Here is a 144,179-nt window from a genome sequence, read left to right as displayed (position 1 = left end):
GAGGTGATGTGGGTCATCACCTACAGAAGCAGATTTGTACTCCTGCATAATTTTCACTGTCCATGCCTGGCATATACTCCACTTTACCCTGACCATCAGGCCAAGGGATAAACCGTTGTTCAATAGAGAATACATGAGGGCTAGACAAGAGCAGCACCAGTTACACCTCAAAATGAGGTGACGTTACCACTTACTCACCAAATAGCATAAACAGCTAGTGACAGACATATCTAACCAACAAATCAGACCGTATCTCTGCAATCCTGTCACATGCAGTCAGGTTGAATTGTGTGGTCAATCAAACAACTCAATAGAGAAAGAGGACCCCCATATACCACCTTCCTCAATGATGGAAGACCCCAGCACTGCAATAGAAAAGCTAAGGCTGAATCATTCACAATAATGATCAGACAGAAGTATCGATGGGATGATCTATTTTAGTCCCCTCCATATGGCATTCTTCAGCTAATTCGATTCACTGTGTGTGGTATCTACAAACGGCTGGAGGGATTGGAGAATGCAAATGTTGTGAGCCCTGATAACATTCTATTCAAGCTGTTCCTGCTGGGATAAAGCACTGGGACCTACCTGACAATGTGGGAAACTATCCGGGTGTGGGTTCAATGATATGGTCCGTCCAGTTCTGGATAACGGTAATCCCTGGGATATTGCTAGGTGGGTGTTCAGTGATGGTGGCATTGAAGATTGGAAGATATGGGTGTGTCCGGTACACACACAGACAAACCATCAGACAATCAATGATTGCTCCATTGCTCTAATCTCAATCATTAATAAAGTGATGAAGATGTCATCTACAGTGGGGTCAAGCAGCACTTCCTCAACACCAACCTGATCACTGAAGCTCAGTTTGGGCTCTCATCCCTTGGGCTCATTGAACCCTGGGTTTAGTGATGTACAACAAGAAAACACACAGCTGAAATCTAGAGGGGAGGCGACAGTGACTGCACTTAACATCATCATAACTGCATTTGACCAAATGTTGTATCCAGGATTAACGGCAAAACTGGAGCAAATAGGAATCATCTGCAATGGCTGAAGTTATACCTGAAAGGAAGGTGGCTGGGGTTGGTGGGGAGCAGACATCTCAGCTCCAGGATAGCTCTGCAGCAGTTCCCCAGGAGAGGGGTTTCTGAGTAAACCTGTAGATCAAAATTGGAAAAGTAAGGCACCATACTCCTACAGGATGATAGGGCTTCTCTCTCGTTAGACAGAGATGACTGGTGGCAGTTTAACTGGACAGTCATCATGCCTCAAGTAAGGGAGAGGTTGAGTAGGACAGTCCTTTAGTCACCCCAGTCAGTGAAGGAATTAAATCCACACTGTTAGCATTAATATCTAACCGTCCAATTGATTGAGCTAACCACATCCTCCCTCAGCTTCATGGGGAAGATACTGTAACATTATTCTGCACAGATATGTTGTTAGACACCTCTGGAGCAGGTGGAACTAAAAGCAAGCTTCCTAGCTCAGACAGAGGGACAGTATCAGTGAGCTCTCAGAATGCTCTCTGCCCCAGGCCCAATCATAAATGACCATCCCTACGCTGTAAAGTCACAACTGGGGATGTTTGCCAATGATTGGACAATGTTCAACACCATTCGTGATTTACTCAGATACTGAAGCAATCCTTATCCAAATGCAACAAGGACCTGGAAATATGAAGGAGTGTGCTTAACAGTGACAAGTGCCATTTCCATTACACACGTGCCAGACAATGATTACCTGTAACAATAGAAAATTGAACCATACCTTCCAATATTCAATGCCACCACCATCACTGAACACCCACCTAGCAATATCCCAGGGATTCCCGTTATCCAGAACTGGACTGACAATATAATTTCATTACCCATTCCTGTGAGGGGTTTATACTAAAACGTCGACTCTCCTGTACCACAGATGCTGCCTGACTTGTTGTGCTTTTTTCCAGTGACACAATTTGATACATATAAATTGATTGGCAACAAGAATATGTCAGGAGCTAGGAATCCTGCAGAAATAACTCACCTTGTGGTTTCCGAAAGCCTGCACGCCATCTATAAGACACACATTGAATGTGTGTGTGATGGAATAGCCCCATTTGCCTGTGTGAGTGCAGCTTCAATCCTCATCCACTGGCACTCAGTAGCAGAAATGTCTGCCATCTACACGGTGCTCTGCAGAAATTTACCAAGGCTCCTTACAATGTACCTCTGAAACCAAGACCATCAAAAAGAACAAAGGAAGTAGACACATGTTCACGTTCCATTCCAAGCCACCCACCATCCTGATTGGGAAGCATATTGCGGTTCTTTCAGTGTCACTGTTTCAACGTCCCTCCATAAAGCACATCTACAACACATGGACTGCAGCGGGTCAATGCGGCAGCTCACCCCCACCTTCTCAAGGGCAACACGGGGTGGGCAATAAATACCATCCCAATCATATTCTATGAATAAATTAAAATGAAAAATATTGTCATGTCCAATGCTGGACACTGTGCTTTGGGTTTTGTCTGCTCAGGCTGCTGAGGTCCAGGCAGTAACTTGCTTTTCGTGAACAGCTGAAGGAAAATGATGTTTGAAACAATCTGTCCATCTCTCAGATGCATGGTCTACATACCGAGCATCACACAGACACTGACATTCATATCGCACATTACTGAGCTCTGAGATAGATAGAAGCAATTCAAAATGTACTCCAATCAGACTGTAACATGTTTAAACACACAGTGATATTGTTGCCACGAAAGTGATTATGAGTGCGCATTAGCAGGGAGAAAGTGAGCACTGCAGATGCTGGAGATCAGAGTCAAAAAGTGTGATTCTGAAAAAGCACAGTCGTTCAGGCAGCATCTAAGGAACAGGAGAGTCGACTATTCGTTCACAATATTAATATAAGGGAAAAATTGTATATTTTCAAAGTCCTTGTACTTAATAATAATGTGGTCTTGGTAGTGGTGATGAGACTCATCATTTCAATGTTCCTTACTGTGAGTTGGGCACTGTTTTCATCATATTGTTGTTATAAAAGTGAACTGAATAAAGGGGGGGATATAATGTTTATGGGACAATCTTAAAGTTGGTATTAATAAAGGCTATCGAAACTTCAGCAAAGAGACTTTACTGTTCAATGTGAGAACAATGCTGCAAACATTTACACAGAGATTTCCAGCTCAAGTCACACACAAGGATGCTGAGCTGGGATCATACGATCCATCAATGGAGCTGCACAATTCTGTTTGGATACTGACATTGTGGGGCTAACATACACTGGATATGGTTTATGAGGGATTCAATGTAAGATGCCACGTGCTGCAGGAGACCACTACCTTTATAACACCTTCATTCAGGATCGGGTCTAAGGTATAGGATTACAGAGTTTAGGTGGCATACAGAAGAGATGCTTGTTTACAGGTCATTGTTACAAATGTTGGACTGCGTCTGGACCAGCGACATGTGCTAGTCCATTGACCAGTCTGCGCCACACACAACTCCCCGTTGTTCAGGTATGTCTCTAACCAGTCTGTTGTGAGGCATTGTGAGAGTAATAGCCCAGCTCCAGTTTGAAAGCTCTCTGAACATATTGTGAAGATGGCAAGTGTTTTGGAGGTCATGATGAGGCTCAATAACACTGTGTCTGAATTCAGGCTTTTTTCTCAGTCATTTTCGACAGCTTTGCTGCCTGCAAGATGGTGTGTTCACTGGTCTGAACATGAATCGGTTGTTTACGACAGTCACTGAATTGTGTAATAGTTAGCTGTGTCCTCTGGTATTTTAATTATTGTTCACTTCAATTGTTTTCAACGGAAAAACAATGATGTTTGGTTTATTTTAAAATATGTAAGAAACAAAGTGATATTAACTCTTCATTACACAAAATGTAAAAGTGACCTGCTGTATATTTCCCTCAGACTAATCAAGCAAAAGTTAAATATTGCCTTTGAGCAGGATTATGTGAACAGGACAATGTCCCAGGCAACATCACCATCCTCTCTGGTAGGGTCTGTCCCACTGTCAGGACACAGCCAGGCAGAGAAGGCAGCTCCTTGGTACATAGTCAATACAGTGCTCAGCATTGATGCTGGACCCTGTGGCTGAGAGACTGCTCTGTGGCAGGTTATGGGGAAATCAATAAAAGGAAAACATATAATTGACTACATCGTCACCGATCTGCCGACTGCAGATACACTTCTCCATTTCATATATCGGGAAGAATGGTCACTGCACAATGGGAAGCAAGGGCACATTTTGCAGACACTGCTTATGACATGAAGCCCTCTGGACAAGGAATGGGACAAACTTTAAAAAAATTGAGCAACAAATGATGAGACATCCATGAGATGCAATGGGCCAGCGGCAGTAGAAGAATCGTGCCCTGTTCAACTCATACAGTCTGCAACTCCATGGCGCAACATACCGTCTAGTGTACAGTAACGATCTCGGCTCGACCTACCTCCATCTGTACAAGAACCACCACGGAACGAAATACCTCCCACTGTACAGTAACCATCACGGCCCGACATACCTCCCACTGTACAGTAACCGTCACGGCCTGACATACCGCCCACTGTACAGTAACCAATACGGCCGGACATACCGCCCACTGTACAGTAACTATCACGGCCCGACATACCCTCCACTGTACAGTAACCATCACGGTCCAACATAACTCCCACTATACAGTAACCATCACGGACCGACATACCTCCCACTGTACAGTACCCTTCACGGTCCAACATACCTCCCACTGTACAGTAACTATCACACCCCGACATACCTCCCACAGTACAGTAACCATCATGGCCCGACATACCTCCCACTGTACAGTAACTATCACGGTCCGACACACCTCCCACTGTACAGTAACTGTCACAGTCCGATATACCTCCCACTGTACAGTAACTGTCACGGTCCGACATACCTCCCACTGCACAGTGACCATCACGGCCCGACGTACCTCCCAATGTACAGTAACCATCACGGCCCGACATACCTCCCATTGTACAGTAACCATCACACCCCGACATACCTCCCACTGTACAGTGACCATCACGGCCCGACGTACCTCCCAATGTACAGTAACCATCACGGCCCGACATACCTCCCATTGTACAGTAACCATCACAGCCCGACATACCTCCCACTGTTCAGTAACCATCACAGCCCGACATACCTCCCACTGTACAGTAACCGCCACGGCCCGACATACCTCCCGCTGTCCAGTATCCGTCACGGCCCGACATACACCCCACTGTACAGTAACCGTCACGGCCCGAAATACCTCCCACTGTACAGAAACCGTCACAGCCCAACATACCTCCCACTGTACAGTAACAATCACACACCGACATATGTCCCTCTGTACAGTAACCGTCATGGTCCGACATACCTCCCACTGTACAGTAACCATCAGGGCCCGACATATCTCCCACTATACAGTATCCATCACAGCCTGACATACCTCCCACTGAACAATAACCATCACGGCCCGACATACCTCCCACTGTACAGTAACCATCACTGTCTGACATACCTCCAAATGTACAGAAACTGTTACGGACCGACATACCTCCAAATGTACAGAAACTGTCACGGACCGACTTACCTCCCACTGTACAGTAACCATCACAGCCAGACATACCTCCCACTGTACAGTAACCATCACGGCCCGACATACCTCCCACTGTACAGTAACCGTCACAGCCCAACATACCTCCCACTGTACAGTAACCATCACAGCCAGACATACCTCCCACTGTACAGTAACCGTTACGGCCCGACATACCTCCCACTGTACAGTAACCGTCACAGCCCAACATACCTCCCACTGTACAGTAACCGTCACAGCCCGACATACCTCCCACTGTACAGTAACTGTCACGTCTCAACATACCTCCCACTGTACAGTAACAATCACACCCCGACACACCTCCCACGGTACAGTAACCATCACGTCTCAACATACCTCCCACTGTACAGTAGCCGTCACGGCCAGACATACCTCCCCTTGTAGAGTAAACGTCATGGCTCGACATACCTCCTACTGTACAGTAACCATCACAGTCCGACATACCCCCCACTTTACAGTGACTATCACAGCCCGACATACCTCCCACTGTACAGTAACCATCACGGCCCGAAATACCTCCCACTGTACAGTAACCGTCATGGCGCGACATACCTCCCACTGTACAGTAACCATCACGGTCCGACATACCTCCCACTGTGCAGTAATCATCACGGTCTGACATAGCTCCCACTGTACAGTAACCATCATGGCCGACGTACCCTCCAGTGTACAGTAACCATCACGGTCCGACATACCTCCCAATGTACAGAAACTGTCACGGGCCGACATACTGTGCAGTGACTATCACAGCCTGACATACCTCCCATTGTACAGTAACCATCACAGCCAGACATACCTCCCACTGTTCAGTAACCATCACGGCCCGACTTACCTCCCACTGTACAGTAACCGTCACAGCCCGACATACCTCCCACTGTACAGTAACCGTCACGGCCCGACATACCTCCCACTGTCCAGTATCCGTCACGGCCCGACATACACCCCACTGTACAGTAACCATCACGGCTCGAAATACCTCCCACTGTACAGTAACCATCATGGCCGGACATACCTCCCACTGTACAGTAACTATCACGTCTCAACATACCTCCCACTGTACAGTAGCCGTCACAGCCAGACATACCTCCCACTATAGAGTAAACTTCAAGGCTCGACATATCTCCTACAGTACAGTAACCATCACAGTCCGACTTTCCCCCCACTATACAGTGACTATCACAGCCCGACATAACTCCCACTGTACAGTAACCGTCACAGCCCGAGATACCTCCCACTGTACAGTAACCATCACGGCCCGACTTACCTCCCACTGTACAGTAACCATCATGGCCCGACATACCTCCCACTGTACAGTACCCTTCACGGTCCAACATACCTCCCACTGTACAGTAACTATCACACCCCGACATACCACGCACGATACAGTACCTGTCACGGTCCGACATACCTCCCACAGTACAGTAACCATCACACCCCGACATACCTCCCACTGTACAGTAACCATCACGGTCCAATGTATCTCCCACTGTACAGTAACCATCAGGGCCTGACATACTCTCCACTGAACAGTGAACGTCACAGCCCGATATACTTCCCACGGTACAGTAACCATCACGGTCCGACATACCTCCCACTGTACAGTAACCGTCACACCCCGACATACCTAACACTGTACAGTAATCACAACCTGACATACCTCCCACTGTACAGTAACCATCACGGCCCGACACACCTCCCACTGTACAGTAACCATCACGGCCCGACACACCTCCCACTGTACAGTAACCATCACGGCCCGACATAGCTCCCACTGTTCAGTAACCATCACGGCCCGACATAGCTCCCACTGTACAGTAACCAACAGAGCCTGACATACCTCCCACTGTACAGTAACCATTACTGCCCGACATACCTCCCACTGAACAGTGACCATCACGGCCCGACATACCTCCCACTGTACAGTAACCATCTTGCCCCAACATACCTCCCACTGTACAGTAACCATCACTGCCTGACATACCTCCCAATGTACAGAATCTGTCACGGACCGACATACCCGCCAACTGTACAGTGACTATCACGGCCCGATTTACCTCCCACTGTACAGTAACCATCACGGCCCGATTTACCTCCCACTGTACAGTAACCATCACGGCCCGATTTACCTCCCACTGTACAGTAACCATCACGGCCCGATATACCTCCCATTGTACAGGAACCATCACAGCCCGACATACCACCCATTGTACAGGAACCATCACAGCCCGTCATTACTCCCACTGTACAGTAACCGTCACGGCCCGACATACCTCCCACTATACAGTAACAATCACACCCCGACACACCTCCCACAGTACAGCAACCATCACGGCCCGAAATACCTCCCACTGTACAGTCGCCGTCACGGCCAGACATACCTCCCCCTGTAGACTAAACGTCATGGCTCGACATGCCTCCTACTGTACAGTAACCATCACAGTCCGACATACCCCCCACTTTACAGTGACTATCACAGCCCGACATACCTCCCACAGTACAGTAACTGTCACGGTCCGACATACCACGCACTGCACAGTAACTGTCACGGTCCGACATACCTCCCACAGTACAGTAACCATCACAGCCCAATGTATCTCCCACTGTACAGTAACCATCACGGTCCGACATACCTCCCACTGTACAGTAACCATCACGGCCCGACATACATCCCACTGTACAGTAACCGTCACAGCCGGATATATCTCCCACTGTACAGTAACCATCACAGCCCGACATACCTCCCACTGTACAGTAACCATCATGGTCCGACATACCTCCCATTGTACAGTAACCATCACGGCCCGAAATACCTCCCATTGTACAGTAACCATCATGGCCGGACATACCTCCCACTGTACAGTAACCATCATGGTCCGACATACCTCCCACTGTACAGTAACCATCACGGCCCGAAATACGCGCCACTGCACACTATCCATCACGGCCCGACATACCTCCCACTGTACAGTAACCATCACGGCCCGACATGTCTCCCACTGTACAGTAACCATCACGGCCCGACATACCGCCCACTGTACAGTAACCATCACGTCTCAACATACCTCCCACTGTACAGTAGCCGTCACGGCCAGACATACCTCCCCCTGTAGAGTAAACGTCATGGCTCGACATACCTCCTACTGTACAGTAACCATCACAGTCCGAGATACCTCCCACTGTACAGTAACCATCACGGCCCGACATTCCTCCCACTGTGCAGTAACCATCACGGCCCGACATTCCTCCCACTGTGCAGTAACCATCACGGCCCGACATAGCTCCCACTGTACAGTAACCATCACGGCCCGACATACCTCCCACGGTTCAGTATCCGTCACGGCCCGACATACACCCCACTGTACAGTAACCGTCACGGCCCGAAATACCTCCCACTGTACAGAAACCATCACGGCCCGAAATACCTCCCACTGTACAGTAACCATCATGGCCGGACATACCTCCCACTGTACAGTAACCATCACGGCCCGAAATACCTCCCACTGTACAGCAACCATCATGGCCGGACATACCTCCCACTGTACAGCAACCATCATGGCCGGACATACCTCCCACTGTACAGTAACCATCACGTCTAAACATACCTCCCAAAGTACAGTAGCCGTCACGGCCAGACATACCTCCCACTGTAGAGTAAACTTCATGGCTCGACATATCTCCTACTGTACAGTAACCATCACAGTCCGACATACCCCCCACTGTACAGTGACTATCACAGCCCTATATACTTCCCACTGTACAGTAACCATCACAGTCCGACATACCCCCCACTGTACAGTGACTATCACAGCCCTATATACTTCCCACTGTACAGTAACCATCACGGCCCAACATACCTCCCACTGTACAGTAACTGTCACACCCCGACATACCTAACACTGTACAGTAATCACAACCTGATATACCTCCCACTGTACAGTAACCATCACGGCCCGACATACCTCCCACTGTACAGTAACCGTCGTGGCCCGATATCTCTCCCACTGTACAGTGACCATCACAGCCCGACATACCTCCCAATGTAAAGTAAACATCACAGCCCGACATACCTCCCACTGTACAGTAACCGTCACGGCCCGACATATCCCCCACTGTACAGTAACTATCACGTCCCGACATACCACCCACTGTACAATAACCATCATGGCCCGACATACCTCCCCGTGTACAGTAACCATCAAGGCCCGACACACCTCCCACTGTACAGTAACCATCACGGTCCGACTTACCTCCCACTGTACAGTAACCATCACGGCCCGACATACCCCCCACTGTACACAAAACATCACGGCCCGACATACCTCCCACTGAACAGTAACCATCAGGGCCCGATATACCTTCCACTGTAACAGCAACCATCACGGCCTGACATACATCCCACTGTACAGTAACCATCTTGCCCCAACATACCTCCCACTGTACAGTAACCACTGTCTGACATACCTCCCAATGTACAGAAACTGTCACGGACCGACATACCCGCCAACTGTACAGTGACTATCACGGCCCGACATACCTCCCACTGTACAGTAACCGTCACAGCCCAACATACCTCCAACTGTACAGTAACCATCACAGCCCAACATACCTCCCACTGTACAGTAACCGTCACAGACCAACAAACCTCCCACTGTACTGAAACCATCACGGCCCGACATTCCTCCCACTGTACAGTAACTGTCACGGCCCGACATTCCTCCCACTGTACAGTAACCATCACGGCCCGACATACCTCCCACTGTACAGTAACCATCACAGCCCGACATACCTCCCACTGTACAGTAACAATCACACACCGACATATGTCCCACTGTACAGTAACCGTCACGGCCCGACGTACCTCCCAATGTACAGTAACCATCACAGCCCGACATACCTCCCACTGTACAGTAACCGTCACAGCCCGATATATCTCCCACTGTAAAGTAACCATCACGGTCCGACATACTTCCCACTGTACAGTAACCATCACAGCCCGACATTCCTCCCACTGCACAGTAACTATCACAGCCCGACATACCTCCCACTGTACAGTAACCGTCGTGGCCCGATATCTCTCCCACTGTACAGTGACCATCACAGCCCGACATACCTCCCATTGTACAGGAACCATCACAGCCCGACATACCTCCCAATGTAAAGTAAACATCACAGCCCGACATACCTCCCACTGTACAGTAACCGTCAGGGCCCGACATATCCCCCACTGTACAGTAACTATCACGTCCCGACATACCACCCACTGTACAATAACCATCAAGGCCCGACACACCTCCCACTGTACAGTAACCAACACGCCCCGACATGCGCACCACTGTACACAAAACATCACGGCCCGACATACCTCCCACTGAACAGTAACCATCACGGCCCGATATACCTTCCACTGTAACAGCAACCATCACGGCCCGACATACCTCCCACTGTACAGTAACCATCTTGCCCCAACATACCTCCCACTGTACAGTAACCACTGTCTGACATACCTCCCAATGTACAGAAACTGTCACGGACCGACATACCCGCCAACTGTACAGTGACTATCACAGCCCGACATTCCTCCCACTGTACAGTAACAATCACACACCGACATTCCTCCCACTGTACAGTAACCATCACGGCCCGACATACCTCCCACTGTACAGTAACCGTCACAGCCCGACATACCTCCCACTGTACAGTAACAATCACACACCGACATATGTCCCACTGTACAGTAACCGTCACGGCCCGACGTACCTCCCAATGTACAGTAACCATCACAGCCCGACATACCTCCCACTGTACAGTAACCGTCACAGCCCGATATATCTCCCACTGTAAAGTAACCATCACGGTCCGACATACTTCCCACTGTACAGTAACCATCACAGCCCGACATTCCTCCCACTGCACAGTAACTATCACGGCCCGACATACCTCCCACTGTACAGTAACCATCACAGCCCGACATACCTCCCACTGTACAGTAACCATCACGGCCCGACATACCTCCCACTGTGCAGTAACCATCACGGCCAGACATAGCTCCCACTGAACAATAAACATCACAGTCCGACATAGCTCCCACTGAAAATAACCATCACGGCCCGACACACCTCCCACGGTACAGTAACCATCACGGCCCGACATACCTCCCACTGTACAGTAACTATCACGGCCCGACATACCTCCCACTGAACACTAACCATCACGGCCCGACATACCTTCCACTGTACAGTAACCATCACTGCCCGACATACCTCCCATTTCACAGTAACCATCACTGTCTGACATACCTCCAAATGTACAGAAACTGTCACGGACAGACTTACCTCCCACTGTACAGTAACCATCACTGCCCGACATACCTCCCATTGTACAGGAACCATCACAGCCCGACATACCTCCCATTGTACAGGAACCATTACAGCCCGACATACCTCCCACTGTACAGTAACCGTCACAGCCCAACATACCTCCCACTGTACAGTAACCATCACGGCCCGACATACACCCCACTGTACAGTAACCGTCACGGCCCGACATACCTCCCACTGTACAGTAACCATCACGGCCCGAAATACCCCCCACTGTACAGTAACAATCACACCCCGACACACCTCCCACTGTACAGTAACCATCACGGCCCGAAATACCCCCCACTGTACAGTGACTATCACAGCCCGACATAACTCCCACTGTCCAGTAACCGTCACAGCCCGAGATACCTCCCACTGTACAGTAACCGTCACAGCCCGATATATCTCCCACTGTAAAGTAACCATCACGGTCTGACATACTTCCCACTGTACACTAACCATCACAGCCCGACATACCTCCCAGTGTACAGTAACCATCACGGTCCGACATACCTCCCACTGTACAATAACCAACACGGCCCAACATACCTCCCACTGTCCAGTAACCGTCACGGCCCGACATACCGCCCACTGTACAGTAACTATCACGGCCCAACATACCTCCCACTGTCCAGTAACCGTCACGGCCCGACATACCGCCCACTGTACAGTAACCGTCAGGGCCCGAAATACCTCCCACTGTACACAAACCATCACGGCCCGAAATACCTCCCACTGTACAGTAACCGTCACAGCCCGACATACCTTCCACTGTAGAGTAAACTTCATGGCTCGACATATCTCCTACTGTACAGTAACCATCACAGTCCGACATACCCCCCACTGTACAGTGACTATAACAGCCCGACATAACTCCCACTGTACAGTAACCGTCACGGCCCGACTTACCTCCCACTGTACAGTAACCATCATGGCCCGACATACCTCCCACTATACAGTAACCGTCACGGCCTGACATACCTCCCACTGCACAGTAACCGTCACGGCCGACGTACCCTCCAGTGTACAGTAACCGTCATGGCCCGACATTCCTCCCACTGTACAGTAACCGTCACGGCCCGACATTCCTCCCACTGTACAGTAACCATCACGGCCCGACATACCTCACACTGTACAGTAACCGTCACAGCCCGACGTACCTCCCAATGTACAGTAACCATCACGGCCCGACATACCTCCCACTGTACAGTAACCATCACAGCCCGACATACCTCCCACCGTACAGTAACTGTCACAGCCCGATATATCTCCCACTGTACAGTAACCATCACAGCCCGACATTCCTCCCACTGCACAGTAACTATCACGGCCCGACATACCTCCCAGTGTACAGTAACCATCACGGTCCGGCACACGCGCCACTGTACAGAAAACATCACGGCCCGACATACCTTCCACTGTACAGTAACCATCACGGCCCGACATACCTCCCACTGTGCAGTAACCATCACGGCCCGACATACCTCCCACTGAAAATAACCATCACGGCCCGACATACCTCCCACTGTACAGTAACCATCACGGCCCGACATACCTCCCACTGAACAATAACCATCACGGCCCGACATACCTTCCACTGTACAGTAACCATCACGGCACGACATACCTCCCATTTCACAGTAACCATCACTGTCTGACATACCTCCAAATGTACAGAAACTGTCACGGACAGAATTACCTCGCACTGTACAGTAACCATCACTGCCCGACATACCTCCCATTGTTCAGGAACCATCACAGCCCGACATACCTCCCATTGTACAGGAACCATTACAGCCCGACATACCTCCCACTGTGCAGTAACCGTCACAGCCCAACATACCTCCCACTGTACAGTAACCGTCACGGCCCGACATACACCCCACTGTACAGTAACCGTCACAGCCCAACATACCTCCCACTGTACAGTAACCGTCACGGCCCGACATACACCCCACTGTACAGTAACCGTCACAGCCCAACATACCTCCCACTGTACAGTAACCATCACGGCCCGAAATACCTCCCACTGTACAGTAGCCGTCACGGACAGACATACCTCCCCCTGTAGAGTAAACGTCATGGCTCGACATACCTCCTACTGTACAGTAACCATCACAGTCCGACATACACCCCACTGCACAGTAACTATCACAGCCCGACATAACTACCACTGTACAGTAACCGTCACAGCCCGAGTTACCTCCACTGCACAGTATCCATCACAGCCTGACATACCTCCCACTGTACAGTAACCATCACGGCCCGACATACCTCCCAATGTACAGAAACTGTGACAGCCCGACATACCTCCCACTGTCCAGTAACCGTCACGGCCCGACATACCGCCCACTGTACAGTAACCGTCACAGCCCGACATACCGCCCACTGTACAGTAACCGTCACAGCCCGACATACCTCCCACTGTACAGTAACCGTCACGGCCCGAAATACCTCCCACTGTACAGAAACCATTACGGCCCGAAATACCTCCCACTGTACAGTAACCATCACGGCCCGACATAGCTCCCACTGTACAGTAACCATCACGTCTCAACCTACCTCCCAAAGTACAGTAGCCGTCACGGCCCGACATACCTCCCACTGTAGAGTAAACTTCATGGCTCGACATATCTGCTACTGTACAGTAACCATCACAGTCCGACATACCCCCCACTGTACAGTGACTATAACAGCCCGACATAACTCCCACTGTACAGTAACCGTCACGGCCCGACTTACCTCCCACTGTACAGTAACCATCATGGCCCGACATACCTCCCACTGTACAGTAACCGTCACGGCCTGACATACCTCCCACTGCACAGTAACCGTCACGGCCCGACATACCTCCCACTGTACAGTAACCGTCATGGCGCGACATACCTCCCACTGTACAGTAACCATCACGGCCTGACATACCTCCCACTGTGCAGTAATCATCACGGTTTGACATAGTTCCCACTGTACAGTAACCATCACGGCCGACGTACCCTCCAGTGTACAGTAACCATCACGGCCCGACATACCTCCCACTGTACAGTAACCGTCACAGCCCAACATACCTCCCACTGTACAGTAACCGTCACAGCCCAACATACCTCCCACTGTACAGTAACCGTCATGGCCCGACATTCCTCCCACTGTACAGTAACCATCACAGCCCGACATACATCCCACTGTACAGTAACCGTCACAGCCGACATACCTCCCACTGTACAGTAACAATCACACACCGACATATGTCCCACTGTACAGTAACCTTCACGTCACGACGTACCTCCCAATGTACAGTAACCATCACAGCCCGACATACCTCCCACTGTACAGTAACCGTCACGGACCGACATACTTCCCACTGTACAGTAACCATCACAGCCCGATATATCTCCCACTGTAAAGTAACCATCACGGACCGACATACTTCCCACTGTACAGTAACCATCACAGCCCGACATTCCTCCCACTGTACAGTAACCGTCACAGCACGATATATCTCCCACTGCACAGTAACCATCACGGTCCGACATACCTCCCACTGTACAATAACCAACACGGCCCGGCACACGCGCCACTGTACAGAAAACATCACGGCCCGACATACCTCCCACTGTACAGTAACCATCACGGCCCGACATAGCTCCCACTGAACAATAACCATCACTGCCCGACATACCTTCCACTGTACAGTAACCATCACGGCCCGACATACCTCCCACTGTACAGTAACCATCACGGCCCGACATACCTCCCACTGAAAATAACCATCACGGCCCGACATACCTTCCACTGTACAGTAACCATCACGGCCCGACATACCTCCCATTTCACAGTAACCACCACTGTCTGACATACCTCCAAATGTACAGAAAATGTCGCGGACAGACTTACCTCCCACTGTACAGTAACCATCACAGCCCGACATACCTCCCATTGTACAGGAACCATTACAGCCCGACATACCTCCCACTGTACAGTAACCGTCACAGCCCAACATACCTCCCACTGTACAGTAACCGTCACGGCCCGACATACACCCCACTGTACAGTAACCGTCACAGCCCAACATACCTCCCACTGTACAGTAACCGTCACGGCCCGACATACCTCCCACTGTACAGTAACCGTCACAGCCCGACATACCTCCCACTACAGTAACCGTCACAGCCCAACATACCTTCCACTGTACAGTAACAATCACACCCCGACATACCTCCCACTGTACAGTAACCATCACGGCCCGAAATACCTCCCACTGTACAATAGCCGTCACGGCCAGACATACCTCCCCCTGTAGAGTAAACGTCATGGCTCGACATACCTCCTACGGTGCAGTAATCATCACGGTCTGACATACCTCCCACTGTCCAGTATCCGTCACGGCCCGACATACCGCCCACTGTACAGTAACCGTCACAGCCCGACATACCTCCCACTGTACAGTAACCGTCACGGCCCGAAATACCTCCCACTGTACAGAAACCATCACGGCCCGAAATACCTCCCACTGTACAGTAACCATCACGGCCCGAAATACCTCCCACTGTACAGTAACCATCATGCCCGGACATACCTCCCAGTGTACAGTAACCATCACGTCTCAACATACGTCCCAAAGTACAGTAGCCGTCACAGCCCGACATACCTCCCACTGTAGAGTAAACTTCATGGCTCGACATATCTCCTACTGTACAGTAACCACAGCCCGACATAACTCCCACTGTGCAGTAATCATCACGGTCTGACATAGCTCCCACTGTACAGTAACCATCACGGCCGACGTACCCTCCAGTGTACAGTAACCATCACGGCCCGACATACCTCCCACTGTACAGTAACCGTCACAGCCCAACATACCTCCCACTGTACAGTAACCGTCATGGCCTGACATTCCACCCACTGTACAGTAACCATCATGGCCTGACATACCTCCCACTGTACAGTAACAATCACACACCGACATATGTCCCACTGTATAGTAACCGTCACAGCCCGACGTACCTCCCAATGTACAGTAACCATCACAGCCCTACATACCTCCCACTGTACAGTAACCGTCACAGCCCGATATATCTCCCACTGTAAAGTAACCATCACGGTCCGACATACTTCCCACTGCACAGTAACTATCACGGCCCGACATACATCCCACTGTACAGTAACCATCACGGTCCGACATACCTCCCACTGTACAGTAACCATCACGGCCCGGCACACGCGCCACTGTACAGAAAACATCACGGCCCGACATACCTCCCACTGTACAGTAACCATCACGGCCCGACATACCTCCCACTGTGCAGTAACCATCACGGCCCGACATTGCTCCCACTGAACAATAACCATCACAGTCCGACATACCTCCCACTGTACAGTAACCATCACGGCCCGAATATACCTCCCACTGTGCAGTAACCATTACGGCCCGACTTACCTCCCACTGTACAGTAACCGTCACAGCCCAACATACCTCCCACTGTACAGTAACCATCATGGCCCGACTTATACCCCACTGTACAGTAACCGTCACAGCCCAACATACCTCCCACTGTGCAGTAACCATTACGGCCCGACATACCTCCCACTGTACAGTAACCATCACGGCCCGATATACCTCCCATTGTACAGGAACCATCACAGCCCGACATACCTCCCATTGTACAGGAACCATTACTGCCTGACTTACCTCCCACTGTACAGTAACCGTCACAGCCCGACATACCTCCCACTGTACAGTAACCGTCACAGCATGATATACCTCCCACTGTACAGTAACCGTCACAGCCAGACATACCTTCCACTGAACAGTAACAATCACACCCCGACACACCTCCCACTGTACAGTAACCATCACGGCCCGAAATACCTCCCACTGTACAGTAGCCGTCACGGCCAGACAAACCTCCCCCTGTAGAGTAAACGTCATGGTTCGACATACCTCCTACTGTACAGTAACCATCACAGTCCGACATACCCCCCACTGTACAGTGACTATCACAGCCCGACATAACTCCCACTGCACAGTATCCATCACAGCCCAACATACCTCCCACTGTACAGTAACCATCACGGCCCGACATACCTCCCAATGTACAGAAATTGTGACAGCCCGACATACCTCCCACTGTCCAGTAACCGTCACAGCCCGACATACCTCCCACTGTACAGTAACCGTCACGGCCCGAAATACCTCCCACTGTACAGAAACCATCACGGCCCGAAATACCTCCCACTGTACAGTAACCATCATGGCCGGACATACCTCCCACTGTACAGTAACCATCACGTCTCAACATACCTCCCACTGTACAGGCGCCGTCACGGCCCGACATACCTCCCAGTGTAGAGTAAACTTCATGGCTCGACATATCTCCCACTGTACAGTAACCATCACAGTCCGACATACCCCCCACTGTACAGTGACTATCACAGCCCGACATACCTCCCACTGTACAGTAACCGTCACAGCCCGAGATACCTCCCACTGTACAGTAACCGTCATGGCCCGACTTACCTCCCACTGTACAGTAACCATCACGGCCTGACATACCTCCCACTGTACAGTAACCGTCACGGCCCGACATACCTCCCACTGCACAGTAACCGTCATGGCGCGACATACCTCCCACTGTACAGTAACCGTCACGGCCCGACATACCTCCCACTGTACAGTAACCTTCACGGCCCGACAGACCTCCCACTGTACAGTAACCGTCACGGCCCGACATACCTCCCACTGTACAGTAACCATCACGGCCCGACATACCTCCCACTGTACAGTAACCATCACGGCCCGACATACCTCCCACTGTACAGTAACCATCACGGTCCGACATACCTCCCACTGTGCAGTAATCATCACGGTCCGACATAGCTCTCACTGTACAGTAACCATCACGGTCCGACATACCTCCCAATGTACAGAAACTGTCACGGGCCAACATACTGTGCAGTGACTATCACAGCCCGACATACCGCCCATTGTACAGTAACCATCACAGCCCAACATACTTCCCACTGTTCAGTAACCATCACGGCCCGACTTACCTCCCACTGTACAGTAACCGTCACAGCCCGACATACCTCCCACTGTACAGTAACCGTCACGGCCCGACATACCTCCCACTGTACAGTAACCATCACGTCTCAACATACCTCCCAAAGTACAGTAGCCGTCACAGCCAGACATACCTCCCACTGTAAAGTAAACTTCATGGCTGGACATATCTCCTACTGTACAGTAACCATCACAGCCCGACATAACTCCCACTGTACAGTAACCGTCACAGCCCGAGATACCTCCCACTGTACAGTAACCATCACGTCTCAACATACCTCCCACTGTACAGTAACCATCACGGCCCGACAGACCTCCCACTGTACAGTAACCATCACGGCCCGACATTCCTCCCACTGTACAGTAACCATCATGGCCCGACATACCTCCCATTGTACAGTAACCATCACGGCCCGACAGACCTCCCACTGCACAGTAACCATCACGGCATGACATACCTCCCACTCTATAGTAACCATCATGGCGCGACATACCGCCCCCACCACCCACTGTGCAGTAACCATCACTGCCCCAAATACCTCCCACTGCACAGGAACCATTACGGTCTGACATACCTCCCACTGTACAGTAACCATCAAGACCCGACATTCCTCCCACTGTACAGTAACCATCATGGCCCGACATACCTCTCACTGTACAGTAACCATCATGGCCCGACATACCTCCCACTGTACAGTAACCATCATGGCCCGACATACCTCCGACTGTACAGTAACCATCACGGCCCGACATACCTCCCACTGTACAGTTACCATCATGGCCCGACATACCTCGCACTGCAGAGTAACCATCACGGCCCGACATACCTCCCACTGTACAGTAACCGCAACGGCCCGACATATCGTGCCCCCCCCCCCAATGTGCAGTAACCATCACTGCCCCAAATACCTCCCACTGGACAGTAACCATCACTGCCCCAAATACCTCCCACTGTACAGTAACCATCACTGTCTGACATACCTCCCAATGTACATAAACTGTCACGGACCGACATACCCCCCACTGTACAGTCACCATCACGGCCCGACTTACCTCCCACTGTACAGTAACCGTCACGGCCAGACATACCTCCCACTGTACAGTCACCATCACGGCCCGACTTACCTCCCACTGTACAGTAACTTTCACAGCCCGACATACCTCCCATTGTACAGTAACCATCACAGCACGATATTCCTCCCACTGTACAGTAACCGTCACGGCCCGAATTACCTCCCACTGTCCAGTAACCGTCACGGCCCAACATACCTCCCACTGTACCGTAACCAACATGGCCTGACATACCTCCCACTGTAAAGTAACCATCACGGCCAGACATACCTCCCACTGCAGAGTAAACTTCATGGCTCGGCAGACCTCCAATTGTACAGAAACCATCACCGCCCGACATACCTCCCACTGTACAGTAACCATCACGGCCCGACATAACTGTCTCTGCACAGTAACAATCATGGCCCGACATACATCCCACTGTATTTGTCACTGGCCACCCGGGTGTTTTCCTATCTTCCCGGTGGTGGAAATTGAATAAAGACTCGTGCACTTTGTGTCTTTCACTGCGTCTCACACCTGCACACACACACCATGGGTGCTGGGAAAAAAAAAATAATGAGCACTACTGCACTTAGGTGATAGTGTGGGGGAAAAAAACGAAAAAAAAAATAAACAGGAGAAGCTCGTCTAGTAAAAAAAAATACATCCCACTGTACAGTAATCATCACGGCCTGACATACCTCCCACTGTAAAGTAACCATCATGGCCAGACCTACCTCCCATTGTAAAGTAACCATCACGGCCAGACATACCTCCCACTGTACAGTAACCATGACGGCCCGACAGACCTCCCACTGTACAGTGACCATCACGGTGTGACATACCTCCCACTGCACAGTAACCGTCACGGTCCGACATACCTCCCACTGTACAGTAACCATTACGGCCCGACATACCACCCACGGTACAGTAACCGTCACGGCCTGACATACCTCCCACTGTACAGTAACCGTCACGGCCCGACATACCTCCCACTGTACAGTAACCGTCACGGCCCGACATACCTCCCACTGTACAGTAACCGTCACGGCCCGACATACCTCCCACTGTACAGTAACCATTACTGCCCGACATACCACCCACTGTACAGTAACCGTCACGGCCTGACATACCGCCCACAGTACAGTAACCATCACGGCCTGACCTAACCCCACAATGTACAGTAACTATCATGACAGGACATCCCCCCAAGCTGTACAGTAACCATCACGGCCCGACATACCTCCCACTGTACAGTAACCATCACGGCACGACATACCTCCCACTGCACAGTAACCATCACGGCCCGACATACATCCCACTGTACAGTAACCTTCACGGCCCGACATACATCCCACTGTATAGTAATTGTCACGGCCCGACATACGTCCCACTGTACAGTAACCTTCACGGCCCGACATACCTCTCACTGTATAGTAATTGTCACGGCCCGACATACATCCCACTGTACAGTAACCATCACGGCCCGACATACCCCCCACTGTACAGTAACCACCACAGCCCGACATACACTCCCACTGTACAGTAACCAGCACAGCCCGACATACACTCCCACTGTACAGTAACCAGCACAGCCCAACATCCGGTTTCCTCCAAAGATGTGCAGGTCAGGTGAATTGGCCATACTAAAATTGCCTGTAGTGTTAGGTAAGGGATAAATGTAAGGGTAGGGGTATGGGTGGGTTGCGCTTCGGCGGGTCAGTGTGGATTTGTTGGGCCGAAGGGCCTGTTTCCACACTGTAATGTAATCTAATCTGATTCCTCCCACTGCACAGTAACCACCAGGGCCTGACATACCCACCCAACCCCGCACTGTGCTGTAACCATCACGGCCCCAAATACCTCCCACTGTACAGTAACCATCACGGCCCGACATACTTCCCACTGTAGAGAAATCTGCACAGCCAGACATACCTCCCACTGTACAGTAATCGTCACGGCCAGACATACCTCCCACTGTACAGTAACCATCACAGCTTTACATACCCCTCGCTGTACAGTAACTATCACGGCCCGACATATCTCCCACTGTACAGTAACCGTCACGGCCCGACATACCTCCCACTGTACAGTAACCGTCACGGCCCGACATACCTCCCACTGTACAGTAACCTTCACGGCCCGACAGACCTCCCACTGTACAGTAACCGTCACGGCCCGACATACCTCCCACTGTACAGTAACCATCACGGCCCGACATACCTCCCACTGTACAGTAACCATCACGGCCCGACATACCTCCCACTGTACAGTAACCATCACGGTCCGACATACCTCCCACTGTGCAGTAATCATCACGGTCCGACATAGCTCTCACTGTACAGTAACCATCACGGTCCGACATACCTCCCAATGTACAGAAACTGTCACGGGCCAACATACTGTGCAGTGACTATCACAGCCCGACATACCGCCCATTGTACAGTAACCATCACAGCCCAACATACCTCCCACTGTTCAGTAACCATCACGGCCCGACTTACCTCCCACTGTACAGTAACCGTCACAGCCCGACATACCTCCCACTGTACAGTAACCGTCACGGCCCGACATACCTCCCACTGTCCAGTATCCGTCACGGCCGGACATACCTCCCACTGTACAGTAACCATCACGTCTCAACATACCTCCCAAAGTACAGTAGCCGTCACAGCCAGACATACCTCCCACTGTAAAGTAAACTTCATGGCTGGACATATCTCCTACTGTACAGTAACCATCACAGCCAGACATAACTCCCACTGTACAGTAACCGTCACAGCCCGAGATACCTCCAACTGTACAGTAACCATCACGGTCCGACTTACCTCCCACTGTACAGTAACTATCACGGCCTGACAAACCCTCCACTGTACAGTAACCATCATGGCCCGACATACATCCCACTGTACAGTAACCTTCATGGCCCGACATACATCCCACTGTATAGTAACCTTCACGGCCCGACAGACCTCCCACTGTACAGTAACCATCACGGCCCGACATACCTCCCACTGTACAGTAACCATCACGGCCCGACAGACCTCCCACTGTACAGTAACCATCACGGCCCGACATTCCTCCCACTGTACAGTAACCATCATGGCCCGACATACCTCCCATTGTACAGTAACCATCACGGCCCGACAGACCTCCCACTGCACAGTAACCATCACGGCATGACATACCTCCCACTCTATAGTAACCATCATGGCGCGACATACCGCCCCCACCACCCACTGTGCAGTAACCATCACTGCCCCAAATACCTCCCACTGCACAGGAACCATTACGGTCTGACATACCTCCCACTGTACAGTAACCATCAAGACCCGACATTCCTCCCACTGTACAGTAACCATCATGGCCCGACATACCTCTCACTGTACAGTAACCATCATGGCCCAACATACCTCCCACTGTACAGTAACCATCATGGCCCGACATACCTCCGACTGTACAGTAACCATCACGGCCCGACATACCTCCCACTGTACAGTTACCATCATGGCCCGACATACCTCGCACTGCAGAGTAACCATCACGGCCCGACATACCTCCCACTGTACAGTAACCGCAACGGCCCGACATATCGCGCCCCCCCCCCCAATGTGCAGTAACCATCACTGCCCCAAATACCTCCCACTGGACAGTAACCATCACTGCCCCAAATACCTCCCACTGTACAGTAACCATCACTGTCTGACATACCTCCCAATGTACATAAACTGTCACGGACCGACATACCCCCCACTGTACAGTCACCATCACGGCCCGACTTACCTCCCACTGTACAGTAACCGTCACGGCCAGACATACCTCCCACTGTACAGTCACCATCACGGCCCGACTTACCTCCCACTGTACAGTAACTTTCACAGCCCGACATACCTCCCATTGTACAGTAACCATCACAGCACGATATTCCTCCCACTGTACAGTAACCGTCACGGCCCGAATTACCTCCCACTGTCCAGTAACCGTCACGGCCCAACATACCTCCCACTGTACCGTAACCAACATGGCCTGACATACCTCCCACTGTAAAGTAACCATCACGGCCAGACATACCTCCCACTGCAGAGTAAACTTCATGGCTCGGCAGACCTCCAATTGTACAGAAACCATCACCGCCCGACATACCTCCCACTGTACAGTAACCATCACGGCCCGACATAACTGTCTCTGCACAGTAACAATCATGGCCCGACATACATCCCACTGTATTTGTCACTGGCCACCCGGGTGTTTTCCTATCTTCCCGGTGGTGGAAATTGAATAAAGACTCGTGCACTTTGTGTCTTTCACTGCGTCTCACACCTGCACACACACACCATGGGTGCTGGGAAAAAAAAAATAATGAGCACTACTGCACTTAGGTGATAGTGTGGGGGAAAAAAACGAAAAAAAAAATAAACAGGAGAAGCTCGTCTAGTAAAAAAAAATACATCCCACTGTACAGTAATCATCACGGCCTGACATACCTCCCACTGTAAAGTAACCATCATGGCCAGACCTACCTCCCATTGTAAAGTAACCATCACGGCCAGACATACCTCCCACTGTACAGTAACCATGACGGCCCGACAGACCTCCCACTGTACAGTGACCATCACGGTGTGACATACCTCCCACTGCACAGTAACCGTCACGGTCCGACATACCTCCCACTGTACAGTAACCATTACGGCCCGACATACCACCCACGGTACAGTAACCGTCACGGCCTGACATACCTCCCACTGTACAGTAACCGTCACGGCCCGACATACCTCCCACTGTACAGTAACCGTCACGGCCCGACATACCTCCCACTGTACAGTAACCGTCACGGCCCGACATACCTCCCACTGTACAGTAACCATTACTGCCCGACATACCACCCACTGTACAGTAACCGTCACGGCCTGACATACCGCCCACAGTACAGTAACCATCACGGCCTGACCTAACCCCACAATGTACAGTAACTATCATGACAGGACATCCCCCCAAGCTGTACAGTAACCATCACGGCCCGACATAACTCCCACTGTACAGTAACCATCACGGCACGACATACCTCCCACTGCACAGTAACCATCACGGCCCGACATACATCCCACTGTACAGTAACCTTCACGGCCCGACATACATCCCACTGTATAGTAATTGTCACGGCCCGACATACGTCCCACTGTACAGTAACCTTCACGGCCCGACATACCTCTCACTGTATAGTAATTGTCACGGCCCGACATACATCCCACTGTACAGTAACCATCACGGCCCGACATACCCCCCACTGTACAGTAACCACCACAGCCCGACATACACTCCCACTGTACAGTAACCAGCACAGCCCGACATACACTCCCACTGGACAGTAACCAGCACAGCCCAACATCCGGTTTCCTCCAAAGATGTGCAGGTCAGGTGAATTGGCCATACTAAAATTGCCTGTAGTGTTAGGTAAGGGATAAATGTAAGGGTAGGGGTATGGGTGGGTTGCGCTTCGGCGGGTCAGTGTGGACTTGTTGGGCCGAAGGGTCTGTTTCCACACTGTAATGTAATCTAATCTGATTCCTCCCACTGCACAGTAACCACCAGGGCCTGACATACCCACCCAACCCCGCACTGTGCAGTAACCATCACGGCCCCAAATACCTCCCACTGTACAGTAACCATCACGGCCCGACATACTTCCCACTGTAGAGAAATCTGCACAGCCAGACATACCTCCCACTGTACAGTAATCGTCACGGCCAGACATACCTCCCACTGTACAGTAACCATCACAGCTTTACATACCCCTCGCTGTACAGTAACTATCACGGCCCGACATATCTCCCACAGTACAGTATCCGTCACGGTCCGACATACCTCCCACTGTACAGCAACCGTCACGGTCCGACATACCTCCCACTGTACAGCAACCGTCACGGCCCGACATACCTCCCACTGTACAGTAACCATTACAGCTTTACATACCCCTCACTGTACAGTAACTATCACGGCCCGACATATCTCCCACTGTACAGTCACCATCATGGCCCGACATACCTCCCACTGTACAGTAACCGTCACGGGCCGACATACCTCCCACTGTACAGTAACCATCACGGCCCGACATACCTCCCACTGTACAGTAACCATCACAGCCCGACATACCTCCCACTGTACAGTAACCATCATGGCCCGACATTCCTCCCACAGTACAGTAACCATCACAGCCCGACATACCTCCCACTGTACAGTAACCATCATGGCCCGATATTCCTCCCACTGTACAGTAACCATCACGGCCCGACATACCTCCCACTGTACAGTAACCATCATGGCCCGACATACCTCCCACTGCACAGTAACCATCACGGCATGACATAATTCCCACTGTACAGAAACCATCACAGCGCGACATACCTCCCACTGTACAGTAACCATCATGGCCCGACAGACCTCCCACTGGACAGTTAACATCATGGCCCGACATACCTCGCACTGCAGAGGAACCATCACGGCCCGACATACCTCCCACTGTACAGTAACCGCCACGGCCCGACATATCACGCCCGCCCCCCAATGTGCAGTAACCATCACTGCCCCAAATACCTCCCACTGGACAGTAACCACCACTGCCCCAAATACCTCCCACTGTACAGTAACCATCACGGTCCGACATACCTCCCACTCTACAGTAACCATCACTGTCTGACATACCTCCCAATGTACATAAACTGTCACGGACCGACATACCCCCCACTGTACAGTCACCATCACGGCCCGACTTACCTCCCACTGTACAGTCACCATCACGGCCCGACTTACCTCCCACTGTACAGTCACCATCACGGCATGACATACCTCCCACTCTACAGTAACCATCATGGCGCGACATCCCGCCCCCACCACCCACTGTGCAGTAACCATCACTGCCCCAAATACCTCCCACTGTACAGTAACCATCACTGCCCCAAATACCTCCCACTGTACAGTAACCATCACTGCCCCAAATACCTCCCACTGTACAGTAACCATCACGGTCTGACATACCTCCCACTGTACAGTAACCATCATGGCCCGACATACCTCGCACTGCAGAGTAACCATCACGGCTCGACATACCTCCCACTGTACAGTAACCGCCATGGCCCGACATATCACGCCCCCCCCTCCAATGTGCAGTAACCATCACTGCCCCGAATACCTCCCACTGGACAGTAACCATCACGATCCGACATACCTCCCACTCTGCAGTAACCATCACTGTCTGACATACCTCCCAATGTACATAAACTGTCACGGACCAACATACCTCCCACTGTACAGTCACCATCACGGCGTGACATACCTCCCACTGCACAGTAACCGTCACGGTCCGACATACCTCCCACTGTACAGTAACCGTCACGGCCCGACATACCTCCCACTGTACAGTAACCGTCACGGCCTGACATACCTCCCACTGTACAGTAACCGTCACGGCCCGACATACCTCCCACTGTACAGTAACCATCATGGCCCGATATACCTCCCACTGCACAGTACCATCACAGCCCGACATACCTCCATTTGTACAGTGACCATCACAGCCCAACATACCTCCCACTGTACATGAACCATCACAGCCCGACATACCTCCCACTGTAACGTAACCGTCACGGCCCGACATACCTCCCGCTGTACAGTAACCGTCACGGCCCGACATACCTCCCACTGTATAAAAACCATAAAGGCCTCAAATACTTCCCACTGAATAGTAACCATCACGGCCCCAAATACAACCCACTGTTAAGTAACCTTCACGGCCGACATACCTCCGACTGTACAGTAACAATCACAGCCCGACATACCTCCCTTTGCACAGTATCCTTTACATGCCGACAGACCACCCACTGTACAGTAAACATCACGGCCAGACATAACTCCCACTGTACAGTAACCATCACGGCTAGACATACCACCAACTGCACAATAAACATCATGGACCGACATACCTCCCACTGTACAGTAATCGTCACGGCCCTACATACCTCCCACTGTACAGTAAGCGTCACGGGCCGACATACCTCCCGCTGTACATTAACCATCCCGTCCCGACATACACCCCACTGTACAGTTACCATCATTGCCCGACATCCCTCCCACTGTACAGTAACCATCACGGCCCGACTTACCTCCCACTGCACAGTCACCATCACGGCCCGACTTACCTCCCACTGCACAGTAACCATCACAGCCCGACATTCCTCCCACTGTCCAGTAACCGTCACGGCCCTACATACCTCCCACTGTACAGTAAGCGTCACGGGCCGACATACCTCCCGCTGTACAGTAACCATCCCGTCCCGACATACACCCCACTGTACAGTAACCATCATGGCCTGACATACCTCCAATTGTACAGAAACCATCACCGCCCGAAATACCTCCCACTGTACAGTAACCATCACGGCCCGACATAACTCTCTCTGCACAGTTACAATCTTGGCCCTACATACATCCCACAGTACAGTACCCATCATGGCCCGATATACCTCCCACTGTAAAGAAACCATCATGACCTGACATACCTCCCACTGTAAAGTAACCACCATGGCCAGACCTACCTCCCATTGAAAAGTAACCAGCACGGCCAGACATACCTCCCTCTGTACAGTATCCTTTACATGCCAACAGATCACCCACTGTACAATAACCATCACGGCACGACATAACTCCGACTGTACAGTAACCATCACGGCCCGACATACCACCAACTGCACAATAAACATCATGGACAGACATACCTCCCACTGTACAGTAACCATCACGGCCGGACATCCCCCCCCACGCTGTACAGTAACCGTCACGGCCCAACATACCTCCCACTGTACAGTAACCATCACAGCCCGACATACTTCCCACTGTATAGTAACTGTCACGGCCCGACATACCTCCCACTGTACAGTAACCGTCACGGCCCGACATACCTCCCACTGTACAGTAACCGTCACGGCCCGACATACCTCCCACTGTACAGTAACCATCACAGCCCGACATACCTCCCACTGTACAGTAACCATCACTGCCCCAAATACCTCCCACTGTACAGTAACCATCACTGCCCCACATACCTCCCACTGTACAGTAACCATCACGGTCTGACATACCTCCCACTGTACAGTAACCATCATGGCCCGACATACCTCCCACTGTACAGTAACCATCATGGCCCGACATACCTCGCACTGCAGAGTAACCATCACGGCTCGACATACCTCCCACTGTACAGTAACCGCCATGGCCCGACATATCACGCCCCCCCCTCCAATGTGCAGTAACCATCACTGCCCCGAATACCTCCCACTGGACAGTAACCATCACGGTCCGACATACCTCCCACTCTGCAGTAACCATCACTGTCTGACATACCTCCCAATGTACATAAACTGTCACGGAACAACATACCTCCCACTGTACAGTCACCATCACGGCGTGACATACCTCCCACTGCACAGTAACCGTCACGGTCCGACATACCTCCCACTGTACAGTAACCGTCACGGCCCGACATACCTCCCACTGTACAGTAACCGTCACGGCCTGACATACCTCCCACTGTACAGTAACCGTCACGGCCCGACATACCTCCCACTGTACAGTAACCATCATGGCCCGATATACCTCCCACTGTACAGTACCATCACAGCCCGACATACCTCCATTTGTACAGTGACCATCACAGCCCAACATACCTCCCACTGTACATTAACCATCACAGCCCGACATACCTCCCACTGTAACGTAACCGTCACGGCCCGACATACCTCCCGCTGTACAGTAACCGTCACGGTCCGACATACCTCCCACTGTATAAAAACCATAAAGGCCTCAAATACTTCCCACTGAATAGTAACCATCACGGCCCCAAATACAACCCACTGTTAAGTAACCTTCACGGCCGACATACCTCCGACTGTACAGTAACAATCACAGCCCGACATACCTCCCTTTGCACAGTATCCTTTACATGCCGACAGACCACCCACTGTACAGTAAACATCACGGCCAGACATAACTCCCACTGTACAGTAACCATCACGGCTAGACATACCACCAACTGCACAATAAACATCATGGACCGACATACCTCCCACTGTACAGTAATCGTCACGGCCCTACATACCTCCCACTGTACAGTAAGCGTCACGGGCCGACATACCTCCCGCTGTACATTAACCATCCCATCCCGACATACACCCCACTGTACAGTTACCATCATTGCCCGACATCCCTCCCACTGTACAGTAACCATCACGGCCCGACTTACCTCCCACTGCACAGTCACCATCACGGCCCGACTTACCTCCCACTGCACAGTAACCATCACAGCCCGACATTCCTCCCACTGTCCAGTAACCGTCACGGCCCTACATACCTCCCACTGTACAGTAAGCGTCACGGGCCGACATACCTCCCGCTGTACAGTAACCATCCCGTCCCGACATACACCCCACTGTACAGTAACCATCATGGCCCGACATAACTCTCTCTGCACAGTTACAATCACGGCCCTACATACATCCCACAGTACAGTACCCATCATGGCCCGATATACCTCCCACTGTAAAGAAACCATCATGACCTGACATACCTCCCACTGTAAAGTAACCACCATGGCCAGACCTACCTCCCATTGAAAAGTAACCAGCACGGCCAGACATACCTCCCTCTGTACAGTATCCTTTACATGCCAACAGATCACCCACTGTACAGTAACCATCACGGCACGACATAACTCCGACTGTACAGTAACCATCACGGCCCGACATACCTCTCACTGTATAGTAATTGTCACGGCCCGACATACGTCCCACTGTACAGTAACCTTCACGGCCCGACATACCTCTCACTGTATAGTAATTGTCACGGCCCGACATACATCCCACTGTACAGTAACCATCACGGCCCGACATACCCCCCACTGTACAGTAACCACCACAGCCCGACATACACTCCCACTGTACAGTAACCAGCACAGCCCGACATACACTCCCACTGTACAGTAACCAGCACAGCCCAACATCCGGTTTCCTCCAAAGATGTGCAGGTCAGGTGAATTGGCCATACTAAAATTGCCTGTAGTGTTAGGTAAGGGATAAATGTAAGGGTAGGGGTATGGGTGGGTTGCGCTTCGGCGGGTCAGTGTGGACTGTTTCCACACTGTAATGTAATCTAATCTGATTCCTCCCACTGCACAGTAACCACCAGGGCCTGACATACCCACCCAACCCCGCACTGTGCAGTAACCATCACGGCCCCAAATACCTCCCACTGTACAGTAACCATCACGGCCCGACATACTTCCCACTGTAGAGAAATCTGCACAGCCAGACATACCTCCCACTGTACAGTAATCGTCACGGCCAGACATACCTCCCACTGTACAGTAACCATCACAGCTTTACATACCCCTCGCTGTACAGTAACTATCACAGCCCGACATATCTCCCACTGTACAGTAACCGTCACGGCCCGACATACCTCCCACTGTACAGTAACCTTCACGGCCCGACAGACCTCCCACTGTACAGTAACCGTCACGGCCCGACATACCTCCCACTGTACAGTAACCATCACGGCCCGACATACCTCCCACTGTACAGTAACCGTCACGGCCCGACATACCTCCCACTGTACAGTAACCATCACGGTCCGACATACCTCCCACTGTGCAGTAATCATCACGGTCCGACATAGCTCTCACTGTACAGTAACCATCACGGTCCGTCATACCTCCCAATGTACAGAAACTGTCACGGGCCAACATACTGTGCAGTGACTATCACAGCCCGACATACCGCCCATTGTACAGTAACCATCACAGCCCAACATACCTCCCACTGTTCAGTAACCATCACGGCCCGACTTACCTCCCACTGTACAGTAACCGTCACAGCCCGACATACCTCCCACTGTACAGTAACCGTCACGGCCCGACATACCTCCCACTGTCCAGTATCCGTCACGGCCGGACATACCTCCCACTGTACAGTAACCATCACGTCTCAACATACCTCCCAAAGTACAGTAGCCGTCACAGCCAGACATACCTCCCACTGTAAAGTAAACTTCATGGCTGGACATATCTCCTACTGTACAGTAACCATCACAGCCAGACATAACTCCCACTGTACAGTAACCGTCACAGCCCGAGATACCTCCAACTGTACAGTAACCATCACGGTCCGACTTACCTCCCACTGTACAGTAACTATCACGGCCTGACAAACCCTCCACTGTACAGTAACCATCATGGCCCGACATACATCCCACTGTACAGTAACCTTCATGGCCCGACATACATCCCACTGTATAGTAACCTTCACGGCCCGACAGACCTCCCACTGTACAGTAACCATCACGGCCCGACATACCTCCCACTGTACAGTAACCATCACGGCCCGACAGACCTCCCACTGTACAGTAACCATCACGGCCCGACATTCCTCCCACTGTACAGTAACCATCATGGCCCGACATACCTCCCATTGTACAGTAACCATCACGGCCCGACAGACCTCCCACTGCACAGTAACCATCACGGCATGACATACCTCCCACTCTATAGTAACCATCATGGCGCGACATACCGCCCCCACCACCCACTGTGCAGTAACCATCACTGCCCCAAATACCTCCCACTGCACAGGAACCATTACGGTCTGACATACCTCCCACTGTACAGTAACCATCAAGACCCGACATTCCTCCCACTGTACAGTAACCATCATGGCCCGACATACCTCTCACTGTACAGTAACCATCATGGCCCGACATACCTCCCACTGTACAGTAACCATCACGGCCCGACATACCTCCCACTGTACAGTTACCATCATGGCCCGACATACCTCGCACTGCAGAGTAACCATCACGGCCCGACATACCTCCCACTGTACAGTAACCGCAACGGCCCGACATATCGCGCCCCCCCCCCCAATGTGCAGTAACCATCACTGCCCCAAATACCTCCCACTGGACAGTAACCATCACTGCCCCAAATACCTCCCACTGTACAGTAACCATCACTGTCTGACATACCTCCCAATGTACATAAACTGTCACGGACCGACATACCCCCCACTGTACAGTCACCATCACGGCCCGACTTACCTCCCACTGTACAGTAACCGTCACGGCCAGACATACCTCCCACTGTACAGTCACCATCACGGCCCGACTTACCTCCCACTGTACAGTAACTTTCACAGCCCGACATACCTCCCATTGTACAGTAACCATCACAGCACGATATTCCTCCCACTGTACAGTAACCGTCACGGCCCGAATTACCTCCCACTGTCCAGTAACCGTCACGGTCCAACATACCTCCCACTGTACCGTAACCAACATGGCCTGACATACCTCCCACTGTAAAGTAACCATCACGGCCAGACATACCTCCCACTGCAGAGTAAACTTCATGGCTCGGCAGACCTCCAATTGTACAGAAACCATCACCGCCCGACATACCTCCCACTGTACAGTAACCATCACGGCCCGACATAACTGTCTCTGCACAGTAACAATCATGGCCCGACATACATCCCACTGTATTTGTCACTGGCCACCCGGGTGTTTTCCTATCTTCCCGGTGGTGGAAATTGAATAAAGACTCGTGCACTTTGTGTCTTTCACTGCGTCTCACACCTGCACACACACACCATGGGAGCTGGGAAAAAAAAAATAATGAGCACTACTGCACTTAGGTGATAGTGTGGGGGAAAAAAACGAAAAAAAAAATAAACAGGAGAAGCTCGTCTAGTAAAAAAAAATACATCCCACTGTACAGTAATCATCACGGCCTGACATACATCCCACTGTAAAGTAACCATCATGGCCAGACCTACCTCCCATTGTAAAGTAACCATCACGGCCAGACATACCTCCCACTGTACAGTAACCATGACGGCCCGACATACCTCCCACTTACAGTGACCATCACGGTGTGACATACCTCCCACTGCACAGTAACCGTCACGGTCCGACATACCTCCCACTGTACAGTAACCATTACGGCCCGACATACCACCCACGGTACAGTAACCGTCACGGCCTGACATACCTCCCACTGTACAGTAACCGTCACGGCCCGACATACCTCCCACTGTACAGTAACCGTCACGGCCCGACATACCTCCCACTGTACAGTAACCGTCACGGCCCGACATACCTCCCACTGTACAGTAACCATTACTGCCCGACATACCACCCACTGTACAGTAACCGTCACGGCCTGACATACCGCCCACAGTACAGTAACCATCACGGCCTGACCTAACCCCACAATGTACAGTAACTATCATGACAGGACATCCCCCCAAGCTGTACAGTAACCATCACGGCCCGACATACCTCCCACTGTACAGTAACCATCACGGCACGACATACCTCCCACTGCACAGTAACCATCACGGCCCGACATACATCCCACTGTACAGTAACCTTCACGGCCCGACATACATCCCACTGTATAGTAATTGTCACGGCCCGACATACGTCCCACTGTACAGTAACTTCACGGCCCGACATACCTCTCACTGTATAGTAATTGTCACGGCCCGACATACATCCCACTGCACAGTAACCATCACGGCCCGACATACCCCCCACTGTACAGTAACCACCACAGCCCGACATACACTCCCACTGTACAGTAACCAGCACAGCCCGACATACACTCCCACTGGACAGTAACCAGCACAGCCCAACATCCGGTTTCCTCCAAAGATGTGCAGGTCAGGTGAATTGGCCATACTAAAATTGCCTGTAGTGTTAGGTAAGGGATAAATGTAAGGGTAGGGGTATGGGTGGGTTGCGCTTCGGCGGGTCAGTGTGGACTTGTTGGGCCGAAGGGCCTGTTTCCACACTGTAATGTAATCTAATCTGATTCCTCCCACTGCACAGTAACCACCAGGGCCTGACATACCCACCCAACCCCGCACTGTGCAGTAACCATCACGGCCCCAAATACCTCCCACTGTACAGTAACCATCACGGCCCGACATACTTCCCACTGTAGAGAAATCTGCACAGCCAGACATACCTCCCACTGTACAGTAATCGTCACGGCCAGACATACCTCCCACTGTACAGTAACCATCACAGCTTTACATACCCCTCGCTGTACAGTAACTATCACGGCCCGACATATCTCCCACAGTACAGTATCCGTCACGGTCCGACATACCTCCCACTGTACAGCAACCGTCACGGTCCGACATACCTCCCACTGTACAGCAACCGTCACGGCCCGACATACCTCCCACTGTACAGTAACCATTACAGCTTTACATACCCCTCACTGTACAGTAACTATCACGGCCCGACATATCTCCCACTGTACAGTCACCATCATGGCCCGACATACCTCCCACTGTACAGTAACCGTCACGGGCCGACATACCTCCCACTGTACAGTAACCATCACGGCCCGACATACCTCCCACTGTACAGTAACCATCACAGCCCGACATACCTCCCACTGTACAGTAACCATCATGGCCCGACATTCCTCCCACAGTACAGTAACCATCACAGCCCGACATACCTCCCACTGTATAGTAACCATCATGGCCCGATATTCCTCCCACTGTACAGTAACCATCACGGCCCGACATACCTCCCACTGTACAGTAACCATCATGGCCCGACATACCTCCCACTGCACAGTAACCATCACGGCATGACATAATTCCCACTGTACAGTAACCATCACAGCGCGACATACCTCCCACTGTACAGGAACCATCATGGCCCGACAGACCTCCCACTGGACAGTTACCATCATGGCCCGACATACCTCGCACTGCAGAGGAACCATCACGGCCCGACATACCTCCCACTGTACAGTAACCGCCACGGCCCGACATATCACGCCCGCCCCCCAATGTGCAGTAACCATCACTGCCCCAAATACCTCCCACTGGACAGTAACCACCACTGCCCCAAATATCTCCCACTGTACAGTAACCATCACGGTCCGACATACCTCCCACTCTACAGTAACCATCACTGTCTGACATACCTCCCAATGTACATAAACTGTCACGGACCGACATACCCCCCACTGTACAGTCACCATCACGGCCCGACTTACCTCCCACTGTACAGTCACCATCACGGCCCGACTTACCTCCCACTGTACAGTCACCATCACGGCATGACATACCTCCCACTCTACAGTAACCATCATGGCGCGACATCCCGCCCCCACCACCCACTGTGCAGTAACCATCACTGCCCCAAATACCTCCCACTGTACAGTAACCATCACTGCCCCAAATACCTCCCACTGTACAGTAACCATCACTGCCCCAAATACCTCCCACTGTACAGTAACCATCACGGTCTGACATACCTCCCACTGTACAGTAACCATCATGGCCCGACATACCTCCCACTGTACAGTAACCATCATGGCCCGACATACCTCGCACTGCAGAGTAACCATCACGGCTCGACATACCTCCCACTGTACAGTAACCGCCATGGCCCGACATATCACGCCCCCCCCTCCAATGTGCAGTAACCATCACTGCCCCGAATACCTCCCACTGGACAGTAACCATCACGATCCGACATACCTCCCACTCTGCAGTAACCATCACTGTCTGACATACCTCCCAATGTACATAAACCGTCACGGACCAACATACCTCCCACTGTACAGTCACCATCACGGCGTGACATACCTCCCACTGCACAGTAACCGTCACGGTCCGACATACCTCCCACTGTACAGTAACCGTCACGGCCCGACATACCTCCCACTGTACAGTAACCGTCACGGCCTGACATACCTCCCACTGTACAGTAACCGTCACGGCCCGACATACCTCCCACTGTACAGTAACCATCATGGCCCGATATACCTCCCACTGCACAGTACCATCACAGCCCGACATACCTCCATTTGTACAGTGACCATCACAGCCCAACATACCTCCCACTGTACATTAACCATCACAGCCCGACATACCTCCCACTGTAACGTAACCGTCACGGCCCGACATACCTCCCGCTGTACAGTAACCGTCACGGCCCGACATACCTCCCACTGTATAAAAACCATAAAGGCCTCAAATACTTCCCACTGAATAGTAACCATCACGGCCCCAAATACAACCCACTGTTAAGTAACCTTCACGGCCGACATACCTCCGACTGTACAGTAACAATCACAGCCCGACATACCTCCCTTTGCACAGTATCCTTTACATGCCGACAGACCACCCACTGTACAGTAAACATCACGGCCAGACATAACTCCCACTGTACAGTAACCATCACGGCTAGACATACCACCAACTGCACAATAAACATCATGGACCGACATACCTCCCACTGTACAGTAATCGTTACGGCCCTACATACCTCCCACTGTACAGTAAGCGTCACGGGCCGACATACCTCCCGCTGTACATTAACCATCCCATCCCGACATACACCCCACTGTACAGTTACCATCATTGCCCGACATCCCTCCCACTGTACAGTAACCATCACGGCCCCAAATACCTCCCACTGTACAGTAACCATCACTGCCCCAAATACCTCCCACTGTACAGTAACCATCACGGTCTGACATACCTCCCACTGTACAGTAACCATCATGGCCCGACATACCTCCCACTGTACAGTAACCATCATGGCCCGACATACCTCGCACTGCAGAGTAACCATCACGGCTCGACATACCTCCCACTGTACAGTAACCGCCATGGCCCGACATATCACGCCCCCCCCTCCAATGTGCAGTAACCATCACTGCCCCGAATACCTCCCACTGGACAGTAACCATCACGATCCGACATACCTCCCACTCTGCAGTAACCATCACTGTCTGACATACCTCCCAATGTACATAAACCGTCACGGACCAACATACCTCCCACTGTACAGTCACCATCACGGCGTGACATACCTCCCACTGCACAGTAACCGTCACGGTCCGACATACCTCCCACTGTACAGTAACCGTCACGGCCCGACATACCTCCCACTGTACAGTAACCGTCACGGCCTGACATACCTCCCACTGTACAGTAACCGTCACGGCCCGACATACCTCCCACTGTACAGTAACCATCATGGCCCGATATACCTCCCACTGCACAGTACCATCACAGCCCGACATACCTCCATTTGTACAGTGACCATCACAGCCCAACATACCTCCCACTGTACATTAACCATCACAGCCCGACATACCTCCCACTGTAACGTAACCGTCACGGCCCGACATACCTCCCGCTGTACAGTAACCGTCACGGCCCGACATACCTCCCACTGTATAAAAACCATAAAGGCCTCAAATACTTCCCACTGAATAGTAACCATCACGGCCCCAAATACAACCCACTGTTAAGTAACCTTCACGGCCGACATACCTCCGACTGTACAGTAACAATCACAGCCCGACATACCTCCCTTTGCACAGTATCCTTTACATGCCGACAGACCACCCACTGTACAGTAAACATCACGGCCAGACATAACTCCCACTGTACAGTAACCATCACGGCTAGACATACCACCAACTGCACAATAAACATCATGGACCGACATACCTCCCACTGTACAGTAATCGTCACGGCCCTACATACCTCCCACTGTACAGTAAGCGTCACGGGCCGACATACCTCCCGCTGTACATTAACCATCCCATCCCGACATACACCCCACTGTACAGTTACCATCATTGCCCGACATCCCTCCCACTGTACAGTAACCATCACGGCCCGACTTACCTCCCACTGCACAGTCACCATCACGGCCCGACTTACCTCCCACTGCACAGTAACCATCACAGCCCGACATTCCTCCCACTGTCCAGTAACCGTCACGGCCCTACATACCTCCCATTGTACAGTAAGCGTCACGGGCCGACATACCTCCCGCTGTACAGTAACCATCCCGTCCCGACATACACCCCACTGTACAGTAACCATCATGGCCTGACATACCTCCAATTGTACAGAAACCATCACCGCCCGAAATACCTCCCACTGTACAGTAACCATCACGGCCCGACATAACTCTCTCTGCACAGTTACAATCACGGCCCTACATACATCCCACAGTACAGTACCCATCATGGCCCGATATACCTCCCACTGTAAAGAAACCATCATGACCTGACATACCTCCCACTGTAAAGTAACCACCATGGCCAGACCTACCTCCCATTGAAAAGTAACCAGCACGGCCAGACATACCTCCCTCTGTACAGTATCCTTTACATGCCAACAGATCACCCACTGTACAGTAACCATCACGGCACGACATAACTCCGACTGTACAGTAACCATCACGGCCCGACATACCACCAACTGCACAATAAACATCATGGACAGACATACCTCCCACTGTACAGTAACCATCACGGCCGGACATCCCCCCCACGCTGTACAGTAACCGTCACGGCCCAACATACCTCCCACTGTACAGTAACCATCACAGCCCGACATACCTCCCACTGTATAGTAACTGTCACGGCCCGACATACCTCCCACTGTACAGTAACCGTCACGGCCCAACATACCTCCCACTGTACAGTAACCGTCACGGCCCAACATACCTCCCACTGTACAGTAACCATCATGCCCGACATATCTCCCACTGTACAGTAACCATCACGGCCCGACATACCTCCCTCTGCACAGCAACCGCCACGGCCCGACATACCTCCCACTGCACAGTAACCATCACGGCCCGAATATACCTCCCACTGTACAGTCACCATCATGGCCCGACATACCTCCCACTGTCCAGTAACCGTCACGGCTCGACATACCTCCCACTGTACAGTAACCATCACGGCCCGACATACCTCCCACTGTACAGTCACCATCATGGCCCGACATACCTCCCACTGTACAGTAACCGTCACAGGCCGACATACCTCCCGCTGTACAGTAACCATCCCGGCCTGACATACACCCCACTGTACAGTAACCCTCACGGCTCGACATACCTCCCACTGTACAGTAACCATCACGGCCCGAATATACCTCCCACTGTACAGTAACCATCCCGGCCTGACATACACCCCACTGTACAGTAACCATCACGGCCCGACATACCTCCCACTGTACAGTAACCATCATACCCCGACATACCTCCCACTGTACAGTAACCATCATGGCCCGACATACCTCCCACTGTACAGTAACCATCACAGCCCGACATACCTCCCACTGTACAGTAACCATCACAGCCCGACATACCTCCCACTGTACAGTAACCATCACAGCCCGACATACCTCCCACTGTACAGTAACCATCATGGCCCGACATACCTCCTACTGTACAGTAACCATCATGGCCCGACATACCGCCCCCACCCCTCACTGTGCAGTAACCATCACTGCCCCAAATACCTCCCACTGTACAGTAACCATCACTGCCCCAAATACCTCCCACTGTACAGTAACCATCACTGCCCCAAATACCTCCCACTGTACAGTAACCATCACTGCCCCAAATACCTCCCACTGTACAGTAACCATCACTGCCCCAAATACCTCCCACTGTACAGTAACCATCACTGCCCCAAATACCTCCCACTGTACAGTAACCATCACTGCCCCAAATACCTCCCACTGTACAGTAACCATCACTGCCCCAAATACCTCCCACTGTATAGTAACCATCACTGCCCCAAATACATCCCACGGTACAGTAACCATTACGGTCTGACATACCTCCCACTGTACAGTAACCATCATGGCCCGACAGACCTCCCACTGGACAGTTACCATCATGGCCCGACATACCTCCCACTGGACAGTTACCATCATGGCCCGACATACCTCGCACTGTACAGTAACCGCCACGGCCCGACATATCACGCCCACCCACCAATGTGCAGTAACATCACTGCCCCAAATACCTCCCACTGGACAGTAACCACCACTGCCCCAAATACCTCCCACTGTACAGTAACCATTACCGTCCGACATACCTCCCAATGTACATAAACTGTCACGGACCGACATACCCCCCACTGTACAGTCACCATCACGGCCCAACTTACCTCCCACTGTACAGTAACCGTCACGGCCCGACATACCTCCCACTGTACAGTAACCATCACGGCATGACATACCCCCCACTGTACAGTCACCATCACGGCCCGACTTACCTCCCACTGTACAGTAACCATCATGGCCCAACATACCTCCCACTGCACAGTAACCATCACGGCATGACATACCTCCCACTCTACAGTAACCATCATGGCGCGACATCCCGCCCCCACCACCCACTGTGCAGTAACCATCACTGCCCCAAATACCTCCTACTGTACAGTAACCATCACTGTCCCAAATACCTCCCACTGTACAGTAACCATTACGGTCTGACATACCTCCCACTGTACAGTTACCATCAAGACCGGACATACCTCCCACTGTACAGTAACCATCATGGCCCGACATACCTCCCACTGTACAGTAACCATCACGGCTCGACATACCTCCCACTGTACAGTAACCGCCATGGCCCGACATATCACGCCCCCCCTCCAATGTGCAGTAACCATCACTGCCCCGAATACCTCCCACTGGACAGTAACCATCACGGTCCGACATACCTCCCACTCTACAGTAACCATCACTGTCTGACATACCTCCCAATGTACATAAACTGTCACGGACCAACATACCTCCCACTGCACAGTAACCGTCACGGCCTGACATACCTCCCGCTGTACAGTAACCGTCACAGCTTGAGATACCTCCCACTGTATAAAAACCATAAAGGCCTCAAATACTTCCCACTGAATAGTAACCATCACGGCCCCAAATACAACCCACTGTTAAGTAACCTTCACGGCCGACATACCTCCGACTGTACAGTAACAATCACAGCCCGACATACCTCCCTTTGCACAGTATCCTTTACATGCCGACAGACCACCCACTGTACAGTAAACATCACGGCCAGACATAACTCCCACTGTACAGTAACCATCACGGCTAGACATACCACCAACTGCACAATAAACATCATGGACCGACATACCTCCCACTGTACAGTAACCGTCACGGCCCTACATACCTCCCACTGTACAGTAAGCGTCACGGGCCGACATACCTCCCGCTGTACATTAACCATCCCGTCCCGACATACACCCCACTGTACAGTTACCATCATTGCCCGACATCCCTCCCACTGTACAGTAACCATCACGGCCCGACTTACCTCCCACTGCACAGTCACCATCACGGCCCGACTTACCTCCCACTGCACAGTAACCATCACAGCCCGACATTCCTCCCACTGTCCAGTAACCGTCACGGCCCTACATACCTCCCACTGTACAGTAAGCGTCACGGGCCGACATACCTCCCGCTGTACAGTAACCATCATGGCCTGACATACCTCCCACTGCAGAGTAACCATCAGGGCTTGACATACCTCCAATTGTACAGAAACCATCACCGCCCGAAATACCTCCCACTGTACAGTAACCATCACGGCCCGACTTAACTCTCTCTGCACAGTTACAATCACGGCCCTACATACATCCCACAGTACAGTAACCATCATGGCCCGATATACCTCCCACTGTAAAGAAACCATCATGACCTGACATACCTCCCACTGTAAAGTAACCACCATGGCCAGACCTACCTCCCATTGAAAAGTAACCAGCACGGCCAGACATACCTCCCTCTGTACAGTATCCTTTACATGCCAACAGATCACCCAATGTACAGTAACCATCACGGCACGACATACCACCAACTGCACAATAAACATCATGGACAGACATACCTCCCACTGTACAGTAACCATCACGGCCGGACATCCCCCCCCACATTGTACAGTAACCGTCACGGCCCAACATACCTCCCACTGTACAGTAACCATCACAGCCCGACATACCTCCCACTGTATAGTAACTGTCACGGCCCGACATACCTCCCACTGTACAGTAACCGTCACGGCCCAACATACCTCCCACTGTACAGTAACCGTCACGGCCCAACATACCACCCACTGTCCAGTAACCGTCACGGCTCGACATACCTCCCACTGTACAGTAACCATCACGGCCCGAATATACCTCCCACTGTACAGTCACCATCATGGCCCGACATACCTCCCACTGTACAGTAACCGTCACAGGCCGACATACCTCCCGCTGTACAGTAACCATCCCGGCCTGACATACACCCCACTGTACAGTAACCATCACGGCCCGACATACCTCCCACTGTACAGTAACCATCACAGCCCGACATACCTCCCACTGTACAGTAACCATCATGGCCCGACATACCTCCTACTGTACAGTAACCATCATGGCCCGACATACCGCCCCCACCCCTCACTGTGCAGTAACCATCACTGCCCCAAATACCTCCCACTGTACAGTAACCACAGTCCGACATACCTCCCACTGTACAGTAACCACCACGGCCCGACATACCTCCCGCTGTACAGTAACCATCACAGCCCGACATACCTCCCACTGTACAGTAACCACCACGGCCCAACATACCCCCCCCCCCACCTCTTTGCAGTCACCATCACGGCCTGACATACCTCCTACAGTACAGTAACCATCACGGCCTGACATACCTCCCACTGTACAGTCACCATCAAGAACTCAGTGCATTGCACTGCTGCCTCACCTAAGTCCTAGGTTCAATTCTGGGCTTGGGTGACTGTGCGGAGTTTTCACGTTCTCCCCGTGTCTGCGTGGGTTTCCTTCGGGTGCTCCAGTTTCCTCCCACAGTCCAAAGATGTGCAGGTCAGGTGAATTGGCCATTCTAAACTGCCCATCGTGTTTGGTCCATTAGTCAGGGTTCAATATCGTGCAGGGGAATGGGTTTGGGGGGGTTACTCTTCGAAGGGTTGGTGTGGACTGGTTGGGCTGAAGGGCCTGTTTCCACACTGTAGGGAATCTAATCTAATCTCCAAGGTTCAAGTCAGGAATGTGATGGAATAAACACTTGTCTGAATGCGTGCAGCTCCAACAGTATTCTAGTATGGACTTACTCGCAACAGGCAACACAGTTTTGTGTGGAATATCCTGTGTTCCAAATTTGATTATTTTGGGGAAGTGAGACAATTGATTGATGAGGGCACGAAGCCTTTGATATGGTTCCTTATGGCAGGCTCATACAGAAGGTGAAGTGAAATGGGATCCGCCGTCAGTTAGTAAGATGGATAGAGAACTGCTTGGTTCTCGATGACAGAGTAGTGGTGGAACAGTGTTTTTGTGACTGGAGATCTGCAAATAGATTGGCGGAGTTGCTGCTTGTGAGGATGATTGCCAGAGAATACAGGAGGATGTAGGTCAGCTGCAGACTTGGACAGAGAAAACACAGATGTAACTGTATCTGGACAGTTGCGACGTGATGCATTTTTGAAGGTCTAATGCAGGAGAGAAGTATACAGTGGATGGAAAAAACTACTGGCTGCATCAACATCCAAAGGGACCTATGTGTACAGCTCCACAGTTCCCGGAAAGTGGCAACACGGGTGGATAGGGTGATTAAGAAGACTGATGGCAAACTTGCAGACAGCCATCAGAGCATACAATATGGAAATTAGCAAGTCACATTGCAGCTGTAGAGAAGCTTAGTTCGGGCACATTTGGAATATTGTGTACAGTACTGGTTGCCACACCAGCAGAACGATGTGGAAGTGTTGGAGAGGGTATGGAAACGTTTTACCAGGATGTTGTCTGGTTTGGATGGTATTAGCCAGAAGGAGAAATTGAACAAACATGGTTTGTGTGCAGCTGGGCATCATTGGCTATGGGGCTACGTGATGGAGATTTACAAAATTATCAGAGACAAAGATATAGACAGAAGGACAGTTAAAGACTTTTTCCCAGAGTAGAAATATCAATTACTCAGGATCGTAGGTTTTAAGGAGAAAGTTCAGGAGATATATTCGGCAAGTTTTTTTTTTGCTTTTCCAGATAGAATGGGAAAGTGACTGGAATCACTGATAAGAGGGGAAAAAGCTAATATCGCAAGGTTTAAGAGGCATCTTGACACAGAGTAGAGACAACAACGAATAGAATTACATAGAATGTGTAGAAGCAAAAACTTTCGTTTGAACTTTAGAAGGGCATCATGTGTCAGTAAAGGCTTGCTGGGCTGAAGGGCCTGTTCCTGTGCTGGACTGTTCGTTAAGTCAAGATTTGCGTGCGGCAGTGGCGAGATGCTCAGTGAATGATTACTGATGATCAATAACCACATTATTGTTGATCTCTCCTCATCAACTTGCAGATTCATGTCCTCCCTTCCACTGTCGGGTAACTCAATACGGAGAATTTGACGTGAAAGTCCGAGCTGGTAACTGGTGATTCCATCTCGCCCCTCGCTCCTACGGCCTTCTATCTTGGACACCAACGTCTCAGGGGACACTGCACTAACAGAAGCTGCACGTATGCCACATCCCCGACGTTGGCATCTGACACATGCCAGCCTCACCATGCCATCTCAGCACATCTCTGACCCACTGACAGTACACGTGTACTTCAATGCTGCAGTTCATGGTGCACTGACAACTCTCATTGCAATGTTGCTGCAAGGTCACTGTGCTCAGGGACACACATCCAGCTCATGGGCTGTCCCTCTGGGCTGCTCACTCCATGTTTGTACACACTCAATGCTGCTGCAAGGACACTGTACTCAGGGACACACCCCCAGCTCATGGGCTGCTCAGTTCTTGTTCGTACACATTCACTTTGAACTGACTTGAATGCTCAAAGAATTATTGCGTTGCCTTACCCTGCCCTCAGCAGTGTTTCCCCTCAGCCAGAGCTACCAGGCTCACACACCTGCTGTATTGTCTTGGTGTTTAGCACAGACACAAACCATGAAGCTTGATATCATTGTCCACAGTCAGTCACGGTACCCGCACAGTGAGTTGGGGGGGGGGTCTCAGATCCCAGTCCGGGAGCTTGGACACGGTCAGTCAGCCTGTCGTGGTTGTTAGGGTCAGGATACATCCCCTGTGAGGGGGTGTGGAGCTGAATGTTGGAGAGACCCTTAATCCTTTGGCTCTTTCTCTCCTATTATGGAATGGTTCCATCTGGAATGTGAAAATTAGCAAGAGTTATTAAGGGAGATGGAAAAGGTTGGTACATCTGTTAGTGCTGGGACAGCTGAGGGAAAGGTGGGGAGGTGTCCTGAGTGAGTGAGTGGGCAGCACAGACACCAGACAGAGTTGGGCAGAGGGACAGAGAAGAGGTCAGAGAGAGACCGAGAGAAGGTGCTGCATTTAGGGAGAGTGGGAGAACATGCACCTTGGTGGGAGGTGGGTGCAGTAATAGAGAGAGAGTGAGGGAGAGGGCACGAAGTGCAGATGGTTGACCTACCCTGGTGGAGGGGAGAAGGTCACTGACCTCCTTCCTACACTGCTGGGCATTCACCCAGAAGGCTGGCACCTCACAGACCAAGGGGTCACCTTCGGACCAAGCAGGCAGGGTCTGGTGTTGTGGCCTCCCCTGCCAATCCTGGAGGAAGATAATGTCCCTCTCCAGCACCATGCAATCCACCAGAACCTCAGGGGCTTGGCCACAAAGTGGGGCCCCAGGTTTACCGTGTCTGCCATGTCCAGGCCATTTTTGGCTTGCCAATCTAAGATTATACTGTCATTTTAATCATGGCATCGAGGACAGGGAGGCTGTTGCATTCTGGGATATCCTGGCAGTGGGCAGTTGTTATGACGAAGGCGAAAATCATCGTGTTAGTGTCAGTTGAGAAGATAACCACGCGGGCAGGGAGGGTAGTTACTGAGGCAGATTGCGGATTGTATCATGAGAAAATCACTTCACCTTGTGGAGAGAAACTCTCCATGAACCTGGACTAAAATGAGACTTGACCAAATCAGAAGATGGTTTAGGCCTCTGTCTGTCTGAATCAAAATAGGGATGCAGTGTGAAATATTGGGAGCGACAAACTTGGAGCAGAGAATTATACAGGACATTCAAATCCTTAAAACGGGGTAACACAATGTTCCAGACTGTTAAAAGAAGCCGGGGAAAATTTGCTTCCTTATAGTTACCCACATTATCCAATCCTCACTGAATGCAGGGATGGTGCCGGAGACTGGAGAACGGCTAACACCGCAGCTTTGTTTAATGTGAAGCAAGGGACTGACTGAAAATATCCAGGCTGGAATTCTGAGACAGTGGATAAACGGTCACTGAGGAAGTCCCAGGGACTCCAGGACAGTCGGTCTGGATTTATTCAAGGAAGATCGTGTGTAATTAATCTGACTGTGTCGGTTTGAGGCACTAACCTGTAACTGCATGTTGGATTTAACGAGAGAGCCCACGGCAGACTGTTTAAAAACAGAAAGTATGGGGTCCAGGTGAATGGAGCGAACAACCTAGAGAAGTGCAAGGCAAGGCATTTGGGGACATCGACAATGGAGAGGAATGTACAACAAAATGACAATATGGTCAGTGTGGGCAGATAAACGAAGGTAGCTGAAACATCAATAATCTCATTAATGTAGCAAATGGCATTATTTCCTCTATCAGACAAAATAATGAACTTCAGAGCAGGAAGCTTATGCAGAAACCGTATAAGTAATGAGTTCAGTCACAGCTTGGGGACTGTGTACAGTTCTGGTCACTCCATCACATGGAAGGATGGAATTGGACTGGAGAGGGTACAGAGGAGATTCTTCATCCTGTGAACAGGGAAGTGCAGTTATGAAGAAAGATAGGAACGGAGGATGCTGAGAGGAGATTTGATTGGGGTGCACATATTGTCAGGGACATGGGTAGAAAGGGAGACAATATCTTGTTGCTGTTAGAGAGCTCAATTACCAGCGGTGAATCTTTAATGTAATTGGATGAAATATTAGAGAAGTGTTGAGGAAAGTTGTTATTTCACTCAGAGTATGGTAGGGACCTAGGAGTCACACATGGAAGAGGAGTACATGCAGAAATTCTCAAACCATTTTAAAAAGGGGCCGGGATCTGCACCTGAAGTCCTACACTGTCTGGGGAGACAGAACAATGGCTTTAACAAACATTAAATCTTGTCCAATGCAGACAGTGGACAGAGTCATCTCCTCTATACTGTGCTATTTTCTGAAGTTTTCAAAGGTTACCAATATCTGATAGGATCAATACGCAGTGATGAGGGATGAGGACAGGGAGGAGCAGTGTGTGAATTGATTAACGTCACAATAATACTGATCCCATCCTTTATACACAATACTACTTCACTGTGTTGGCCTATTTATCCTTCCTGTAGAAATGGGGAAAACCTTTGATTGTCCAGTTCCCAGCCGTGGTCACACTGCAGCCACATCTCCACAATCCCAGCTCCATCTGACCTAGCTATTTACAGCTACCATTTCACTGGCCTTGTTGACAAGTTCCCAGCTTCATTCTTGCCTTATTGAAGGCTGCTCTCAGTCAACTAATATTTCTCACTCTCAATTATTGCATATCGTTCTCTACCATCATTCTGAACTTTACAAAACAAAAAAGATCGCTGCCCCCCAAAACGTTCCCCTACTGACACTGGATCCACTTGCCCCATCTCTTTCCCAAGGACCAGCTCCAACAGTACATGCTCTCTTGGGCTGGACACATACTCCTGAAGTGTGCTCTCCTCCATATAATCCAGGGATACTGGCCCCTCATGACCCTGCACCACCAATAACCCAGTCAATATTTGGATAAATTAAGTTTCTCAGTATCATAATCTGTAGTATTATCATCGCTCTCAAATAACCCTGCATATTTATTCTCTCCATCATTTCCAATGGTTGCTGGCCGACAGACTGTACCTCACAGTGTAATTGTATACTTTTTGTTCTGTAGCTCCAGCCAAATTCATTCTGTCCTTGGACGGATCCTCTTTCTCTTGGACTCCTTAACTAATGCTAATCTCAACCAGTACTTCTACCTTCATCCTTTCCCTTCCCTTCTATCATTTTGGAATCCTTTATCCACAGCAATATTTAACACCCAATCCTGCTATTCCTTGAGCCAGCTCTCGGTGATCAGTACATCAGATTTCCTCACAGCAATCTGCATCTGGAACTCCCCACATTCCGAGTATTCACGTCCATGCAGAATACCTCAAATTAAGGCTTTCTTTCTCACTCCATCTTCCACTGATAAACTTGTTGTTGTAAATTAGTGCCAACTGTATCTCCCATTATTTTGAGAATCCTGGTAGTCTCCTCCACTATTCCTTTTTGGACCCCTTACACACGCCAAGTTATTTTCAATTCCACGCACACACCCCAGAAGGAATTCAGTCCCAGCTCTGTCACATGTTAGCCCATCCAGTTTGTAGAGTTGCTGCCTTCCCCAGAATCAGTCCCAATGACCCAGGAATCTGAAGCCCTTCCTGCTACACCATCGTTCCAGTCACACTCTCATCTACCTAAAACTCCGAGTCCTGTTCTCACTTGTACACGGCCCTGCGAGTATTCCAGGGATTGATACATTTGAGTTCCCATTTGCTAACCATCCACCTAGCTCTCTAAATTCTGATTCCCAGACCACTTCACTCTTCCTACCCATGCCATCCCTACCAACGTGGACATGACCTTTGACTGCTCACTGGCCACCAGACGACTGTCGTGCAGACTCAGTAACGTTCTTAACCCCATTATCCTGGAGTTACAGACACGCTGACACCTTATTCAGTTTCCTGACTCCTCTGTGACTATTGCTCCTCCTTCCTTCTCCCTCCCCTCCTGTACAGTCAGGCTGCTTGTGGGGCCACAGACATGGGTCTGACTGCACCTTCGTCAGCTTCTGAAATGGGAAACTGAATTGGGAGGGAGATGTCAGGCTATACCTGGATTCCCTGGCTGTTTCTCTTCGATTGCCTAGACCCCATCCCTTACTTATTCCAGGCTGTCATGTCTGCAGGGTGGTCTGTTCTGTGTGTGTGCTATCCCCATAACTCTCAGCATGGCAGAGTCTCTAGTCACTGTCTGAGCTCTACTGCCCAGTGTTCATCGAGGACACGAGCAGGCGCTCTGACTTCCCAATGTAACAGAACACATTTTCCATTTGACAAACATGCCTTGCCATGTCTTAAAATGCAACATGACTAGAGTAACTTACTTAATTACTTAGAATTAAGTTAACATCATGGACATCATAATATGGTTAAGTCCCTTATTCCACTGTGGCTTACTGAGCGTAATTTATTATACTGGCTCAGAATTTCACATCCCCCTCATATTTCTGAGATCAATCTTTACTTCAGAAGTTAAAAAATAAATTTGCTGACTTACAGTAATTAACTGAGAGTCACTAATAACGGTGTATTTTATCAGCCAATGAACATACAGCCTTTTATGTGATGGCTCTTGCACTTCAATCAAACTCAGTGCAGGCAGGTCCCAGCAGCAGAAGGTTTTCTCAGTGACTCCCAGATACGTGTAATCCTCCAGCTCCCACTCCACTCTGCTCCCTCACAGGGTCACCGTCTCTGTGACTCCCAGGGACGTGTAATCCTCCAGCTCCCACTCCACTCTGCTCCCTCACAGGGTCACCGTCTCTGTGACTCCCAGCTACATGTAATCCTCCAGCTCCCACTCCATTCTGCTCCTTCACAGGGTCACCATCTCTGTGACTGTCAGGGGCGTGCAAACCTCCAGCTCCCCCTCCAGTCTGCTCCCTCATAGGGTCATCGTCTCTGAATCCCAAGCATGACTAGGCCTCGATCCTCAGTGCTGATTTATATCGTCCCATGTTGGTGCATTCACCTCCAAGACGTGAGTGAGCCTCAAGCTCTGGCTCCATGTTGTTCCCTCACATGGTCACTCCCTCTGACTCACTGTTCATTTCGAGCCTCCTGCTCTGCTGTTTCTCCAACTCCAAGTCCCAGTTGGCCTCAATCCTCGCTGCTGGTTAATATTCTACTGCTCTCTCTCAGGGTCTCTCCCCTTGTGACTCCCAGGTAATGGTAGGCCTCAAGCCTCAGCTGAGATTTATAACAGCCCGTTCCGCACTGCACTCTTACAGGATCGCTGTTGTGCCTGGAAGACAGTGGGAAAGAGGAGGATTAGACAGAGCAGAGGGTGTTACAGTGATTGAGGGAGCTGTATGGGATGGAACAGGTTATCTGGGGAGCTAGGGAGACCTGCAGCAACTAAAGAAGTTTACTGGAAGATAGAGTGAGAGTTGAAGACACAGAAGAAGGCAAAGGAAATAGAAAGATTGTGGCTTGTTCATAATGGAGCTTTGTAGAGTCTAAAGGGCTTTTTCTGAGCTGCTTACAGAGATGTGCAGACTTCAACAAATGCAAATTGAGAGCCAGCAAGTGTTGTATGGTACTGGAAACTGTTGGATGTTACAGAGTTAGAAGACTAGCAGTAACTGGGCAGAATATAAACTTTCAAGCACTGGTGGTCTTCAAGGTCCGTCAGGACATGAAGAGGTGCAGAGAATGGAAGCATTCCAAATAGTGGGATGGTAGGGGCTGGAAGTCATGAGATGGATAAAGAGGACGAAAAGTGCCAATTTAGCACACACTATCATTGTAATTATAGAGATTTAGGAAGGGAATCTGTGCTGTCATTGATTACAGTTATATGGAGAGTTACAGAAGCTGAAGGGGTGACAAATTTAAAAAGGGAGAGATTTTAGGTGATCAGAATTTCCAACGGCTGGTGCAGTGGCTCAGGAAGGCAGCTCACCACCTTCTCAGGAACAACACAAAATCAACAAGAACTGCTGACTCAGCCATCAAAGGTCATGTCCGTGAATGAATGAAGGAATAAAAGATCTACAAGTAGCACTGAGGTCACTCAGGCAGGCTCTTTCAACAGCACTTCCCAAACCCGGAACCACTATACCCTGGAAGGACAGGAGTTCCAGCTGCACGGGAACACCAGCATTTCCAAGGTGCCCTTCAAGCCAGACTCCATCCTCCCAGCACTGTGTCTGTCCCTACACCTAAAGGACTGCAATGGGTCAGGAAGGCAGCTCACCATCACCTTCTCCAGGGAATTACAGATGGGAAGGTAATGGTGATAATCTGCTGTTTCCAGCCAGACAGAAAAATAAATCCAGCAGTGTGTGTGAAATGAAATTTCCCTTTCAGGACAACATGCGGTCGGCACGGTGGCCCAGTGGTTAGCACTGCTGCCTCACAGCGCCTGTAGACCCGGGTTCAATTCCCGACTCAGGCGACTGACTGTGTGGAGTTTGCACATTCTCCCCGTGTCTGCGTGGGTTTCCTCCGGGTGCTCCGGTTTCCTCCCACAGTCCAAAGATGTGCGGGTCAGGTGAATTGGCCATGCTAAATTGCCCGTAGTGTTAGGTTAAAGGGGTGGATGTAGGGGTATGGGTGGGTTGCGCTTCGGCGGGTCGGTGTGGACTTGTTGGGCCGAAGGGCCTGTTTCCACACTGTAAGTAATCTAATCTAATCTAATAATTATGCTGAGCAGGGATAGAGGATTTGTCTGATTGGCACAAGACAGAGAGTGTGAAGAAAGGGGTCTTTTTCACGATGGGAACTGGTGATGAGGGGAGCTCCGCAGGGGCCAGTGTTGGGACTACACTCTACACGTTATTCATTCAGAGTCTGGACAAAGGATGTGAAGGGGTATGAGAAATGGGTTTCCAAGGAAGATCTCAGGGATGAAATTCATATTATATGAGGAGCAGGTGAAGTCTCTGGGTCTGCACTTGATGAAGTTTCAGAGGCAGCGGCAGAATCTCATTCAAACTTACAGAATACTGAGGGGCCTGGATGGAGTGGATGTGGGCAAGATGTTTCCACGAGCAGGAGAGACTCAGGGCCAAGGGCATAGCTTCAGAGTGAAGGGAATACCCTTTAGAATAGAGATGTGGAGGAATTTATTTAGCCAGAGGGTGATGGATCTGTTGAACTCACTACCTCATGGGGCTGTGGGTACTAAGTGATTCAACATATCTCACTCAGAGATAGCCAGGATCTTGATGAGTAAGGAGATCAATGGTTACAGGGAGTAAGTGAGAGAATGGGGTTGAGAAACAATTCAGCCATAATCAATTAGTGGAATAGACCCGTTGGACCGAATGGCTTAATTCTACCCCTATAAATGGACTGCGCTTTTTCCATAGATTTTTAACTGTCCAGTTATCATTTCTAGCATATCGTTTACCATACAATCCAACACTTTTCTGATTATTGCTGTCGCCTCTTGGTTTCAGATCAATTGCAGAAAGCTACACCACAGAAAAAATGGGAATCCTTGTGTATAAATCTCAGAAAGGTGGCATACAGGGCCAGCAGGTCATAGAGAAGGTAAATGGAATGCTGGCATTGATTCCAAAGGGAATGGAGAATAAAAATAGGGAAGGCTTATAATAACTATAGAGGACTCCTGTCAGCCCGCACTGAGAATACTGTGATCAGGTTTGGTCCCCTATCTGGAGGGAAAATGTCCTCGCATTGGAGGCAGCCCAGAGAAGGTTCACCAGGCTGTTTTTTCAAAATGGAGGGATATTGATGAGAAGAGATGGAGAAGGTTGAACTTGCAGTCGTTAAAATTTTGAAAATGACGCAAATTTATTGATACACCAAAGATTCTTGTGTTCTTACAGATTAGGTACTGAGACATTTTCTCCTGAGCAAGGATCTGTAACTGGAGATAAAGGGGAATACAGACACCAGAGAAGCTAACAGAGAAAAGCTGGGTCGGAGAGACTGGAGGATGTTACAGAGTTCGGGTGGTTTGAGATCACTGTTGGTGGTTAGAGATCAGATGGTTGGCGGGCTGAAAGATGTCAAGGAGAGTTACAGGGTTATCAGTTCTGAAGGGGTTACAGAGATCAGGAGGAATATAGGGACTAGAAATTACACAAATGGGGTGGTCATTGGAGCTACAGGAGATACAGAGACTGGGAGGGTTGTCAGGTCTGGAGATTACAGAGATATTGGTGGTAGTTGGAGCTACAGGAGTTTATAGAGACTGGGAGGAATTGGACGGACTGGAGATTACACAGATTTGGGCGGTAGTTGGAGCTGCAGGAGTTTATAGAGACCGGGAGGATTGTTGGTGCTGGGAATTACACTGACATGGACAATAGTTGGAGCTGCAGGAGTGAGATGGGGGGGTTGAAGGAGTTGGTTCAGTTCATACAGCCAGAGAGAAGTGTAGGGATTGGAGGAGCCAAAGATGCTGAGAGTTCTCGGGCTGCAGTAGTTCAGAGAGCTAGAGAGGACTGTGAAGATAGGTTTGCAGCATTCCCATCAGTTACACAGAGATGTGGAGTGCTGTTCTGGAGGAGGATACAGAAATCGACAGGGTTGCAGACACTGGAATATATTACAAAGACAGTGAGCTGGAGTATTTGAGGAGTTTACAGCGACCGGATGCATTGAGGAGTTGGAGACTGCTACAGGTGTTAAACATGCTGCAAGGGATCAATAACCTTACATCAATTAGGGGGATTGGAAGCTCTGGAGATAAAGAATGAGAAATGCAGTAATTGAAGAATAGCACAGAGATGGGGAGTAACATATGAGTTAGAGGAATTATAACATGAGATGAGCTGTATTCAATGGAGTCAGGAAACATACAGGGAGATCTGAAGGGACTACAGGTGATCAAAAGGACAGTGAGGCTTCTCAGTGTAGGATTGGGGTAGTTTACACAGACAGGGAGTATTATATGGAATGTTGCTATTTACAGAGATTATGAAGTTGTACGGAATTGAGGAATGAACAGAGATATGGAAGGCTGTAGTTAATGATGACATTTGCTGATGTCGGATGCTGAGGTTCTGGAAATTATATGGACCGGAAAGCTGGACAATCTGTCCGAGCTTACAGAAACAGGATCAGCAATAGAGCATGGAGACACTAACACAGATAGGGAGCATTGCACTCACTGCTTTAGGGATGGTAGTAGGGGAGTGTAACATTAACACAGATAGGGGTGTAAGAGCTGGAGAAGGTTATGGAGATGATTCGATTGATGGAGAGACTAGAGGAGCTTACATTGACAGGGCGGGTGATAGCGACGGCAGAATGTTACATAGATGGTAAGTCTTGTAGAAACTGATTGGGAGAGTCACAAGCACTGGAGTTGGTTCCACAGATCGGGGGTGTTGCAGGGACCTGAGAGGATTACGCAGATAGGGAGGATTGTAGGATGCCCACATTTTCAGAGTGTTTCAGGAATGGAAAAGGTTACACAGTTAAGGAGGGATGTTAGAGCTGTGGGAGTTCACAGAGACTTGGAGGTTTGAAGGGTTTGGGGCTGTTTATAGATAGAGGGATATATTTAGGGACAGCAAAATGGAACGCAGAGGGTGAGTTTAGATTAGATTGCTTACAGCATGGGAACAGGTACTTCGGCCCAATAAGGCCACTCCGACCTTCCAAAGGGTAACCCACCCAGACCCACTTCTCGCTGACAATGCACCTAACACTACGGGCAATTTAGAATGACCAATCCACCTAACCTGAACATCTTTGGACTGTGGGAGGAAACCCACGCAGACACAGGTAGAATGTGCAAACTCCATACAGACAGTCACCCAACGCTGGAATCGAACCTGGGATCCCCTGGCGCTGTGAGTCACCATTGCTCACCACTGAGCCACCGTGCTCCCCCAAATTGCAGAATTACATGAAGAGATATTGTTTGAGGTGCTGGGAGGGCTGTCGGGGGTGGAGGAGCAAATAGAGATGTGGAGTGCTGTTGCGGCTTGAAAAGGGTCTGGAGGTGTTAATACAGATAAGGAGGTTGGTAGGGATGGGAGAAGGTTACTGAGGTCGTGTGGTGCTATAGGCCAGGAAGCAGGAGTGTTATAGGGCCTGCAAAAGGTTACAGTGATATCATGTTCTCCTGGGGCTTGAGGAAGATACACAGGTGGGTACTTTGGTCCAGGCTGGAGGATTTTACAGTGACAGGGGCACTGTAAGTATTGTACAAGATTACAGAAATCGGGATTATTGTACTGAGATTAGTGAGATTGGGCATGTTATCGACACTGGAGCAATTTACATATGGGGAGGGTCATCAGCATTGGAGCAGGTTTCAAATATACAGCAGGATTATGGGAGGGGTGCAGGTTACAAAAATAGGAACTTTTCTGGGAATTACAAGCATTCACTAGCACAAATGAGTTGGACCGAAAGGCATGTTTCCTTGCTGTATGACTGTATCACACAAGAGACAGCGTGAGGGGTGAATATAGAACAGAAAGATCCCAGGTTTCAATACCATCTCCTTGAGGGAGACCTGCTTTCCCCTCTGTTGTACTGATCCTCACTAGGACAGCACAGGCAGGATTGATAACTGTCAACTTACTGTATTGTCAGACGAAGGCTCAGTACAGCAGAGATGAAAATTAACAAGACGGTGGGGATTGACCCAGGGACCATCATGCTCTGTGTTCGTTCTTCAACACCGTATCTATGTCATGTCTTCTGGACCAAAGTTCGATCCCTTAAATACACTCTGCTCTGTTCACTGTGAGTGATCTTACCTCACTGCAGGATTTACTGAAGGCTCCAGATCTCACTCTCCATTTCTCTGGCTGACCGACTGTCTTCAATGTGGTGATGAAGGAAACAGGAAGTGGGAGTTCTGCTGAGTCAGGAGCATCCTGAGTACCTACAGGATACAGAGAAATGAACAGAATGGGAAATTAGACTGAAGGAGTCAGGATTACACATGAAGAATGGCACTGAGTCCCGCAGAGATCTGGAATATTCCAGTCTCCATCCCTGGCTTGTGCTGCCCGTCTCTCTGGAGTGGAGAATTCTGTTGCCTCAGGATCTGGAGTAGCTGCAAAAGGTGCGGTCACCGGCAGCAATTAGACCCTCACAGTGACAGATATCACATGGAGAGAGACTGCGTGATATCACCAGAGTGCAGGAAGGTATCAGGATCAAACCACGGTTAGGAAGAAGGTGCACTGGGATCAGTACTCAGGGCTGAGGGAGCTATCAGTGGGCCAGGCAATGGCCTCGTGTTACTCTCACTTGACTCTTCATCCAGAATTTAATGCCGGTAGCAGGGATACCCATCTGACTACTGAATACACTTTAAGTAAGAAAATCTGTTATGTGCCGCAGGTCTGGCCTACATATGAATCCAGACCCAGAGCAAGGAGGTTGACGCTCAACTGCCCACTGGAATGATCTGACAAGCCACTCAGCTCAAGGGCAGCTCGGGGGTGGGCATGAAATGCTGGCCAGCCAGAGACAGCAACATCCCATGAATGAAATAAAAACAACACTGCAGGGAGCAGTGTCCTGGCCAATCATGTCGGTAGGTTTATGGACAGGGCTTTAAACTGACAGATAGGATGCAGGGACAGGATTCAGGTGAAAGGAGCTTTCCAAATCCAAAGAAAAAAGGTGACGCATCAGAACAGCATAAGGACGTGACAAAACAAGCAGAAGGGAACGGGAAAGGGACAGAGTTTAACTAAAACTGTACACCAGTGAATTAGGCTGTGACAGCAATTTCTGGGAAAAAGTCAATTACAGTTTTTTTTTTGGAATTGTCAAAGTATCAGCAATAACTTGCGACACAGGGAAAAATAAGATTTGGTCACCAGAAAGATGTGTTTACAAGAGAAACTGTGCTGTGTTCTAAATAGGGATGGTTATAATTGCAGGAAGAAGTTTCAGGAGGCTGAAGAGGATGAGAACTGAACGAATAGACACAATTAGGAAGATTTGCTCGGAGTGCCAGAGGTAACAGAAACACCAATGTCTTGATCTGAAACAGATGACCCAGGCTGGGATGGGTGTGGGGATTGGAGGTGGTTTCACAGGGAGGGTTTGGGGGCAGGTGGGATGCTCTGTTGGACGTGGGCGGAGGGTGATATTGGATGGGTTTGGGGGTGGGTGGGGTGCTCTGTTGGAGGCGGGCAGAGGGTGATGTTGGATGGGTTTGGGGGCAGGGTGGGTGGCAAGTGGAGGGTGGCGCTGGACGGTTTTAGAGGCGGGGGGTGTCGTGGGTCAGTGTTGGATGGGTTTGGGGGCAGGCGGGGTACTCTGTTAGAGGCGGGCCTAGGGTGATGATGGATGGGTTTAGGGGTGGGGTGGGTGGCAAGTGGAGAGTTGCTTTGGACGGTTTTGGAGGCGGGGGCGGCGTGGGTCGGTGTTAGATAGGTTTGGGGGCAGGCGGGGTGCTCTGTTGAAGGCGGGCGGAGGGTGATGTTGGATGGATTTGGGGGTGGGAGGGGTGCTCTGTTGGAGGCGGGCCTAGGGTGATGATGGATGGGTTTAGGGGTAGGATGGGTGGCAAGTGGAGGGTAGCGTTGGACATTTTGGAGGCGGGTGCGGCGTGGGTCGGTGTTGGATGGGTTTGGGGGCGGGCGGGGTGAACTGTTGGAGGCAGGCAGAGGGTGATGTTGGATGGGTTGGGGGGGCGGGTGGCAAGTGGAGGGTGGCGGTGGGCGGGACTTTGTGGCGGGGCTGGCGTGGGTTGGTGTTGGAAGGGTTTGAGAATGGGTGGGAGGCGATGTTGAGGTGTGAGTGGGGCGGTGTTGGAAGGGTTTGAGGCCGAGCAGTGGGGTGTTTTCGGGGTTGGCGGGGCATGAGGGCTCACGCATGGTTTGCTGCTGCCTAGTCACCTCAACAGGGACTAGACATTATCAAAAGCTCCGAGCCCCAGAGGAAAGGCATGGAATCGATTAATCGAATAACCAATTATCTGAATGTACTATTGCCCGCCCATCTCGTTCAGATAATCGAGGTGCCTGTGTAAACAGCTGGATGTTAACCTGGTGTTGTGTGATTTTTACCTTCACCCTATCAACCCCTGCTCGATCCTGCTGAATGGCCCCAATGGTGGCCCTGTTCCAGTTTAAGACCTTAATCTGTGGACCTGTCTGATCTTTTTCCATAACTATGTTAAAAATAAGACAGTTGTGGTCACTGGACCCAAAGTGCTCTCTGACTGACACTTCAGTCACTTGGCTGACCTCGGTTTCTGAGAGGAGGTCCAGTGTTGCATCCACCTGAGTAGCATAAAGCCCTGTACATCTTGATTTAGGAAATATTCTTAGACACATTTGACAAATGCCACCCCGTATGGTCCTTTTATACTCTGGGTGACCCAGTAAATCCATGGGAAGTTAAAATCTCTATCCAATACTACTCTATTATTTTTATAGGTACCTGAAATCTCACTGCGCATTTTCTCCTCTCGTACCCGCTGGCTATTTGGGGGACTAGAACACCATCCCAGCAGACTGACCACCCCCCTTTTTGTTTCTAACTTTTAAAAATATGGCCTCATTTGATGACCACTTAACAATATTGTCTCTCAGCGCTGTTTTTCTGTCCTCTCTAATCAAAGGGACAACTTCCCCTCCTCGATTACTTGTCCTTCTGTCACGCTTGTAGCTTCTGTATCCTGGAACACTGAGCTGCCAGTCCTGCCCTTCTCTCAGCCATGTTTCTGTTATGGCTATAATATCCCAGTCCCCAGAGCTAATCCATGGTCTGAACTTGTCTGCCTTACCAGTCAGACCTCGTGCGTTGAAATTAATGCCTTTTAAACCAGAAGTCTTTTCCCTCCCTATACTGTGCCCAGATATCCTGGATAGGAAACTTGCTTTTGGTGGCTCATGTATTTTCCCCTGACGAGTTGATGGCCCTGTCTTATTCAGAGTCTCTACTCCCTGCCAAACTAGTTTAAATTCTGCCGGGTAACACTAGCAAATCTCCTCCCAGTGATACTGGTGCCTCTCTGCTTCCAGTGAAAACCATCCCCCCTGGTACACGTCACCTCTACCCAGAAGAGATCCCAATGACCTAAGAACTGAAAACCCTACCCCCTATACCAGCGCCTCAGCCACACATCCATTGGCCAATCTTTCTAATTCTATCCTCACTGGCACGTGGCACTGGGAGTAATCTGGAGATCATTAACCTCAATATCCTGTTTTTTTAACTTCTTACCTAACTCCCTGTACTTATTTCCCAAGGGCCTATCCCTTTGTCTACCTCTGTCACGTGGGCCGATGTGCACAATGACCTCTGGATGTTCACCCTCCCCTTCAGAATGTTCAGTAACCGCTCAGAGACATCCTTGACCCTGGCACCCTGGAGGCAGCACACCATCGGGGGGCTCTTCTGCAGCCACACAGTCTCCTGTCTGTCCCCCTCACAACTGAGTCTCTTATCAGTATTGCAATCATTAGACAGGATCTGGCAAACAGAGACAGGGAGGAACTACCTGCTGTTGGGTCGATATTAGGAAAGTGGGAGTATTTAAAAGTGATGCTGTGAAAACTCGGGGCCAGTGTGTTCCTTGAAGAGTGAAGAGTAAAGGCAGCAACTCCAGCGAATACTGATCAAGTGATATCGTGAGTTTGATAAAGAAAATCCACTTCAATAAAATCAGGTGAAGCCATTCACAAGTATAGAGAGGGCAAGGGGATTGTAGAAAATGAGGGACAAACAATGGTCATGAAGTACATTTGGCAGATACAACTGAGGAAAAACCACAAGATGTTTGATCACCATCGTTAGCATAACAGGCTTCCCAGCGAAAGGGTGAGGCCTGTTAGAAACTAAAGGGACAATCTGTGCATGGAGCCAGAGGAAGTAAGTGAGGTCTTCAATGAATACTTCCCACCTGTATTCACACAGGAGAAAGGCAATGTAGCCGGGGATTTCAGTCGTGATGGTGAGGTTCTAGAACATGGTAAGATCAATAAGGAGGGGGTATTAAATGTTTTCACAGGCATAAATAGGTGGAGAAATCCACAGAGCCCAATGAAATGTACCCCAGGCTGCTATAGGAGGTAAGGAAGGAGATTGCTGGGGCCCTGGCGGATATATTTAATGCTTTGCTGGCCACAGGTGAAGTGCCGAATGACTGGAGGATCGCTAATGTGGTTCCTTTATTCAAGAGCAGCAGGGACAGGCCAGGTAATTACAGAGCAGATAGTCTGATAGCAGGGAGAGGGAAATTATTGGGAACAATTCTGAGGGACAGTTTGAATTCATAACTGGAAAGGCAGGGATTGATTAGGGTTAGTCAGCACGGATTTGATACAGGAAGACCTTGTCTGGTGAAATCAGTTCAGTTTTTTGAAATGGTGTCTGAAAATACTGATGAGTGCAGTGCAGATGATGTGGGTTCCAAGGAATTCTTTCAGGCCTTTGACAAGATCCCACAAGGAAGGCTGGTCCAAAAGGGAAGAGCCCATGGGATCCAAGGCAAGTTGGCAACTTGGATCCATAATTGCTGGAGGGTTGGTTTTATGATTGAAAGCCTTTGCCCAGCGAGTGTACCGCAGAGACCTATGCGGGAACCATTGCTGTTCCTTAGGGGCATTAATCACTCATATTTGAAAACAGAAGGTATCATTATTAGGTTTGCAGATGACATGAAAGGTGAGGGTGTTGTCCACAGTAAGGGGGATGGCCTCAGGCTACAGTCTGAAGGTTGAGGCTGGGACAGAATTTCAACAGAGTAATTTCAATTGATAACCAGGCTAGAGCACAGCAGGCAATGAGGGAAAACTGATGAATTAAATTGCATTTACTTTGATGTAAAATGCCTGACAGGTAAGGCAGATGAACGCACGGCATGGATACAAACATGGCTCTGGGAAATCACAGGAATTACAGAAACACAGCTGAGGGAGGGACAGGACTCGCAGATCATTGTTCCAGAGGACAGATTCAACAGGAAGGATAGAAAGGGAGGCAAGGGAGGAGGGGGAGTAGAGTTTTTGATCAGTGAAAACATCACTGCAGCACTGAGAGAGGATATTCCTGGGGATCGCCCAGTAAAGCTGTTATGGAACTGAGAAATAAGAATGAATAATCAGTTTGATATGACTGTACTACAAGCCCGCAGTAGTCAGCGGGAAATTGAGCAGCAAATATGTCAGAGATCTCAGATGTCTGTAAGAAGGATAGGGTTGTAATGGTTGGGGATTTTAACTTTCCAAACCTAGACTGGGGGACTATCATTGTGTTCGCAGCTTGGATGGGAGGGATTTGTTCAGTGTGTTCAAGAAAACTGTCTCAATCAGTATGTAACTGGCCCGACTGGAGAAAAGGATAAAACCTTCGGGAAACAAGGGAGAGAAAGGGGCTGAAGTGTTTGTGGGGCAGCACTTTTGCAAAGTCACCACAATTCTATTAGTTTGAAAATAGCGATGGAAAAGGACAGGCTTCGCCACAAGTTAAAGATCAAAACTGGCCTTGCCCCGTCCAGAAGGTATTAGGCAAGACTGTCCGAAAGTTGATTCGTGGAGGCTATTTGGAAGTAAAGGAACGTCGGGCAAGTGGGACTCTTTCAAAAGAGAGATTAATTAATATTTCAGGGCCAGCATATTCCTGTTAGTGTGAAGGACAATGCTGACACAAGTGGGATACACTGGATGACTGGGGATATGGAGGTTCTGGTCAAGACAAAAGGGGGCACATGTCCTATGTAGCCAGCTGGATTAAGTCAATCCCTTGAAGAACATTGTGGGTGTAGTAATACTCTTAAGAGGGAAACCATGAGGGCCTAAAGGGGAACTGACAGAGCTTTGGCAGATAAGGTTCAGGAAAATCCAGAGAGATTCTAAAAGTATCTTCACAACAGAAGATTAACTCGAGACAGAATGTGACCCCTTAAAGTCATCTATGTGTGAACCCACAGGAAATGGGTGAGATCCAAAACAAATACTTCACGTCAGAACTTACTGCGGAAAACACAGTGGGGAAGCAGGGAAATGAACAGTGATATTTTCAAACGAGTCCACATTGGAGAACAGGAGGTGCTGAAGGTTTTCAAACACATTAAAATTAGACAACTCCCTGGGAACCAATCAAGTATATCCCAGGATATTGGGATAAGTTAGGGAAGAAACTTACAATGATATTTCTATCACTGGTGAGCTGGGAGCCTGGAGGTTGCCTAATGTTGTGCCAGCATTTAGGAAAGGCTGCGACGGAAAGCCAGGGACATAAACACCAATTAGCTTGACGTCGGTGGTGCAAATGTTGTTGGAAGCAATTCCGCAGGACAGGACTTGCATGTGGGAAGGCAACGCTTGATTAGGGAGAGTCAGCACAAGTTTGTGCATACAAAGTCGTGTCTCTCAAATTTGATAGAGTTTGTTGAAGACATGACCAAGAAGATGGATGAAGGCAGAGCAGTAGACGTTGTCTATGCTGACTTCAGCAAGGCCTTAGCCAGGGTTTAGCCTGGTGCAATGGTTAGTAAGGTTAGATCACATGGGATCAGGGAGAGCAAGACAAACGGACACAAAATGGGCTTGACAGTAGGAGACAGAGGATGATGGGAGAGGGTTGTTGTGCAGACTTGGGGCCTCTGACCAGCGGTGTGCCATAAGCATTGGTGCTGGGATCACGCATGTGCATTATTGACATAAACAAGAATATATAAATTATTGTTAGTAAGTTTGTGGATAGTAAAATAAATGTTATAGTGGGCAGTGAATACAGTTATCAAAGGTGCTCTTAACCAACTGAGCCAGTGGGTCAAGAAATGAAAGATGGAGAAAAATTCAGGTGTTGGATGTTGTTAAGATAAACCAGGGACGACAAACACAATTAATGGCAGAGCTCTGAACAGTGTTGTCAAACGGAGAGAGACCAAGGGATGCAGTTACATTGTTCCTTGGAAGTGGTGTCACAGGTGGACAGGATGGGGAAAGCAACATTTGGCACACTGGCCCTCGTGGGTCACAGCATTGAGTACATGAGTTGGTACATCATGATACGGCTGTTTCAGACATTGCTGGGACACCAGTTGGGGTACTGTGTAGAATTGTGATCCTCCTGCTTTAGGAAACATATTCTGAAACTGTAAATGGAGCAAAGATTGATGAAGGTGTTACTGATACTGGAGCGTTTGACAGAAACAGAGAGGCTGGATAAGCTGGAAAGCAACATGGGTGGAATGAGATAGATTTGGCAGATAAGGTTAAGGAGAATCCAAAGAGATTCTACAGAATACAAGTACAAAAAAGCTACTAGAGAGACAATAGGGCCCCTCAAAGATCAATAAGGCCATCCATGTGTGGAACCACAGGAGATGGGCGCGACCCAAAATGAATATTTCATGTCAGAACGTACCGTGGACGAAGGAAACAAAAGGAAATAAATAGTGATGTCTTGAAAGGCGTCCCCATTACAGAAGAGGTGGTGCTGGAGGTCTTAGCACACAAAGGTAGAGAAAGCCCTAGGTCCTGAATAAGTGTATCCCAGAACATTGTGGCAAAGTCGCAGTGGGGACTGTGGCAGAGATATTTGTATCATTATCCTTCATATTTCCATTGGGTGTAGGTGGCTGAGGGGTGACCTTATAAAGGTTTATAAAAACATGAGGGGTATACGTAGGGTGAATAGTGAAGGTCTCTACAGCAGGGTAGGGGAATCCATAACTAGAGAGCAAAAATATGAAGTGGGAGAGGAAATACTTAAAAGCGACCAGAGGAGCACATTTCCACACAGAGAATGGTGCACATATTGAATGAGTTGTGCTGAAATGGTAGAGAAAAGTACAATTACATCATGGGAAAGACATTTGGGCAGGTACATGAAGAAGGTTTGACGGGATCGGGACCAAACGCAGGCAAATGCGACTCGTTCAGGAACCGTGGTCAGCATGGACTAGTTGGATCGAAGGAACCGTTTCTGTTCTGCATGGCTCTTTCTCCAGTTATTGGAGGAGGAGACTACTGAGATAAGGCATGTTGTAGGCATTGAAGCAAGTTACAGAGATAGAGATGGTAGTCTGGAATGCAGTATATTTCAAATATGTGGAGGGACTATCGGGAAGGGAGAATGTTACAGGGACAGGAACTGTTATAGGAGTTAAAAATTATTGAAGACACTGGTCCACGAGACATGGTATATGTACAGGGTTGGAGGGGGAACACAGAACAGAAAGATCCCAGGCAGGATTCCCACGCACTCATGGGAAGCCTGCTTTCCCCTCTGTTATACTGATGTTCACTAAGACATCACAGCCTGGATGGATAACTGTGACACTCCGATGCTGTCTCAGTACAACAAAATTTACAGTAGGGGTGGTGATTGTCCTGGGGTGTGTCTGTACTGTGCTCCCCCTCCAGAACTGTATCTAAGTCATGTCTTGTTAGCCGATGTTTGGAGCCCTCTCATTGCTCTCTGCACTGTGAGTGATCTTGCCTCACTGCAGGATTTATTGAAGGCTCCAGATCTCCCTGCACTTTGTCTCTCTGGCTGACCAACCATCTCAATGGGATGATGGACGAGATACCCAGCAGTTGGGAAGTCTATTTTTCCTGATTACCTGTAGGAGACAGAGAAATAGGCAGGATGGGAAATTAGATTGATGTAGTGAGGATTACACGTGGAGAATGGCACTGAGTCCCACAGAGATCTGGAAAATTCCAGTCTCCATTCCTGGCCTGTGCTGTTGTGTCTGTCTGGACTGGAGAATTCTGTTGGCTCAGGATCTGGAGTAGCTGTAAGAGTGAGAGACACTGACAGAGGCAGAAATTGGACCCCCACAGTGAGGGATACCACATGGAGAGATACTGATTGATATCACTAGAGTGCAGAAGGTATCAGGATTAAACAATCATGAAGGAAAACAGGTTTAGCTCCATGATGCACTGGTATCAGTGTTCAGGGATGACTAGCTTGTGAGCAAGCGAAGTGATGGCCTAATGGGGTTATTGCTAGAGCATGTATCCAAAACCTCAGCTAATGTTCAGGGGAGGCAGGTTTGAACATCACCAGCTGAAATGGTGGAATTTGAAATAAATTATTTTAAAAATAGTAATTGACAATCAATACATACCATTACTGATGTACAATAAATTCAAACACTTCTCCTTTCGAGATGGACATCTGCCCATCCTCACGTAGTCTGCACGACGTACCCACAGCAAAGTGTTTGCCTCTTAATTACCCTCTGAAATGGACAAGCAAGTTAATCAGCTTTAGTGCAGCTAGGACTGGGCAAGAAAGGCTGGTCAGCCAGAGACACCCACATCGCATACCAGATTTTAAAAAAAAATCCATTTGGATGGTCCCACTGGAACCATGCAGGGAGCACTGTCCTGGCCAATCATGTCAGTATGTTTATGGACAGGGCTTTAAACTGACAGAGATTATGCAGGGACAGGGTTCAGGTGAAAGGAGCTTTCCAAATCCAAAGAGAAAAGGTGACGCATTGGAACAGCATGGGGATGTGGCTGAAGACAAGCAGAAAGGAACAGGAAGGGACAGAGTTTAACTAAATCTGTACATCAGTGAATCGATTTGTGACAGGAAATTGTGAGAAAGAGTAAGTGATGTTTTTTATTGAATGGACAAATTGTCTGCGATAAGGTAGACTGATCTGTAACACAGAGATTTAGACACCAGGGACACGTGGTTATAGGGCGAATAAAAGTTGTAACATAAATATTCAATGGTTAACAAGCTTGTGGAAAACCAGTCAAAATGGGCAACACGAACAATAATGGATAACAAATGTATTACAGAGAAAGCATTTGGTCTCAGATCATGAAGTAGAGTCAGTCTGAATGTAATTCTGGCTGCTAATTGCCAAGGACACAAGCAGCAGAACAGTTTTAGCCACCGAACAGCATTGCATTGCTTATCACTGCATTAGGAGAAAGTGAGGTCTGCAGATGCTGGAGATCAAAGTTGAAACTTTATTGCTGGAACAGCACAGCAAGTCAGGCAGCATCCAGGGAACAGGAGATTCGACGTTTCGGGCACAGGCCCTTCTTCAGGAATGAGCAGAGAGTGTTCAGCAGGAGAAGATAAAAGGTAGGGAGGAGGGACTTGGAGGAGGGGCGTTGGAAATGTTGGAAACTTATCACTGCATTAAACAGGAACTCATTGGAATTTTTAATAAGAGCATTGTGATAATTCAGTGCAACTTCAATATTCATATAATCTTGACAATCACACTGACAAGAGTGATATTCGAAGAGGAGATTGTAGAATTTTTTTCAGTGTTTCTTTGAATAATACATTGTGCAACTGGCTAGGGACGTAACTATCTCAGAGCGACTGTTGTGTCATGAAACGTAGTGAATGAGTAATGTTACCTGGGGAGATCCTCTGGGAAATTGTGAGAAAGTGCAGTTTAAAGAAATATAAAGTTTTAAAGTGAATCACAAATAGGACAAGATACAACTGGAAACAAAAACAGCCAATTACATGAGTTTGAGAGGAGAACTGACCAAGGTAAACAGGCTAAACAGACTGAAACATGTGTCTGTACATGAACAGTGGAAAACATTTGAAGGAACAGTGTAAAAAACACTCAACAAAGGACATCCTATTGAAAGAGAAAATCCTCAGCAAGAAATTCCCACCAGTCCCTCACTCAGGTCAATATTAGATTATGAGGCTTACAAGATCACTACAAAGTACTTAAAATCCTGAAATCAGAGAGAGTTTAACCAGTAAGTGTTAAAGGTATTGCAAAGGGGCTGCGAACATGAGGAGAGCAGTGGGAAGGGGGATCATTGTCAGGAGCTAATTACACCACAGGAACAGGGAGAAATGAAGTTGCTGAAGGTGGTGAGAGTGGTATAGAGAGTGGTCATGGCCTGAACGGTGTTACAAAGCCAGTATGGATTGCTGCAGCTGGAGAGGTTTGCAGAGGTAGTGAGGAGCATATACATTTTTATTTATTTATTCATGGGATGAGGGTGTCATTGATTAGACCAGAATTCTTTGCCCCACAGCTAATTGTCCAGAGGGCAGTTAAGAGGCAGTCATATTGCTGTGGACTGGATTCACATGTCAGCCAGACCAGGTTAAAATGTCAGATGTCCTTCCCTCAAGGAGGTAAGTGAACGAGAGGAGTTCTTTAGACTGATCAACAATGCTTTTATAGTTGCCTCACCGATGTCTTGTACAGCCACAACATGACATCCCAACTCCTACTCTCAATGCTCTGCCCAGTAAAGGTAACCACCCCAAACGCCTGCTTCACCAGTCTGTCTACCTGTGACACCACTTTCAAAGAACTGTGTACCTGCATCCCTGGGTCTCTGACTGACAACACTACGCAGGGTCCGAACATTAACTGTACAAGTCCCACCCTGGTTTGTTTCACCAAAATGGAACACTTCACATTTATCTAATTAAACTCCATCTGCTATTCTTCACCCACTATCCCAGCAGTACTGTTCATCCTTTTGAATCAGATAACCTCCTTCACTGTCCACTTTACCACCAATTTCAGTACCACCCAAAAAAACTTACCAGGAAACCAATACTCCCATCCAAACCATTTATCCAAATTACAACAACTCTGCAGCCACTGCACCGCTGGTCCCATATCTCCAGTCAGAAAAACAACATGTCTGCCACCGCCTTCTGCCTCCTACCATCAAGCCAATTTTATATCTAGTTGACTAGCTCCTCCTGAATGCCATATCCTTTTACATGGACCTGAGCTTATTACTCAGTTTACCATATGGAACGTAGAACACAGAACAGTACAGCACAAGACCCCTAAGCCATGATGCCATGCCAACTTTTATCCTGCGGTAAGATCAAACTAACCTACAAAACCTTCATTTTACTGCCATCCATGTGTCTATCCAAGAGTGTATTAAATGTCCCGAATGTATCTGACTCTCCTACCACTGCTGGCAGGGCATTCCACCCACCTAACAGCTTTTTTGTAAAGAGCCTATCTCTCCTTAACCATCCACCAATCACCTTAAAATTATGCCTGCTCATAATAGCCATTAATGCTATGGTATAAAGAAGTGTCTCACTATCCACTCTCTCTCTGCCTCACATCATGTTGTTCACCTCTACCAAGTCGCCCCTCACCCTTCTTCACTCCAATGAGAAAAGCCTTACCTCCCTCAGCACAGGCATCATCCTGGTAAATCTCCAATTTACCCTCCCTAAAAGCTTCCACTGCCTTCCTGTAACGAGGGGACCAGAACTGAACACAATATTCCAAGTGGGGTCTAACCAGGGCTCTATCGATCTGAAGCATAACCTTACAGCTTTAAAACTCAATCGCCCAGCTAATGAAAGCCAACACAACATATTCCTTCTTAACAACCCTGTAAGCTTGGGTGGCAACTTTGAGGGATCGATAGACGTGGAACCCAAGATCCCTCTGTTCCACAACACAACCAAATATTCTGCATTTAACCCATTCAAGTTTGACCTTCCACAATGAATCACTTCACAATTTTCCAGATTGAACTCCATCTACCACTTCTCAGTCCAGCTCTGCATCCTGTCAATATCCTGCTGCAACCAACAACAGACCTCCACACTATCCACCACTCCACCAACCTCCATGTCATTGGCAAAATTACTAACCCACTCTTCCACACCCACATCCAAGTCATTTTTTTTTATAAAATCAAAAAGCAGAGGTCCTGGAACGGGTCCCTGCAGAATACCACTGGTCACCGAGCTCCAGGCTGAATGCTTCCCATCTATCATCCCTCTCTGTCTTCTATGAGCCAGGAATTCTGTATCCAGACAATTTTCCTGTATCCCATGCCTCTGTACTTTGTGAATGAGCCATAAATGTGTTTTATCACATTCTCAAAGGATTCAATAAGATTTGTGAGGCACGATCTGGCCCTACCAAAGCCATGCTGACTATCTCTAATCAAACTATGGTTTTCCAAGGAGTCATAAATCCTGTCTCTCATAGTCCTCTCCAATAATCTGCACACCACAGACATAAGAACAAGAGGTTTGTAATAACCAGGATTATCCCCATTCCATTTCTTGAACAAGGGAGTAACATTTGACACCCTCCAATCATCTGGTACGACTCCGGTGGACAGTAAGGCTGCAAAGGTCATCGCCAAAGGCACAGCAATCCCGTCTCTTGATTTCTGCAGTAACTTTGGGTACATCCCGTCTGATCCAACAGACTTACCTATCCTTATGTTTAGAAAATATACAGCACATCCTCCTTCTTAACATCAACCTGTTCACATATATCAGTCCTTTTCATGCTGTCCTCACAAATGACAAGGTCCCTCTCAGTAGTGAATCCTGAAGCACAGTATGCATTAAGGACCTCCACTACCTCCTGTAGCTCCAGGCCCAAGTTCCCTCCACTATCCCTGACCGGCCCTACCCCCACTCTGGCCATCCTCTTGTTCCTCACATAAGTGGAGAATGCCTTATGGTTTTCCTTAATCCTTCCCAACAAAGCTTTTTCATGCCCCCTTCGGGCAGTCCTAAGCCCATTCTTCAGTTCCTTCCTGGCTACCTTCAGAGTCCCCAGAGTGTGGAAACAGGCCATTTGGCCCAACAACTCTATACTGACCCTCTGATGAACATCCCACCCAAAACCATTCCCACACCCTATTTCTCTCCATGTACCTTAACTAACGTGTCAATACTACACATCCCTGAACACTGTGGGTAATTTAGTATGGCTGATTTGGGCTGTGGGTGGAAACTGGAGCACCTGGGGGAACCCCACGCAGACACGGGGAGAATGTACAAACTCCACACGGACAGTCGCTCGGGGCTGGAATTGAAATCGGGTCCCGGGTGCTATAAGGCAGCCGTGCGAACCACTCAGGCATTGTGCTGCCCCCATATAACCCTATAGAGGTCTAATGATCCTTGCGTCCTCAACCTTATGTAAACTTCCTTCTTCCTCTTGACTAGATGTTCTACACGTTGGAACCTTGTCAAATGCTTTGTTGAAGTCCATGTGGACAATGTTGACTCTCTGCCTTCATCTATCTCTTGGCCACCTCCTCGAAGAGTCAATCCAGTTTGTGAAATACGGTTTCCCACTCACAAATCCATGCTGACTATCTCTAATCAGCCCTTGCCTTTCCAAATATGCGTAGCTCCTTTCTCTCAGAATCTCCACCAACAACTTCCCCATGACTGGGCTCACTCCTGGCTTTTCCCTGCAGCCCTTAAGTGATGGAACAGCATTAGCCACCCTCCAGTCTTCCGAAAACTCACTGTGTCTGTTGATAATATAAATATCTCTGTTAGAGACACTGCAATCTCTTCACTAACTTCCCATAATATTCGAGGATAAACCTAATGAGCTACTGAGGATTGATCTACCTTTATTTGTTTTAAGATTCCAGCACTTTCTCTTCTCTGTTGAGGATTCTTTCCAAGACATCACTATTTATTTCTCCAAGCTCCCGATCTTCCATGTCTTTCTACACAGTAAATTCAGACAAGTTTTTTTTTGTTTAAGATCTCACTCATCTCTTCTGGTTCAACATATAGGCGACCTTATTGATATTGAAAGGGCCCTATTCTCTTCCTAGTTATTCTTAAGCCCTGACTGAAACTTGCATAAAGGCTTCTGAAAATTCAAATAGTACATTTCCCCCATACCACCACCCACCACACCCTTATCTATTCTGCCATTCATATTCACACCAACAAATAAAATCCAACAAGCTCAAAAACACATTCTCCTTTATAAAATGTGTTTCTAAGGGTCCAGTTATTTTTTATTGATAGGTCCTTTCTCACTCATTTCAGCACGCTCCTCACTTACTGTCAGGCTAACACTATTTGGTTTCAGACTGACAGCAGAAAGGGTTGTGCGAGTTCTTGTTTATCAATCTGAAAAAGGTAACTTACAGAGTCAGCAGGTCATAGAGAAGGCAAATCAAATGTTGCCACTTATTAAAAAAGGGAATGGAGTCTAAAAATAGGAAGGTCTTGCTAAAACTATGCAAGATACAAGTCAGACCACACCCAGAATACTATGAACAGTGTGAGTGCCCGAAGGAATGATATTCTTCTATTGGAGGCAGGTCAGAGAATGGTCGCTTGGCTGATCCTGGAAATGGATGAATTTTCCAATAAGAGGTGGATTAGACTGAGTTTCAACCCAACTGATGTTTAGAAAACATGACAGAAAAATGGAATGTAAGATTCAAGATTCGGAAGTGCTTTGATCAAGTAGATGCTGGGAAGTAGGAAATTAGAAAGTGCAGCACAGCAATAGGCCCTTCGGCCCACCATGGCTGTGCCGACCATGATGATATTCTCAACACATGCCATCTGCCCCGACATGGTCCATATCCCACTATTCTCTGCCTGTTCAATGATGTTATCGTAAACCATCTAGTACACAATCCAGGATGCTATCTAATACAGCACTGACACTTATTAGTTATCTAGTGGGGATGGAGACAACTGTCACACACAGTTACTGTACTACCCTTGCTGTAAGTATATTCAGTGTTCTGACTGTAACCACGTTTGCATTCCCACCACTGGTTGGTCCCTATAAAAGAATTCCGGCCAATGATTGTTGCTGCTTGTTTATTCCCAGCTCCATCCAATAGCCTCCAAACTTTGGATTTCAGTTCCACGTCGCAATTTCATTAAAGCATTAACCTCATCCTTTCTTCACACCTTGTTGGCTTTTAGCCTAGCCTGCCTCGATCCCAAGAAACCTTCAATATTTCCTTCCCAGCGATTATCATTCTGTTTTTACATCTCCAGAATGACAGTTCCATCATATCTGCTCACTGTCATTCCATCTGCCTTATGTTGAATGCAGGGAGTCATTCCTCAGTAGTGTGAGGTTGAACAGATGGTACAGGTTACAGAGATAGGGAGGCTTACAGGGGCTGGAGGATGTTAGAGTTAAACAGAGTTACATCTGGTCAAGAATGTCAGTGGGACAAAGGGGTTTGGGGCTTGGAGGAATTTATACGGATAGATGGAGCTGGATTAGCTTCTGGAGATAGGGATAGGAATGGATATAGGGAGAGGCAGGTAGACTGTGAGGCACAGACAGGTGGTGTTTCAGAGAGAAGAGTATTGTGTGTACTAAGAGAGATATGGAAGGTTAGAGCAACTGAACACGTTCACAGATATAAGAAGGCTTCCAGGTTCAGGAAGGCTCCATCGATAGGAAGGCAATGGAGAATGCCAGGTTACTGGGTTGGAGACAGTAACACAGATGGGGAGGGTTGCACAAATTGGAAGAGGTTCCTGTGGTCAGGCGGGTTGGTGGAGACAGGGTGAAGTTTATATAGATTAAGATTGAAGGTTTGGAGAACGATAAGGAAGTTACGAAATTTTTCGCAGAAAAGGGAAGGGTTGTAGGAGCTGGAGAAGTTTACCCAGATAGGGACGGATGGAGAGGTTAAAGGCAAATACATTGACATAGAGAGTGGTGTTGTTAGGAGGGGCTTACATGGACAGACAGGACTGTGAGGTTTACAGAGATGAAGGAATTTAGTATCCACTGGAGAAGTTTAGGGATTAGGGTGTTAGGGATTGGAGAACCTGACAGAAACAGAGAGCATTGTGTGGACTAGAAGAGCTTCCAAACAGAGGAAGGATTATCGGGACTGGAGGATATTACAGAGATCACTACTACAACATGGGCCAGGATTGATGCTTGGGGCTTCTGTGCTGTCTTGGTGAGGACCAGTACAGCAAAGGTGAATGCAGGACCCTGACAAGATGGTGGGAATGAAGCCTAGAATGTTGCTGTTCCTTGCCCAGCTCTGTATCTTTGTCCTGTCTTCCGGGTCTGAATACAGAAGGCCACAAACTCCTCCCTGTGCTGTTTACTGTGAGTGATCTTACCGACTGCAGGATTTAGTGAAAGCTCCAGACCTCCCTGTCCATCTCTCTCTGGCTGACCAAGCATCTTCAACGAGGTGATGGATGAGAGAGGAGTTAGCAACATCCTGATTACCTGCATGAGAGAGAAATAGACAAAATGGAACATTAGACTGATGCAGTGAAGATAACTCATGTAGAGTCCAGCAGAGGTCACGAAAATCCCAGTCTCTGTCCCTGGTCTGTGCTATTGCTGATCAGAGGATTATTTTGGATCAGGATCTCAGACCAGCTGCAAGAGTGAGAGGAGCTGACAGAGGCAGCAATTAGACCCACACAGTGAGGGATATCACATGGAGCGATAATAAGCGATATCACCAGAGTGCAGGAAGGTGTCAGGATCAAACAATGGTCATGGTGAAAGGGTTTCGATTCATGGTGCACGGGGATCAGTACTCAGTGACGGGTGAACTACGAGTGGGACAGGTGATAACCTCAGGTTATTCTCACCCGACTGTTCATCCAGAATTTAATGCCGATGTCAACTACACCAATCTAACTGCTTAATATCCTTTAAGGAAGGAAATCGGTTATCGACAGCAGGTCTGGCCTACATGTGACTCCAGACGCAGAGCAAGGAGGTTTAATCTCAACTGTCCCCTGAAGTGACCTGGCAAGCAACTCAGCTCAAGGGCAGCTCGTGGGGTGGGCATGAAATGCTGGCCAGAAAGAGACAGCAACATCCCACGATGGAATTAAAACAACCGTGCTGGGAGCAGTGTCCTGGCCAATCATGTCGGTAGGTTTATGGACAGGACTTTAAACTGACAGAGAGGATGCAGATACAAGGTTCAGGTGAAAGGAGCTTTCCAAATCCAAAGAGAAATGGTGAAGCATCGGAACAGCATGGGAATGTGACTGAAGACAAGCAGAAAGGTACAGGAAGAGACAGAGTTTAACTATAACTGTACATCCGTGAATTAGGCTGTGACAGGAAATTGTGGGAAAAATTCAATTACAATGTTCTTTCTTTGGAATGGACAAAGTACCTGTCATAAGGTAATAGACATGTGACACAGATTAAATAATATTCGGTCACCAGAAAGGTGTGGGTTACAGGAGAAACAAAAGGTGGAACATGAATATTCTATGGTCCACCTCCTTGCGGGGTCTCAGGGAGTGCAGGATGGGTAACCCTGACAGTAATGGGTAACAAAGGCATTACAGAGAAAGCATTTGACATCAGATGATGCAGCTGAATCAGCCTGAATGCAGATTCTGGGTAACATGTGTCAAAAACACAAGAACAGTTTTGAGGCTGCCTAACAATATTTCATTGCTCAACACTGTTACACATTCCAATGAATTCCTGTGTAATGCAAAGGCAATGTGATAATTTTGGGAGACTTCAATGTTTGTCAAAAATGATATTCTCCGAACTCCTCTCCGAATGTTTTTGTCAGTGTTTCTTTGAATAACACATTGTGCAAATGGCCAGGGATATGATTATCTCAGATCGACCATTGGGTGATGAAGCTGAGTGAAGGAGTAATGTCACACTGAGATATCCTCTGGGAAATTGTAGTATAGTGGAATTCAAAGGGCTGATGGATTTTTAAAGTGACCATAAAGCACACCCGACAATCACAACCAAAGCCATTTACATGTATTTGAGAGGAAAACTGACCAAGGTAAACAGGGGAAATAGTGAAGTGTATGACTGGAAATGGACAGTGGAAAACATTCACAGTCATGGATGTGTACAGCACAGAATCAGAGCCTTCAGTGTCCAACTCGTTCATGCCACCCATGTATCCTAAGATAATCTCGTCTTATTTGCCAACACTTGGCCCTAATCCCTCTCAACCCTTCCTGTTCGTACACCCATCCAGATGCCTTTTAAATGCAGTTATTGTACCAGTCTCCACCACTTCCTCTAGCAGTTCATTCCATACACACATCACCCTCTGCCTGAAAACGTTGTCCCTTAGGTTCCTTTTATATCTTTCCCCTCTCACCCTGAAGCTAGGCTGTCCGGTTCTGGGCTCCACTACCTCAGGGAAAAGACCTTTTCTGTTAAACCTATCCATGCTTCTCATGAGTTTATAAATCTCTGTATGGTCACCCATCAGCCTCAAATACCCCAGCCCATTTAACCTCTCCCTATAGCACAAATCTTCCAATCCTGGCAACATTCTTGCAAATCTTTTCTGAAACCATTAAATTTACAAAAAATCCTTCCGATAGGAAGGAGACAAGTATTGCACGCAATATTCCAAAAGTGACTTATCCAATATCCTGTGCAGCCAGAACATGACCTCCCAACTCCTCTAGTCAATGCTCTGAACAGTAAACGCAAACATACCAAACACCTTCTTCACTATCCTATCTACCTGCGACTCTACTTTCAAGGAGCTATGAATCTGCACTCCAAAGTTTCTTTGTTCGGCAACACTCTCTAGGAACATACCATTAAGTGAGTAAGTCCTGCTGAGATTTGCTTTCCCAAAATGCAGCACCTCACATTTATCTAAATTAAACTTCATCTGCCACAGTTCAGCCCATTGGCCCATCTGATCCAGATCCCGTTGTAATCTGAGGTAACATTCTTTGCTATCCACAACACCTCCAATTTTGGTGTCATCTATAAACTTACTAATTACACCTTGTATGTTCACATCCAAAACATTTATATAAATAACAAAAATAGTGGATCCACCACTGATCCTGGTGTCACAGACCTCCAGTCTGAAAAAAAACCCTGCACCACCACCCTCTTCTTCTACCTTTGAGCCAGTTCTGTATCCAAATGGCTGGTTTTCCCTGTATTCGATGACATTTAACCTTGCTCACCAACCTCCCATGTGGAAACTTTTCGAACACCTTACTGAAGTCCATACCGCTCACATTGACTGCTATGCTTTCATCAATCCTTTTTGTTACTTTTCCAAAAACCTCAATCAATTTCTTGAGACATGATTTCCCACGCACAAAGCAATGCTGACTATCCCTAATTCGACACTGCCTTTCCAAATACATACAATCCTTGTCCCTCATGATTCCCTCCTTCAATGTGCCCACCACTGACGTCAGGCGAACCGGTCTGTCATTCCCTGGCTTTTCCTTACCATCTTGCTTACATAGTGGCACCACATTAGCCAACCTCCAGTCTTCTGGTAGCTCACCTGGGACTATCGATGATAAAAATATTTCAGCACAGGACCCAGCAATCACTTCCCTAGCTTCCCACAGAGTTCTAGGGTACACCTGGTCAGGTCCTGGCAAGGTCCTAGGGAGTGTTCCTGAATCAAGAAACCTCAGACTGCAGGTTCATAGCTCTTCGAAAAGTAGAGTCGCAGGTAGATAGGATAGCGAGGAAGGCATTTGATATGCATTCCTTTATTGGTCAGAGTTCTGAGTACAGGAGTTGGGAGGTCATGTTGCGGCTGTACTGGACATTGGTTAGGCCACTGTTGGAATATTGCATGCAATTCTGATCTCGTTCCTATCAGCAAGATGTTGAGAAAGAGTTCAGAAAAAGATTTACAAGGATGTTGCCAGGGTTGGAGGATTTGAGTTATAGGGAGAGACTGAAAAGACTGGGGCTGGTTTCCCCTGGAGTGTCAGAGGCTGAGCGGTGACCTTATAGAGGTTTACAAAATTATGAGGGGCATGAACAGGATAAATAGACAAAGTGTTTTCCCAAGGGTCGGGGAGTCCAGAACTAGAGGGTATGGGTTCAGGGTGAGAAGGGAAAGATATAAAAGAGACCGAAGCGGCAACTTTTTCACACAGAGGGTGATATGGGCATGGAATGAGCTGCCAGAGGACATGGTGGAGGCTGGTACATTTGCAACATTTAAGAGGCATTTGGATGGATATATGAATAGGAAGGGTTTGGAGGGATATGGGCCGGGTGCTAGCAGGTGGGACTAGGTTCGGTAGGGATATCTGGTTGGCATAAACGGGTTGGACCGAATGGTCTTTTTCCAGGCTGTACATCTCTATGATTCTATGACCTGATAAGGTCCTGGGGATTTATCCACAAGACATCCAGCACCTCTTCCTTTGTAATATGGACATTTTGCAAGTTGACACCATCTATGTCCCTACATTCTACATCTTCCATGTCCTCCTCACAGTAAACACGGATGTAAAACACTTGTTAGTATCTCCCCCATCTCCTGCAGCTCCACGTGCAGGCTGCCTTGCTGATCTTCAAGGGGCCCTATTCTCTCCCTCGTTACCATTTTGACCTTTATGTTTTTATCTCGTGCCCCCTTTTCACCCTCCTGATCTCCCGCTTTAGTACACTCCTACTGCCTTCATACTCTTCTCAGGATTCACACTCTCTCCTGAGATATGTTTACTCCCTTTTCTTCACTGAAACCTCAATTTCTCTCCATATCCAGTATTCCGTACACCTATCAGCTTTTCCTTTCACCCTAACAGGAATACTGTACACTGTCTCTGGACTGCCGTTTTCATTTTTAAAGGCTTCCCAATTCCCAATGATAAACGTTTCATTCTCTCAAAATGGCAATCCCCAATTCCTGCATCTCGCGAAACCATCTCGCTTGACAATAATGACAAAATAAAGAACTTTCCAAAGCTCTGGACAGGAACATAGATCTCGAGGTTACCAGATGCACGGAGAGTGATTTCTACCAGAGCAGCACCAGGTCAGTATCAGGCACAAAGACAGAATGGGCAAACAGATTCACATCTGAACTCACATCGCCCAGCCCGGGAACCTGAAGCTGTGCACAGCCATTCTGGACAGTTATGCAGACATCAGGAGTATTGCTGTGGCAAATAGAGGGTTCAGTAATTTTGAGGCAAGATACTAATAAAGGAGGTTATAGAGGTAAGGAGGAATGTCGGGACTTGAAGAAGTCCCAGTTTACGAGTGTTGGAGGATTGGAACAGGTTACCAAGATAGGGAAGGTTTAAGATTGAACGATTCCGCAGAAAACCTTTACAGGGAGGAATGAAGGATTCTTGACAGTGTGGAGGAACTGAAGAATCTTGGGGTCCACGTCCATTGATCCCTCAAAGCTGGTACTCAAGCTGATAGCCTTGTTCAGAAGGCATATGATGTGTTGGCTTTCATTAGCAGGGGGATTAAATTTATGAGCTATGAGGTTATGCTGCAGCTTTATCGAGCCCTGGTTAGACAATACTTGGTTCATTGCGTTCAACATCTTTTTGCCTCATTATCAGAAAGATGTGGAAGCTTTAGAGAGGGTGCAGAGGAGATTTATCAGGATGCTGCCTGGACTGGAGCGGAGATCTTACGAAGAATATTTGAGGGAGTTACGGCTTTTCTCATTGGAATGAAAAAGGATGAGAGGTGATTTCATAGAGGTGAATGAGATTATTTGAGGTTTGGATAGAGAGGATAACCACATCCTTTTCCCATTGTAAAAATGGAAATGATGAGGTGACATAAGTTGAAGGTGATTGGAGGAAGGTTTACAGGAGATGTCAGGGGTGGGTTCTTTACATATCGTGTAGCGGGTGCGTGGAATGCACTGCCAACAGTGGTAGCAGAGTCCAATAATTAGGGACATTTAAGCAATTCTTAGATAGGCAAACGGATGATAGTAAAATGTAGGGTCTGTAGCATAAAAGGTCAGCACAACATTGAGGCCGAAGGGCCTGGGCTGTGCTGTACTGTTCTACGTTCTAAATAGGAAGGGTCACAATGGCACAAACAGGTTTCAGAAAGCTGGAGAGGATGGGATCTAAATGAAGAGACACAAATAGGAAGGGTTGCTAGGATTATTGAGGGTAACAGACACAGCAATGATCTGATCTGGAGCAGACGACCCAGACTGGGATGGGTGTGAGGACGGGAGGTAGTTTCACAGGGAGTGAGGACCATAGAGCCACAAGAGGTTACAGAGCTATAGGGCCTGAAGGAGTTCATGGAGATGGGGAGGTTGGGAGGGATGAAGCAGTTTACAGGCACAAGGATGTTGGTAGGATGGGATGGTTGGAGACAGTTTCACAGATAAGGAAGTTTAAACCTCCTGCAGTTTAGTCAAAGTAGGAAGGTTTGTAGGGGAGGGTGGCATTTACACAGATAGAGGCGTAAGAGCTGGAGAAGGTTATGGAGATGAGTAGATGGATGGAGAGACTGGAAGAGCTTGCATTGACAGGGTGGGAGATAGCCACAGGAGGATGTTACACAGATAGTGAGTCTTTTCGGAACTGGATCAGGTGAGTAACAGGCATTGGAGTGAGTTCTACAGATCCTGACTGCAGCAGGGACCTGAGAGGATTGCAAGGTCTCCACAGATTGATCGTGTCTTTCAGACTGGAAAAAGATATGGATTAATTAAACACAATGTATGCAGTTTTCTTTTTCCTAAACAGAGCCTCAATATCCCTCAGCAGACAGGGATCCCTAAACCTGCCAGCTTTTCCATTCACCCTAACAGGGATATACCGGCCCTGGATTCTTGAGATCACACTTTTAAAACCCTCCCGTTTGCCAGTCATTCCTTTTCCTTCACACAGACTCACCCAATCGATGGTAATCATGATGTGGAGGAGCCGGTGTTGGACTGGGGTGGACAATGTTAAAAATCACAACACCAGCTTACAGTCCAACAGGTTTATTTGGAGGCACTGGGTTTCAGAGCACTGCTTCATCAGGTGGTTGTGGAGCACAGTCGTACGGCACAGAATTTATAGCAACAGGATAGCAGTGTCATGGAATGTAATATCAAACACATTTAGTTTCTACCTTTCACCTTTTAGGATTATCACCTGCTCTTCGAAAGCTAGTGCTTTGAAATAAACCTATTGGACTATAACCTAGTGTTCTGTGATTTTTAATTCACCCAATCCTGCCTAATGGCCCCAAACTGGCCCTGCTCCAGTTTCCTCTGGGGACCTGTCTGATCCTTTTCCATAACTCTGTTCTAACAAAGACAGCTGTGACCACTGGACCCGAAGTGCTCTTTGACTGACACTTCAGTCACTTTCCAGACCTCGTTTTCTGAGGGGAGGTCCAGTGCTGCTCCCGTCTGAGTAGAGTTAGGCCTTGTTAGAGTTACATCTTGGTTTAGGAAAATTTCTTGGACACATTTGACAAATTGCACTCCGTATGGGCCTTTTACTCTGTGGGTGGCCCAGTGGAAGGGGAAGTTAACATCTCCAACCAATACTACTATATTATTTCTATAGGTACCTGCACTCTCTCTACACATCTGTTCCTCTCGTATCCGCTGGCTCTTTGCGAATCTGGAACACTGTCACAAGAGAGTCCATCCCCTTTTAGTTTCTAACTTCTAACCATATGACCTCATTTGATGATCCCTTAAGAATATCCTTTCTAAGCACTGTTGTTCTGCCCTCCTTTATCAAAAGTGCAACTCTCCCATCTCACTCACTCTGTCAGAGCTGTAGCTTCTGTATCCTGGAACAGTGAGCTGCCAGTCCTGCCCTTCTCTCAGCCATGTTTCTGTTATGGCTATAATATCCCAGTCCCCAGAGCCAATCCATGCTCTGAGATCGTCTGCCTTACCAGTCAGGCCCCTTGTGTTGAAATAAATGCAGGTTAAACCAGTAGTCTTTTCCCTCCCTTGACTGTGCCCCAGGATATCCAGAATAGGAAACTTGTTCTCGGTGGCTGACATATTTTTCCCCTGACTGGCCGATGGTACCTCTCTTACTCAGAGTCCCTGCCAACCGAGTTTAAACCTCCCCAGGTAACACTAACAAATCTCCCTCGCAGTGATCCTGGTGCCCCTCTGTTTTAAGTCAAACCTGCTCCCCCTTGTACAGGTCACCTCGACCCCAGAAGAGATCTCAACGATCCAAACATTACCCCATCCCCCAGTTCCTCAGCCACACATCTATCTAGCCTATCTTTCTATTTCAGTCCTTAATGGGACAGGTGGCACTAGGAATAATCTGTAGATCACTTCCCTCGAGGTCTTCCTTTTAAACCTCTCACCTAACTCCTGATACTCATTTCACAGGACCCCATCCCATTGTCTACCACATGATGTGCACAATGACCAATGGCTACTAACCCTCCCCTTCAGAATGTGCATTATCCACACAGAGACCTTCTTGACCCTGGTACCCGGAAGGCAGGACACTATCCTGGGATGTCTTCTGCAGCCAAAGAATATACTATCTGCCCCCCTCACAGCGGAGTCTCCTATCAGCATCACGATCATTAGAGAGGATCTGGCAAACATGGACTGGGAGGACTATCTGCAGTTGGGTCGATATTTGGAAAGTGGGAGTATGTTGAAGTGATACAGTGAGAATTCAGGGCCAGTGTGTTCCTGACGAGGGAATAGTAAAGGCAGAAAGTCTAGTGAATACTGATCAAGCGATATCGTGAGATTGATAAAGAAAATACAGTGTAATAAAACCAGGCGAAGCCATCCAAAGGTTTAGGGACTGCAAGGGGGTCTTTAGAAATGAGGGGAAAACAATGACCATAAAATATCCTTGTCAGATACTATAAAGGAAATGCCACAAGGTATTTTATCAGTATAGTTAGAATAAGAGGATTACTGGGGAAAGAGTGAGGCCTGATAGAAACCAAAGGGACAATCCCTGCATGGAGCCAGAGGAAGTAGGTGAGGTCTTCAATGAATACTTCCCATCTGTATTCACACAGGAGAAAGACTTTGTAACCAGGGATTTCAGTGGGATGGTGAGGCTCTAGAACATATTAAGATTGATAAAGGGGAGATATTAAATGTTTTCACAGGCATAAAGCTGGAGAAATCCCCAGTGCCCAATAAAATGTATCCTAGGCTGCTTTGGGAGGTAAGGGAGGATATTGTTGGGGCCCTGGTGGATATATTTAATACTTTGCTGGCCACAGGTGAAGTGTCAAATGACTGGAGGATCGCTAATGTGGTTCCTTTGTTCAAGAATGGCAGCAGGGATGGCGAGAGGGGAAGGACGCGTGGTGGTGGGTTTTGATTGCATGAAACATCACAGCAATACTTAGAGAGGACATTCCTGTGGGATCACCCACTGTGTTGGAGGAACTGTGAAATAAGAATGGGTCACTTTGATATGAGCGTACTGACCCTGAATAATCCATGGTAGACTGAGGAGAAAATATGGTAAAAACAATGACTGCAGATGCTGGAAACCAGATTTTGAATTAGTGGTGCTGGAAGAGCACAGCAGTTCAGGCAGCATCCAAGGAGCTTTGAAATCGACGTTTCGGGCAAAAGCCCTTCATCAGGAATAAAGGCAGTGAGCCTGAAGCGTGGAGAGATAAGCTAGAGGAGGGTGGGGGTGGGGAGAAAGTAGCATAGAGTACAATGGGTGAGTAGGGGAGGGGATGAAAGTGATAGGTCAGGGAGGGGAGGGTGGAGTGGATAGGTGGAAAAGGAGATAGGCAGGTAGGACAAGTCCGGACAAGTCATGGGGACAGTGCTGAGCTGGAAGTTTGGAACTAGGGTGAGGTGGGGGAAGGGGAAATGAGGAAACTGTTGAAGTCCACATTGAGTCCACATTGAAGTCCACAAGATTGTTTTGTAGATTAGGAGAACAAACCGACATGTGGAGGGTAGTCGTGACTGAAGATGTTTATCGTTATTGAAAGGCTTATATTCTGCAGATTATAAAGATATGGAGGGTGTGGTGTCTGACATTTTTACCAGGAGATAAGAACAGCAATTTTGGTTGGAGACAGTTTCACAGATAAGGAAGTATTGGTAACCTCCTGCAGTTTGGTCAAAGCGGGAAGGTTTGTAGGGGAGGGTGATGTTAACACAAATAGGGGTGTAAGAGCTGGAGAAGGTTATGGAGATGAGTAGACGAATGGAGACAGTGGAGGAGCTTACATTAACAGGGTCAGAGATAGACACGGGAGGATGTTACACAGACAGTGAGTGTTTTCGGAACTGGATCAGATAGTCACAGGGATTGGAGTGAGTTCTCCAGATCTCCAGGAATGCTGCAGGGACCGGAGAGGATTGTAGGGTCTCCACAGATTCATCCTGTCATTTGGACTGTAAAACTCAATGTATGCTGTTCTCATTTTCCTGAACAGAGCCTCAATACCCCTCATCAGCCACGAATCCCTAAATCTGCCAGTTTTTCCCTTCACTTTAACAGGTACATATTGGCCCTGGATTCTTGAGATCACGTTTTTAAAAGCCTCCCACTTACCAGTCGTTGCTTTTTCTTCAAACAGACTCACCCACTCAACGGCAGTCGTGATGTGGAGGAGCCTGTGTTGGGCTGGGGTGTAAAAAGTTCGAAGTCACACAACACCAGATTATAATCCAGCAGGGTTTATTTGGAGGCACTAGATTTCAGAGAGCTGCTTCTTCATCAGGTGGTTGTGCAGCACAGTCATAAGACATGTAACTTATAGCAATAGGATAGCAGTGTCATGGAATGTCATATCAAACAAATTTAGTTTACACCTTTCATCTTTTTGAATTCGAAAGCTGGTGCTTCGAAATACCTCAGTTGGACTGTAATTGAATGGTGTTGAATGATTTTTAATTCACCCAATTGACCTCTTCTCGATCATGTCTGATTATCCTAAAACTGGCCCTACTCTAGTTTAAGACCTTAATCTGTGGACCTGTCTGACCTTATTCCATAACTATGTTAAACCGAAGACAGTTGTGGTCACTGGACTCAATGTGCTCTCCGACTGACCACTTCAGTCACTTGCCCGACCTCGTTTTCTGAGGGGATGTCTCATGTTGCACACGCCTGTGGAGTTAGGCTTTCTACATCTTTATTAAGGAAACTTTCTTGGACACATTTGACAATCTGCATTCAATATGGGCATTTAACTCTCTGGGTGGCCCAGGCAATACAGGAGAAATTAAAATCTCCAACCAATACTAATCTATTATTCCTACTGGTATTGTCAATCTCTCTACACATCTGCCCCTCTAGTATCTGTTGGCTATTTGGGGGTCTATAATACAGTCCTAACAGAGTGACCATCCCTTCTTGATTCTAAGTTCTAAACATGTGGCCTCATTGTCATGCCTTACCTTATCAAAAGGACAACTCCCCCTCCTCACTTACTTGTCCTTCTGGCATGCCTGTACCTTCTGTATCCTGGAACACTGAGCTGCCGGTCCTGCCCTTCTCTCAGCCATGTTTCTGTTTTGTCTATAATATCCCAGTCCCACAGCCAATCCATGCTCGGAGTTCATCTACCTTACCAGTAGGGCCTCGTGCGTTGAAATAAATGCCCTTTATACCAGAAGTCTTTTCCGTCCCATGGCTTTCTCTAGATGGCTGATGTATTTTCCCCTGACTTTTCGATGGTCCCTCACTTATTCAGAGTCCCTACCCCCTGCCAAACTAGTTGAAACGCTCCTGGTTAACACAAGCAAATCTCCTCCCAGAGATACTGGTGCCCCTCTGGTTCAAGTCCGTGTCCCCCTTGTCCAGGTCAACTCTACCCCAGAAGAGATCCCAACGGTCCAACAACTGAAACCCTGCCCCCTCCACCACCTCCTCAGACACACAACCATCTGGCCTTTCTTTCTATTTCTATCCTCACTGGCACGTGGCACTGGGAGTAATCTGGAGATCATTACCCTTGAGGTCCTGCTTTTTAAGTTCTTACCTAACGCCCAATACTCATTTCACAGGGCCCCATCCCATGTGGGTGCACAATGACCTCTGGCTGTTCACCCTCCCCCTTTAGAATGTTCAGTAACCGCTCAGAAATATCAAAAGAGAAAATGCTGGAAAATCTCAGCAGGTCTGGCAGCATCTGTAAGGAGAGAAAAAGAGTCTGACGTTTCGAGTCTTACTGACCCTTTGTCAAAGTTTTTTCTCTTTCGGTTTCAGATTCCAGCATCCACAGTAATTTGCTTTTATTTCGCTCAGAGATATCCTTGTCCCTGGTACGCAGCACACCATCTTCTTCAGCCACACAGTCTCTTGTCTGTCCCACTCACAATTAAGTCTCCTGTCAGTATTTTTAGATTACATTACAGTATGGAAACAGGTCCTTCGGCCCAACAAGTCCACACCGACCTGCCGAAGCGCAACCCACCCAAACCCCTACATTTACCCCTTACCTAACACTACGGGCAATTTAGTATGGTCAATTCACCTGACCTGCACATCTTTGGACTGTGGGAGGAAACCGGAGCACCCGGAGGAAACCCACGCAGACACGGGGAGAACGTGCAAATTCCACACAGTCAGTCGCCTGAGGCGGGAATTGAACACGGGTCTCTGGCGTTGTGAGGCAGCAGTGCTAACCAATGTGCCACCGTGCCGCCCACTATTGCGATCATTAAAATTTTGCAAACAGTGACTGGGAGGAATTACCTGCAGCTATTTCTATATTAGCAAAGTGGGAGTATTTTAAAGTGATGCTGTGAGAACTCAGGGCCAGTGTGTTTCTTGAAAAGTGAACAGTAAAGGCTGCATGTCCAACGAATACTGTTCAAGTGCTACTGTGAGTTTGACCAAGAAATTACAGTGCAATAAAATCAGGTGAAGCCCTTTGCAAGTCTGGATAGTGCAAGGGGATTGTCGGATATGAGGGGCAATCAATTATCATGAAATATATTTGGCAGATACAATTAACAAAAAGCCACAGATTATTTTATCAGCATCGTTAAAGGGAGAGGATTCCCAGCTAAAGAGTGAGACCTGTTAGAAACTAAGGGACAATCTGCACATGGAGCCAGAGGAAGCAGGTGAGGTCTTCAATGAGTACTTCCCATCTGTTTTCACACAGGAAAAAGACATTGTAGCCAGGGATTTCATTTGGGATGCTGAGGTTCTATAACATGTTACGATCAATAAGAAGGAGGTATTAAATATTTTCACAAGTATACAGGTGGAGAAATCCCCCGTGCCCAATGAAATGTATCCCAGGCTGCTATTGGAGGTAAGCGAGGAGATTGCTGGGGCGCTGGTACTTTGCTGGCCGCAGGTGAAGTGCCAAATGACTGGAGGATATCTAATATGGTTCATTTGTTTAAGAAAGACAGCAGGGACAGACCAGGTAATTACAGAGCGGATAGTCTGACAGTAGGTGGAGGGAAATTATTGAAAACAATTGTGAGGATGAATCAACACTTGCAAAGGCAGGGATCAACTCGGATTAGTAATCACGGATTTGATTAGATTAGATTAGATTACTTACAGTGTGGAAACAGGCCCTTCGGCCCAACAAGTCCACACCGACCCGCCGAAGCGCAACCCACCCATACCCCTACATTTACCCCTTTAACCTAACACTACGGGCAATTTAGCATGGCCAATTCACCTGACCCGCACATCTTTGGACTGTGGGAGGAAACCGGAGCACCCGGAGGAAACCCACGCAGGCACGGGGAGAATGTGCAAACTCCACACAGTCGCCTGAGATGGGAATTGAACCCGGGTATCTGGCGCTGTGAGGCAGCAGTGCTAACCACTGTGCCACCGTGCAGATACTGTCTAAGGAATTCAGTTTAGCTCTTTGAAATGGTGTCTCAAAATACTGAAGAGGCCAGTGCAGATGAGTTCATTAAAGCCTTTGACAAGCTCCCACATGGAAGGCTGGTCCAAAAGGGAAGAGCCCATGGGATTCAAGGCAAATTGGTAATTTGGATACAAAATTGGTGGATAGTCTTCTTCGTGTTTGAAATTCTTTCACCAGCGAGTGTACCACAGCGATCTGTGCAGGAACCATTGCTGGTTATTTTGTGGAATAATGACTCTGATGTGAAAGCAGGAGATATCATTAGTCGGTTTGCAGAGGACTTGAAAAGTGAGGGCATTGTTCACAGTGAGAGGGATGGTCTCAGGCTACAGTCTGATATGGATCAGATGATAATCTGAGCAGAGTGTAGTCCTGATCGATGTGAGGTCATACCCTATGGGAAGTACGATAAGCGAGGACAGACATAATGAATGGTTGGTCGCTGCGGAGTGCTGAGGAACACAGGGACCTGAGTGGACAATCCAAAGATCCCTGAAGGTGTCAGAACAGGTGGACAGGGTGGGAAAGGCACCTGAACTGGGAGCAGGAGGGGGACCCATATCCTAGTGGGGCGAATTGCTAGAGCTGCTTGAGAGGATATAATCTAATCTGGCAGGGTGTTGGACCTTAAACAGCCGTAAGGCCAGAAAGAAGATTGAGGCTGGTGCACATGTTAAAAAGAGCAATTTCAACAGATAAGGCAGACAAGAACATAGCAGGGAATGGGGGAAAACTGATGATTAAACTGCATTTATTTCAATGCAAGGGGCCTGACAGCTAAGGAAGGTGAACTCAGGGCATGGATTGGAACATGGGACTGGGAGATTATAGTGATTACAGAAACACAGCTGAGGGAGGGGCAGGACTGGCAGCTCATTGTTTCAAGGTACAGATGCTACAGGAAGCATCGAAGTGGAGGCGAGACAGGACGCGTGGTGGTGGGTTTTGATTTTGATTTTGATTGCATGAATCATCACAGCAGTACTTAGATAGGATATTCCTGTGGGATCTCACAGTGAAGTTATGTTAGTGGAACTGAGAAATAAGAATGGGTCATCACTTTGATTCGATTGTCCTACTAATCCCTAATAACCAGTGGAAGACTGAGGAAAACATATGTCAGGAGATCACAAATATCGATCATAATAATAGGGCTGTTATGGTAGGGTTTTTTAACTTTACATCTTATCTAGGACTGTCAATATTCAGCGTTTGCAAGGGAGGAATTTGGTAATTGCATTCCAGAAAACTCCCAGTCAATATGTAAATGGCCTGAAAAGAGAAAGGGGCAAAATCTGACCTCCCCTTGGGAAACAAAGTAGGGAAAGAGACTGAGATGTTAGTGGGAAAGCATTTTCCCAAAGTGACTACAGTTCTATTAGTTTGAAAATAGTGATGGAAAAGGACAAGGTTGGTCCACAAGTTCAAGTTATAAAATGGGGCCAGACCAATCTTGATCGTATCAGCCAGGAACTTTCAAAAGGTGATTGAGAAAGGGAAAGGGAAGGGGAAGTCTGGCAAGTGAGAATATTTTAAAAGTGAGATAAATTGAGTTTTCAGCGCCAACATGTTCCTGTTTGTGTGCAGGTCAATGCTGACAGCATTCGGAAACACTGATTGTTTATTGAGGGTCTGGTCAAGGAAAAGGGGGCCCTTGTCAGGTATAGCCAGCTGGATCAAGGGAATCCCTGGGGAGCATCGGGGTTGTAGGATGGAAAGCAGGAATGCAAAATGAGGACATGAAATAGCCTCAGCAAAGAAGAATGAGGATAATCCAAAACTGATTGTAGATAAGATATATACAATAAGAGTAAATGAGTAACTGGGGACAATGGAGGGACCCTTATTTCCGTCGATGTGCAGAACCGCTGGATATGGCTAAGATCCTAAACACATTTTTCATTCCAGGATTTCCTGCACGCGAAGACTGGGGAACTCAGGGAGCTAAAGATTACTACGTTGCACCACTATTGTAGTGCTCTGTGTAATTCTAGTCTCCCTGCTCTCAGAAGGATGTTGTGAAACTTGAAAAGGCTCAGAAAAAATTAATAAGATGTTTCCAGGATTGTTGCTGTTATTTTCCCTGAAGCATCAGTGACTGAGGAGTGATCTGACAAGAGGTTTATATAAACATGAGGGGCATGGATTGGGGAAACATTCAAGGTCATTTCCCAGGAGTTGGAGAGTCCAAAACTAGAGGGCATAGTTTAAGAGAAACCTAAGGGACAGCTTTTTCACGCATAGTGATGCATATATGGAATGAGCAGCGAGAGAAAGTAACAGATACTAATACTATGACATCTAATAGGTATCAGGATGGGTACATGAATACGAAAAGTTTCGAGGTACATAAGCCAATTGCTGGTAAATGGGATGGATTTATTCAGATCTTCCTGTCAGCATGGATGAGTGGGATCAAAGGGTCCGTTTCCATGTTGTACATCTCTATGACTTGAAAAGTGTGCATGTTATAGAGAAGATGGTGCTGGAAGCTTTATAACACAAAGGTATAGAAAGCCCCAGGACCTGATTAACTGTAAGACAGGCGATGCTAGGGAAGAAATTGTGGAGCCCCTAGCAAAGGTGTTTGTACCATTGACAGCCACGTGAGATGGGCTGGAACACTGGATGGTGGAATAGTGGACAGTGAAGGAGATTTTCTAAGATTACAAAGTGATCTTGATGAGTGAATGGGCTGAAAAACTGTAGAGGGAATTCAATCTGAATAAATGTGAGCTAATGCATTTGGTAAAACAAACAAGGGTAGAACCTATACAATTAATGTTAGGGCCTCGGTTAGTGTTTTAGAGCAGAGGGACCTCCGGGTTCAGGTACATAATTCTCGAAGCTTGCACCATAGGATTGATAAGGCAGTGCTTGGCATGATTGACTATTGCTCAGTCAACTGAGTGGAAGATTTGGGACGTCATGTTGAGATTATACTGATATTGGTGAGGCTTCTTCTGCAATCCTTTGCCCAGTTCTGGTCGCCCAGTTATAGGGAGGATTTTATTCCGCTGCAGGGGGTTCAGAAGAGATTTACCAGGATGTTGCTGGGTATGGAAGGCTTGAGTTCTGAAAATTGGCAGGGTAGGCTGAGTCTTTTTTTCACTGGAGCCTGGAGATTGAGAGGTCACCTTATAGAAGTTTATAGGACAATGAGAGATATAGATAGAGTTAACGGAAGCTGCATTTTCCCCAGGATGGGGGAGTCTCAAGAGAAGGGGCCACACTTTTAAGGTTAGAGGAGAGAGATGTTCAAAAGAATGACATGAGGGTCAAATTGTTACACAGACGGCGGTTTGAGTGTGGAATGAACTTCTTGAGGAAGGGGTGAATGTGGGTACAATTGCAACGTTTTTCAGACATTTTGATAAGTACGTGAATAGGAAATGTTTGGAGGGATATGGGCCAGCAACAGGCAGCTGGGATGGGTTTAGTTTGAGATTATGTTTGGTACCAACTGAAGGGTCTGTTTCCATGCTGTACAACTATGACAAGAACAAAGTTTTGGTCAATTATTTGAGAAACGCTGTAATGGAATGCTAGGGAACTAAAGACCAATTAGCCAGATGTCAGTGATGGGTCGGTTGTGGAAGTGATTCTGCCAGGCAGGAGTTACATGCATTTGCAAATATTTAGGACAATGTTACAAATGTAACAAGGATGGATAGTCAGCAAGGCAAAGATAGTCAGCATGGCTTTGTGCATACAAAATCAGGTCTCACTAACTTGATTTCTTTTGTTGAAGTGGTGACCATACATTGTCTACACTACCGTCAACAGAGTCTTTGACAGGGTTTAGCATGATATACTGGTTCAGAAGGTTAGATCACATGGGATCAGAGAGAGTTAGACAACTGGATACAAAATTAGCTTGACAGTAGGAGACAGAGGGAGGTGGGAGAGGATTGTTGTCCAGAATGGAAGCCTGTGACCAGCGGTGTGCTCTAAGGATCGGTGCTGGGTTCACTGATGTCTATCATCTACATAAACAATTTGATTGAGAACATAGAAATCATTGTTAGTAAGTTTGCAGATGATCAAATTAATAGTGTCATGGGAAGTGAATATAGTTATCAAAGGGGCTCTTGAACAACGGGGCCAGTGGGCCAAGGAATGAAAGATGGAGTTGACGTATGGTGTTGGGTTTTGTTGAGACAAACCAGGGAGACTAACAGTTAATGATTTGGCCCTGGACAGTGTTGTCGAACAGAGAGAGACCAAGGGGTGCAGTTACATTGTTCCTTGGAAGTGGCATTGCAGTTGGACAGGGTGGTGAAAGCAGTATTTGATGCACTTTCTTTCATTGTCCAGAGCATTGATATGAATTGGAGACATTTGTAACATTGTCCTAAATATTTGCCTTAGGCAGAGGAGGCTACGGATTGACCTTATAAAGGTTTATAAAACCATGCGGGGCCTCAGTAAGGTGAAAAGCCAAGGGTAGGCAAGTCCAAAACTAGAGGGTATAAACAGGAGGTGAGAGAGCAAGGATTTAAAGATGGCAACATTATTCACAGAGGATGGTGCATAGACGGGACGGACTGCCAGGGCCACATGGGAGAAACGTGTACAATTACAACATGGAAAAGACATTTGGGGAGGTACATGGAGAGGAGAAGGTTTGAAGAGATAAGGGCCACATGCGACACGTTTAGTATAAGGATCATGGTCAGCATTGATAAGTTCGAGCTACATGACTCTGTATCCAGTTAAAGAGGAGGAGACTACCGAGATAAGACATGTTGTAGACACTGAAGCAAGTTAAGCGATAGGGATGGTAGGCTGGAATGAAGTACGTTTCAAATTAGTGAAGTGACTATAACGAAGGGAGGAGGTTACAAAGATAGCACCTCTTATAGGATTTAAAAAATTATTGAAGACATTGGTCACCAAGATATGACATAGATTCAGTGTTGCAGTGTAGTTAGTCTTAGTACAACAGACCTTACATTATGGGCAGTGATTGAGCCTGGGGTGTATCTGTATTGTGCTCCCCCTCCAGCACTGTATCTATGTCATGTTCTGTTAGCTGATGTTTGGAGCCCTCTCATTGCTCTCTGCCCTGTGCACTGTGAGTGATCTTACCTCACTCCAGGATTTATTGAAGGCTCCAGATCCCCCTGCTCTTTGTCTCTCTGGCTGACCAACCATCTTCAAAGAGGTGTTGGACGAGACACCCAGCAGATGGGAAGTCTATTGAGTCAGGGCCTTCCTGAGTACGTGTAGGAGACAGAGAGATAGACAGAATGGGAAATTAGACTGATGCTGTGAGGTTTACACATGGAAAATGGCACTGTGCCCCACAGAGACCTGGAAAATCTCAGTTTCCATCCCTGGCCTGTGTTGCTGCGTCTCTCTGGAGTGGAGAGTTCTGTTGGCTCAGGATACTGACAGAGGCAGCAATTAGACCCACAAATGAGGGATACCACATGGAGAGAGACTGAGTGATAGCACCAGAGTGCAGCAAGTTATCAAGATCAAACAATTGTGTCGGAAGAACAGGTTTAGCTTCATGATGCACTGGTGTCAGTGTTCAGGGATGGGCAACCATTGAGCAGGTGACGTGGTGGCCGAATGGTATAACTGCTAGAGCATGTATCCAAAACCCCAGCTAATGTACAGGGGAGAAAGGTTTGAATCCCACCATTAGAAATGGTAGAATTTGAAATCAATAATTTTTAAAATAGTAATTAATAATCCACATGTAAGTATGAGACCATTGCTGATGTACAAAAAACCCCAACACTTGTCCTTCAGAGATGGACATCTGCCCATCCTGACGTGGTCTGCACTACATAAGCACAACAAAGTGTTTGCCTCTCAATGACCCTCTGAAATGGCTAAGCAAGTTACTCAACTCAAGGGCAGCTAGGGCTGGACAAGAAAGGCTGGTCAGCCAGAGACACCCACATCCCATACCTGATTTACAAAATAATCTATTAGGATGGTCCCACTGGAACCGTGCTGGGAGCAGTGTCCTGGCCAATCATGTCGGTAGGTTTATGGACAAGGCTTTAAACTGACAGAGAGGATGTAGGGACAGGATCCAAGTGAAAGGAACTTTCAAATTCCAAGAGAAAAGGTGTCGCATCGGAACACCATGGGGATGTGGCTCAAGACAAGCAGAAAGGAACAGAAAGGGACAGAGTTTAACTTACCTATTCGCTGATGTACAAGTTATGTGACAGGAATTGTGGGAAAGAGTAAATTATGTCTTTTTTTCGCATGGACAAAGTCTCTGCAATAAGGTAGAAGGATTTGTGACACAGAGATAAAAGAAATTTAGACACCAGGGAGACGTGGTTACAGGGCGAACAAAAGGTGAACAGAAGTATTAAATTGCTCACAACCTTGCAGAAACTCAGGCAAAATGCGCAATGAGAACTATAATGGATAACAAAGGCATTACAGAGAAAGCATTTGGCTGCAGATCATGAAGTAGAGTCGGAATGTAAATTCTGGCTATTACTTGCGAAGGACAGAAACAGCAGAACAGTTTTAGCCACCGAACAGCATTTCATTGCACATCACTGCATTAAACAGGAATTGATTGGAATTTTTTAACAAAGCTATTGTGATAATTTTGGGAAACTTCAATATTCGCATAATCTGGGACAATCACACTGACAACAGTGATAGTGGAAGGGGAGAGCGGATAACTTTTTTTCAGTGTTTCTTTGAATAACACATTGTGCAACTGGCTAGGGACATAACTATGTCAGATTGATGGTTGTGTGATGAAACTTAGTGAATGAGTAATGTCACCTGGAGAAACCCTCCGGGAAATTGTGATAAAGTGCAGTTTAAAGAAATATAAAGTTTTAAAGTGAATCACAAAAAAACAAGTTACAATGAAAAACAAAAATAGCCACTTGCATAAATTTGACAGGAGAAGTGACCAAAGTAAACAGGCTAAACAGACTGGAACATGTGTCTGTAAATAAACAGTGGAAAACATTTGAAGGAACAGTGTAAATCACTCAAAAAAAGTACATTCCATCGAAACAGACAAAACCTCAACAAGAAACTCATTCCTGTCCCTCACTCAGGACAAAATGGATCATATTAGATTAAGAGGCTGACAAGATCAGCAAAACGTGCTTAAAATCCAGAAGTGAGAGTATGCTTTAAGAGTAAGTTTTGAAGGGATTGCAAAGGCTCTGCTCGCAGGAGGAGGTCAGTGGGAAGGGGAATCATTGTCAGGGTTTAATGACACAACAGGAACAGGGAGAGATGAAGGTGTTGGAGGTGGTGAGAGCATTACAGAGAGTGGCCAGGGCCTGGACGGTATTACAAAGCCAGTACGGTTTGCTGCAGCAGGAGGGGTTTGCAGAGAAGGGAGGGACATTGGAGGGAGAGGATCAACCAGCTGCTCATCCAAAACCACATCAGTGGCCACAGGATTTTTCGTACACAGTATTGACCATCCTCAGGCCATAGGAGCATTGACATAAAGCATTTACGAATTACAGGCCAGAGGATAATTCACACACTGTATTGACCGTCCTCAGGCCACAGGATTATTCACACACAGTATTGACAACCCTCAGGCCACAGGATTATTCACACAGTTTTGAGCATTCACAGCGCACAGGATTATTCATATTCTCTATTGGCCATGCACAGGCCACAGTATAATTAACAAACAGAAATGACCATGCAGAGACCACAAATTATTAACACACAGCATTGACCATCCACAGGCCACATTATTACTCACACACAGTATTGACGATTCACAGGCCACAAGTTTATCAACACAAAATATTGACCATTCTCAGGCTGCAGGATTATTCACACACAGTATTGACCATCATCAGTCCGGATGATGATTCACACACAGAATTGACTATCCTCAAGCCACAGGATTATTCACACACAGTATTAACCATTCACAGGTAACAGGATTATTCTCACGCAGGATTGAACAACCTCAGACAACAGGATTATTCACACATCGTATTGATCAGCCCTAGGCTACAGGATTTCTCTCACACAGTTTTGATCATCCTCAGGCCAAGGGTTATTCACACACAGTACGAATGATTCACATGCCAGAGGATTAGTCGCACACAGTATTGACCAACCTCTGGCCACACAATTAATGAACACACTGTTTTGACCAGTTACAGGTCACAGGATTATTCACAGACAGTACTCACTATCCTCAGGCCAGAGGACTATTCATACACGGTATTGACTACCCTCAGGCCACAGTATTATTCACACACGGTATTGAGCATTTACAGTGCACAGGATTATTCAACACTTTGTATAGTCCATCCACAGGCCATACTATTATTAACAAACAGTATTGACGGTTCACAGGTCACAAAATTATTCGCACACAGTTTTGACCATCCTCAGGCCAAGGGTTATTCACACACAGTATTGACGATTCACAGGCCAGAGGATTATTCACACATGATATTGACCATTCACTGTCCAAGGATAATTCACACACAGCATTGACCATCACAGGCCACAGGTTTATTCACAGACAATATTGAATATCCTCAGGGCACAGAATTATTCACGCTATTGACCATCATCAGACCACAAGTTTATTCACACACTGTATTAACCAGCCTCCGGCCACAAGATTATTCACAACAGTATTGACCATTCACAGGCCACAGCCTTATTCACACACAGTATTGACTATTCTTAGGCCACTGGATTATTCCCACACTTTATTGACTACTCTCAGGCCACAGGTTTATTCACACACAGTATTGAGCAGTCACAGTGCTCAGGATTATTCACACACAGTATTGACCATCCTCAGGCCACACTATTGTTAACAAACAGAAATGACCATCCTCAGGCCAAGGGTTATTCACACACAGTATTGATGATTCACAGGCCAGAGGATTATTCACATGTGGTATTGACCATTCACTGTCCAAGGATTATTCGCACACCGTATTGTACATCCTCAGGCCTCAGAATTATTCACACACTGTATTGACCAGTCAACGGCCACAGGATTTTTGAACCCACTGCCTTGTTACTTTGAAGGCACAGGATTATTTACACATTGTATTGACCATCCTCAGGCCAAAGGATTATTCACACACAGTATTGACGAATCACAGGCCACAGGATTGGTGACACACATTATTGACCATCCTCAGGTACCAGAATTATTCACACATGGTATTGACATTATCAGGACACAAGAATATTCATATACGGTATTGACTTACCTCAAGCCACAGGATTTTTCACACACAGTATTGACCATCCTCAGGCCACAGGATTATTCACCCAATACACACAGTATTGACCATCCTCACGCAACATAATTATTCACATAAAGTATTGACCATCATCAGGCCACAGGATTATTAACTCACAGCATTGACCATTCTCAGGCCAACAGGATTATTCCCATACATTATTGACAATTCTAAAGCCACAGGATTATTCACACACAGTATGGACCGTCCTCAGGCAACAGGATTATTCACACAAAGTATTGGCAATTCTCAGGCTACTAGATTATTCACACACTGTATTGAACATTCTCAGTTCACAGGATTATTCGCACACAATGTTGACCACCATACGGCCACAGTATTAATGAACACACTATCTTGGTCATTTATACGTCACAGGATTATTCCCACACAGTATTGACCATTCACAGGGCACAGGATTATTCACGCACAGCATTGACTAGCACACAGTCACAGGATAAATGAACACTCGGTCTTCAACATTTGCAGGTCACAGGATTATTCCCACATAGTATTGACAATTCACAGACCACATCATTATTCACACACAGTATTGACCAGCCTACGGCCACAGGATTAATGAACACACTGTCTTGACCATTTACAGGTCACAGGATTATTCCCACACAGTATTGACTATCCTCAAGCCACGGGATTGTTCACACACAGTATTGACCATCCTCAGGCCACAGGATTATTCACCCAATACACACAGTATTGACCATCCTCACGCAACATAATTATTCACATAAAGTATTGACCATCATCAGGCCACAGGATTATTAACTCACAGCATTGACCATTCTCAGGCCAACAGGATTATTCCCATACATTATTGACCATTCTAAAGCCACAGGATTATTCACACACAGTATTGATCATCCTCAGACCACAGGATTATTTACACACAGTATTCACAATTCACAGGCCACAGGATTACTCTCACACTATATTCACAATCCTCAGGCCACATGATTTTTCACACACAGTATTGAACATTCACAGGCCACAGGATTACTCTCACACTATATTCACAATCCTCAGGCCACAGGATAATTCGCACTATGTATTGAACATCCTCAGACCACAGGATTATTTACACACAGTATTCACAATTCACAGGCCACAGGATTACTCAGACACTGTATTCACAATCCTCAGGCCTCATGATTTTTCACACACAGTATTGAACATTCACAGGCCACAGGATTACTCAGACACTGTATTCACAATCCTCAGGCCACAGGATAATTCGCACTATGTATTGAACATCCTCAGGCCACTGGATTATTCACACACAGTACTGACCATCCTCAGGACACACTAGTATTCACACACAATATTCAATATTCCCAGCCCACAGCATTATTCACACACAGTATTGATTGGAACACGGCCACAGGATTAATGAACACACTGTCTTAACCATTTACATGGTCACAGAATTACTTCCACACAATATTGACTATCTTCAAGCCACAGGATTGTTCACACACAGTATTGAATATCCTGAGATCACAGGAGTATTCACACACCGTATTGACCATTCTCAGGTCACAGGATTATTCCCACACAGTTTTGAACATCCACAGGCCACAGGATTATTCACACATAGTATTGACCAGCATACAGCCACAGGATTAATGAACACACTGTCTTGACCATTTACAGGTCACAGAAATATTCGCACCCAGTATTGACCATCCTCAAGCCACAGGATTATTCTCACACAGTATTGCCCATTCTCAGGCCACAGGAGTAGTCACACACGCTATTGACCATCCTCAGGGCACATGATTATTTTCACACTGTATTGACCATCATCAGGCTACAGGAATATTCACTCACATTGTTCACAATTCTCAAATTACAGGATTGTTCACACACAGTATTGGCGATTCACAGGCCAGAGCATTATGCATACATGGTATTGATCATTCACTGTCCAAAGGATTATTCACACACTGTATTGACAATCCTCAGGCCAAAGTTTATTCACACACAGTATTGACGATTCACAGGCCAGAGGATTATTCCCATACATTATTGACCATTCTAAGGCCACAGGATTATTCGAACACAATATGGCTGTCCTCCGGCAACGTAATTTTTCACATAATGTATGGAGCATTCTCAGGCCACAGGATTATTCACTCACTGTATTGAACATCCTCGGGCAGCAGGATATTTAAAACACACAGTATTGACTATCCTTTGGTCCACAGGATTATTCGCACACAGTATTGACCACCATACGGCCACAGGATTAATGAATGCACTGTCTTGATCATTTACACATCACATGATTATTTCCATGCAGTATTGACGAGTCTCAGGCCACAGCAATATTCACATACATATCGACCATTCACAGGGCACAGGATTATTCACACACAGTATTGTCTAGCACACAGCCACAGGATTAATGAACACTCAGTCTTCAACTTTTGCAGGTCACAGGATTGTTCCAACATAGAATTCACAATCCTCAGGCTACATGATTATTCACACAGTATTGACCAGCGTATGGCCACAGGATTAATGAACACACTGTCTTGATCATTTACAGGTCACAGGATTATTCCCACACAGTATTGACCATCCTCATGGAAGAGGAATATTTACACAAAGTATCACCATCCTCAGGCCATGGATCATTCACACACCGTATTGTCAATCCTCAAGCCACAGGATTTTTCCTACACTGTATTGACCATTCTCAGGCCACAGGATTATTCACACACGGTATTGAGCATTCACAGTGCACAGGATTATTCACACACAGTATTGTCAATCCTCGAGTAGCAAAATTATTCACACACATTATTGACCAGCCTCAGGCCACAGGATTATTTACACTGTTTGACAGTACAGAGGCCACAGGAGTATTCACACACAATATTCAACATTCCCAGCCCACAGGATTATTCCCACACAGTATTGACGAACATACGGCCTCAGGATTAATAAACACATTGCCTTGACCATTCAATACAAACAGTACTGAACATGCACAGGCCACAGTTTATTAACACCCAGTATTGACCATCCACAGGCCACAGTTTTATTAACAAACAGTATTGAACATGCACAGGCCACAGATTATTGATTCACAGTATTGACCATCCACATCATAAAGGATTATTATCACACAGCATTGACTATCCACAGGCCACAGGATTATTATCACACAGCAGTGACCATCCACAGCCCACATTATTATTCACTCACAGTATTGATCATCCTTAGGCAACAGGATTATTCTCACACTATATTGACCATTCTCAGGCCACAGGATTATTAATAAATAGTATTGAACAACCTCAGGCAACACGATTGTTCACACACTGTATTTATCATCCTCAGGCCAAGGGTTATTCACGCAGAGTATTGACCATCCTCAGGACACAGTATTATTTGCAAACAATATTGACCATGCACAGGCCACAGATTTTTAACACATAGTATTGATCATCCACAGCCCACAAGATTATTATCACACAGCATTGATCATCCACAGCCCACAAGATTATTATCACACAGCATTGACCATCCACAGGCCACAGCATTGACCATCCACAGGCCACATCATTATTCACACACAGTATTGCCCATCCTTAGGCAAAGGGCTATTCGCACACAGTATTGACCATCCTTCGGCCAAGGGTTATTCACACACAGTATTTACGATTCACGAGCCATAGGATTATTCACACACAGTATTGACTGCCCTCAGTCCACAGGATTATTTACACACAGTATTGACCAACCTCAGGCCACAGGATTACTCACACACAGTATTGACCGTCCTCAGGCCATAGGATTATTCACACACAGTATTGACAATCCTCGGGTAGCAAAATTATTAGAACTTAGAACATAGAACAATACAGCACAGAACAGCCCCTTCGGCCCACGATGTTGTGCCGAACATTTGTCTTAGCTTAAGCACCCATCCATGTACCTATCCAATTGCCGCTTAAAGGTCACCAAAGATTCTGACTCTACCACTCCCACAGGCAGCGCATTCCATGCCCCCACCACTCTCTGGGTAAAGAACCCACCCCTGACATCTCCCCTATACCTTCCACCCTTCACCTTAAATTTATGTCCCCTTGTAACACTCTGTTGTACCCAGGGAAAAAGTTTCTGACTGTCTACTCTATCTATTCCTCTGATCATCTTATAAACCTCTACCAAGTCACCCCTCATCCTTCGCCGTTCCAATGAGAAAAGGCCTAGCACTCTCAACCTATCCTCGTACGACCTATTCTCCATTCCAGGCAACATCCTGGTAAATCTTCTCTGCACCCTCTCCAAAGCTTCCACATCTTTCCTAAAGTGAGGCGACCAGAACTGCACACAGTACTCCAAATGTGGCCTAACCAAAGTCCTGTACAGTTGCAACATCACTTCACGACTCTTGAATTCAATCCCTCTGCTAATGAACGCTAATACACCATAGGCCTTCTTACAAGCTCTATCCACCTGAGTGGCAACTTTCAAAGACCTATGAACATAGACCCCAAGATCCCTCTGTTCCTCCACCTCACTAAGAGCCCTACCGTTAACCCTGTATTCCGCATTCTTATTTGTCTTTCTAAAATGGATAACCTCACACTTGGCAGGGTTGAACTCCATCTGCCACTCCTCAGCCCAGCACTGCATCATATCCAAGTCCCTTTGCAGCCGACAAGAGCCCTCCTCACTATCCACAACTCCACCAATCTTCGTATCATAATTCACACACATTATTGACCAGCCTCAGGCCACAGGATTATTTACACACTGTGTTGACAGTACAAAGGCCACAGGAGTATTCACACAGAATATTCAACATTCCCAGCCCACAGGATTATTCCCACACAGTATTGACGAACATACGGCCTCAGGATTAATAAACACATTGCCTTGACCATTCAGTACAAACAGTACTGAACATGCACAGGCCACAGTTTATTAACACCCAGTGTTGACCATCCACAGGCCACAGTTTTATTAACAAACAGTACTGAACATGCACAGACCACAGATTATTGATTCACAGTATTGACCAGTCACATTCCACAGGATTTTCAGCACACAGTATGGACCGTCCTCAGGCAACATAAGTTTTCACACACTATATTGACCATCCTTAAGCCACAGGACTATTCACTCGCTGTATTGATCAACCTCGAGCAGCAGGATATTTAACACACACAGTATTGACTATCCTTCGGTCCAACGGTTATTCCCACACAGTATTGACCACCATACAGCCACAGTATTAATTAGATTAGATTTTAGATTAGATTACAGTGGGGAAACAGGCCCTTCGGCCCAACAAGTCCACACCGACTCGCCGAAGCGAAACCCACCCATACCCCTACATTTACCCCTTACCTAACACTACGGGCAATTTAGTATGGCCAATTCACCTGACCCTGCACATCTTTGGATGGTGGGAGGAAACCGGAGCACCCGGAGGAAATCCACGCAGACACGGGGAGAACATGCAAACTCCACACAGTCAGTCGCCTGAGGCGGGAATTGAACCTGGGTCTCTGGCGCTGTGAGGCAGCAGTGCTAACCACTGTGCCACCGTGCCGTTCCCACATAGTATTGACAATCCTCAGGCCACAGGATTACTCACACACAGTATTGACCATTCTCAGTCCACAGGATTACTCACACACAGTATTGACCATTCTCAGTCCACAGGATTATTCCCACACAGTATTGACCACCATTCCGCCACATCAATAATGAACGCACTGTCCTGATCAGTTACACATCACATGATTTTTTCTACGCAGTATTGACGATTCTCAGGCCACAGCAATATTCACACATAGTATTGATCATTCACAGGGCACAGGATTATTCACACACAGCATTGACTAGCACATGGCCACAGGATTAATGAACACTTTGTCTTGACCATTTACAGGTCACAGGATTGTTCCCACATAGTATTGACAATCCTCAGGCCACAGGATGTCTCACACTCAATATTGACCAGCCTACGGCCACAGAATTAATGAACACACTGTCTTGACCATTTACAGGTCACAGGATTATTCCCACACAGGATTGACCATCCTCAGGCCATGGATTATTCATAAACAGTATTGATAATCCTCAAAACACAGGATTATTCCTACACAGTACTGATCATCCTCAGGCAACAGGATTACTCACGCACAGTACTGACGATTCAGAGGCCAGAGGGTTATGCACACATGGTATTGACCATTCACTGTCCAAAGGATTATTCACACACAATATTGACCGTCCTCAGTCCACAGGATTTTTCACACACAGAATATGACCACACTCAGGCCACAGAATTATTCACACGTAATATTGACCAACCTCAGGCCACAGGATTACTCCCACACAGTATTGACGATCCTCAGGCCAGAGGAGTGTTCATACACAGTATTGACGATCCTTAGGCCACAGGATCATTCACACACTGTATTGCCCAACCACGGGCCACAGGATTATTCACACACAATATTCAACATTCTCAGCCAACAGGATTATTCACACACAGCATTGACCAACATATGACCACATGATTAATGAACACACTGTCTTGACCATTTACAGATCAGAGGATTATTCCCACGCAGTATTGACCATCCTCCGTCCACAGGATTACTCACACACAGTATTGACCATTCTCAGACCACAGGATTATTCACATACAGTATTGAACATCCTCAGGCCACAGGATTATTCACACATATTATTGACCTTTCTCAGCCCAGAGGATTATGCACACACTGTATTAATCATCCTCAAGCCACAGGATTATTCTGACACTCTATTGACCATGCTCAGGCCACAGGATCATTCACACATAGTATTGATCATACTCAGGCCAAGGTATTGACCATTCACAGGCCAGAGGATTATTCGCACACAGTATTGATCATCCTAAAGCCATAAGGTCATTCACACACTGTATTGACCAACCCGAGGCCACAGGCTTAATGAACACATTCTCTTTACCAATTAACAGGTCACAGGATTATTCCCACATAGTATTGACCAGCATAGACACAGGAGTATTCACACACAATATTCAATAGTCTCAGCCAGCAGGATTATTCACAAAGTATAGACCAGCCTACGGCCACAGGATTAATGCACACACTGTCTTGATCATTTACAGGTCACAGGATTATTACCACACAGTTTTATCCATCCTCAGGCCACAGGGGTATTCACACAGTATTGAACATCATCAGGCCACAGGATTATTACCACACAGTATTGACCATCCTCCGTCCACAGGATTACTCACACACAGTATTGATCATCCTCAGGTCAAGGGTTATTCACACACAGTATTGACCATCCTAAGGCCATAAGTTCATTCACACATTGTACTGACCAACCCGAGGCCACAGGATTAATGAACACATTCTCTTTACCAATTAACAGGTCACAGGATTATTCCCACACAGTACTGACAATCCCTAAAGCACAGGATTATTCACACACAGTATTGAACATCTTCAAGCCACTGGATTATTCTGACACAGTATTGACCATTCACAGCCACAGGATTGTTCACACATAGTATTGATCATGCTCTTGCCAAGGATTAGTCACACAGAGTTTTGAGCATTCACAGGCCAGAGGATTATCACACACAGTATTGATCATGCTCAGGCCACAGTATCATTCACACACTGTATTGACCAACCTCAGCCCACAGGAGTATTCATACACAATATTCAATATTCTCAGCCAGCAGGATTATTCCTACACAGCATTGACCAGCCTACGGCCACAGGATTAATGAACACACTGTCTTGACCATTTACAGGTCACATGATTATTCCCACACAGTATTGACTATCCTCAAGCCACGGGATTGTTCACACACAGTATTGACCATCGTCAGGCCATAGGATTATTCACACACAGTGAAGACCATCCTCAGGCCACAGGATTGTTCACACATAGTATTGATCATCCTCAGGCCAAGGGGTTTTCACACACGGTATTTATGATTCACAGGCCACAGGATTAATGAACACAGTGTCTTGACAATTTACAGGCCAAAGGATTATTCATTCACAGTATTTACCATCCTCCGTCCAAAGGATTACTCACACACAGTATTGATCATCCTCAGGCCAAGAATTTTATTTTTAACACACTGTATTGACCATTCACACCGCAGAAGATTATTCACACATAGAATTGACCATCCTCATACCACAGGATCATTCATTCACTGTACTGACCAACCTCAGGCTACAGGAGTATTCACACACAGTATTCAACATTCTCAACCAACAGGATTATTCCCACACAGTATTGACCATCCTTAGGCCACAGGATTATACACATACAGTATTGACAAACCTCAGGCCACAGGATTACACACACACATTATTGACCAGCCTCAGGATTAATCACACACAGTATTAAACAACCTCAGGCCAGAACAATATTCACACACAGTACTGACTATCCACAGACCACAGGATTATTCCTACACAGTATTGTCCATCCTCAGGCCAAAGGATTTTTCACACACATTATTGATAATCCTCAGGCCACAGGATTATTTTTATACAATATTGACAGTACACAGGCCACAGGATTACGCACACACAGTATTGACCATTCACAGGCCAAAGGGTTATTCCCACACAGTATTGATCATCCTCAGGCCACAGGATTATTCACACACAGTGTTGACCATTCACAGGCCACTAACTTATTCACACACAGTATTGTCCATCCTCAGGCCAAAGGATTATTTACAAACAGTATTGATAGTACACAGGCCACAGGATTATTCACACACTGTATTGACCATTCACAGGCCACTGTCGTATTCACACACAGTATTGACCATCCTCAGGCCGCAGGATTGTTCACAATGTGCATTGACTATTTACAGTCCAAAGGATTATTCACACACAGTATTGACCATCCTTAGGCCAATGGTTATTCACACACAGTATTTACGATTCACAGACCATAGGGTTATTTACACACAGTATGAACTGCACTCAGGCCACAGGGTTATTTACACACAGTATTGACTGCCCTCAGGCCACAGGATTATTCACACTCTGTGTTGAGTATTCACAGTACACTGGATTATTCACACATAGTACTGAATAACCTCAGGCAACAGGATTAATTACGCAAAGTTTTGACCATCCTCTGGCCAATGGTTCTTCGCACACAGTATTGACCATCCTCAGGCCAAGGGTTATTCACACACAGTATTGACCATTCACAGGCCAAAGGATCATTCACAAACTGTGTTGACCAATCTCAAGCCACAGGGGTATTCACACACAATATTCAACATTCTGAGCCCACACGATTATGCACACACTTTATTGACCAGCATGTGGCCACAGGATTATTCTCACACAGTATGGACCACCCTCAGGCCAAAGGATTATTCACACAGAATTGATCAACCGCAGACCACAGGATTATTCTCGCACAGTATTGACCATCCTCTGGCCACAGGATTATTTACATACCATATTGTCCATCCACATGCCAAGGGTTATTCACACACAGTACTGACCACACAAAGGGAGAGCGTTAGAGGTGCTTAGAGAAGCAAACAGAGATGTGGAGTGTTGTTGCGACTGGAAAAGGGTCTGAAAAGGATTTTACAGTGACAGGGTGGACTGTAGTTATTGTGGAAAACTACAGAAATAGTGATGATTGTACTGAGTGCAGGATGGGTTTATTGTACTGAGTGCAGGATGGGATTATTGTACTGAGTGCAGGATGGGATTATTGTACTGAGTGCAGGATGGGTTTATTGTACTGAGTGCAGGATGGGATTATTGAGATTCGGCATGTTATCAAGGCAGGAGCAATTTACAAATCGGAAGAATCATCAGTATTGGAGTAGGGATCAAATTCATAGTGGGATTGTGGGCGGGGTTAAGGTTACAGAAATACGAACTTTTCTGGGAATTACAAGCATTCAAGGCCCTGGCACAGATGAGTTGGATCGAAAGGTATGTTTCCTTGCTGAATGACTCCATCCCATGACAAAAGTCAGCGTGATAGGGGGAAATACAGAACAGAAAGATCCTAGGATTTGAAATCATCTACTTGGGGGAAGCCTGCTTTCCCCTCTGTTGGACTGATCCTCACTAAGACAGCACAGGCCTGGATTGATAACTGTTAACTTCCTATATTGATATAGGAAGGCTCAATACAGCAGAGATGAAAGTAAACAAGAGAGTGGGGATTGAACCTGGGACCATCACACTCTGTGTTCACCCTTCAACTCTGTATCTATGTCATGTCCTCCATACCAAAGATCGATCGCTGAAATGCTCTCTGCTCTGTTCACTGTGAGTGGTCCTATCTCGCTGCAGGATTTCTTGAAGGCTCCTTCCCTCTGAATGAAATGTATCCCAATCTGCTTTGGGAGGTAAGGGAGGAGATTGCTGGGGCCCTGGTGGATATATTTAATATATTGCTGACCACAGATGAAATGCCGAATGACTGGAGGATAGCAAACGAGATTCCTTTGTTCAAGAAGGGCAGCAGGGATAGGCGAGGAAATTACAGAGCAGATAGGTCACCCCATTAGAGGAACTATGTGTAAGATTTGGAAAGGGTTCAGTGGAGATTTACTAGGATGTTACCTGGTATGGAGGGAGTGTGATATGAGGAACTTGAAGCTGTTTTTGTTCGAGAGAAGACATTTGAGATGAATTAATTGAGACATTAAGATAATCAGAAAGTGAAATGGATTGGACAGTGAGAGCCTTTTCCCTCAGATGGCGATCTGAGGGGTGAAAGATATATGACAGATGTCAGAGATAGTTTCTTTACTCAGAGTAGTAGGGGCATGGAACAAACTGCCTGCAACAGGAGTCGATCTGCTAACCTTAAGGGCATTTAAACGGTCATTGGATAGTCACATGGACAAGAATGGAATAGTGTTGGCTACTTGGGCTTCACATTGGTTCCACAGGTTGGCGCAACATCAAGAGGGGCCTGTACTGTGCTGCCATGTTCTATGTTCTAGAGGGAATAAATATAAGGTGAGAGGGGAAAGACTTAAAAGGGATTGGAGGAGAACATTTTTCACACAGAGGATGGTGCAGGTGGTAGAGAAAAGTACAATAACAACATGTAAAAAATATTTGGGCAGAAACATGGAGAGGAGAAGGTTTGAAGGGATTTGGGTCAAATGCAGAGAAACGCGACTCGGTCAGGGACTCTGGTCAACATGGACTAGTTGGATCGAAGGAACTATTTTCGAGCTGCGTGACTCAGTCTCCTCCTCCAATAACTGGAGACAACTGAGATAAGGCATGTTGTAGACACTGAAGCAAGTTACAGCGTTAGGGATAGTAATCTGGAATGCAGTACGTTTCAAATACGTGGAGTGACTATTGGGATAGGAGGAGTTTACAGAGATATGAACTGTTATCGGAGTTAAAAATTATTGAAGACACCGGTCCACAAGACATGCCATAGGTGCAGTGTTGGAGTGTAGCAAGTTTTAGTGCAACAGAACTTAAATTGGGGTGGGGATTGTGCGTGGGGTGGGCCTGTACTGTATTCCCCCTCCAGATCTGTATCGATGTCATGTCTTGTTAACAGAGGTTTGGAGCCTTCTCATTCCTATCTTCTCAGTTATCGAGGCTGGATGAAGTTATCAATACTGAGGGTTGCAGAGTTAGTAAGGACTCTTCAGACTGGCCAAGGTTACAGGTAGAGAGACTTGTTGGGACTGGAAGAGGTGACAGTCCTCAATAGGATGGTACACATTCACGGATGATTTTAGTGACTGCAGGAGATTACAGAGTTACGAAGGCTAGTAGTGATGGGAGGAGGTCACAGAGATAGATAAGATTGCAGAGATTGGCCAAGGTTACAGGTCTGGGGAACGGTCACGTGGCTTCATAATTTACACAAAGGGAGGATGGGCAGGAATGGCTGTGGGAGCTGGAGGGGTTTATACAGATAAGGAGGTTTATAGGGATGGTAGAAGGTTCATGGGAGTGAGGTGCTGTAGGATAGGATGGAGGATGCTGTGGGGTCTGGAGAAGTTTGCAGTGATATCATATGATGGAAAGGCTTGAGGAAGGTACACAGATGGGGTGATTGGTAAGGACTGGAGGATATTAAACAGACAGGGTGGGCTGTAGTACTGGATATTTTGAGAGAGATAAGGATAAGGTAGTGTTTGGGGATAATGACCATAATTCTGTACGTTTTGAAGTCATGATGGAAAGAGCTAAGGATCATGCAGAAGTTGTGTGTCCAAATTTGGGGAATGCTACTTATCATTTCATTATCACTATCACTGATCATTGAAAATATAGACTCAGAGGAACTATTTGCAGTCGAGCCTACAATTGGAAAGAGGGAGTATTTTCAAGTGATACAGTGAGAATTCAGGGCCAGCGTGTACCATGAACAGTGAATGACAAAGGCACCAAGTTCAGGGAATACTGATCAAATGATATTGTGAGTTTGGTAAAGAAAATACAGTGCAATAAAACCAGGTGAAGCCCTTCAACAACTATAGAGAGTGCAAGGGGGTCCTTCAAAATTAGGGACACTCAATGGCCATGAAACCTCCTTGGCAGACACTAGTAAGGAAAAGCTACAAGATATTTTATGACGAGAGTCAGAGGAAGAAGATTCCCAGCTAAAGAGTGCAGCCTGTTGGAAACCAAAGGGACGATCTGCGCATGGAGCCAGAGGAAGTAGCTGAGGTCTTCAATGTATGCTTCCCATCTGTATTCACACAGAAGAAAGACACTGTAGCTGGGGATTTCAGTCAGGATGGTGAGACTCGAGAACATGTTAAGATCAATAAGGAGGTATTAAATGCTTTCACAGGCATAAAGGGGGAGAAATCCCCAATGCCCAATGAAATGTATCACAGGCTGCAGTGGGAGGTAAGGGAGGAGATTGCTGGGGCCCTGGTGGATCTCTTTAATACTTTGCTGGCCACAGGGATATTGGGTAAAAATTGGGAACAATTCTCAGGGACAAGATGTATCAATATTGAAAAGAAAGGAATAGATTCAGGACAGATTTTGTAAAAAAAAATCCTGTCAGATGAATTCAATTTAGTTTTTTTGAAAAGTTATCTAAAAATATTTATGAGAGCAGTGCAGATGATGTGGTTATCATGGCGTTCGGTAAGGCCTTTGACAAGGTCTCAGTCAATATGTAAATGGCTGTTTTAAAAAATTCTCAAGGTCAGGTTCGTAGGAGAGTAGTCTGACACAGAACAAACGACCAAGAGGCGAGTCTGCTAGAATATGAGCATTTTATTCCCCGCAGCGTCGCCACAACCAGGTCTCATACTTACAACGGGTCTGGCTTATACTCACTCTACATGTTACCGGAACTGGGAGCCGTCAGTTCTCGTAGAGCGGTTGCCAACAACCCACGCTCGGCGGTTAAACGCAACCCCGGAGCAGACTCACCGAACTGGAGACTTTTCCAGCTGATATACTCTTTTCCAGATATAAACATTCATGTGAACAGCAGAGCAAGGCTAAAAAACACATTCCATTCTGTTTACATACAGATAAGAAGATTCACACGGGGAGGTGTGTAATAAGATTCACACGGGACTAAGCAACACCTCCATTCCGGTTAGATTCACACATGTATTGGGACATAATTTTTAACCGTTTTACACCACATTCCACTGCTTGGCCCAATACATGTGTTACATTATGCTTAATTCAGTTCAATTCGTTTCAGTTAATTTCAGTTCAGTCAATTCAGTGCAGTTCAATTCAGCTCAGTTCAGGTCTGTTCAGTTCAATTCAATTGTGTTCAATTCAGTTCCGTCCATTTCAATTCAATTTAGCTCAGTTCCATTTTGTTCCGTTCAATTTGATTCACTTCAGTTCCACTCAGTTCAGTTCAGTTCAATCCCATTCAATTCTGTTAACTCCGCTTCAGCTTTTTGGACATGCCCACATCCTCCGCTGTACCCCAGGCAAGGGGTTCTTCGGCAGGACTGGGATCCTCTCAAGGGTGGACAGCAGCGACCCTGGGGTTCCTCCGGTCGCCCCCCACCATTTCTCAAACAAACTGCCACGTCATGCCACGGTCCATGCCATCCCGGGACGGTCGGGACCTCCACAGTTTGTTCTTCTGGTTTCTTAGTCTTTTTCCAAAACATTGTTCTGTATCAAAATCTCTCCTCAATTGCGATTGACCCTGCTCGACTACGCCAAATGTTTTAAAAAATTCTCAAGGTCAGGTTCGTAGGAGAGTAGTCTGACACAGAACAAACGACCAAGAGGCGAGTCTGCTAGAATATGAGCATTTTATTCCCCGCAGCGTCGCCACAACCAGGTCTCATACTTACAACGGGTCTGGCTTATACTCACTCTACATGTTACCGGAACTGGGAGCCGTCAGTTCTCGTAGAGCGGTTGCCAACAACCCACGCTCGGCGGTTAAACGCAACCCCGGAGCAGACTCACCGAACTGGAGACTTTTCCAGCTGATATACTCTTTTCCAGATATAAACATTCATGTGAACAGCAGAGCAAGGCTAAAAAACACATTCCATTCTGTTTACATACAGATAAGAAGATTCACACGAGGAGGTGTGTAATAAGATTCACACGGGACTAAGCAACACCTCCATTCCGGTTAGATTCACACATGTATTGGGACATAATTTTTAACCGTTTTACACCACAATGGCCCAACTGGAGAAAGGAGTGAAACCTGACCTCCCCTTGGGAAACAAAGTAGGGAATAGGACTGAGGTGTTAGTGAGGGAGCATTTTGGCAAAGTGACCGCAATTCTATTAGTTTGAAAATAGCTTTGCTGAAAGACAGGCCTTGTCCAAAATTTAAAGTTATAAAATGTGGCAAGACAAATCTTGATAGTATTAGGCAGGAACTTGTTTTAAAGTTGATTAGAGAGTCTATTTGCAGGTAACGGGAATTCTGACAATTGGGAATATTTTAAATGTGAGATAAATTGAGCGATCACCACCAGCATGTTCCTGTTAGTGTGCAGCTCAATGCTGGCAGCTTTCGGAAACACTGGCTGTCTACTGAAACTCTGATCAAGGAAAAGGGGACACTTGTCATATGTAGCCAGCTGGATCAAGGGAATCCCTGAGGATCATAGGGGCTGTAGGAATACTCTTTGGATGGAAATCAGGAATGCAGAAAGGGGACATGAAATAACTTTGGCAGATAAAGTTAAGGAGAATCCAAAGATATTCTACAAGTGTATTAAGAGCAAAATAAGAGCTAGGGACAAAACCGATATCCTTAATGATCAACAAATCCAACGATGAGTGAAACTACAAGATCTGAAACAAATATTTCACTTCGGAGCTTACTGTGGATAAGGCCTGGGGTGCTAAGGGAAATAAACATTGTTTGGCCAGAACACTATTGGAATATTGTGTATAATTCTGGTCTCAATGCCATCAGTGATGTTATGGAACTTGATAAGGTTCAGAAGAAACGAAGAAGGGTGTTGCCAGCATTGGCAGGTTTGCGCTACAGGGAAAAGCTGAATAGACTGGGATTATTTTCACTTTAACATGGGATGCTGAGGAGTTATCGTATAAAGGTTTCTTAAAATCATGATGAGCATGGGGTGAATAGATAAGGACTTTTCTCCAGTCGTGGGGGGGGGGTGGGGGGGGGGGGGGGTGGGGGGGGTGGGGGGGGTCCAAACCTACAAGACATAGCTTTAAGGTGAGAGGAAAAGATTTAGTAGGGACCAAAGGGACAGCTGGGATATGTATGATATAAACTGCCAGAAGAAATGGTGGAGGCTGACAGAAATATATTTAGCAGGCATCTGGGTGTGTATATAAATAGCAGGATATTAGAGGGATATTGGCAAAGTTCTGGAAAATGGGATGAAAAACGTCATGGAGGAGATGGACCAAAGGGTCAGTTTCTGTGCTGTGCATCTCGATGACTCCATGTCTTGAAATGAGTCCACATTATAGAAGAGGCGGTGTTGGATGTTTTAAAACATAGAGGTAGATAAATCCCCAGGACCTGGTCAAGTGTATCTCAGAACATTGTGGGAAGCTGGGGAAGAAATTGTAGGGGCCTGAGCAGTGATATTTGTGGCATTCTGGGCAGTGATGGAGGTTTTCTGAGATTACAAAGGGATCTTGATGAAATGCATGAATGGCTGAAAAACTGCAGATGGAGTTCAATTCGGGTAAATGCGAGGTAATGCATTTAGGTTACAACAAACAAGGGTCGAGCTTTCACAATTAATGGTAGGGTCTTCAGTAGTGTTGTACGCCTTGGGGTTCAGGTATGCAGTTCTTTGAAGTTTGCCACAAGGAGAGACAGGATGGTTATAAATGGTACTTGCTTTCATTGCTCAGTCATTCGAGTTTAGGAAGTCGTGTGTAGATTGTACAGGTCATTGGTAAGGCCTGTTCTGGAATACTCTGCCCAATTATAGGAAGGATATTAAGCTGGAGAGGGTTCAGATCACATTTACCGGGATGGTGATGGGTATAGAAGGTTTCAGTTATAAAGGAAGGTTGTATAGTCTGGGACATTTTTCACTTGAGCCTGGAGGTTGAGAGGTGAGGGTATAGAAGTCTATAAAATAATGAGGGGTATAGATAGAGGTAATGTGACTTGTCTTTTTCCCAACAGCAGGTCATTTTAGAACTAGGGGCTACATTTCTTAAGATTAGAAGGGAGAGATTTAAAATCAGAAAACATAAGGAGCAAACTGTTACAGAGTGTGTTTTGTGTGTGGAATGAAATTCCCAAGGAAGGGGTACAATTATAAAGCTTGAAATATTAGTACAGGAATAGGAAAGGTTTGAAGGGATGTGATCCAGGAACAGGCAGGAGGGACGAGGTTAGTTTAAGATTATGGTCGGCATCAACCGAACAGTTAGTTTCCGTGCTGTATGACTGTCTGACTATGAAAATAATGTTGTGGCCTTATTTAAGAAAGACTGCAAGAGGAAGCCAAGGAACTGCAGACTGAGGAGGCAGAAATCAAGGATGGGTAAGTTGTTGGAGATCATGCTGAGACGTAGGATTTACATGCATTTGGAAAGACAAGAACTGATTACAGACAGTTAGAGTGGTTTTGTGCGCGGGAAAACATGTTTCACAAACTTGACTGAGTTTGTTGAAGACGTGACTAAGAAGATAGATGAAGGCAAAGCAATAGATGTTGTTTCTGGGTTCAGCAAGGCCTTTGACAGGGTTGAGCAGGGTACACTGGTTAGTAAGGTTAGATCACATGGGATCAGGGAGAGCGAGCCAATTGGATACACAATGGGTTTGATAGGAGGAGGTAGAGGGTTGTTGTTCAGACTGGAGGCCTCTGACCAGAAGTATGCTGTAAGGATTGGTGCTGGGGCCACTGATGTGCATCATTTATATAGAGGATCTGGGTAAAAATATTGGAGTCACTGTTAGTATGTTCGCGGATCCTAAAATTAGTGTAAGAGTGGGCAGGGAATATAGTTATCGAAGGGGATGTTAATCAACTGGGCCAGTGGCCAAGGAATGAAAGATGGAATTTAATTCAGGTGTTGGATTTAGTTAAGACAAACCAGATAGGACTAATGCAGTTAATGGTCAGGCCCTGGACAGTGTTGTCGAACAGAGAGAGACCAAGGGGTGCAGTTACATTGTTTTGGAATGGCATCACAGGGTGACAGGGTGGGGAAAGCAGCATTTGGCACACTTGTCTTCATTGGTCAGAGCATTGAGTACATGAGTTGGAGATATTTGTAACATTGTCGTCAATATTTCTCCTGGGCAGAGGAGGCCACGGGGTGACCTTATAAAGGTTTATGAAACCATGTAGGGCCTAAGTAAGGTGAAAAGCCAAGGGTAGGTGAGTCCAAAGCTAGAGGCATAAACGTGAGGTGAGAGAGCAAGGATTTAAAGAGGGAGCTGAGGGGCAACATTTTCCACAGAGGATGGTGCATAGACAGAATGAACTGCCAGAGGAAATGGTAAAAACAAGTACAATTACACCATGGAAAAGATACTTGCGCAGGTACATGGAGAGGAGAAGATTGGAAGGGGTATAGGCCAAACACAGGCAAATGCAACTCATTCCGTTTAGGAAACCTCAAACAAAGAGTCATGCAGCACAGAAACAGACCCGATGTCTCCAGTTGTTGGAGGAGGAGACTATCGAGACAAGGCATGTTGTAGAGACTGAAGCAAGTTACAGCGATATGGATGGTCGTCTGGACTGGAGGTTTCAAATATGTCAATTAATTGGTAAGAGGGGAGGGGATGACAGAGATAGGAACTGTTATAGGAGTTAGAATGATTGAAGACACTGGTCCACAAGACGACCCATAGATACAATGCTGGAGAGGGATTAGAGAACAGAAAGATCACAGGCAGCATTACCACTCTCTCATTGCAGGCCTGCATTCCCCTCTGTTGTCCTCGTGCTTACCAAGATAGCACACGCCTGGATTGAAAACTGGGAACTCCCGATGCTGTCTCAGTACAACAAAACTTAAAGTAGGGGTGGTGACTGAGCCTGGGGTGTGCCTGTACTGTGCTCCCCCTCCAGCACTATGTCTATGTCATGTCTTGTTAGCTGATGTTTGGGGCCCTCTCATTGCTCTCTTCTCTGTGCACTGTGAGTGATCTTACCTGGCAGCAGGATTTATTAAAGGCTCCTGACCTCCCTGACCTTTGTCTCTGGCTGAACAATCATCTTCCCAACCAGCAGTTGGCAAGTCTATTGAGTCAGGAACTCCCTGAGTACCTGTAGAAGACACATAAATAAACAGAATGGGAAATTAGACTGATGCTGTGAGGGTTACACATGTAGAATGGCAGTGAGTTCACAGAGATCTGGAAAATTCCAGTCTCCATTCCTGGCTTGTGCTGCCTCATCTCTCTGGAGCGGAGAATTCTGTTGGCTCAGGATTTGGAGTAGCTGCAAGAGTGAGAGATGCTGACAGAGGCAGCAATGAGACACATACAGTGAGGGATCCCACATGGAGAGATACTGAGTGATATCACCAGAGTTCAGGATCAAATAATTGTGCGGGAAGAAAGGGTTTTGATTCATGTTGCACTGGGATGCGCAACCTGTGAGCAGGCAAAGTGATGGCCTAGTGGCATTATTATGAGGCAATTTATCCAGAAACTCAGCAAATGTTTTCTGGACACAGGTTTAAATCCAGCCATTGCAAATGATTGAATGTGAATTAAGTACTTCAAAAAAGATACAATTAAAAACCTGTAAGTGAATATTAAACAATTGCTGATGTTAAGAAAAATCCATCGGGTGCATTCCTGTCTTTAGTGAAGTAATCTAAGGGGGGACTGGGACATCACAGGTATTACAGAAACAACAGCTGAGGGAGGGACAGGACAGGCAGCTCAATGTTCCGGGGGACAGATGCTGCAGGAAGGACAGAAGGGGAGCTGAGAGAGGAGAGAGCTGCTGGTTCTGACTGGGTGAACCATCCCAGCAGGACTGAGAGAGGATATTCCTGTGGGACCGCCCAGTGACGCTGTGTTCGTGGGATTAATCAGTAACAATGGGTCTTCCCTTTCCTCTGATTGTTCTACAGACCCCAAGAGCCCCGCCCTCCTGCACCTTGACCTTCTCAAGATGGCGGCCCTGAGCTCCGCGCTCCCTGTTCCCTCAAACAAATGGCGGCCGTGACCCTGGCCACTTCCCTGATCAGAGACCGCCGCCTCCTTACCCGGATCTGAAGGGTCATTTTCGAGTTATTTTTAACTGTATCCCGGACTTGTGAATTCTCTCCGCTCCTTTCTCCCAGCGAGGCTCCCACACACCGGCTCAAAGCACCGCTCTCTGAAGCCGATCGCAGCCGCTGCCGGAGAAAGCAGCTCCATGTCGCTCTCTCGATAATGATCAATGTGACACTGCGCATGCGTCTGAGGTTTCCGGTGAGTTTATAGAGAATATTCATAACTGCACAGAATCATGGGTGAAATATTTGTCATTAACAACTGTTTGTGTCGACTTAGAGACATAGAGCTGTCTAGTATGCGAGTAGATTGTTCGGTACAACTCAACCTTTTTACAACTCAACCATACCGGCCAAGTATGTAAATTACCAGTCGTTCTCAATTTGAAAAGAAGTTTCTTACTCAATTTGTGCAAAACGATTGGAAATATGTATGTTATCGGATTTACATCACAACTATTTCTTAAAATCTCACATTGATTTATGAGAGAGGTTTAACACTCCACTATGTAGTGACAACGATCAATCCTGCAAAACAGTTTGCTTTCTGACCAATCCTGAAGTGCTCACTCCCGAGAATGCTTTGGCCCCGCTCCTCACTCACTCTGGTTGGAGGACCAAGCCGCTGCTTGGTCCTCCAGTTCCGCCCCTTCCTCCCATTTGCAAAGTTGATTCGGGCATGACTCAGCAGCTAAGCACCAAAAACATTAAGGGACAAGGGAAGTTAGAGTCGATATCTTGTGATGCGGTGAAAATATCCCAAATCTTGGACCGGGAGGCTGGGTTCAATTCACAGCGAGTGCAGGTGTGTCTAATCACAACTTAGAACATGTTCATTCGGAAAAACAAGGGAAGTCAGGAACAGAGTAAAAACAATAGAAAATGCATACAATGTGGTGGGGTTCTCAATGCTCAGATGATTTTAGTCTTTACCAAGTGTTTCAGGGCCCCAGTGGGTCCCAGTACAGACTATTCCACTCCACCTAGTGCACAGCCAGATACCACGATTGTGGGGCAAAGTGTTGTGGTGGGATACGGAGGTGCTTTTCTGGAACTCCCTCGGTTTTGGAGGTGAAAATAGGTGAGAAGAAGCAGGGTTTTGTATGGAGTTACCTGTTCCCCTCCTGTTGCAGCAACTTATTATTGCCCTGACTCGACCTCGTGCATTTTTGGTAGAGATCAGTGACATTTCGTAAGCCAACATACAAGATCCGTCACTCTGTTTAAGACAGCGGAAATCTCTTGTAGCACAATAGTCATAGAACAATACAGTGCAGAACAAGCCCTTCAGTCCTTGATGTCACGCCGACCTGTGAACTGTTCTCAGCTCGTCCCCCTACACTATTCCAAAATCACCCATGTCCTTATCTAAGGATTGTTTAAATCATCCTGATGTGGCTGAGTTGTCTACATTAGCAGGTAGTACAGTCCACAACATTACCACTCTCTGAGTAAAAAACCTGCCTCTGACATCTGTCGTAAATCTATCACTCCTCATTTGTAGTTATGCCCCCTCATGCATACTGACATCATCATCCTAGAAAAAGACTTCCATTGTCTACCCTATCTGAGCCTCTGATCATCTTGTATGTCTCTATCAAATCCCCTCTTAGCCTTTTTCTTGCCAAGGAGAACAGGTTCAAGTCTCTCAGCCTTTCCTCAAAAGACCTTCCCTCCAGACTAGGCAATATCCTGGTTAATCTCCTCTGCACCTTTTCCAATTCCTCACGTCCTTCCAGAAATATAGGTACCAGAACTGCACACAATATTCCAAGTATGGCCGCACCAGCATTTTGTATATTTGCAGCATGATATTGCGGCTCTGGAACTCAATTACTCTCTGAAAGAAACCTAACACACCGTATGCCGCCTTGACAGTACTATCCACCTGGGTGGCAACTTTCAGGGATCTATGTACATGGACTCCGATATCCCTCTGCACATCCACACTACCAAGAATCTTTCCATTGACTCAGTACTCTGCCTTCCTGTTATTCTTCTCAAAGTGCATCACCTCACATTTAGCTGCATTGAACTCCATTTTCCACCTCTCAGCCCAATTCTGCAGTTTATCCAAGTCCCCCAGCAACCTGTGACACACTTCCACACTGTCCACTACTCCACCGATTTTAGTGTCATCAGCAAGTTTACTAATCCATCCACCTATGCCTGCGTCTAAGTCATTTCTAAAACTGACAAACAGCAGTGGTCCCAAAGCAGATTTTTGTGGCACACCACTAGTAACTGGACTCCAGTTGAATATTTTCCATCAACCACCACTCGCTGCCTTCCTTTAGAAAACCAGTTTATAATCCAAACTGCTAAATCACCCTCATTTCCATGCCTGTGCATTTCTCCAACAGCCTACCATGTGAAACCTTATCAAAGGCTTTACTGAAGTCCATGTATACCACGTGAACTGCCCTACCCTCATCTACATGCTTGGTCACGTTCTCAAAAAACTCAATGAGGTTTGCGAGACATGACCTGCCCTTGACGAAACCATGTTGATTATCTGAAATCAAATTGTTGTTTGCAAGATGATTATAAATCTTATCTCTTATAATCCTTTCCAAAACCTTACCTACAACAGAGGTCAGGCTCACTGGTGTATAATTATCTGGGTCATCTCTACTGCCCTTCTTGAACAAAGACACAACATTTGGAATTCTCCAGTCCTCTGGTACCAAACCTGTAGACAATGACGACTCAAATATGAAAGCCAAATGCTCTGCTATCTCCTCCCTAGCTTCCCAGAGAATCCTCGGATAAATCCCATCCGACCCAGGGGACTTATCTACTTTCACTCTTTCTAGAATTGATAACACCTGTTTCTAACTAATCTCGATCCCTTCTAGTCTAATATCTCATACCACATTCTTCTCCTCTACAATATTCTTCTTTCCCTGAGTGAAAACCGATGAGAAATATTCATTAGCACCTCTCCAATCTCCACAGGGTACACACTAAACTTCCCACTTCTGTCTTTGATTGGACCTATTCCTACCCTAATCATCATTTTATTCCTCACATGCCTATAGAAACCTTTAGGGTTCTCCTTTATTCTATTTGCTAAAGACTGCTCGTCTCCTCTCTTTGCTCTTCTTAACTCTCTCTTTAAATCCTTCCTATCTGATCTGTAACTCTCCATCTCCTCATCTGAACCATCTTGGCTCATCAACACATAAGCCTCCTTCTTCTTCTTAACAAGCAAAGCAATTTCTGTAGTAAACCACGGTTCCCTTACCTTATCACTTCCTCCCTGCTTACAGGGACATACCTATCGAGGACATGCAATATCTCTTCCTTAAACCAGCTCCACATTTTCATTGTCTGCATCCCCTGCATTTTGCTACCCTATTCTATGCATCCTAATTCCTGCCTAATCGTATTATAATTGTCCTTGCCCCATTGATAACTCTTGCCCTGTGGTATGTACCTGTCCCTTTCCATTGCTAAACTAAACATATCTGAATTATGGTCATTCTCTCCAAAGTGCTCACCTAAAACTAAATCAAACACCTGGTCTGGTTCATTACCAAGCACCAGATCCAATGTGGCCTCCCCTCTTGTTGGCCATCGACATACTGTGTCAGGAAACCCTCCTGTACAGACTGGACAAAAACTGATCCATCCAACGTACTAGAGTTATAGTATTCCCAGTCAATGTTGGGGAAGCTAAAGTCCCCCATAATGACCACCCTGGTACTTTTGCTCTTACCCACAATAATTTTGCTAATCCTCTCTTCCATTTCCCTGGAACTCTGTGCAGGCCTATAAAAAACTCCAAGCAATGTGACCTCTCCTCTCCTGTTTCTAACCTCAGCACACACTACCTCAGAAATAGAGTCCTCATCAAAAGTACTCTCAGCCACCGTTATACTATCCTTGACTAACATGACTTGCATGGACCCATTGCAGTGCTTGAAACTTCATGAGGCAGACATACTCTCTATGACAGACAGACTCAGTCTGGAACCTTCTCTGTCCTTAAGACCTTATACACTGCCTGCCCTCCTCCGTTTCCCCTTTGCATGTTCCCTTTCCAACCCAACCCACCTGCAATTGGGTTGGGTTGGAAAGGGAACATGCACCAGATATAACCTCCTGGCAACCCACAGGAAAGCCACTCACACAGACCAAGTCCTGAACTACGAAAGCAACAACCCCAACACACACAAAAGAAGTTGCATCAAGACACTATTCAAAAGGGCCACAACACGCTGCAGTACATCAGAACTGCAAAAAGAGGAAGAAGAACACCGATACAATATATTCGCCAAAAACGGATACCCGCGCAACTTCATCAACAGATGCCTAAGGGAAAGACAACGGAATGAGGACATGCCACAACCCAAAGGACTAGCCACACACTACCATACATCAAGAGCATTTCCGAACTGACAGCCAGACTACTGCGACCACTAGGACTCATAGCAGCACACAAACCAACAGCCACTCTCAGACAACAACTCACCAGAACGAAGGACCCGATACCCAGCATAAGCACAACCAATGTAGTGTACACAATCCCATGCAAGGACTGCACAAAACACTACATAGAACAAACAGGAAGACAGCTAACGATCCGCATCCATGAACACCAACTAGCCACGAAACGACATGACCAGCTATGCTTAGGAGCTACACACGCAGATGACAAGCAACATGAATTCGACTGGGACAACACTACTATTATAGGACGAGCCAAACAGAGAACAGCCATGGAATTCCTAGAGTCATGGCCCTCATCCACAGATTCAATCAATAAGCACATCGATTTGAACCCAATATACCGACCACTGCAATGGACAGCTGAAATTGACAACCGGAAGCGGCAGATTCAAACCACTACAAATGCCGGAGGAAACATCACAGAAGCGCTTCACAGGAGGCTCCCAAGTACTGAGAATGTCACCTAGACAGGGGACGAAATGTCTGTAACACAAATTCCCAGCTCGGCGAACAGAATCACAACAACGAAGACTGTGAAACTTTGCAGAGTAACATAGATACATTGATTTGGCAATGGTCAGTCATGTGGAATATAATGTTCATTAATGTAATGTCATACTGTTTGGTTGGAGTAACATTTAAAAAGAGATTATTACTTGAATTTTAAAAAGTTGCATTATTTGCTATGCAGAAGCCTTCTTCATGAACGTTAGTCACCAGATATAACAATCAATTCAGAAGGCATTGCTGAAGGGATTGTGCTTAAAAGCAGAGGTTATGTTCCAGCTGTATTGGGTTCTGGTGAGGCTACACCTGGAGTACTCTGTGTAGTTTTTATCTCCTTAGTTGAGAAAAGATGTACTGGCACTAGAGGGAGTGTAGAGGAGGTTAAATAGGTTGATTCCAGAGTTGAGGGGTTTGGCTTAACAGAGGCTGAGTAGATTGGGATTATATTCATTGGAATTCAGAAGAATGGAAACATATAAAATAATGAATGAAATGGATAAAATAGAAGTTGAGAGGATGTTTCCACTGGCAGGTGAATCTAGGACAAGAGGGCATCAACTCAAGATTAGAGGCAGCAAATTTAGGACTGAATTGAGAAGGAACTTCTTCACCTCAATGGTATTCATTGCCCAGGGAAGTAGTTGATGCTAGTTCAGTAAATGTTTTTAAAGCTAAGGTAGCTTTTTTTTTCAGAAAAAGAAATAATTAATTAAGGAATACGGTGAGAACATGGGTAAATGGTTCTGCGTCCATGAAATGATCAGCCATGATCTTATTGAATGGCAGAGCAAGCTCAAAGGACAGGATGGCCTTCTCCTGTTCCTAGTTCTTATGTTATGTATTCCTCCCTCACTCGTGACTTGGAGGTGCTGGTGTTGGATTAGGATGGACAAAATTAAAATTCACAGAACACCAGGTTATAGTCCAACAGGTTTATTTGGAAGCACTAGCGTTGCTGCTGCTTCATCAGGTGGTTGTGTGTTTTTAACTTTGTCCCTCACTCTTGTAACTTACGAATAGCAACAAAAGCCACGAAGCAGTGCGCATGCTCCAGCCAACAAAGGTCCCCGGATGATTGATGTCGGGGCGGAGCTGGAGGACCTGGCGGGGCAATTGGCCCTCCGACCAATCAGTGAGCGAGGGGCGGGACTTGGTAATACCGCGTGATCATCCTCGCGAACAGCGCGAATGTGCGGGCGGAGAGTTGTCGGTAAGGAAAGGAATAAACACCAGGAAGCGGGAGGGAAAATGTGTTGGTATGGGCTGAGAGATTGTGCAAACATTTGGTGCACATCGGAAAATACAAATTTGAAACTTAGTCTCGTTTTTTGCAGTAAACGGGAAAATGTCTCATTTAGCGATTGACTCGAGTAAGCGCCGCCATCTTTATTCGGGGCAACGATTCACTGGACACGTGCAGCCGCCAGCTTTGTAGGGGGCAAAGTTCAGCGGGACGCATGTGCAGCCTTCTCTGGTGGGGAGTCAAAGGGCAGGATTTACACAGAGCATATTTAGCATTTGTCTAAATTGAACCCAGTCTGCCATTCCTCGCCCAAATGGCCCATCTGGTCAAGATCCTGTTGCATTCTGAACTAACTTTCTTCATTGTCCACTACACCTCCAATTTTGGTGTCTTCTGTAAACCCACTGACCATATCTCATATTCACATCCAAGTCAATTATTTAAGGACCCAATATTCCAGAGAAATTGATTTTTTTTCTCTCCGGATTTGTTTCGTCATTCATTTAAATGATTTGGATATTAATAGAGGCAGTACAGTTAGTAAGTTTGCAGGTGACACCAAAATTGTTGGTATTATGGTCAGTGATAAAGGTTGTCTCAGAATACAATGGGATATTGATCAGATGGGCCAATGGGCTGAGCAGTGGCAGATAGGGTTTAATTTAGATAAATGTGAGGTGCTGCATTTTAGAAAAGCAAATCGGAGCAAGACTCACACACTGAATTGTAAGGTCTTAGAGAGTCTTGCCGAACAAAGAGACCTTGGAATGCAGGTTCACAGTTTCTTGAAAGTAGAGTCATAAGTAGATAGGATAGTGAAGAAGATGTTTGGTATGCTTCCCTTTATTGGTCAGAGCGTTGAGTAAAGGAGCTGGACAGGACATTGGTTAGGCCGCTTTTGGATTATTTTGTGCAATTCTGGTCTCCCTCTTATCAGAAGGAGGCACTGAAATTTGAAAGGTTTGTGAATTGATTTTCAAGGATGTTGCCAGGGTTGGAGGATTTGAGTTGCAGGGAGAGGCATAATAGGCTGGGGCCATTTTCCCTGGAGTGTCATAGGCTGAGATGTGATGTTGAAGAGGTTTATATAATCGTGAGGGACATGGATAGCGTAAGTAGACAATGTGTTTACCTTGGGGTGGTGGTGCCCAAAACTAGAGGATGTAGGTTTAGGGTGTGCGGGGAAAATTCAACAGGAGCCTAAAGGGCAACCAAAATTGTAACATTTCAAAGGCATTTGGATAGGAAGGGTTCAGAGGGATGGCGGCCAAGTGCTGGCAAATGGGAATAGATTAGGTTAGAATATCTGGTTGGCATAGACTAGTTGGATTGAAGAGTCTGTTTCGGTGCTAGACATCTCTGACTGTGGGATCATAAAAGTGAACACTGCTCTGATTCGCCTGTGAGCTCCTTGATGTCCACTTGTTCATTATCTAGCTTCCTCAGTCTCTGAGTGTATTTTTGCTCTGTTTAGTATTTTATGATCACATTCACAGACCTTTCTGTAAATGAATTGTCCACTGCTGCCCGGCTCCTGGCCATATTACAGAGGAGGTAGTACTGGATGTCTTAAATCGTAGAAAAGTGGATAAATCCCTGGGACCTGTTAAGGTGTATCCCAGACATTTGTGGAAAGCTAAGAAAATGATGGCAGTTCGCCTCCCTGAGATATTTATATTGTCATTGGTGACAGGTGAGGTGCTGGAAAACGTGTGCTATTATTTAAAAAGGTGGTAAGGAAAGGCCAGGGAACAAGAGAACAGTGAGCTTGAAGTCAGTGGCAGGCAAGTTGTTGGAAGGGATTCTGAGGGACAGGATTTACATGTATTTGGAAAGACGAGGAATGATGAGGGATAGTCAACATGGCTTTGTGTGCGGGAAATTTTCTCTCTCTAACTTCATTGAGTTTTTTTGAAGGTAGACCGTGGACGTTGTCTATATTGACACTGAACAAAGCCGACTGGTTAGCAAGGTTAGATAGCATGAAATGTTGGGAGAACTTGCCATTTGGATACAAAACTGGCTTGAATGAAGGAGGCAGAGGGTGGTGAAAGAGGGTTGCTTTGTGGACTGGAGGCCTATGAGCAGCAGTGTGCTGCAGGAATGGATATTGGGTCCTTAAATAATTGACTTGGATGTGAATATGAGATATGGTCAGTGGGTTTACAGAAGACACCAAAATTGGAGGTGTAGTGGACAATGAAGAAAGTTAGTTCAGAATGCAACAGGATCTTGACCAGATGGGCCATTTGGGCGAGGAATGGCAGACTGGGTTCAATTTAGACAAATGTAAGCTGTTGGATTTTGGAAAGGCAAATCAGGGCAGGATTTATACACTAAATGGTAAAGTCCTTGGGAATGTTGCTGAACATAGAGACCATGGAGTGCAGGTTCATTGTTCCTTGAAAGTAGAGTCGAATGTAGGCAGAATAGTGAAGATGGTGTTTGGTATGCTTATATTTATTGGTCAATGCATTGAGTACAGAAGCTGGGACGTCAAATTGTGGCTGGACAGGACATTTGATTAAGCCATTTCAGGAATTCTGTTTTAAGTTCCAAATTCCCTGTTCATAAAGGATGTTGTGAATCATGAAACAGTTCAGACAAGATTTACAAAGACTTTGCTAGGGTTGGAGGATGTGGGCTACAGGGTGAGGCTGAATAGGCTAGGGGTAATTTCCCTGGAGAGTCAAAGACTGAGAGGTGACCCTCAAAGATCAGCAATGCAGCCATTGTGTGGAGCTGCAGGCGACGGGCGAGATACGGAGACAAGTATTTTGCATCATGTTTACTATGAAGAACATGGGAGATATAGAATGTGGGGAAATAAATGGTGACATCCATATTACAGAGGAGGAGGTGCTCAATGAGTGGCTAAGGAGCTGGTGCAGGGGGAAAAAAGATTCACATTTTTTTGGATCATTGTGATCTCCTCTGGAGTAGAGTTGACCTGCATAAGAAGGATGGGTTGTACCTGAATTGGAACGTGTCTAATATCTAGGCAGGGAGACTTGCTAGTGATACTTGGGAAGCATTAAACCAGTGAAGGAGTGGATGTAAACCCAAGAAGATAGTGAGAAAAGAGGTATGTCTGAGGCTGGTACAGTTCAGAAGTCAAATAATCAAGGCAGGCAAGGGTCAGTATTAATATGATGGGCTGAATGAAGTTGGACTGAGCAGTTGCACTGCATTTACTTCAATGCAAGAGGCCTGACAGGGAAGGCAGATGAGCTCAGGGTATGGTTTTGAACATGGCACTGGGATATTATAGCAATTATAGAGGCATCACTCAGGGATGGATAGGCCTGGTAGCTTAATGTTCCAGGGTATAGATGCTATAGAAGATTAGAAAGGGGGACAAGAGAGAAGGAGAAGTGGCATTTTTGATTCGGGATAGCATTATGTTTTTGCTTAGGGAGGATATTCCTGAGAGTACGCCCAGTGAAGTTATTTAGGTGGAACTGGGAAATAAGAAAGGGATGATCACATTATTGGGGTTTTCTGCATGGATCTCGTCTGGGTCCTTTGGTTTGCTCCCACAGTCCAAAGATGCGTAGAGTAGGTTGGATTATCCAGGCTGAATTGCCCATTGTTGAGGGATGCGCAGGTTGGGTGAATTATCCAGGCTGAATTGCCCACAGTGTTGAGGGATGTGCTAGATGGGTGAATTATCCAGGCTGAATTGCCCACAGTGTTGAGGGATGTGCAGGTTGTGTGGATTATCCAGGCTGAATTGCCCATAATGTTCAGGGATGTGTAGGTTGGCTGGTCCTGGGAAATGTTACAGGAGGAAGTTAGGAGGCTCTAAGGGTCAGTATTAATATGATGGGCTGAATGACCTGCTTTCACACTGTTGGGAGTCTCTGGTAATTCTACTAGTTTTAAAATAGTTACAGAAAATAATATACCAGATCTAAACGTTAAGGTTCTGAATTGGACAAAGGCCAATTTTGATGGCACAAGGCAAGAACTTTCATCTGGCCCCTCAAGCCTGCTCTGCCATTCAATAAGATCAGGCCTGATCTTTTCATGGCCTCAGCTCCACATTCCTGCTCTCTCACCATTACCCTTAATTATTTTCCTGTTCACAAATCTACATTTTGCCTAAAAGGCAATCAAGTTGATAACGTCAAATGCTGCACGCGGCAGGAAATTCCACAGATTCACAACCCTTTAGCTGAAGAAGCTCCTCCTGAACTCAGCCCTAAATCTGCTCCCCCTTATTTTCAGGTTATGCTCTAGTTTGACCCGTCCCCAGTGGAAATAGCCTCCCTGCTTCTATCTTATCTACTCCCTTCATAATTTTATTTTTTCCTCTCCAACCTCCATCTTTTAAATTACAATGACTATAGAACCAGTTTTCTCAATCTCTCCACATACACCAATCCTCTCAACTCCTGACTCAAACTAGTGAACCTCCTCTGTACTCCCTCCAGTGCCAGTACATCCTTGCTAATGTAAGGGGACCAAACCTGTACACAGTATTCCAGGTGTGGCCTCACCAGCACCCTGTACATCTGCAGCATAACCATCCCTCTAGCAATGAAGGACAATATTCCCTTCACTGCCATAATTAAGTACTGCACCTGCAAACCAACTTCCTGTGATTCATGCATAAGTACACTCAACTCCCTCTGCACAGCAGCCTGCTGCAAGTTTTCACCATTTCATCATCCAGTTTGCTGTTAGTCCAACCAAAGTGGATGACCTCACATATTCCAACATTGAACTCCATCTGCCAGACTCTTACCCACTCACATAACCTATCTGTCTCCCTGTGCAGACTGACAGTGGTCTCTGCAGACATTGCTCTACCTCATCTTTGTATCAAATGTGAACTCTGACACCATACACTTGGTCCTCAACTCCAAAACATTTGTGTAAATTGCAAACAAGTTGTAGTGCCAACACTAAACCAAACACCCGTTTATCCCCATTCTTTATTTTTTGTTGGTTAACCGATCCTGTATCAATGATGATACATTACCCATAATGCTGTGCATCTTTACCTTATTCAGCAGCCTTTTGTTTGGCAATTTATCGAATACCTTCTGGAAATCCAGGTACACCACATCCACCGAATCCGCCTTGTCCAATGTGCTCGTCATATCTTCCAATAATTCCAGTAAATCCTTAGACGTGACCTGCCTTTCAGGAATCCATGCTGTGTTGCTAAATGAGACAATTTCTACCCAGATATCTCACCACTATTCCTTGAGAGATTCAAGCATTTTCTCCACTACAGAAGTTAAGCTAACGGGTCATTTTTGAAAAATAGTGGCACCGCATTTGCAGCTTCCAGTCTGTCAAAACCATCCCAGAAACCAACAAATTTTAGTGAATTATAACGAGTCTATTTGATATTCACTTCCACCCCCCCCCCTCTCCTCAACCACCACCCCTGCCATCTCCTTTAGTCCCTGGGATGCATTCCATCAGGGCCAGGAGACCCATCTAGCTTTAGGCTGTTATCTTTCCCAACATTACCTCTTTACTGGGAATGATTGCTCCTCTGTCCTCATCTGCCATTGCCTTCATAGGCCTGCGACAACAAGAGTACACAGACAGTATGTTCCTGTTAAGGCCAAGGCTGGTAGGTGTAGAGAATGCTGCCTATCGAATGAAATTGAGGGCCTGGTCAAGAAAATGAAGGAGGCATATGGTAGGTACAGAGAGCTGTTTTTGTGTGAATCCCTAGAGGAGTATAGGGGCAATAGGAGTACACTCGAGGTAAACCATGAGGGCAAAAATGGGACATGAGATAACTTCAGGAAATAGGTTTAAGGAGAATCCAAAGTGATTGTACAAATACACTAAGGACAAATGAGTAACCAGGCAGAGAATAGGTACCCGCAAAAATCAAGGCTGTCTGTGGAACCGCAGGAGGTGAGATTGATTCTGTATGAGCGGAGAGGTTTTACAAACAAAACGTGCACATCGGAAAACACAAATTTGAACGTCCCAGTCTCGTGTTTTCAGTAAACGGGGAATTGCCTCAGTGTGGCTGCAGGCATGAGTGACCGCCACCATCTTTATTTGGGGCAAAAATTCACTGGACACGAGCGGAGCCACCAGCTTTGTAGGGGGCAATGTGCAGCCTTTCTCTGGTACAGAGTCATTGGGCAGGATTTACACAGAGCACATTCAAACTCAGAGAAATGGATGTTTATTTCTGGATTTGTTTCGTCATTCATTTAAATGATTTGGTATCGTAAATGAGTTTGCAGGTCATACAAAATTGGAGATATTGTGGATAATGGAGAAGGTTACCTCAGATTACAATGAGATATTGATCAGATGGGGTTTAATTTAGTTTGGAAAAGCAAATCAGGGCAGGACTTATACAATGAATGGCAAGGCCCCGGAAACGTTTGCAGAACAAAGAGACCTTGACTGCAGGTTCATAGTCCTTGCATGTCAAGTTGCAGGTAGATAGGATGATGAAGAAGGTGTTCAGTATATTTTCCTTTATTGGTTCGAGCATTGAGTATAGGATGTGGGAGGTCATGTTTCTGTACAGGACTTTCGTTATGCCACTTTTGGAATAGTGTGTGCAATTCTGGCCTGCTTCCTATCAGAAGGGTGCTGTGAAACTTGAAAGGTTTCAAAAAAGACTTACAAGGATGTTGTTAGGGTTGGAGGATTTGAGCTGTAGGGTGAGGCATAAAAGGCTGGGGCTGTTTTCCATGGAGTGGCGTAGGCTGAGTGGTGATGTTATGGAGGTTTATACAATCATGAGGGGCATGAATAGAGTAAATGAACAAGGTATTTTCCCTGGAATGGTGGTGTCCAGATGTAGAGGGCATTGCTTTCGGGTGAACGGATAAAATTTCAAAGGGGCCTCAAGGACAACTCTTTCATGCAGTGGGTGGAATGAGCTGCCAGAGGAAGTGGTGGAGGCTAGTACAATTAAAACATATTAACGGCATCTAAATAGACACATGATATGATTAGGAAGCGTTTACAGGGATATGGGCCAAGTGCTGGCAAATGGGAATAGTCTTGGTTCGGATACCTGTTTGGCAAGGATGAGTTAGACCGAAGGGTCTGTGTCAGTGCTATACATCTCTATGACTGTGGGATCATAACAACTTAAACTGCTCTGCGTCATCTCTGGGCTCCCTCATGACCACTTTGTCAATATCTAGCTTCGTCAGTATCGAACAATGGGTGTATTTTTGATCTGTTTTATATTTTACTATTAATTTTACGGACATTTTTGTAAGTTAATTTTTCACTGCCGCACAGCCCCTGACCATGTGCTGCTTATCAATATTTGCTGGAAAATCTTTAACAGTCAAGAATTCCTTTTTCCAATAAGCAAGTGTATCTTCCTTCCATTTCTGACTATCAAATTCTGCACCATTTTCAATCCCTGTAATCCGTTTTGCACTCCCTGAAACATCAACTGTATTTCTCCTTCCACAGATACCAGTGATTAATGCCAAAGCCCTGTTGCCTGTAGAGAGGGTGATGTTTGACTTTCTTGCACAGCTGCAGTTTGTGTGGTTGGGTAAGAGACATTACAGAGTATTCACTCAGCAACAGTAAAGATCTGAAGATAATGTCCAAATCAACAACAGTTTGTATTTTTATTATCATGCTTATAATTCCACAAAAATATTATTGAGAATTTTAAACATAAGGCCAGAGATGGTGATATTAGGTCAGGTGACCAAAAGCATTGCCAAATAAGCAGGTTTTGAGGAATGTCTTAAAGGGGGAAAGCAGACCTGTGAGGTTTTGGCTGCGAATTTCTGTAAAAGCAGCCACACAGGTGAAGTAATGAATTAACAGATCATTGGGAGTCTCGAACAGAATGGGTTGTCGATGTCTCAAAGGTTGTGTGTTGCAGCGAGCTAGGGGATGGTCACAATCAGGAATTAAATCAAGTGTGAGAATTTTAAATTGAGGGATGTGGGCCGGATGCTGGCAGGTGAGACTAGATTGGGTTGGGATATCTGGTCAGCATGGACGGGTTGGATTGAAGGGTCTGTTTCCATGTTGTACATCTCTGTGGCTCTATGTTGTTGATTATGAATAGCAGCCTTTTGATGGATCAACAAGTTTTGGTACGAGGGAGTACTTGGGCAGCAGAGATTTTTCTTGAGATTACAGGGAGGTTGGATGTGGGAAGCTGGCCAGGAGTACGTTTGGATAATGAAGTCTGGAGATAATACAATATGGATGAGAGTGTATGAGCTGCGACAAGGGTGGAATCAGCTAGAATTAGTTGTCTTGAGTGGGACTGGGCTGTCACCCTCACCTCGCCTCTGGGATTCAGTTAGTTGTCAGGTTGTGAATGAGGGCGGTACCACAATCGGGAGCTAAGTGGCCCTGGTGGAGACTAAAATGAGTGTCGCTCAGCTGGCTGTTGCTGAGCAGCTGCTGCTTGATAGCCCTGTTGATAACATGTTCCATCACTTTACTGCTGATCGAGTGTGGACTGATAGAGGGAAATTGGCTGGGTTGGATTGTCCTGTGTTTTTGTGTTGAACATGTCTAGGCAATGTTTCACATTGTCGGTAGATGCCAGTGCTGGAGCAGTACGTGACTTGGTGGGTGACAAGTTCTGGAGCACAAGCTATCAGTATTATTGCCAGAATGTTGGCAGAGTCCATAGCCTTTGCACTACTTAACCATTTCTTGATGTTATTCAAACTCAAGCTAACTGGCTTAAAACTCACATCTGTGATGTTAGAAACCGCTGGAGAAGGCTAAGATGGATCATCTCACTTTGCATCTGGCTGCAGATTGCTGCAGATGCTGTCATCTTATCTGGTGCATGGATGTGTGAGGCTCCTCCATCAGTAAAGGTGGGGATATCTGTGATGCTTCCTCCAGTGAGTTGTTTAATTGTCCATCACCGTTCACAACTGGGTGTGGCAGAACTGCAGAGCTCCGATGTGTTCCATTGGTTGTGGGATTGTTTAGCTCTGTTGCTTGTTGCTGATGCTGTTTGAAATGCAGATGGTCCTTTTTGGTAGCTTCATCAGGTTGGCACTTCATTTTTAGGTATGCCTGGTTCTGCTCTTGGCATGCCCTCCTTTACTGTCCATTGTGATGGGTGAGAGCGGGATTTACAAACCCATGAGATTTCAGATTGTGCTGGAGTACAGTTCTGCTGCTGTTGATGTCCCACAGTGCCTCAGAGATACCCAGTTTGAGGTCCTACATCTATTCAAAGTCTGTCCCATTTAGAACGGTGATAGTGTCACTCAACACAATGGAGGTTTTTCTCAACTTTAAGCCAAGACTTGTGACTCAAAAAGGAATGTGTGATGGTCGCTCGTACTGATACTGTCATGGACAGATGTATCTGCAGCTGGCCACTTCATAACAATGAGATCAAGTATGTTGTACACTCTTGGTTCCCTCACCACCCGCTGCAGACTCAGATGAACAGCTATGTCCTTTAGGACCTGCCCAGCTCAGTCAGTAATTCTGTTGCAGAGCTAGTCTCGATTGTGGACAATGAAATCCTGTACCCAGAGTACGTTTGACACCATTTTACTTCCTCAGTGCTTCCTCCAAATGTTGTTCAACATGAAGGAGAACTGATCCATCAGCCAAGGGAGGACAGTACGTGGTAATCATCAGGAGCCATTAGATTTCCTGGTGTCCGGAGTCAATGCTGAGTACTCCAAGGGCAAATCCTCCCTGTCTGTGCCACCACCTCTGCCTGGTCTGTGCTGCCGGTGGGACAGGACATATCCAGAGATTTCAGGAGAAAGTGAAGACTGCAGATGCTGGAGATCAGAGTCAAGAGCCTGGTGCTGGAAAAGCCCAGCAGGTCAGGCTGATGAAGGGCTTAGGCCCAAAACATCGATTCTCCTTCTCCTGATGCTGCCTGACCTGTTGCGCTTTTCCATCACCACAATCTGGTGATGGTGCTGTCTGGTCATTGTCTGTAAGGGTTGATTTCATGAGTATGACTATGTCAGGCTGTTCCTTGATTGGTCTGTGAGACAGCTCTGCACATTTTGGCACCAAAATCCAGATGTTAGTCTGGAGGACGTTGCACCATCGACGGGGCTGATTCTGTGGTTGTATTTTCTGGTGCCTTGTTAGATGCCGAGTGGTCCATCCAGTTTCATTCCTTTGTTGAAACTTTGCAGTGATTATTTCAGTGAGTAGCTTGCTGGGTCACTGTCAGGTTGGCAGGGTTTTTTTCGCCATTGACAATGGTTCCATGGAGATCAGGATATTCCTAATTCCAGTTATTTTTTCTTGAATTCAGATTCCACCATCTGCCAAGCTGGGATTCGAACCAGGACTTTAGTCGTTTGTTTTAATAGTTTGGATAAAAGTTAAATACATTAGGTTTGTTCACTCACTTTAAATATCACTTACCCAGGTTTTGTTTCTTTGTGAAACACTGTCCATCATTCTGTCTCCTCCATCCTTCTCTCCAACAACAAGAGTTTGGAGCACATGGAGTTTCTCTGTCACTACTGAGATAATCTGATCTGCTGCTTCCCTCCCTCCCACTGGCCAAACTGCCTCACGGGGTGTTCCCAGTTTTTGTCCTAAACTTACATTTTCCTCCAGTCTCTTGTCAAGCCTTATCAGAGCTCATCTTGACCCTTTACCCTAATTTCACTAAACTATAGACTTTCCAACACTCTTTCCTCCTCCTCCTCCTCATCAGTCCCCCTCGCCGATTCACAGATATTGTTCCTTGTTCTGTCTTTTCTGGTTATGTCCTTCTCTCCCAAAATCCTGCTCCATCTCCACTCCCTTTCCTTTCTGAATTTCTTGCATTTGGTGTCCTTGTTCCCTTCTGTCTCTCATATACAGACTACCAGGAGATGACATTGTGTAAAAGCACCATGTTAGGTTTCACATGTACACTGACAATGCCCAGCTCTCCCTCCCCATCATCCCTCTCCATTACTCCACTGTTACTCAGTTATCAAACTGCTTACCACATTCCTACTACTCGATTAGGCGCAGTTTCCTCCAATGAAACATTGTAGTGGTTAAACCCGTTGCCTGACAAATTCCTTTCCCTTACTGCAGAGCCTCTCCCTCTCACTGGGAACTATTCAGCAGAACTACACTCTTCACAGTATTGCAGTTATATCTGACGCGAAGCTGACCTTCTGATCAGACATCTACACAATCCCAAACACCAGGAATTCCAATCTCTTAAACATTGCTTATTTCCTCCTCACCCCAGCTCCATTTCTACTGAAACCCCTTACCCGTGTCTGTGTTGCCTTAAACTTGACGAATCTGAAACAGAACCCTTGATTCTGTGACTGACTCAGAATCTGGTTTCAAACTCCCCCCTCATTATTTACCCTCAGACACATCAGTATTTATTCTGTCAAACCCCTGAAGAATCTGGTGGTGTGGTCTGATTGTAGCTCGTGGAAATGGCAGAGGATGATGTGTTGTATCTGGGTGGAAGGTAAGGACTTGGGGGGGGGCGGGGGGTGGGGGGGGGTGTTCTATCCTTGTTGCAGTTGGAGTTGTGGGTTTCAAAGGCAGAGGTGCGGGAAGTGGAGGAGATATAATGGATCATATTGACCACATGGGAGGGGAAATTGCAGTCCTTGAAATACGGGGCCATTTGGTATGTTCTGGCCTCACTGGAACACTGCACTAAGCATGAGACAGAGATGTTGGCCAGGGAACAGGCTCGTGTGTTAAAGTGGTAGGCAGCTGGAAGCTCGGGGTCTGTTTTTGCAGCAGAACGTAGATCATCAGTCGCCATTTCCGCCACCTCCACTGAGATGCTGCCAGGCACAGGTTCCTGTCCCCTCCATTAACAGCAATGCACCCCCCAGCCAGATCATAATCCACTCCTTTGTCTTTCCAAATGTTCTGGTCTCTCTTTGGGTTCTGTTCCTGCCTATTATTTCCTCTTTAACCCATATCTCCTGCAATATAAAGATCTGCAGGTTAGTTGAATTGGCCAAGCTGAATTTCCCATAATGTTCAGGAATGTGTAGGTTAGGTGCATTAGTCAGGAGAGATATACAGTAATAGGGTAGGGGAATGGGTCTGTGTGGGATACCCTTCGGAGGGACGCTGTGGAACTTTTGGGCCGAATGGCCTGTTTCGACACTGTCAGGATTCTAATTTTCCCAGCTCCCATCGGTTCTGAGGAAGGGCTACTGTACAGATTTCTGTTCCCAGATGCTGCCAGACCTGCTGAGCTTTCCCAGCACCTTCTGCTTGTTGTTCCTGATTGACACCATCCACACACCTTCTGGGTTTGATTCAGACAGGGGGAGGATCCCACCACTGACCTCACAATGGGCTCCAGCTGATTGATGGCAGCTTCGGACCAATAGGAAAAGGTGGCAGGACTGGTGGATGAAGTGGAACCAGCTGGTCATCCAAACAATGGGAGTGAATGAGGGGCGTGGCCAGTGGGATGACACGTCACCAGTAACTCTGCCTGTGCAGTGCCACGAGATTCGGCCGTTGGTGAATGTGGGAGACGCAAACAGGGAAGGGGAGAGTGGCCTTGGAGACAGGGAGATAATGAGTCACTTTAGACTGGGAAGTTTTAATTACACTCTGTGCGGTTTGTAAGTCTGAAGTAGAAACTCTTAATCCCGCGTTTGCAGCAGATGGGAAAATGGCTGCGGCCCTCAGGTGGTGAAAGGTCCTGGGATATGGCCGCCATTTTTATTGGGGGTAAGGTACAGTGAGGTGCATGTGCATGTCCCCTTCCTAGGATGGGGGGGGGGAGGGGGGGGGTCGTGCAACTTGAAGAGAGGCATTTACACATCAAGCACATACCAAGAAAAAAGTATGTCTTTATATTCTTCCTGTACTGACTGTGAGTTTTGTTTTGTGAATTCATTTCATAGGATATTAAATCAGAATAATTGAGGCTGGGATCTCAAAAGCAAGTTTTTACAGTCAATGGAGTCATCAGGATCTGAATATCATTGGCATTTAACTGTGGAAGGAGAAAGGTTTGTCTGTTCTGTTTGTGGGAAAATATCTCCAAAATTTTTGTTAAGCAGAAAGATGTACAAATTCGTGGTTGGTTCACCCTTTGGGTGTGTGCTCTGTTATGGGCCCTGCAGCTGAGGAAGGACATATTGTTCTGAGATGGAGCACAGATTTATCCAAATTACACGTCATCTCTTTTTAAGAACTCTCAGATTTAGACCCAATCACCCACTTCATGATGTTAACCTGTAAACTTCATATTTTAAATTACGTGCAAACTTCCCATTAAGAATCCTTTTGGACTCAAATTCCAGTACCTTTTCAGGTGGAATGTACCAGCTTCTGACAAGTGTCAGTTCATTCAGAAACTGCTGAGGTCCATGTTGACTCTAGGGTTACAAAGGGCTGAATTGAGACATGAGGTGGTGTCCCTGAGCTCCCATTAAGATGCATTGGAATAGTACAGGAGGCTGAGGGCAATGTAGGTATGAGCAGACAATGAAAATGACAGGGCTGCACTGTGAGGGCTGCTTGGCTCAATGAGATTGTTCTGGAGTTGGGTGTAAACAGACTGATGTGAGACAGGGAGAAGGTGAAGCTGAAACTCAGTTTTAGTTCAGGCCATTCAGAAATTCACATGGTCCCAATGTGAACATCCAGTTTTTAAGTGATACCTGCGGAGTATTTGTTAACAGTTTGTAAAGTATTTTGCCTGAGGGCAGTTGAGAGTTAACCACATAGCTGTGGGTCTGGAGTCACATGTTGGCCAGATCAGGTGAGGATGACCGTTTCCTTCCCTACAGGACATTAGTGAACCAGATGGGTTTTCTAACAATCAACAATCATGGTCATCATTCGCCTTTTCGTTCTAGATTGTATTGAATTCCGATGCTGCCATCAGCCATGTTGGGATTCTAACCCTAATCCTCGGAACACTGTACATATCACTCATCTGGCAGGAATACCATTAAGCCATTGCCTCCCTCTTTAGCAATGTTTCAAAGAAAGTTCCATCATTCTAGGTGTACAATGTGAGATAAAATACTGCAACGTCCATGTGTCAGCCTCTCCAAAAGGTCAATCAACAGAAATTTGTTTGGGGGCAAAATATTTCACTTTTTTGGGAGAGTTTATTAAACAAAAATGAATCCAAATAAAAATCTTATGCCACGGACATGTAATTTCTGAAGCCGGAGGGGGATTACAGAGACAGGGAGGGTTGTATGGCCAGAGGGGGGTTGTTGTCCAAACATCACTGTGGTGTACATGGACTGCAGCATTTCAGGGAGGCGGTAAAGGTGGCCAATAAATACTGGTCTGGGCAGCAAAGACAACCCCCAGTGAATAAAACCAAGCAGTGACCCCTCTGAGCTGACTTGCTGTGAAGTTAAAAAACTCTCTGGAAGTGGAGTGGGCAGGGAAGAGAAAAAGAGACATTTCACAGCTGCCCTCCGAGAGACCTTACCCTTGGAAGTACTCCGAGCCGGGGATCAGCTCAGTGAGTTTCAGTCTCTTCAAATATCAATCTTAGTCGGTTTTATTTTATTAAATCTACAATCGTGAGTAAGGTGAGGATTTCTTTTTAATGTCTTACAGTCTCTTGATTAAATGTTTAAGATATGAAACGTAAGCATTAAATTATTGTCTGGCAGTATTTTTCGAGCAGTAAGACTGTGTCTTTGTCTTGGTCTGTAGATTGTTAAGGCGGAGAGATGGCCTGTTGTAGAGTGGTGTGCTGTTCCTGTCGGATGTGGGAGATTAGGGAGAGTTTCAATGATCCTGATGATTATGTCTGCAGGAAGTGTGATTGCAAATCCTGTTGGATCGCATGGATTGGTGAAGGAGTGATTAAAGGCAGTGAGGAATTGACAGGAGCCGGGGGTGTTATAGGTGGCAGTCTCAGGAACGCAGGATACTGCAGATACAGTCAGGTTGATGGGTTACTGCCAGAAAAGCTAGGAGGGGTAGGTCGGTACTGCAGGAGTCTCCTGTGGCTATCCCCATCTCAGACAAGTATACTGTTTTGGAAAATGCAGGTGGTAATAGACTTTCAGGGGAATGTAGCACTGACAGTCAAGTTACTGGTACTGAGACTGGCTTCTAACATAATGTGAGGTATATCCAGTTCTGCACGATCGATGGTGATAGGGGACTCTCTAGTCAGGGGCACAGTCTGCCATTTCTGCAGCTGACAGTGAGACGTCAGAATGGGGTGGTGCTGCCCTGGTGCCAGTGTTAAGGATGTCTCACAGAGGGAGAAGAATATTCTCAAAAGGGAAAATAACCAATGGCATAGGAAGGGGAAAGCATGGGGTCCTGACGAGTAGGGAGATTTGCTAGTGCCACTCGGGAGGCATTAAACCCGTGAGGGAGTCGGGGTAATCCTAAAGAGATAGTGAGAAAAGAGGTGAGTCTGAGGCTGGTAGTGTTCACCAGTCAGACTGTCAAGGCAGGCAAGAGCAAGCCACAGAATGAGGTGCGACGGACCAGTTGCACTGCGTTTATTTCAGTGCAAGAGACCTGGCAGGTCAGGAAGGTGGGCTCAGGGTATGGTTTTGAACATGGCACTGGGATATTACAGCAATTACAGAGGCATCGCTCAGGGATGGATCGGACTAGCAGCTTAATGGCCCAGGGCATAGATGCTATAGCAAGGATGGAAAGGGGCCAACAGAGAGGTGTCTTTGATTAGGGATAACATTATGGCTGGGCTTCGGGAGGATGTTCCTGGGAGTACATCCAGGCAATTTATTTGGTTGGTACTGAGAAATAACAAAGGGATGACCATCTTACTGGGATTGTATTATAGACTCTCTCCCAATAGTCAGCGGGGTATTGAGACACAATTTTACCAGGAGACCTCAGTTATCTGTAAGAATAATATGGATACAATGATAAGGGGTTTTAACTTTACCAACATGGCCTCGGAGTGCTGTAGTGTTAAGGGCTTGGGTGGAAAGGTATTTGTTCAGTGTGTACGAGAACATTTCAGATTCAGTTTGTAGGATGTACCGACTAGAGAAGGAACAAAACCTGACCTGTTTTCTTTATTCGTTCACAGGATGAGGCTGTCACTGGCTCGGCCAGCATTTATTGCTGCGTTTACCCAGAGGGCAGTTAAGAGTCAACCACGTTGCTATAGGTCTGGAGTCACATGCAGACCAGACCAGGTAAGGATGGCATTTTCCTTCCCTAAAGGTCGTGAGTGAACCACATTGGTTTTTCCAACAATTGACAATGGATTCCTTGTCGTCACTAGATTATTTTTTCCAGATATTTATTGAATTCACGTTCCAAAATCTGCCGTGATGGGATTCAAACCCGGGTCCCCAGAACGTTATCTGGGTATCTGGATTAACTGTCTAGCAATAATTTCACTCCGACATCACTGCCAGTTAGGAAATGAGGTAGGGTGAGTGACCGAGGTATCAGTGGGGCAGCACATCAGCACCAAAGATCCCACAGTATTGTGGCTCAGTGGTTAACGCTGCTTCCTCAGCACCAGGGACCTGGGTTTGATTCCAGCCTCGGGCAACTGCCTGTGTTCAAGTTGGCACATTCTCCCCAGTGTTTGAGGGTTTCCTTCGGGTGTTCCAGTTTGCTCCCACAGTCCAAAGATGTGTAGGTTAGTTGGATGAACCATGTTAAATTTCCCATAGTGTCCAGATGCAGTATATGAGGTTTTGGGATGTGCAGGCAAATCTCTGCCTGATGTGAAAAGATCCTTTTGAGGTCTTGGACAGAGGTCAGAGGGAGGTGTGGCCGCACGTTTTACATCTCCCGTGGCGGCAAGGGAGGGTCAAGGGTGTGGAGCATGGGCTGGTGGGAGGGGGTGGGCCTAACAAGGGTGTTGCTGAGGGAATGGTCTGTGGAACGCAGATCGGGGTGGAGAGGGAAATATGTCTGTGGTGGTGGGATCCGACTTTAGGTAGCAGAAATAACAGAGGTTAATGCACTGTATCTGGAGATTAGTGGGGTGGAAGGTGAAGATTGCAGGGTTATAATCTTATTGTGGTTGAAGTGGTGGGATAAAGGTGGAGATGCAGGAAGTGGAGGGTATGCATTGGAGGGCATTGTTGATCAAGTGAGAGGGAAATTGTGGTCCTTGAAGTAGGAGGCCTTTCTGGAATGTCCTGGGGTGGAATTGCTCCTCCTGGGAGCAGATATGGCAAAGGCAGAGGATTTGGGAGTGTACAGGATCACGCTTTTATACTTGAGGGAAATCAGGAGAGCAAAAAGAAGACATGAAATAGCTTCAGGCACTGGTTTAAGTAGAATCCAAAGAGATTAAACAAATATATCACAGACAAAAGATTAACTGGACCAGAGAATAGGACCCCTTCAATATCAACAAGGCTGTCTATGGAACTACGGGGAGTGGGAAAGATATGCAAATATTTCATGTCATTTTTTTACTGGAGAAGGATATGGAAACTTGAGAGTTTGGAGAAATAAACAGTGATAACTTGAAAAGTGTCCATGTTACAGAGGAGGTGGTACTGGATGTCTTAAATGGCATCAAGGTTGATAAAGCCCTGGGACCTGATCAGGTGTATCCCAGAACTTTCTGGAAATCTAGAAGTGATTGTTGGGCCTCTCCTGAGATATTTGTATCGTTGATAGCGACAGGTGAGGTGCCATTATTTTAAAAAGGTGGTAAGGAGAGGCCATGGATCAAGAAAACAGTGAACCTGAAGTCAGTGGCAGGCAAGTTGTTGGAAGGGATTCTGAGGGACAGGATATCCATCTATTAGGAAAGGTAAGGAATGATTAGGGAGAGTCAGTGTGGCTTTGTACATGCACAATTGTGTCTCACTAACATAACTGAATGTTTTGAAGTGACAAAGAAAATTGATGAAGCCAGGCGGTGAATGTTGTTTATGTGGACATTCAACCAGGTTCCACAAAGCAGACTGGTTAGCCGGGTTAGATAACACGGAATGCAGGGAGAGCAAGCCATTTGGATACAAAACTGGCTTGAAGGTAGGAGACAGAGAGTGGTGATGGAGGGTTGCTTTGCGGACTGGAGGCCTGTGGGCAGCAGTGTGCTACAAGGATCGATATTGGGTCCTTAAATAATTGACTTGGATGTGAATGTGTAAGGTATGGTCAGTAGGTTTACAGAAGGCACCAAAATTGGAGGTGTAGTGGACAGTGAAGAAGGTTAGTTCAGAATGCAACAGGATCTTGATCAGATGGGCCAATGGCGCAAGGAATGTCAGATGGAGTTCAATTTAGACAAATGTGAGCTGTTGGATTTCAGAAAGGCAAATCAGGGCAGGACCTGTACACTTAATGGTAAAGTCCTGGGGAGTGTTGCTGAACAAAGAGACGTTGGAGTGCAGCTTCATAGTTCCTTGAAAGTCGAGTCACAGGTAGGCGGGGTAGCGAATGCAGTGTTTGGTACACTCCCCGTTATTGGTCAATGCATTGAATGCAACTGTTGTGACGTCATATTGTGGTTGTACAGGACATTGATTAATGCTCTTCTGGGATTCTGTTTTCAGTTCCAATCTCCCTGTTCTCGGAATGATGTTGTGAAACTTCAAAGGTTTCAGAAAAGGTTTGCAAGGACTTTGCCAGGGTTGGTCGGGTTGAGCTATTGGGAAATGCTGAATAGGCTGGGACTATTTTCCCTGGAGAGTTAGAGACTGAGAGGTGACCTTATAAATGTTTATAAAATCATGATGGACCTGGATAAGGTGAGCAGTCAGGGACTTTTTCCCGGGTTCTGTGGGTTCAGAACTAGAGGACACAAGCTTAAGATGAGAAGGAAAAGATTTAAAAGGGATCATTTTTCTCAATGAACAGAGTTATCAGAATCTGGAACATTCCACCTGAAAAGGTGCTAGGATTTGAGTCCATAAGGAGTTTACAGGTTAACATTATGAATTGGGTGATTGGGACTAAATCTGACAGTTCCTACAAAGAAACGAAGTGCAATTTGGATCAATCTGTGCTCCCTCTCAGGCCAAAAATGACCCTGAGCTCCCGGTTGCCTGCCACTTTAACACGCGAGCGTGTTCCCTGGCCAACATCTGACTCATGCTTAGGTGCAGTGTTCCAGTGAAGCTTGATGCAAGCTGGCAGAACACTCCAGAACATACCAAATGGACCATATTTCAAGGACTGCAATTTCCCCTCTCATGTGGTCAACCCCAATGCCCTCCAGTGTATATCCTCTACTTCCCACACCACTGCCCTTGAACCCCACCCCTCCAACCCTTAACTCACACACATTGTTATCACATTGCCTGCCATTACACACTACCCACGATTAACCACTAATTGTCTCCGTTGACAGCTATCCCCCACCTTCATCACTCAACGATTGGAGCTGCCAAGGACACAAACCTCTGGAATATCCTCCCTAACCCCCTCTGTCCTCCTTTAAGATTGTTGGGCCTCTCCTGAGATATTTGTATCATTGATAGCGACAGGTGAGGTGCCATTATTTTTAAAAAGGTGGTAAGGAAAGGCCATGGAACAAGAGAACAGTGAGCCTGAAGTCAGTGGCAGGCAAGGTTGTTGGAAGGGATTCTAAAGGACAGGATATATGTGTATTTGGAAATGATTAGGGAGAGTTAAAGTGGCTTTGTTTGTGGAAAATCGTGTCTCACTAACTTGAGTGTATTTTTTTTCTTGAAGAAGTGACAAAGATGATTGATGATGGCAGCCTGTGAACGTTGTCTCCATGGGCATTGAACAAGGTTCCACAAAGCAGACTGGTTAGCAAGGTTAGATAACATGGAATGCTGGGAGAACGAGCCATTTAGATACAAAACTGGCTTGAAGGTAGGAGACAGAGAGTGGTGATGGAGGGTTGCTTTGTGGACTGGAGGCCTGTGAGCAGCAGTGTGCTGCAGCAATGGATATTGGGGCCTTCAATAAATGACTTGGATGTGAATATATGAGATATGGTCAGAAGGCACCAAAATTGGAGGTGTAGTGGGCAGTGTAGAAAGTTAGTTCAGAATACAACAGGATCTTGATCAGATGGGCCATTGGAACGAAAAATGGCAGACTGAGTTCAATTTAGATAAATGTGAGCTGTTGTATTTTGGAAAGGCAAATCAGGACAGGACTTATGCACTTAATGGTAAAGTCCTGGGGAGTGTTGCTGAACAAAGAGACCTTGGAGTTCAGGTTCATTGTTCCTTGAAAGTAGAGTCGCAAGTAGGCAGACTAGTGAAGGTGGTGTATGGTATGCTTATATTTATTAGTCAATGCATTGAATACGGAAGCTGGGACGTCATACAGGACATTGATTATGCCATTTCAGGAATTCTGCTTTCAGTTCGAATATCCCTGTTCTGGGAAGGATGTTATGAAATTTGAAAGGAGTCAGACAAGATTTGCAAAAACATTGCCAGGGTTGAAGGATTTGGGCTACAGGGAGAGACTGGGGCTATTTTCCCTGAAGAGTCAAAGACAGAGGTGACTTTATGGAGATTTATAAATCATGAGGGGCATTGATACGGTGAACAGCCAGGGTCTTTTCCCCCCCCAGGTGAGGTGGGTCCAAAACAAGAGCACATGGGCTTAAGTTGAGAGGGCAAAGATTTAAAAGGGATCTAAGGGGCAACGTTTTCAAGCTGAGTGTGGTGTGTGTGTGGAATGAGCTGCCAGATGAAGAAGTGGAGACTGATACAATAACAACATTTGAAAGGCATCCATGAATGGGATGGGTTTTGAGGGATAGGGCCCAATAGCTGGCAAATGGGACTCCAGTAGTTTAGGATTCCGAATCGGCATGAGCGAATTGGACCGAAGGTCTGTTTCTGTGCTGTCCATCTCTATGACACTAATAAATTAAGATGCATTCCTCTTTTGTGGAGAGCTAGCAGAAGCACAGATAATTGTCCTTGGAGCTGAGACGGTTAAGCAGTGATTTGGACCAGGTGCAGATTTGTTTCCAAACAATTAATTTGCAGAGAGAGAGGAATTGTTAGCACGATCACAATTTTTCGTAACTACTTTCAGGTAACTGGCAAATAATGCAGAGTGAAAATGTGAACATCATTTCACTTAGTAAGTTCTGCGCACCTCGAATAGGCTGAACGGCAGCTGGACACAGATTCAGCAGGTGTTCTCAAACAAATTTAGAATTTTACTTTTTAAGGAAAGACTTAGTGGGCTTTGGGCAAGTGAGAGGGGAGTTGGGACAGATTTGCAGCATCTCCAGAGGGAGAGAGTACAGTCCCAATGGGCTGAATAGCCCCCAGCCCCTGTGCTCTGTGATACTACCCCATTCACTGTGAATGATGAACCTCATCACAGGGCAGAGAGAGAGAGAGAGGATCCCACCACTCACCTCACAATGGGACCCGGCTGATTGATCTCAAACAAGTATACTGTTTCGGAAAGCGTCGGAGGTCACACTCTCAGGGGCATATCGCACTGACAAGCAAGGTACTGGTACAGAGACTGGCTCCAATGTAATGTGAGGTATATGAGGTTCCTGGTGATCGATGGTGAATAGGGGATTCTCTGGTATAGGGCACAGACTGCCGTTTCTGCAGCTGACAGTGAGACATCAGAATGGGTGGTACCTCCCTGGTGCCAGGGACAAGGATGTCTCGGAGAGGGAGCAGAGTATTCTCAAAAGGGAGTATGATCAGTGGGAGCTCATTGTACATTAGTACCAATGACATCGGAAGAGGAAAGGATAAGGTCCTGACGAGAGAATATAGCACATTATCCTGGAGGATAAAAAGTAGGTCTTCGTGGGTAGGAATATCTGGATTACTCTTTGTACCGCATGCTAGTGAGAGTAGGAACAGCAGGATAGAGCAGATGAATGTGTGGCTAAGGATCTGGTGCAGGGAGAAGGATTGCTATGTTTGGATCATTGGAATCTCTGCTGGGGTAGAATTGATGTGCATAAGAAGGATGGATTGTACCTGAATTGGAAGGTGTCTAATATCCAGGCAGGGAGATTTGCTAGTGCTACTCAGGAGGCATTAAACCAGTGAGGGAGTGGGGGTAAACCTGAAGAGATAGTGAGAGAAGAGGTATGTC

At 47.0% G+C, this 144,179-nt stretch overlaps 1 long non-coding RNA gene across 1 annotated transcript; it reads right to left on the bottom strand.

The window, feature by feature from the left end:
• Nucleotides 1-50,544: 50,544 nt before the first annotated feature.
• On the bottom strand, nucleotides 50,545-116,194 carry LOC148139981 (uncharacterized). The gene is made up of 5 exons (XR_015753282.1): nucleotides 116,027-116,194; nucleotides 114,960-115,074; nucleotides 73,638-73,749; nucleotides 56,579-56,706; nucleotides 50,545-51,129 (listed from the first exon to the last, which is right to left on the bottom strand). It is a non-coding gene; the product is annotated as an uncharacterized LOC148139981 (long non-coding RNA).
• Nucleotides 116,195-144,179: the final 27,985 nt, after the last annotated feature.

The sequence above is a fragment of the Chiloscyllium plagiosum genome, unplaced genomic scaffold, assembly GCF_037043375.1.
Source record: "Chiloscyllium plagiosum isolate Xiang-an unplaced genomic scaffold, Cpla_swu_hap1 HiC_scaffold_36, whole genome shotgun sequence".
In the NCBI taxonomy this organism is placed as follows: domain Eukaryota; kingdom Metazoa; phylum Chordata; class Chondrichthyes; order Orectolobiformes; family Hemiscylliidae; genus Chiloscyllium; species Chiloscyllium plagiosum.
This window is presented reverse-complemented; position numbering and strand designations above follow the sequence as displayed.